This window comes from Haemorhous mexicanus, chromosome 27 (genome assembly GCF_027477595.1).
Source record: "Haemorhous mexicanus isolate bHaeMex1 chromosome 27, bHaeMex1.pri, whole genome shotgun sequence".
Taxonomy (NCBI): domain Eukaryota; kingdom Metazoa; phylum Chordata; class Aves; order Passeriformes; family Fringillidae; genus Haemorhous; species Haemorhous mexicanus.
The window spans coordinates 2,890,017-3,008,535 of record NC_082367.1 but is presented as its reverse complement, the minus strand read 5'-3'; the positions used below and the strand labels follow the sequence as shown (position 1 = coordinate 3,008,535).

The 118,519-nt window shown below is 50.2% G+C and overlaps 7 protein-coding genes and 2 long non-coding RNA genes across 15 annotated transcripts; 2 read left to right on the top strand and 7 right to left on the bottom strand.

The window, feature by feature from the left end:
• Positions 1 to 25,986: 25,986 nt before the first annotated feature.
• YRDC (yrdC N6-threonylcarbamoyltransferase domain containing) lies at positions 25,987 to 28,230 on the bottom strand. Its single transcript, XM_059868790.1, has 5 exons — positions 27,776 to 28,230; positions 27,538 to 27,652; positions 26,826 to 26,945; positions 26,519 to 26,661; positions 25,987 to 26,189 (listed from the first exon to the last, which is right to left on the bottom strand). The coding sequence occupies exons 1-5, from the start codon at positions 28,228 to 28,230 to the stop codon at positions 26,126 to 26,128; spliced, it is 897 nt and encodes a 298-aa protein (XP_059724773.1). The 3' UTR covers positions 25,987 to 26,125.
• Positions 28,231 to 28,287: 57 nt separating this feature from the next.
• LOC132338874 (uncharacterized) lies at positions 28,288 to 29,060 on the top strand. The gene is made up of 2 exons (XR_009489555.1): positions 28,288 to 28,363; positions 28,709 to 29,060. It is a non-coding gene; the product is annotated as an uncharacterized LOC132338874 (long non-coding RNA).
• A 416-nt stretch (positions 29,061 to 29,476) lies between these two features.
• Positions 29,477 to 46,385, bottom strand: MTF1 (metal regulatory transcription factor 1). 2 transcript variants are annotated; one of them, XM_059868864.1, is made up of 11 exons: positions 46,298 to 46,385; positions 45,580 to 46,044; positions 41,102 to 41,340; positions 39,792 to 39,923; positions 39,190 to 39,263; positions 38,508 to 38,641; positions 38,030 to 38,107; positions 37,286 to 37,388; positions 36,168 to 36,727; positions 35,311 to 35,377; positions 29,477 to 35,208 (listed from the first exon to the last, which is right to left on the bottom strand). In XM_059868864.1, exons 2-11 carry the CDS (start codon positions 45,991 to 45,993, stop codon positions 34,814 to 34,816), a joined length of 2,196 nt encoding a protein of 731 aa, XP_059724847.1. In that variant the 5' UTR covers positions 45,994 to 46,044; positions 46,298 to 46,385; the 3' UTR covers positions 29,477 to 34,813. The 2 variants fall into 2 exon arrangements, with proteins under 2 accessions (XP_059724847.1, XP_059724848.1); XM_059868865.1 differs by having other exon boundaries at positions 36,168 to 36,724.
• Positions 46,386 to 46,579: 194 nt separating this feature from the next.
• On the bottom strand, positions 46,580 to 62,214 carry INPP5B (inositol polyphosphate-5-phosphatase B). 2 transcript variants are annotated; one of them, XM_059868862.1, is made up of 22 exons: positions 61,961 to 62,214; positions 61,582 to 61,661; positions 61,094 to 61,191; positions 60,715 to 60,744; positions 60,148 to 60,258; positions 57,349 to 57,442; positions 56,276 to 56,446; positions 55,410 to 55,511; positions 54,913 to 55,027; positions 54,194 to 54,310; positions 53,727 to 53,914; positions 53,122 to 53,233; positions 52,855 to 52,964; positions 51,849 to 51,984; positions 51,258 to 51,368; positions 50,471 to 50,633; positions 50,082 to 50,317; positions 49,777 to 49,890; positions 49,375 to 49,459; positions 48,918 to 49,045; positions 48,239 to 48,350; positions 46,580 to 46,919 (listed from the first exon to the last, which is right to left on the bottom strand). In XM_059868862.1, exons 1-22 carry the CDS (start codon positions 62,015 to 62,017, stop codon positions 46,795 to 46,797), a joined length of 2,595 nt encoding a protein of 864 aa, XP_059724845.1. In that variant the 5' UTR covers positions 62,018 to 62,214; the 3' UTR covers positions 46,580 to 46,794. The 2 variants fall into 2 exon arrangements, with proteins under 2 accessions (XP_059724845.1, XP_059724846.1); XM_059868863.1 differs by lacking the exons at positions 60,148 to 60,258; positions 60,715 to 60,744; positions 61,094 to 61,191; positions 61,582 to 61,661; positions 61,961 to 62,214 and adding an exon at positions 59,839 to 59,905.
• Positions 62,215 to 63,043: 829 nt separating this feature from the next.
• On the bottom strand, positions 63,044 to 64,417 carry LOC132338872 (uncharacterized). Its single transcript, XR_009489554.1, has 2 exons — positions 64,322 to 64,417; positions 63,044 to 64,235 (listed from the first exon to the last, which is right to left on the bottom strand). It is a non-coding gene; the product is annotated as an uncharacterized LOC132338872 (long non-coding RNA).
• A 176-nt stretch (positions 64,418 to 64,593) lies between these two features.
• On the bottom strand, positions 64,594 to 66,720 carry LOC132338660 (mucin-5AC-like). The gene is made up of 5 exons (XM_059868399.1): positions 65,946 to 66,720; positions 65,610 to 65,708; positions 65,281 to 65,434; positions 64,993 to 65,075; positions 64,594 to 64,626 (listed from the first exon to the last, which is right to left on the bottom strand). Exons 1-5 carry the CDS (start codon positions 66,705 to 66,707, stop codon positions 64,594 to 64,596), a joined length of 1,131 nt encoding a protein of 376 aa, XP_059724382.1. The 5' UTR covers positions 66,708 to 66,720.
• A 2,450-nt stretch (positions 66,721 to 69,170) lies between these two features.
• On the bottom strand, positions 69,171 to 75,628 carry SF3A3 (splicing factor 3a subunit 3). Its single transcript, XM_059868722.1, has 17 exons — positions 75,468 to 75,628; positions 75,348 to 75,395; positions 75,144 to 75,196; positions 74,637 to 74,742; positions 74,161 to 74,233; positions 73,725 to 73,816; positions 73,518 to 73,600; positions 73,018 to 73,156; positions 72,619 to 72,687; positions 72,131 to 72,198; positions 71,692 to 71,799; positions 71,423 to 71,492; positions 70,804 to 70,968; positions 70,581 to 70,691; positions 70,104 to 70,194; positions 69,775 to 69,830; positions 69,171 to 69,453 (listed from the first exon to the last, which is right to left on the bottom strand). Exons 1-17 carry the CDS (start codon positions 75,561 to 75,563, stop codon positions 69,376 to 69,378), a joined length of 1,506 nt encoding a protein of 501 aa, XP_059724705.1. The 5' UTR covers positions 75,564 to 75,628; the 3' UTR covers positions 69,171 to 69,375.
• A 2,885-nt stretch (positions 75,629 to 78,513) lies between these two features.
• FHL3 (four and a half LIM domains 3) lies at positions 78,514 to 103,787 on the bottom strand. Of its 5 annotated transcripts, none has more exons than XM_059868931.1 (6): positions 103,651 to 103,787; positions 82,993 to 83,177; positions 82,741 to 82,915; positions 81,958 to 82,127; positions 81,610 to 81,796; positions 78,514 to 80,460 (listed from the first exon to the last, which is right to left on the bottom strand). In XM_059868931.1, the coding sequence occupies exons 2-6, from the start codon at positions 83,146 to 83,148 to the stop codon at positions 80,309 to 80,311; spliced, it is 840 nt and encodes a 279-aa protein (XP_059724914.1). In that variant the 5' UTR covers positions 83,149 to 83,177; positions 103,651 to 103,787; the 3' UTR covers positions 78,514 to 80,308. The 5 variants fall into 5 exon arrangements, with proteins under 5 accessions (XP_059724914.1, XP_059724915.1, XP_059724916.1 ...); XM_059868932.1 differs by having other exon boundaries at positions 82,993 to 83,174; positions 103,651 to 103,785; XM_059868933.1 differs by lacking the exon at positions 103,651 to 103,787 and adding an exon at positions 103,627 to 103,649 and having other exon boundaries at positions 82,993 to 83,174.
• Positions 103,788 to 104,120: 333 nt separating this feature from the next.
• On the top strand, positions 104,121 to 109,726 carry UTP11 (UTP11 small subunit processome component). The gene is made up of 8 exons (XM_059868934.1): positions 104,121 to 104,278; positions 104,408 to 104,469; positions 104,975 to 105,077; positions 105,324 to 105,437; positions 107,050 to 107,143; positions 107,369 to 107,499; positions 108,764 to 108,874; positions 109,452 to 109,726. Exons 1-8 carry the CDS (start codon positions 104,216 to 104,218, stop codon positions 109,533 to 109,535), a joined length of 762 nt encoding a protein of 253 aa, XP_059724917.1. The 5' UTR covers positions 104,121 to 104,215; the 3' UTR covers positions 109,536 to 109,726.
• Positions 109,727 to 118,519: the final 8,793 nt, after the last annotated feature.

The following is a 118,519-nucleotide window of genomic DNA, read 5'->3' as shown; positions in this document are numbered from 1 at the left end:
TTTTGAGGAGGGACCTCACTCCTCGCTCTGCTGCCAGGTGCTCCTGGCACTGATCATTCCAAGCCACCCATCGACCTTGAATGAGGAGGTCCCGTGGCTGCCAGCCCCACCCCAGCTCTGTGCAAGCAAAGCTCTCATAGGCAGGACTTCAAGTGCTGCTGAGCACCAAGAAGCTGACAGACCCTTTCACCCTCTCCAGTGGTGCAGAGGGACAGTCCCACCCCCGTGCTTACCCCGTTCGATGGGTGTGAGGTCCAGCCCAGCTCCGCCTGCGATTCCTTTGAGTCCAGCAGGACAACTGCAGGGAAGACAGCGTGTTAGGAAAACCCCTGACACAGGAAATGCTGGTAAAAAAAAAACACGTAAAACTCATCAAGTCCATGCACTGGGAAGTTTAGTGCCATGCTGTGCCAGGTCTCACGGGAGCAGCTCCCACCCCGGCTCCAGCAGCCATGGCATCACCGCGTGAGCGCCACGAAGCTGTCACTGCACACCCAGAATAAGCTCGCAGGTGCCTGATCAATGCCCTAAGGACTGTGCAACCCCAGGGACACCACAGACAGCACTGCCACTGTACCATGCCCACAGCGTGCGGATGCCGGATCCGAAAGGCACTAGCAGCTGCTTTGAAAGAGGGATTTCCCTGGCAAACGACACCCTTTTGCCACAAAACAGCCAATTCTGTCTTTGACAGGAAGAGCTATTTCCCTCAGTTCACAGCTTCACGATCTTTCCACAGCCAGCAAACAGCCACAGCCCCGGACCGGCAGGTTGAGCCTCGGGCTCCGACACCGGGAACGAGGGGCGCGGCGGCGCATCCCCGGCGGGTACATCCCTGACACCGCTCCGGGATGCTCCGGGACGCTCTTCTCGCCTCCGGGACCAGGGGGGTCCTTCCGTGGCAGCGCAGTCCCCGCCAACACGGACCCCAGGGCTCGAACCGTCTCCCTGTCACGGCGCTGGCAGCGCGCTGCCTCGTGCCTCCGGTGATCGCGGGGACCGGGACACCCCGGGTTGACCCGGTCACTCCACGAGGACCTGTCCGTCCTCTCCCGCTCCTCCAGCAGATCTCCGCGCCCCGGAGAGCGGCGGCACACCCGCCCCACAACCCGTCCGGCCAGCCCCGGAGCGAGCCCACCGCCGAGCCGAGCCGAGCCGGCCGCTCCCGGTACCGCAACGCGCAGCCCGACCCGCCGCGGGCAACCAAAGCCGGGGCCGATGCGCCGAAGCAGCCGGGCACGGGGGACACGGCGGTGACGGAGCACCGGGGACACGGCGCGGTCGGGGGCGCGGGAGCGGCGAAAAACCGGGAGGCGCCGGAGCACCGGGAGGCGCCGCAGCCCTGGCCGGCTCACCCTGCTCGGCGGCGGCGCGGGGCAGCACCGGCAGCAGCGGCGGCAGCAGCAGCAGCAGCGGCGGCAGCAGCAGCGCCGTCTCCATGGCGCCGCGACTCCGCGCCCCGCGCCGCCGCCGCGCTCCCGCGCCGCGCCCCGCCCCCGCCGCCGCGCGCCAACCGCCGCCGCCGGGGCGGGGCCTCGGCCCGCGCTGCCAATGGGAGGCAGGGGCGGGGCGGGAGGGGGCGGGCCCAGGGCGGGCGGGCGGTCACTCTGGAGCCGGCTGAGGGAGGGCGGCCCCGGTGAGGGCTCGGGCTCGGTCACCGGGCCGGCTCCTGGGGGAACGCGCGGCCGTGCTCAGCTTTGTGCTGCTGGAACTGCTGCCCTCGCTGATGGCGAGATGCTGCGGCCGCAATCAGCGGCGCTTCGCCTCCTCATGCCCTCAGGGCCCGGGAGAGCAGCGGGGCAGCCTCATCCCTGCCTTGGCTGCAGCCGATGCCCTCTGTCCTGCCTTTCTGTCTTGAAATTTTATAACCGGCTTCATGTCGAGGTCCTCCAAGCCCAGCAGCTGCTGTGAAAGCAATAATGCGCAGACAGAAAGGCCAGGAAAGGCAGCCCGGGCAGGGTGAGTCCTGCCAGACCCACAGCCAGCACTGTGCTGCGGCTGCCTGCGCTGGGGGAAGCAAATCCTCAATTCTTGGCTCACCAAAGCCAAGGTATTTCCCACCAGCCTCCTGTGTCAGGGAAGGAACACAACGAGGTTTGATTATTACTAATTGTAGGTCTTGCAGGTCCTTACGAAATTGAGTCAGGCTGAATGCCCGCCGGTTTTCCCCCTGATGGCGGATACCGTGATACCAAAGCAAACTTTTATTCCTGTGAGATGTTTCTTTTGCTGTGATTATGTGTCAGATGTAAAATATTGCAGTATAAATTAAAAGCATTGAGCCTCTATCCAGCACAGCCCGGCCAGGCTCTGGTAGCCCATGGCAAACCCTGCTCACAGGAGTTGGTGCTCGGCCCTCAGGCCAAGCCCAGCTGGGCATTTGGAGCCAGAGGATGTTTCCAGCTCTCCATTTCTCAGCTCTTCTGTGAGCATGGCCATTTCCTTTCCTCTCTGTGTTAACTTTACTGGCGAGGAAATCCATTTATCAATGTTCTTCCCATCTAGGACAGCTCAGCGTGGATCACTGCTTCATGTGCTGCTGCACCAGCCCTGGAGCCCCTCCTGCCGTGCACCTGCAGCCCAGGAGCTCCTGGTGAGACCAGGAACAGCCATGCTGACTGGGGGCACGTGTTCATACCATCACAACCTTCCCTCCTTCATGTTACAGAGCAGGGAAGCAAAAGACAGGGTTTATTTATAATCTTCCTCAAGTGGAAACCAAAAGAAGTGACCCGTTATTACTGAAGATTTCTCAAGCCACCCAGGAAGAAAAGTGATATTTAGTTGTCGTTAAAGGCTCAGAACTGCATAACAATTTCATGCTATGTTAACTTCTAGGTTTTCTTTCGCATATAAATTTTTAAGGAGCAAAATAGAAAAACCCAGGCACTTGACCTTTAATCACAGTTATTTGTGTGATCACTCAAGTGTGGGAAAAAGCTAGTTTGTGCTTGAAAGATGCCCTTTAAAGCCAGATTGCTCTAATATGACACACAACTCTCACAGTGTAATATGCAGGATCTGGCTTGCCTACCTCCAGGCACAGCAGCTTCCTTTTAGTATTCACACACTGGGTCTTGCTGCTGGGACAGTGGAAGGTATCAATGTCATGAAGCAAATCAATCCAGACCCCTGGGACAGCTCCATTCACCACCAAGCTCCACAGGCATGTACACTTTCCTGTCACTGAGGAGCCAAGCAGGGAAGAGGATTTTGGGAGTATATGGAAGATTTTATGTTAGATATATTTTACAAGAAGAAGGGTCTGTCTTTAAAAGCACACAGCTTATCCATTTATCTGAAATATTATTCCAAGCACTTATAAAATCTTGGTAGTAGAACAGCCAGAGGTATTTTAATTAAGATTTTAAGTATCATGCTTTGGGAAAAATGATCTCATGAATTTTGTTGCAGCAGCAGCAGATGACAAAGCCATTGCTGGTGAGAGGAAAACAGAGAAACAGAGCAGCCTTTAATGGATACTACTGGATTTCTTCACAAAGTCACATCAGGGGCAGGATGGAGGGATGCTGTCCCCAGGGTGGCACAGCCCACCAGCTCCTTGAGGGGCACAACAAGGGGCCAGTATCTGCAGGTGAAGGAAGAGGAACACCAGGTTGTCTGGTCATCTCTGTCACCATGATATTTTCTGAAAAATCCCTTCACCAGGATTTCTTCTCCTGGGAAGCTGGGAAGCTTCAGCTTCTCCCTGTTTTGCTGCTTTGGAATGTGGTTTGGAGATTGTTTATCCAGCATGTGAATTGTTTTTACTTAATGACCAAGCACAGCCAGCTGTGCCAGACTCTCTGAGTCAGTCAGGAGTTTTTATTATTCATTTTTGTTAAGCCTTCTGATGTATCCTTTATCTTTCTTTAGTATAGTTTTAGTATAGCATACTATAATATAATATAAGGTAATATAGATTATGAAATAATAAATCAGCCTTCTAAGAACATGGAGTCAGATTCTCATCTCTCACCTCGTCCTGGGGACCCTGACAAACACCACAATCTCTGCTGCTCACATCCAGCTCTGGGGCTGCTGCCCTTCCCCACTCCTGCCTGGAGCCTGCAGAGACAGCAGAGACAAGAGCAAAGGGAAAGCAAAGGCATTGGGTCAGCCAGGCTCCAGATTGTCAGGGGAGCTTGTGCAAAGAGCAGGGCTAGCCCAGAAAATGTGTAATTGGCCAAGTTGAGCTATTACCTGCTGTAAGTGGAGACAGAAAGATAGTTTTGACACCACGGTGAAAATAACCCTCCTGGAAAAAAAAAAAATCAATACAAACACCAAGGAAAGAGAATCAGAAACCAAGACCATCAATTCCTGAGATAAAGAGAGTTGAAAGTCTCAGTGGGAGGACAGCCAGACCTGTACTGAAAAACAAAACTTTACTTCTTCTGCTGACAAATTACTTTTTATGCTAAAGGACAAAGAAGCCATGAGGATGCAGGCTTCAATGTACAGCTGGAGGAGCAATCCTTGACAAAAGATGGAGCAGGCAGAAACCTCATGGAAGCTTTTGCACCTCTCCTTTCTCTTCCACACTTGCAAGTATTGTTATACAATAAAAACAAAGGATTTCTGCAGTTTTGTAGTGGTTTTGGCATGTCACACAAACACACTCCAGGACTTCTGCTGTGACAAGGGCAGAGCCAGAGCAGAGGAAGCAGCAGCAATACAGCACAAGTGTGCCTGGCATTAGGGAATATCCCACAGAGGAAAGTGGCTCAGACATCAGGTCCCAGTGGCACCTCACCAGTCTGCCACCCCCAGCTGATCCCAGGGCTCAGACTCTGCTTCCCAGGGGCACAGCACTGCATCACAGCCAGTGCTGGCCCAGCCCTGCTCATCCCCTCCTGCTAACTGGCAGAAATCACAGTGAAAATGGAAGTTAATGTAAAGCTTCCCCATAAATCTCATGCTCAAAGCTGGCCTCAGGGCTGCAAAGGGAAAACCCTTCTACCTTCTGGGGTGTTTGTCTGCAAATACAAAGCTACCAGAGCTGTGCACTTGTTTTTTAACAGCTCTGTCTTTCTGTCAGATCTGTACTCTTTGCCTCTCAATGTCTGCACTAGAAATGTTTTGCAGCAGTTCTTTAGCTTTTAAGGTAATCACATAAAAGACCCTTGACTGCATAAACACAGCTAATCTGGGTAAATGCCTTTAAGCATCTTTACGTTTCTTGCTAATGGATTTCCAGACAGCCCACAGATATCCACATTCTAGAAAATAATGTAAAATAGAGTGTCTAATTTTTTTAAATGCCTCACATTTATCATATGCTGAGAAAATCCAGAGCTCCAAGCAGCATAACATCATTACACTTATGTAAGTCATACCCTGTTCTGTCATCATCAGCACGAACCCTGCCTTTGGCTGGGGCACGGATGCACTTGGTGTTAAATTCCAACTCAACCAGAGACAAATTACCACACACTGCTAATTAGAACCAGACAGGAGGGATCCAGGTGTCACAGCCTGGTGACAGAGCCTGAAGGGCACACGGAGGCCCTGAGCTCAGGAGTTGTGTGTGGGATCTGCTCCCCTGGGAGCAGTGGGAAGGCTCATGGAGGAGGCAGGTGTAAGAGCCTGAATGAGGGATGTGGGACTCCAGGCAGCTCCCCAAAATGCAGTTTGTTACATCCAAGGTGTTACAGCACCCAGGGTCATGGGTGACAGAGCCTGTGCCTACAGCTGTCAGCTCCAGCTGCAGGCAGGCCTGGAGACCCTTTGGTTTTGGTTACAGTGCATTCTATACTTTTCTTTTGATTACATTGCATTCTATACTTTTTTTTGCTGAGCATCTTGATACAGCAGAACCAATCTATACCTTAACTTTTACCTATAGCCCATCATAACTACTGTAATTACCATATTCATGTCACTGCTCTCCAATCACTCACACTCAGTACATCACAGTTTCAACTCAAAGTTGGTTTTCAGTTTTCTTGCAGTGGAAAATTCTGAGACCTTTTTTCTACTTGCAACATCAGCAGGCTTGTTTGCCTGTGCTCTCTTTCTGCTTGGTAAAAACATCTTCTGCTTTGGGGTGGGTTTATCCTTTGCTCTAAGTCATAAAAACCCTTCTAACTAACACATCCTTTGACTCCTTGGTTATCCAGTAAGACTGGCTCAGCAATTCTTTTCTTCTGTATCAAAACTTGCTTCCATCTCTATTGCTTCTTCAGATTATACATCCAAAAATCTTTCTGCCAAGCAGACATATCTGTGAGACTTTCTTGTCAAATTTTCATCCTTCCCAACAGGCAGCTGCTGCCCTTCAGAGATGCTTTGCCCTGAGCACAGGGCAGGATGCCTGCACCCCACAGGCTTCTTCCCCTCAGCCTGCCCCTCTGCTGTGGCTTCACTTGCTCTGCTTGAAATGCAGAGGTGCAGAGTGAGAGCTCAGGTGGGGGAAGCTCTGAGAACTGAGGGAGAAATGAGGATGTACCTCAAGCATAATGGTGCAAACCACCACCAACATAATTTTGATACCAGTTACAGTAATTTGAACAAAGATGTTGTTCTACCTTTGATTTGCTCTCCTTCTCTTCCTGGCTGGTTTCATTAAAACCACTTATAGAGATTTGCAGCAGTTCTGTTTGAAGTGCTGTCATCGGGATTTTCATTTTCAGTCACATCAGAAACGGTCTTACATCAGGCTGGTTATGTTTCACAGGGGGATCTGTGGTCATCCCTCATTGTCAGAGGTGTTTTAGACAGGCTGGTCCTGCTGGTTGTGTGGTTCTGAGGTGAGTGTCCAGGGTTCAGTGCCAGGGAAGAAACTCCAGAGTGGCCACAGCAAGGGCCACTCCCTGCCCTGGTGCCAGGCTCCCTCCACAGCCTGAGTGCTTCCCAGACCTCCCTCAGCAGCTCTGAGCAGCACTGCACTGAACCTGCAGCCCAAACCTTGGTTAATTTGAAGACTAAAGTGTGCCAGTCTGGTTCACACTGCTCCTGAGGAGAGCCCCCCAGTGCCCCCTAAAGGGGGACCCCAAAGTGCCAATGCACCTTGGGCCTGGATTCCCCAGTTTCATGGTTTTCCTCTATTTATTAAGAGTTTTTTCCTGTTTATATCTGTGTGCTGATCACCATTTAAAATGCATTACCAAGGTTTCTAACTTTCCTGGCCCCTCAATAACGTGGCAGTAAATACCCCCTAAAAACAACGAGGCCACTGAAGTGCTGTGGATTTCCCTGGAGTGATTCTGCTCTGGCTCTTTTTCACCAGGCAAATCAGAAATACAACTTGTGTGACACACTGATGAGGAAAGACACTTCAGAACTCACTTGGTAACTCAATCACCACAAGACATTCACCAATTATCCCCCCCAGTCACAGGGTGAGGGTGATGGGGAGGTCATGCAGAGTGAGTCTTTTTCATTTGTCTGTGACAGAAGAAGGGAACACACTTTGCAAATTATAATTAGCAATTTAATCCAGCTGTGGCTAATTCATAGATGCATTTTGCACTCCAGGACTCAGCACTTGGGCAGACTCTAAATAAGGCACCCGCCTGGTGTGTCCAGCTCCCTGAAAGCTCTGCAGTAATTACAGATTGCTCACTGCTCAGCAGAGAGCAGGACAGCTTTCCCTGCCTGCAGGTGCCTCTGCTGCCACTCTGCCAGGGTGAGATGCAGCCCTGGAGAGAGACAAGAGACTGCCAGCTGCCAGTCACACCATCCCCCAGGATACCTGCATGGGGGTCCTGCCAGCCCTGTGCTGAGGATGGAGAGAGGGATCCTCACATCCCAGCCTGCTCCCATCCCAGCTCAGCACTGGCCAGTGGTGGAAGGGGACTGGGGAAAGAGCTGCTGCTCAGGGGAGCCATAAATTCTGCTCCATTCTAATGGGGCACTCCAGGCCCAGAGAGAAATTGGTGTACAGGTTCACAAAAATCCTGCTTGAATAAACAGAAAGGGAGGGAATGCTGGAGAGAGCACCCAATCTGCATCATAATTAAGGAAAAAAAAATAACAAATGGCAGAAACAACCTGTTCCCATCTGCAGCTGCAGTTTGTTCCCTCTGTATGGAACAGCCAGGCACCAAGCCTACCAGGAACCTTCTCTGGAAATGTATGAGTGTTTCATGCAGTAAAAGTGGGAAAAGAGCCTCTTTTTATGTGTATTGCAGAATCTGCTGTAATGAAGCATCAGAGAGGATTTTATCAACCAGGCACTGACTGCTGTCTGCAGCCTGGTACCAGAAGTGGGGGGCTCACCCCTGGAAGAGTCTCCTTGAAGAGAGCCCACATGGGGACAGCAGTCAGGCTCCATATCTGGGGCTCACCCTGGTGTGGGGCTGGGCCTGTGCCCCGCGCAGGGGTTCAGGTCACTGTCACACTGTCACATTTGGCTACCCAGAGCAGGAAGATGCAGCTCCTCAGTGGAACTGAGGACATTTCAGACATTATTCAATCCCAGACTGACTAATTTATCCATAAACCTTCCTAATGAGCCTGATAGTGTAGGAATGAGAGAAAGCAGCATTGTTATCTGTAAACAGCAGCAGCTGACAGCATGTTTAATCACAGGCTGCATAGCAGTGACATCGGTGGAGAAGAGGATTAGACTCTTCTCCAATTAGTCAAACAGCAAAGGCACGAACACAGAGCCTGAGGGTCACTGAACCCAAAAGAGCAGCAAATATCAGAGCTGGGGAGTCCCAGTGCAGGGGAGGCACTTGGAGCCAGGGGCAGGCTGTTCTGGAGCCCTCCCCAGCACCATGAGGGCAGCCAGCAGTGAGGAGAGCCCTGGCACTGCTGCAGAGTCAAAGCCACCACTAACACTGCAGGCTCTGCTCTGCCTCAAGATCTGCAGGCTGCCTGTGCCTAACAGGATTTTGCAGTCCATGGCGAACATGCTAATGGGATAGAGAGGTAAAGAGTTCATCCTACTCACTTTTCTCTGCTTCTTTTCTTTTTTTTTTTTTCCTGAGCATCTCTCTCCCGGTTTTCTCTGGCTCATCTCTCTCTGAGGTCTGCAGATTAAAAGCATTAATACGAGCCAGAAGTTATTATGTGAATCCTACTTATCACAAAGTAAATGGGATCTGGAGGGCTGCAGCCCTGGAAGCCACAGCCTTTGGTTAACAAAGAGTTAACCAGGGTTAACTCAAGGCCATCAGGGTTTTCCTTCCCCAGCCCCCAAGTCTGGGGATGCAGCTCAGGACTGGGGGAGCACAGGGAGAAGGGAGCACAGCTGCTGATGTGCCACTGCATGTAAGGGAGCAGTGATGATGGGAAAAGTGCATTGCTGGGGGCTAGAGGCTCTGCACAAACTGTGGGGAGCTGCTGGATGTGCCAGGCACCACCAGGCAGGAGGAAACAGCTCTGGCACCAACAAAACAGGAGCTACAGCATTGCTGCTGCCACCTCTGCTTCCACAGCAGGCAAGGTTTAGCATGTGCCCTCTCTCCTTCCTGATTCCAGGTCTTGGGTTAAACCAGTGGCTGCTCCCTGGTGGAGTCCAGGTGTTTTGATTTATCTCTGAGATCTCATTATCAGCCACAGCAGCAGACTCCAACCTTTCAAGGCAGGGCCCCTTTGAATTTGCTTTCTGCCCCAAGGTACTAGAGGAACCATGAGAAATCAATTTTCTTTCCTCCAAGACCCCCTAGTTTTCAAGAACTTTTAAAGGGCAGACAAACCATAACTGGGACATCTTTTACCTTTAAAAATGTCCTTCATCATATTAGATTTTGATTAATCAGCCTCCTACTCTCCTGTCACATTCACAGTGGAGAGTGCTGGAGACCTCCCACCAGCCCCTCTCTGCAGGGAGAGAGGTGGGGAGGGAAAGGGAGAAGGAGGGGAAGACAGAGACTTCCATGGCTGGGGGAGCCAGAGCCAGCTGTGGGGAAGGCTCAGCCCCTGTGCTCTCCTGCAGCTCCTGTTAGCAGGGAGATGCAGCATTGCAGGTGCAGCTCCTGCTCAGCTGGTGCCACTGGCTGCCCTGTGGCTGCCTCCAAGCTTTGAGAATTTCCTGGGGCTGCAAACCCCGAGATTACCTGACTTGCCCAGCCAGTCACCAGGCCCTGGGCACAATCACCAGGCTGACAGAGGAGCCTGACACTGTAGGAGACAAGGTGCTCATCCCAGCCCAGGCCTCAGTCAGCAGGAGTGGGGGCCAGGGGAGCCCTGCAGACTCTGAGTGGCAGCAGGCAGCCTCCTCTGCCTGCCAGATAACATACATAATTCAGCTGAAATATTCATTTAAGTCTGTCTGAGCCATGGCAATAACCTAGACATTATGACAATACAGATCAATAAGCCCAGAGAGGATCCCTCACTGAAACATGCTGCAATTGTTCAAACCAAGTCTTAATTGTGACAAGAATTGATTTCTCTTTTCTAATATCCCTGACTTTTAATTAAAAAGTAGTTAAGTAGACAATGCATTTCCAGGATCATTTAGAGGCAGGACGACATCAAGGAGCACACACTTAAAATGCAGAAGTGGTGCCTTGTTAACACAATGGGACCAACCACAGCCTGGGGAGTTGCTCTGTGCAAGTCAGATGGGCTCAGGGACCCCCAGGACCCCCAGGCCAGCAACCACAGCCAGTGCTCCTTCCTGGCCTCAGCAGAGACATGGGCACGTCCCCACAAGTTCTCTCCTGCTCCCCAGGGTCCTCCAGCCATCTGCATTTCACAGCCTCTTGCACACACGAGTGCATCTAATAGCTCTGATTATCCAGCAGACTCCAGAGCTTTGCTTTGCCCTTGTCCATGGCACATGGCAGAGGCTGGCAGGGAGGGCAGGACCAGGCAGGAGGGCAGGACCAGGAGGGCAGGACCAGGCAGGAGGGCAGGACCAGGAGGGGAGGGCAGGACCAGGGAGGGCAGGACCAGGAGGGCAGGACCAGGAGGGGAGGGCAGGACCAGGAGGGGAGGGAGGGCAGGACCAGGAGGGCAGGGAGGGCAGGAGGGCAGCACAGCTCCCTCTGCATGAGGGCAGGGCAGTGGCTGCACCACCAGCTGCCCCAGGAGCTCAGAGGGGTGAGCACAGCCCCAGCACAGCCTTCCCCTACTTTCCATGTGCTTCTTGGGATGGTCTCAGGATGTGCCCACAGCTCACAAGGGGTTGGTATGAGGGAATGCTGGAGGCCCTGTGAAGGGAAGGGCTGAACTCCTCCAGCCTTTTTGGGTTTTTATTTCCCAGCAGTGTCTCAGTGGCAGCAGCTCAGCACAGTGAGAGTGCAAGGAGCCAGCTGTGAAGCAGATATTCCTCAATCATCCTCCATTAGAGTAAAATGGGCCAAAACACCTTAATCTGATTGGAGGGAGGCCATTAACACCAGAGACTCCATTAAAAGAAGAAATGGCCTTTTATCTTCTAATCAAGAGTCATAAAGGAAAACGCTTTGGAAGACACCCAAAAATGCTCATGAGAAGGAAGGGGCTGCACACCCCCTGGTCTGAGTTCCCCATGTACAGATCCTGCTCTGTATTGATGAACCCACCTGCAGAGTCTTGCTCAAGGCCAGCAGTGGTGGAATTTGGAGCAGCAGCCCAAAGCAGGGAGAGGTGCAGGTTCCAGAGATCTCATCTCTGCACTGAAAGGGGCTGGAATGGCTTTTGGCCATTCTCACAGAACATGTCTGGTGTTTACTCTGCTGGTGGGTATCTAAGTGGTCAAACAAATCCTGTTTCCCTGGCTCTGATTAGATTAGAGAGCAGCAGTGCTGGAGTGCTTGCTGATACTGCCAGGAAAGGAGAGCAAAGACTGAAGAAGATTCTCAGAAACATCCCTGCCCACTATTCCCCCCCCACAAGCCCTTGTTCATGGCAGTCAGAGATGCAGAAGCATCACCCTTGCAAACACAGCCCATTTATTCATATCCCTTGACTCATCAAATAAAAGTCAAACCACAAGCAGTGAGAATTGGTATCCTGGCTCTTTGAACCCCCCAGCAGCCACACAGTGCTGCATCCCTGCCAAAATCCACCATCTGCCTGCCCCTAAAACCTCTTTCCTAGAAAGGGTAAATCCAGCAGCCAAGTACTGGACAGCCCCAGAGGGAAGGACAGTGCTGGCTGGCAGTGTCACTGGTCTCAAGGAGGAGTGGTACAGCCCAGACAAGTTCCCTGAAGAGTTTGTGGGCCTAGAATACCTTTTCATGCTGTTAAGCTTTTAATTCATCCAGCTTTGTTGCCTTGGGTTATTTTATTCTCTAAATCAAACAGTCCCCATAAAGATAAAACCCTTTGTTAACACCACTGGGCTCTTGCCTAAAACAGCAGCACACCATCTCCTGCCTTTTAGTTTGATTTTGCTGTCACTTGGGACAGGATTAAAGAGAAATAGCTCTACTAATTCTTCCAATATCCTTCAGCAAACATCAGCTTGGACCAAAGAGCACACAGGGTGCCACTGTTAGTAATTCTAAAGAAGCTCTTCCCTTGCAGGTGGCTGGGGACCCTCGGTGGCAGCCCCAGCTTTGAGATACCACAGGCCTGGAGCAGCTGCCAGCCAGCACCATACTCAGGTATTTAAGCAGCCTCTCTTCTTAACAGGAGCTTTTATCCCTGTTCAAACCCTTAGCAGAGGTGCACACACACAAAGGGGCTGATGGACAATTTGCAACTCGTCTTGCTCAGACAGAAGTTAGCATTTTGCCTTTGAAGGGGAGGAGGCAGTGCTACCTCCTGCTGCAGGACTGGAGCCAGCAGGACCTGTCCCTCAGCAGCTGAGGGGCTCTGCTGCCACAATCCCTCCCAGCACCCCTCCCAGCCATGGCCATGCCAGGGACAGGACCAAGCCCTCACCACAGCAAGCCCCAAGGCCCTTGAGCTGCCATCCTGACCCAGCCCTTCCTCACTCTCAGCTCAGCTCACTGGGTTTGGCCAGCAGCCTGTCTCACCTCTGCCTGCTCTGTGCAGTTTGGGTCCTGCCTCCCTCTCTCAGTGCTGGCCCGGATCACCTGGGACATCTTATCCCACTTTCCATTTACTGCTGGGGTTTTGGAGCTGTTTTAATCCAGCAGCTTGAGTGCTGCAGCATCACAGTGACCTTTCCCAAACAAGAGTGTGGTATTTTCAGGGTTCCCTGTCATTGGAAGGAAAGAATGAATCTGACTCCATGTTCTTAGAGGCTAATTTATTATTTTCTGTTACAATATTATATTAAAAAATACTAAACTAAAATATACTAAAGAATAGAGAAAGGATACTTACAAAAGGCTAAAAGATAATAAAGAAAAGCTCATTACCCTCTCCTCAGAGTCTGACACAGCTGGAGAGCTATTGATCATTAAGGCAAAACAATTCCCATGAAACCAATGAAACAATCACCTGTTGGATAAACAATCTCCAACCACATTCCAAAGCAGCAAAACACAGGAGAAGCAAACAAGATAAGAATTGTTTTCTTTTTTCTATGAGGCTTCTCAGAAGAAAAATCCTGAGCAAAGGGATTTTTCCAGAAAATATGATGGTGACACCAGAGTTTTCCAGCCAGACAGTTCTGGCTTTGTGTCAAGTTCCAGTTCCCCAGCCAGCAAGTCAGGACAGCCACATGCAGCCATGAAGCTCACATCAGCTCTCAGGCCATTGCTGCAGTGCCAGCATGGCTGTGGGCAGTGCTGGCAGCTCCCCACCCTGCAGAAAGGTTTGCTTGCCCAGACATCCCCAGAAGGGAACGTGGCAGCTGGTCTGGGGTGGTTTCCCATCCATTCCCATCTGATGGGAAGGCAGGAGGAGCATTGCCTCTGTTGCTGCTGGCCACAAGCATGACTGATGGGCCACATGGAGCCCTGCAGCAGCACAGGCAGAGCTGAGGAGGCAGCCTGTGCCCTGCACTCGCTCTAGGGCCTGCTCTGTGCTTTGTTTCCTCCTGTAACCCTCTGTTCCTGACCTCACCACTGCTAACTCTCAGAATCTGACCTGCAGCCTCGCTAAATGAATTTCTCCTCTGTTACTGTAAGGGCTGTGCAGTGCCAGGAATGCTGCTCAGTCAAGGCGTGCTGGGGGAGCAGGGGTCTCAGCAGGGCACAGCTGCACAGGGCAGGGGCTCTGCCAGCAGCACACACCACGGAACACTTCTGCCTCCCTGCAGAACAGAAACCTCCAGGAGCTCTGCTGGGCTGGGCTGGGAGGCAGCAAGATCCACAGCTGGAGCCCAGGGCTGTGCAGAGACCACGGCAAGGAGCTGGGCAGAGCTGGGCCACCAACCAGGACATGGCACAGGGCAGAGCTGGGCCACCAGGGCATGGCACAGGGCAGAGCTGGGCCACCAACCAGGACATGGCACAGAGCAGAGCTGGGCTACCAGGACATGGCACAGGGCAGAGCTGGGCCACCAACCAGGACATGGCACAGAGCAGAGCTGGGCTACCAGGACATGGCACAGGGGCAGAGCTGGGCCACCAACCAGGACATGGCACAGGGCAGAGCTGGGCCACCAACCAGGACATGGCACAGGGGCAGAGCTGGGCCACCAACCAGGACATGGCACAGAGCAGAGCTGGGCCACCAGGGCATGGCACAGGGCAGAGCTGGGCCACCAGGGCATGGCACAGGGCAGAGCTGGGCCACCAACCAGGACATGGCACAGAGCAGAGCTGGGCCACCAGGACATGGCACAGGGGCAGAGCTGGGCCACCAGGACATGGCACAGAGCAGAGCTGGGCCACCAGGGCATGGCACAGGGCAGAGCTGGGCCACTAACCAGGACATGGCACAGGGCAGAGCTGGGCCACCAGGGCATGGCACAGGGCAGAGCTGGGCCACCAACCAGGACATGGCACAGGGCAGAGCTGGGCCACCAACCAGGACATGGTACAGGGGCAGAGCTGGGCCACCAGGGCATGGCACAGGGCAGAGCTGGGCCACCAGGACATGGCACAGGGCAGAGCTGGGCCAGCAGGGCATGGCACAGAGCAGAGCTGGGCCACCAGGACATGGTACAGGGGCAGAGCTGGGCCACCAGGGCATGGCACAGGGCAGAGCTGGGCCACCAGGACATGGTACAGGGGCAGAGCTGGGCTACCAGGGCATGGCACAGGGCAGAGCTGGGCCACCAACCAGGACATGGCACAGGGCAGAGCTGGGCCACCAGGACATGGCACAGGGCAGAGCTGGACCACCAGGGCATGGCACAGGGCAGAGCTGGGCCACCAGGACATGGCACAGAGCAGAGCTGGGCCAAGGTGAGCAGGACAGGCACGGGCTGAGAGCTGGCTGCCAGGGCACAGCAGCCTCAGGATGTGCAAACCCAGAGCACTGGGAATGTTTCTCTCTCTGCTCTGGGGTGCCCTGACCCCCAGGGCAGCACTGACTTTGACCCTCACTCATGGAGAAAGTTTCCCAGACTTCAAGATAGACTGGAATCCACAAAAGTGTGAAATAGATTATAGAGAGCAGTGCAGGTGTGTCACTGGGTGAGAAATTGAGGGTTTGGGGATTTTTAGTCTGCTGTGGATGGAAGCAAGATGGAGGGCACAGGGTGTCATCCTGGGCTGCTTCTTCATGCTTCTTCTTTCTCCTTCTCCATGGGTTTGGGAGGCATTTTGTAATTGGGCAGAAAAGTCCCCATTGGGGCTCTGTGGGATCAGTTATTGGGTTAAAAGGGAAATAATCCAGGTGTCAGTTTTTAATTGGATAGTTTAGTCTTAAAAGCCCTTGTAACCAGAGATTGTTGCCCATTTTGTGCCTTTTAATGAAAAGCTGCCAAACTCACAGCAGTGAGACTGTTTTAGTGATAAGAAATAATAAACACCTGAGTCCCAACATGAACTGCTGCCTCAAGTGCCTTCAATCCAGAGCCAGAGAAACCCACAGCTGGTACACCCACAACAGGAGACTGTTCTCTGGCCCTGGCACTGGGCTGGACCACGGGCACATCCCAGCTCTGAGGATGTCACTGCAGGGAAGCACGAGCCTTCAGAGAGCAGTGAAGTCATTGAGTATTGACTGAGATGTCCCAGGTGAGCCCTGGGTGCACACTACATCCTGCTGCACTCAAGAATTACCATTTATATTATCCCTTCCCTCACTCTGTTAAGCTAAAAGGTCTGTAATTAGCTACTTGGTTTAAGTGTAAGGTGTTAATTAATCCATGTCAGGAAGTACAATTGCTTCTTGAAGATAACGTTGCACATTCTATCACTCTGCAGCCCTCTGCAATGCTTTAACCAAAATACCAGCCTGTCCCAGGGAGTGAGCAAAGGTCCTAAAATCAGGCACTGAATGCAACACTTCCTCTGCAAAGCCAAAAGGAAGCAACAAATGGACAAATAATTCAGTACAACCCCTCTCCAGGCCATTCCTGCTCTGAGCCCCAGGAGCACAAGCCAGGCTGCAGCTCCTGCATCATCCCCAGGCCACCTGGAGCAACCACAAATGCATTGAACTGCTGATTCATCTTTGATTGCATCTAACTTAGTTGTTAGAAGAGTTTTAGTTTAGGACTTGATGTGTTTATGGAAAAGTGTCAGCACAGCCCATCAGCCCAGGATGGGCTCAGACCAGACAAGCTCTCTCACTATATCAGAACAACTCTGAGACACTTCTACAAATGCAAAATCCCTAAAACTTCCCAAACAAACACCAGCCATAGAGAGACCTAGAGAAAAACCTTGCAAAAGGCCCAAAAAATTGCTGAACTTTAGGCATTGGGCTGAATTAAAAGGATAAACTGAAGTTTTTGCTTGCTGAAAGCTGTTTCCATGCTGCTGCAGCAGCAGATGGTCTTTCCTGGAGGTGAAGGATTTTGAAGATTTGCCAGTGCAGGGAGAAGCAGAGGTTTAACATAAGTACTGTGAGATGTAAGAGGAGAGCACCTGGAGGTGCAGCTCAGAGGGTGGGCTGACCCAATCTCCTGCTCTTGGGGTCCCTTCAGAATTCCTCAGGAGGGGAACCCCAATAGGCAAAGCCTTCCCTTCATTCACACCAGCAGCCTGTTCTGGCTCTGGTTTGTGAGCCATTAATTCCTAATAAGTAGAAAACTGCCTGATGGGCTTTGCACAAGAATATTTACTGCATCAGAGACAATGATACCATGTAAATTTCCAGCTATAAACCAGAGTTGGAATGCTGACGTATCTTTAATAATGATAAATGAAGAATTTATGGATGCAACTAAAGTTCACATGAGGATTTTGATTCATTATCACGCTGAGCTCAGGTGGAGCCATCAAACCCAGAGCCAGCATCTTGTCCCAGATTTGGACACCACCACATCCCTCACCTGCCCCCAGGGATGGCCAGCCCCCCTCACTCCTCCTGTGCTCTGGGGCTGCACAGTGACCACCCAGGGCCTGATGCCTTTCCCTGCCAGCCCCAGGAAGCTGTGCCAGGGAGGCACTGAGCTGTGTGTCCTGAGCCAGGGCTGTGACAGCTCCCCAGCCAGCCAGCCAGAGAAATGCTAATTGCAAAGCAAGTAATTAGTGGCTATAAAATATGACCAATACAATTACACGGAGGATTTTTTTTCCTCTGTCTGTCCAGAGTCTTGGCACGGAACAGTCTTATAATTAGGTGACAAAAGTGACAGGCAGCTCCAGTGAAGCAGCCTGTCCTCACCCTCTGCAGAGACTCCCCAAGTGTTCTGCACCAATAATTACTAATCAAGTTATTTCTCTCAAGATTAAAAAAGCATTCTGCAGGTAATCTGCCCATAATAGCACAGGCCTGGTGCTGGCAAAGAGCCCAGCAGGTCTGGGATGGCTCCAGTGCCAGCATCACAGCCCCTTCCTGAGGGACACCCTCCCCACCTTGGCACCCCCTTTGTGTCCCCACGGGCTCTGAACTGCTGCTCCATCCCCCAAAATTGCCACACAAGAGCTCTCAGAGCATCCCACCACCAGCAGGTGTCATGAAGGACTGGTCTGGGGCCACCTAAAGAATCACCAGCAAAGGTGATCCCAGCACAGCCACAGTGGACAACGGGTGGGACAGGGTGAGGAAGTCATTGAGTATTGACTGAGATGTCCCAGGTGAGCCCTGGGTGCACACTACATCCTGCTTCACTCAAGAATTACCATTTATATTATCCCTTCCCTCACTCTGTTAAGCTAAAAGGTCTGTAATTAGCTGCTTGGTTTAAGTGTAAGGTGTTAATTAATTCATGTCAGGAAGTACAATTGCTTCTTGCAGATAACATTGCACATTCTATCACTCTGCAGCCCTCTGCAATGCTTTAACCAAAATACCAGCCTGTCCCAGGGAGTGAGCAAAGGTCCTAAAATCAGGCACTGAATGCAAAACTTTCTCTGCAAAGCCAAAAGGAAGCAACAAATGGACAAACAATGATCCTGAAATGCTCTGGTCCCTCCAGCCTGTCAGTGGGCACATGCAGCCACAGCTCTCTTCACTGAGAGCAGGCAGGCTCTCTTCCAAGGATATTTTCCCAACAACTTCCCAAGGATATTTTCTGGGAATCCCAGTGAAAAGCCTCAGAGAAGAAAAAGAAAACAATTCTTATCTCCACTTGCTGCTCCTGTTGTTTTTGCACACGTGGAATGTGTTATGGAGATTGTTTACCTGAAGGGATTTGTCAATTAGATTCTGCTGAGGATTGTTTGTTTCCTTGGCCAGTTGGGTCAAAGCTGTGTCCTGGCTGTCTCAGACAGTCACAGGTTTTTCTTTAGTATTTTTAGTACCTTTTGTATGGTATAGTATCTTTAATATAGTATAGTTTTAATAAAGTGATTATTAAATATAATATACTTTAATAAAGCATATATAAAAATATATATAGCATGTATATGAAAAAATATAATATAGTTTAATAAAGCATATATAAAATATATAAAGCATGTATATGAAAAAATATAATATATTTGAATAAAGCAATTGTCCAGCATTCTGAATCAATTCTGAGTGATTATTTGCTCCAATTGTGCATTATTCCAATTATTGGAATATAATTCAAATAATTCCCTATATTATTGCCAATATGTAGGGAATAATATTATTATTACATTCATAATATTATTATTACATTGGGGAATGTAGGGGATGCCACTACATTTGCCAATTATTCCCTACATCGGGGGCTCCCTGCCTGCAATCCTGCTCAGCCCTGCAGACCTACAGCAGCTGTGCCTGCCACTGGCCCATGCTCTGCTCTGCTCTGGCAGCTCCTTGTCCATGCTCTCCTGCATCCAGGGCCTTTTGTCATTATCTAAGCCCTGACAAACCCATTGTGGTAGCAAAGATCAGAATCACTGTAACCCCAGGCAGATGCCCGGGAGTGGCCCAGAGGAGCAGCAGTGGTTTGCAGGAGGCAGTGACAAATTACTGAATGTCACCTATGATTTATCACTGCCTTGCTTTCCAGACAGTGATACTGTTTCCCCCAGGGAATCAGCCTTGTGGGTGCCAGCACATCTGCTCTGACTGAACCTCTAACAGGGATGATTTTGCTTATTTTATTGGAGTGGAAGCATCCCCAATAAGCATCTTGTCTCCTTGTCTGAGTGATGCCTTTGCCATATGACACTGAATTTACATCCCATCCACTGCATACAACTGCTCTGACAACTGGAAAAGCACCATATGGGGTGGGGACACACTCCAGGAGCTCAGTCCCAGCAGGGACCAGTCTCTGCCGTGCTGGTGAATGTGCCAGAAACGTCTGCAGGTGACAGGCCCTGCCAGAGATAAGACTGCACAGCACTGTGCCGTGCTTTCATCTCCAAAAACCCTTTAAGACACAAAGAAATTAACAGCAGCTTCTCCTGGGCACAGCTTTTCGCTTCATGGAGTCTGAAACACCACAGAGAGACTGCTGGAGCTGTCTGCAGGCTTGAGCTGCTCTGAGGAGGAGCAGGGACAGCCCAGAGGGCACAGCTGCCTTGGGCACGGGTGTCACCAACATGGTTCTATGGAAAATCCTTTCCTTGGGATTTTTTCCTCCTGAGAAGCTGAGAGGCCTCAAGAACAAACTGCAAACAATGATTCTCTGCTGCTGTGGAATGCAGCAGGTGGATCTGGGATTGGTCTCACCTGGTTGTTTCTCATTACTGGCCAATCCCAGCCCAGCTGTCCAGACTGTCTCAGTCACAGACAAACCTTTGTCATTCATTCCTTTTCTATCTTTAGCCAGCCTTCTGCTGAAATCCTTCCTTCTGTTCTTTTAGTATAGTTTTAATATAATAGATATCATAAAATAATAAATCAGCCTTCTGAACAGGGAGTCAAGATTCTCATCTCTTCCCTCATCCTGGGACCCCTGTGAACAATGCATCACACGGGCTCTTGGGAGCTCCCACTGCAGCTGCCAGGGGGAATGGCTGAAGTGGCACTTGTGCCAGAGCAGTTCTGCTACTCAGACCCCTCTGAGCCAGCCCTGCCTCTGTCAGCCCCCCAAAATGGGCTGGGGGACACCAGCAGGGGCAGGGCCGTGGTCACCCAGGGTTTGAAACACGCAGCAAAGCCTCTGCTCCCTGGATGGCACCTCCAGCTGCTGGGCCAGGAGCCTTGTCCCTGTGTCCCTGTGCCCCACTGGGACAGCAGCCTGGCCTCACCAGCAGCACCTGGCTTGTCCTTGCCACTGGCTGGCAGTGGGGATTGTGGCTCCAGGTGTCCCTTTCATCTCATCAGGGGCTGCTGGATTTAATTCCCTGCACTTCAGAACAAAGCGAGGGTCCCATCCAGAAAGCAATTTGTCTTTCTCAGAGCAGGCAGTCAGAACCTTTCCCATTAAAATGTAAATTTAGCCCTATTTTCTGGCATCTCTTTTCCTTCCTTAAGTTAAGAGGAATATGAACTTGTATTATTTTTTCCATCAATGATATCTTCCCCTCTGTTTTGTTTTAAGGAAAAAAGCTGCCTGATATACACCTTTAGCAAATTAAATTTGAATTGAGTCTGACAGCACAACAGGGATCCAGATTACAGAGAGATGTCCTGGCCTAATTGGAGTCATTGCCAGGAAGATATTTGCAAAGTGTTAACCACAGAGGGCCCAAGGAGAGCAAACAGGGTCTCTGCACTCATCTCAGCAGCATTCCCAGCTGGCTGCAGGACCAACCTGTTCCCAACACCAGCAGCACCTTGGTGGTGTCTCTCAGGACCATCCTGGATGCTGAATTTAGTTTTATTGCAATCCCAGCCGTCCTCAGCCAGGCACCACAGAGCCACTGGCCACCCCTTCTGCCAGCCCTGGGGCTCCCACGTCAGGCAGGTGGGGTGGTTCCTGCCCTGCCAGCAATCCCTGCCCCACCTCCATCCATCCCTGCCCCACCTCCATCCATCCATCCATCCATCCATCCATCCATCCATCCATCCATCCATCCCTGCCCCACCTCCATCCCTCCATCCATCCATCCATCCATCCATCCATCCATCCATCCATCCATCCATCCCTCCATCCCTCCATCCCTCCATCCATCCCTGTCCCACCTCCATCCCTCCATCCATCCATCCATCCATCCATCCATCCATCCATCCATCCATCCATCCATCCATCCCTCCATCCCTCCATCCCTCCATCCATCCCTGCCCCACCTCCATCCCTCCATCCATCCATCCATCCATCCATCCATCCATCCATCCATCCATCCATCCATCCATCCCTGTCCCACCTCCATCCATCCATCCATCCATCCATCCATCCATCCATCCATCCATCCATCCATCCATCCATCCATCCATCCATCCCTCCACCCATCCATCCCTCCATCCCTGTCCCACCTCTCATCTCCCCACAGCTGCAGAGGAGAATGGATGTCTGGGAACCAGCAGAGGATTTTGGCCAAACATGCTCAGAATAATGAAACCAACTGTCCTGCTCCCTGCAGGGGACAGATAATGTTTCATGATTAAAACCCCAAATCTCTGTGAACTCACCATTTCTTTTGCTTTCTGACACCTGGAGGCAGGGAAGGGCTCTCTGCACGCCTGGGGAAGCCTGTCAGCATTTGAAGGGTGTTCAGAGGGCACAACCACACAGCAAGGAGGAAAACCTGGAAATTCCCCTCTGCCCACATTGAGCAGGTAATTGCCACAAGCTTGGGAGCTCCTCATTGCCCAGAAATCTCAAAATCTCATCCAATCAAGCTGTGGCTGATGACAACTTGCACCTGACAGAGCTGCAGCCAGGCCACCCCCAGCCCCTGTGAGCAGAGATAATGGGGAGCATCACCCCAGACCCCAGGGAGAGTGGGCTCATCAATAAAAATGAATGGTTTAATTACCAGGGGGATCTGATCCAGTGCTTTCCCCATCCTGAGGACCAAAGTGCTCCCCATGGCTTTCCTACAGGACTGCCCCTGGAGCCCAGCACATCTTGGACTGCAGTGGAATGCTCTGTCCCACAGCAGCAAGTGAATCAGCAGCCTCAGCCAGCATTAATTATGCAGAGAATAATTTGCTGGTAAGGAAAAAAAAAAGTTCTAATTTAATCAAAATTAAATTAATAGTTAATTTAACAATTCCACAGTGAAAAGCCCTTGACCTCTGGACTTCTCCTCCCTGCATGCAGGGACTGCTCATGGCCCCTGCAGTGGTGACATCCCCTGGCACCCCAGCATTTCCCTCCTGCTCTGCAGAGCCCCCTCCCCAGGGACTCCCTGCAGCCACCCCCAGGGTGTGTGAACCACAGCTGTTCTGAAATAGGGGAAAATGGAGAAGGGGTGGAAGAACACAGACCATGTTAGCTTTAATCCCCTGAAGAATTCCAGCAAAAATAAATATTTTTTTAAGGAACTGGAAAATAGGAAGAAGAGCAGCCAGGCAGAACATCCTCCAGAAAAGGGAGCTGAGAGCAAACCTGACAAATCTACCTGGGATGACCTGGAAGAGGGAATGCTGTCTGAGGAAACAGACTCTCCAGATGACCTCAAGGTCCTTTCTGCCTATATTATCCACATTTCTACAGACTAATTCCTTAAATCAGTATTAATAATTAATTAATTAATTCCTTAAACAAGCAGGGTAGGCTGGGCTTCATCTGGAAGCATCTCCCCAGGCAGTGGACTATTTCCTAGTCAAGGCATTACAAGAAAACAAACCAGAAGAAGATTAACATAAATATTGTTTGAAAGACTTAATCAGCTGCAAATTGCAATTTTGTGTTTCCAGCTTAATTAGCATGAGTCTGGTTTTCATTGTGTTGGGAAGCAGAAGGAGGGCAGTAGCAGCAGCATCACAGATCTGTGTTTGCAGTGATGGAGGAAAACCCTGCTTAGGGCTCTTGGATGCCTCAGACATTTGCTGGATTTCTCCAAAACTAAAGCTGCCAGCAACTAGGACCCTGCAAGTCCTTACAGCCCCAAAGGGCACCTTTAATCTGATCCCCAGACCCTGGGGAAATGACTTCTATTTCCCATGGAAAATTGCCTCTGTCTGTGGCCACTTGCCCTGGCAGACTACACAGTGTCAAGCTAGAAATTGGCCAACTTTGCTGGATTTCTCCAAAACTAAGCTGCCAGCAAGCATTCCCACCAGCTCCAGCAGGGCTGGAAAGGGGCAGCAGCTCCACCTCCAACACCAGCCCTGGCCCAGGCAGCCTGGCCTGGAGCTGCTCGTTTGCTGCACGAGTTTGAGCTGGCTCTGCTAGTGAAGTCCTTCAGATGCATTTCTGTTTGCTAATTAAAATGCAAACCATGGATCCCCTGCTCTGAGTGCTCACAACAATGTGATTTCCACAAGGGCTGCAAGCACAAGGGTCACCCTGGTCTGTGAAGGTTTATGAAGGTGTTTCAGTCCTGCCTAGCATATTTCCAGAGGTACCTCCTCACTCCAGCCCAGCTGTGTCTGATCCCCCTGTCCCAGCTGGGCTGGGCGAGTATTTTCACCATGTCCCCAGACAGGTCACTGTGTCCTGGTGACACTGCAGGTCCCAGAACCATGTCCCCTGCTCCCAGCACACCACAGTCACTCGATGTAGCAGCAGAGTCCCCATTTGGGAAGTACCAAGGATACCTGAACAAGCAACAAATCCTGGGTTTGCTCTGTGCTGGCACACTCCAGAGGTGCTGACAGTGCCCTGACCCTGGCACACAGCCTTGTCACCTCAGCTGGTGCCAAGCTGACAGCACAGTGCCCCACAGCCAGCCAGGGGAAAGAGGGAATTTATAGTGCCTGCAGTTTCTGCAAGGCAACGACAGCCCTGGCCCTTTCACCCTGCCTGATGCATGGCTCATCCTCTTGCTGCTGCTGGTACAAATAAAGCTTCTGCAAAGGAATATAAAATATATAAAAAAATAAAGTTTCTGCAAGGCAATGACAGCACTTTCACCCCTGCCTGAGGCATGGCTCACCCTCTTGTGCTGCTGGTACAGATAAAGCTGTCCCTTGCAGGGACACTGAGCACTGGCAGCAGGGACAGGAGCAGAGGCACCAGCTGAGATGGTGACACGTTTCCCCAGTTCTCTGCTCACAAATGCCACTGCAGGTTGTGGCCAGGATGAGGCCCTGGGCACCCCAGAGCAGCCACCAGAGCCAGTCCCACTCAGGCAGGGCAGCTCTTCCTTAGGGCTGTGCCTCACCTGGGGAGCACCACTCCCCACTCTGTGTGGGACAGGAGCCCTTCCTGGCTCAGCTCCTCCTGCATGGTCAGGGTCCCCATGGGATGGAGGAGGAGGAGCTGCTGCAGCAGAGCCCCCCGAGCCAGGGAAGCAGCTCCTGGAGGCCCCTGAGCTGCATGGTGACCATGGCTCCCCTGGTGCAGGGCAGAGCCAGGTGCCCCTGCCAGCACAGAGGGCAGGGCACAGCTGCACCCAGCTATCCATGGTGCAAGAGCAGCTGGTCTGAGCAGGGAAATGCATCCCTGGGAGAACAGCAAACCTTTGGAAAGTGGATGGCAGGTGAGAGTGATGGATGAGCCCAGCAAGGATCATTGAATAGCTGATGAGCTGAGGAAAGAGGCAGGGGTTGCCCACTGTGCAAATCCAGCAGGGAAATGGCTCACTGTCAGCCCCCAAACAGCCCTGACACCCCTGCAGGCACCCCTGGGGGCACCAGGGCAGCAGCTCTGGCTCTGGTGTGAGCTGGGGGATGAGGAGTCACCTGCCCAAACCCACTGACCCCCAGGGCCCACAGGGGCACCCCCAGGGCCCCACTCTGCCCCCCCCCCACTACACCAGACCCTCTGCTCAGAGCAGCTCCCACCAGCACTGGGACAGGCAGGCAGGACAAGGGCTCCTGGGCAGGCTAAAGGAAGGATTTCCCTCTGATTTCCCTCAGCCCCTCCATCCCCCAGGATACCTGCCTGGGTAAGGCAAGGTAAGAGCAGAGACCACAGACCCACTGTGCAAATGACAGTAACTCCCCAGCCTGGGGCTTTGGGAATTTACAGCAGAAGCTGCAGGCAGGCAGGGCTGACTCTGGGGTCAGCTGTGTGTGCAGTGCAATCCATCAGCAGTGCCTGAGACAGCTGCTTGTGAGCAGCAACAACAGAAAACTCCTCCACGGCCCTCAGGACCCTGGGAAAAGCCATCCCAGTGCAGGCTGTGCAAGGGCTGGGTGCAGGCAGGGCACTCCACACGTGTCCCAGGGGCAGAGCTGTTCCCCCAGGGACAGGATCCTGGCCCCACACCCCACAGCACCCCCTCCTCACTTCCCAGTGACTTCACTTGTCAATCAATGATCAACACCAGTGGACACTTTCATCCATTCCCTGTTTACTTCAGCTTAGCAGCATTTCAGAGAAAAACCAAGAGAGAATCCTACATTCAAACAAAGGAAGATCATCACACCAAGAGCTTATTTCACTCTCTGCATGAAGAGGAAGCAGGTTGTTCCGAGCAGCTCTAGCCTGGGGTATCTGAACACTGAATTTTCAGAAGCACTGACAGTTTAATCTCAGTATGAGGTTTTGAGCAGATTTAGAACAGAGAACACCCTCAGAGCTCCAAACCCCTCCATGCCTGCTTTCCTTCCAGTGCAGATGGCACAGGATGAGCTCTGGGGCACACAGGGCCTTCCCCACACCACCCTGACAACAGTTTAACTTCACTGGATTCACAAAGCCCGAACAGGATAACAGAACAGACATCTGGGAACAGTACAGCAGCACAAAAAGGTCCAAAAGGGTTATCCAGTCTTTCTTTTTTAACATTTATTTAATTTACCTTGACATAACCCATCGACCTTATTAAACAAGGCCATGATCACCCACTCCTGAGTGCACAGGCACACAGTGCCCAGCTCCAGCAGCTCCCAGTCCCAAGGGTTAGGAAGGTTCTGGTACCAAGCCATACTTCTTCTTTAGGATTTCAACTGTGGGCGTCAGTGCACTGCAGGGAGAAACAGAGCCATGAGAACAAAGGGTTTGGAGCACTCAAACTGCATTTTCTGGGGAAGAGCAACCAGCAAGGATTGCACTTAGAGCCAAGGAGAGCACGAAGTGCAGGAACCACAGCTTCACACAGAAGCTGTGAGAAAGGGGAATTTGAGAGCTCCTGAGGATTTCTCTGTGCTCATAATTAGGTTAATATTAATAGGAAGGTGGAACTGCTGTGGGAAGTGAAGCAAGGCAAAGCAAACAAAGCAAGGCAATGCATGCCCCACCCATCCAAAAGCTTTGTTTTGTTTAAAGCAAAGGAACAGCCCCAGCTACACTCACCAGCCAGGCCGGATGATGGAGAATTTCCCTGACACAGACAAGTCAACCACAGTTGAGCCCAAGCGACACTCTGGGCTCTGGATGTCTCCTATGGGGCCTCCATCAATGACCAAGGACAGCTGAGGCCACAAGTCCTGGAATTCCTGCAAGAGAGCCGTGGGTAACAGTCCTGACAGCAGCTTGTACCATTTAAATAAAATAAAACCACAGCAGCAGAGCAACCCTTGGTTTATTGCCAAAGCTCAGCTGAGAGAGCCTGGGGCTCTGCCAGACCCAGGGAGATGGCAGAGGGGGGAAGGAGCCTCACCAGCACGGTCAGGGTGCTGCCCTGGGAGCTGATGTTGGCGCTCGTCAGGGCCAGCGGGCCCGGGCAGGCTCGGGCCAGGTCTCTCAGGAAGGGGTGGTCTGGAATGCGGACACCAACCAGCTGCAGGGAGGGACAGGGAGAGTTACACACACAAACTGGCTGAAATGGCCTGGAGCTCTCTTGGCTTAAAGCTGAAACTCTAGAGAACTGGCAGATCTACTGGACCTGTGGTAACACAAGACTTAAGTGAGGCTCTAACGCTGGTTTGTGCCATGTCCAGGTCAGTCCCAGGGAGCAGGACAACACAGGGACCACTTCTGGGACAGCTAACTGTTGTCATCTTACTGCAGGGGCTCCATGCTGCTGTCTCCTTACTGCAAAAGTTTCACACCTTCTTGGTGTTTCTCGTGGGCAGCTCCTCAGAGCACTGACTCTTCCTCCTTCACAAAGCAGCCAACTGACCCCAGCTCCATTCTCCACCAGCCAACCACTCTTTTATAGCACTCTTCTTCTCATTGCTTACAGCTGAGCCTGCTAAAGTCAGGCCTGTTCCTAATCTCTGATAATTGGCCCAGCTACAACTCCTTAGGAGTAAGATTACTTTCTACACTATCTTTATTTTCTTATATTCTATCCCCCTACAGCTAAGGACAAAAGTTACAGCAGCAGCACAAACCTAGCCTCTGCCCCCAATCCTGCAGCCATGACCTACCGATGTGAACGGATTCAGGTCCTTATTCAGCTCTTCTGAACGCTCTAACACCAGGGTCACTGGTCCCGGGAGCAGGTCCCGCAGCAGCTCATCTGGAACATTGACGCGGCAGTACCTGCAGGGCCACAGACAGCGGATCAGGGCGGGCACACAGAGCCCGGGCGGCTGGGGCAGCTCTGGCACGGCCTCCCATCCCTTCCGTTCCCGGGGCTCCGGGCCCGCAGGGATCTCCGCGCACCTGTAGAGCCGCTCCACGTCGCCGAGGCAGATGGCGAGCGGCTTGGCGCCGTTCCGTCCCTTCAGGCTGTAGATGCTGCGCACGGCGGCCGAGTCCTGCGCCAGGCAGGCCACGCCGTACACCGTGTCCGTGGGCACGGCCACCAGCCCGCCCGCCTGCAGGGCACCGGCCGCGGCCGCCACCGCCTCGCTCCAGTCAGTGGGGCGGCCCCGCTCCCGCCGCCACCGGCCGCGGCCTCCATCCTCCGGTGCGGCCCAACCCAGCTCGACTGGGGCGCTCCCGCCGCCGGCCCAGCCTCCGCCCTCCGCTGGTCCCCCGCACGCACTCTGAGGGCCGGGCCGGGCCCCGCGGGCGGGCGGCAGCAGCACCAGGCGGGCACAGCCCGGCCCAGGGCCCAGCCCCGGCCCCGCCGCTCGCTCCGCCGCCAGCGCCAGCAGCCGCGCCGCCCGCGCCATGCGGCGGCACTTCCGGCGCGCGGCAGTGACGGCACAGGCGGGGCGGGGCGGGGCCGCCAGCGCCGTTCCCATGGCGACCGGGGGCGCGCGGGAGCCGCGCACGGGGAGGACGGAGCCGGCGGGAGAGCGGAGGGTGCGGAGGGGACGGGGGACACGGGGGGAACGGGAGCGGCCAGGGGCATCGGGGGGTCAGGAAGGGAACGGGAGCGGTCGGGGGAATCGCGGGATCAGGGAGGAACGGAGGGAACGGGATCGGACGGGGAGATCGGGGGGTCACGGCGGGAACGGGGGAAACAGGGAACGGGAGAGGCCAGGGGCTCCGGGGGTCCGGAGAGGGGACGGCGGGACAAGGGGGAAAGGAAGGAACGGGAGTGGCCAGGGGGATCGGAGGGTCAGGGGAGAGGACGAGAGGACACGGGGGGAACGGGAGGGTCCAGGGGCTCCGGCGGTGACCGCTGTCCCCGCCGCCTCCCCGCAGGTTCCGGACGGCCTGCGGAGGCTGCGGGAGCTGCTGGAGCTCCGGCAGCGGCAGCTGCGGTCCCGCATCGCCGCCTGCGAGGAGCTGCGGGCGGAGATGGCCGCGCTGCGGGCGGCGCTGAGCCCCGGCCCGGCGGGCGGCGCGGGGCCCTGAGGAGCCCCGAAGGGACCGAGGATCGGCCCCGCCGAAGGGACCGAGGGGTTTGGGGCTCCGGGAACGCCCGGGCGGTGCTGGGGGCGCGCAGGGAGCGGTGACGGCCGCACCCCCCCGGGCTGCCCCGCCGTGGCCTTGGAGCTCGCTCGCTGTCGCCGCGCTCGTGCCTTATCGCAATAAATTTACACTTCAGAATAAAGCGAGACGGGCTCAGTCTGTACCTCCCCACACCCCGTGCGCTCCTGAGGAGGAGGCACAGCCCCAGCGCCCGTGTGTCCCCAAGGCGGGGTCTTCCCTGGCCGCTTGGGAGCTCGGCACGGACCCCGCGCTGTGCAGGACCCCTGCTCTGCCCCGGGCAGAGAACCCGAGAGCGCCGAGCTGCAGCACGGGGATGGAGGGAGGGCTGCGATGGGAGAATCCCCAGCTCTGGGTTTCAACTCCCACCCACACCTCACCACACCTAAGCAGCCAAGTTGGGCCAGTGCTGGGAGAGGGAGGGTGAAAAGGCAAACGCTGCCTTTCAGGGTTGGAATGCTTCTTCCCAATGGGACAAAGCAGGATGCTCACACTCCTCTCCCACAGAATACTCTCAGGAAAAACTATTATAACACAATGTTTAAATAAGCATTTAATTAGGATTCCATTAGTATTAATATTGCTTTCAATTCCAAAAAGGTTAATTTCCACTTCTTTGCAGATATTTCAAAGTACAATATTAACTTCATACAAAATGAGCAATTAAGCAAACACCATTATTTCACATTCTTCAAAAAATACAAATTCATATTTACTCTTTTGGGTTTTGGAGATGCTCTTCCTTTGGAAGTACTGTACCTGTAACTAACATCTTCACATTGCTCAATGTAAGCACATTTGTTTCCATGTTTCAGAGTTAAATAAATTCCTTTATTACCATACACACAATCTTGAGAAACTGGGGTTTAGTTCAGCTGTCTCCAAAGCCCCAGGCAGTGCAGCCCCCCAGCCCCAACAGCTCAGCTGCAGCTGGAGCTGCCCCCGGTGTGGAGCCAGGCTGGGGTTTGGGCTGGGTGAGGCAAAAGAGAGCAGGGTCAGCCCGAGCAGCAGGAGGACAGGAGAGTCACAAACCAGGAACACCAGCGACTGCAACTACAGCACTGCAAACACACCCTCGAGTCTGCTGGAAAAGGCCATGTGAAAAAAATCTTTCTTTAAGAAAAAGTAGAAACTGCATTTATTTGAGAAAGTGTACACTGCATAATGAACCAAATTTTGGCCAGCTTGCACACCACTGCAGCATGGTGTGGGGTTTCACCTAGTTCCAAAAACACACACTTAGACTATGTACACTACTACATAAATATCCAGTTTAATTTGCATTTCTCAGTGCAGACACAGAATCCAACTTCTAGAACATGTGATAGATATCGAGACAAGACACAAAAAAGTTAAAAGTTGAGCCCTATCCATGAGAATTGACTACAGGTAACATTTATAAAAACTTGACATTGCTTCCAAAATATGTTACGGAAAAAATAGTATACAATTAAAAACTCTGCAGTCAGAAATTCATAAGGTTTATTAAAGTCATGCTCTTCTTTTTTACCTTACAGTCCAAACTGACTCCAACAGTTCTGGCCAGCTAGCTCAGGTAACTCCTGCCAAGAACTTTTCACCCACAGATCTCAAATCATTTCATGGAGCCAACACCCTGGCCTGGTTCCGTGGGGAGGATCCGAGGCTCTGAGCCCTGCCTGGTGTCCCCCAGCCAGTGGTGGAAGTGACTTTGTGACACCAGAGCTCCCCTGCTCTGCCCCACTGACCCGGCTGCCTCACCTCAGAACAACCCAGCAGCAGCTGCTCATCTCCAGTCACTCCAAGGACAGCCACCCTGGGCTCAGCTCCGTGCTGAACCCAGCTTATCTGGGAGCAGGAGTGCTGTAAACAGCTCACAGCCTCGCTGCAGATCAAGGACAACGTGGATGGCTACAGCCATGCCACCCCCGAGAAATAAGGCAGTAACAGGACATCAGAAACCATCTTGAAGAGAAATTTCAAAGGTGCAACATGCCTGTTTGAAAGCAGCTTGTCACTTGTGTTCCCACGTGGGTGACAGAACGAGGACAGGGGAAGAAGGACACACATCAGGGGACACAGCATGTCCAACAGGAGTGACAAGCAGCCCCCAGAAAGCGTGAGAGAAAAGGCTGCTGAAGCACAGTGCTCTCAGAGGGTTATTTGCATAGATTGGACCGTTTGCTAACGATGCATAATTTGTCTGGGGCACGGGGGAAGGGCAGCACAGCACCCACCACACCTGTTCTGTCAGACAGACACACAGACCACGCGGCACAAGGATCTTTAGCTACAGCTATTGCACCAAGTTAAGTGCTCATCTTTGCACACCCCTGTTAACTTTTACTCAGAGCAAAAATAAACTTTGTGAAAGTATATACAAAAGAAATTGCAGCAATTGGGTTAAAGATAAAATAACCTAAAGTGCATTTTAGATACCAGTATGAGGTTCTGCAAACTTGTCTTCCTGGGGACACTCAGCATTACACAAGTGTCCAACTCGTACTTTGTTCCATGTAATTCAGTACCAGCATTCAATCAGTGCTGATTTTCCATCCCACCCCCCCACCCCCACCTACAAGCACAAAAAGCAATTTCTCCAACCTTCAGCTGCACGCCAAGTCTGCTCACTTGGGTCCTTGCTTGGTGACCCAAGCTACCAAAGTCAGTAACTCAGGCCTGTCTGCATATTTGAGCTTCTACACCCATCTAGAAACTATGAGTGACCAAGCAAACCCCCACTAGCACAAAACAGGTGACCTAGAGCAGTGCACTTTTGCTCTCTGACTGATAATTAAAGGGGTTCATGCAGACTTTGTAGAGGCAGGCATGCTGTTCCCAGAGACTCCAGCATGTTAACCCTTTTCTGGGAATCCAGGGCAGAAAGTCTCCCTTTCATTACCCATGTAATAGTGGATATGCTAAATGCTGGGGCAGCAAGGAGAAGACAGGGAAATCTCTGGCCTTGCAGAATCTCAGGGCTTTGCTGCAGCTGCCCTTGGATCTCCTTCCACCCCAGCACAGCACAGACTGCCCTGGAGCACAGTCTGATCACACACTACTGGGGATGATGCAAATGTGAAAACATCTCAGACACACGCAGCACAAACACTCCAGAAAGCAGATGGACATTAAACAACAAAAGCACACACCTGTAAAACACAGTGGATGCACAGCCCGTGTGCACAGCATCACATGCTCCTGCCTCAGTACAAGCTCTAACCAGTTCCACCAGAATTGCAGCCTGCCTGATGCATGCAAAAGAAGGAAATGGCAAAGCCAATGCACCAAAGAAACAGCAGGACATAGTGCTTTTCCTGGAACACAACAAAAAACCCCAGCAGCTGGGAAGAGAACAGCAGAGATTGACCCTGGGCACTAGTGCCCATCACTGCAGCTTCACACTGAGCTTCCCAGTTCAGAGACTTTGGTAGTTTCTTCTACTCATTTCAGTCACAAAAGAGTTTCTGAAGATGCTCTCTGGTCCAACCAGGAGCATGTTTTAGGTTGACTAATTCATAAGTAGCAAAAGTAAAAAAGCCTCCCTGAAGGCTGCGAAGGCTCAGAAGTGGTTCTAAATTGCCCAGCTGTCACAGTGCAGGCCACATCTGGGACCTTTGTCCCCCATCAGAGGTAACCCCCACAACTCCTGGGGAATCTTCACACTCCTGAATCAGACACACATCCACACCCACTCACCCTCAAACACCACAGCTGCACCTGGCCAAGGAAATGCCCCAGGCCACAGTGAGAGGCACCAGAGGGACCCCCAGGCAGCACTCAGTCCCCTCCCAAGTGGAGCTCCAGGCAGAGCAGCTGGCAGGAGACTCCTCTGTGAGGACAGTCCCAACCATGCAGGCTTGGGACTATGTTTTTTGTGTTCTAAGCAGTTCTTGCTGCCATGCAACAAAACTGCAGCACAAAACGAAGCTGTTGGAGAAAAGCAAAGGAGCCACAACCTCGCTGCCCTCCAAGGATTGCCATGACAGGAACAAAACAAGAAATGCTTTGTTAACCTCTTCTGTGGATGCCAAACCTTGCTGCTGCACAACAGCCCTGCCACACACCCGGAGGAAACACCAGCAGCATGTGTGATGCCCTTGAGTTCATCCCTGCAGGTGCCAACCCCGAGCTCTGTGCCCTGGCACAGACACACGGCGTGTCCCAGGCACGGAGTGTTCCTGGCACACCCGTCTGCCCTCATGGGACATGGCTCTTTCCCTTCTGCACCTCACCAGAAGCTGTGCAGGAGGGCAAGGCCAGCTCCCTTCAGGCCCCTTCCACCCGTGCCTGGGCAGTGCATTGTCAGGGAACAGCACGAGAGGTGGCTGAAGCCAGGCTCAGTGCTGGCCAGGCTACACTGAGCATGCCACAGGAGGATTAAACACCTGGGTTCTCCCCTCCCCAGAGGTACAGAGAGCAGCTCTGATCAAACACAAAGAGTGAAAGATCTCTGTCCACTACAGTTTGTATTCCTAAACTGAGTGCATGGACACTCCCCACTAATTGGCTTACAGTCATTATCTTTGTATCTCACTAATGACAACACTGTAAACTGAATAAAGACTATTTAATATTCTTTTCCTTTAACACAAGAAAACGGACAGCCAAAGCCAGAAAGATGGATAAAAACTATAAAATTACATATTTTAAAATAATGCAGCATAAATAAACCATTTAGAATGAGACTGCATTTATTGCAACATTACAGGCTTTTTGGTGGAAGGGGGGGTTTGGATTTGATTTACCCTGAGTAGGTTAGAATATAGACTCTCAGTTTGATATGAAAAACTATTCTGTTGAGTAACATCTTTTAGTCAAGAAATAGCCCCGTGCACAAAAAGCTGGCATTGCAGCAGGCTGGAGGCAGAGTCAGGCAGAAATTATATAGCTCACAGGAAAAAAAAAGAAGCATGTATGGACAACTGAAGGACAGACTCACTGAATTCCAACTGAATTTATGTTGAATCTTTCTCAAAATTTTCTTAAGGGTTGTTCTTCACAAAAGATGAGAGTAACCAGCAAAGGCACCGTGCTCCTGATTCAACAGTCCCAGGGTTAGGGTGATGACTTGTTGCTGAACAGAGCCTAAGAGCAAAAAGAGCAGCAGGCACCAACCTGACCACACCCGGACTCACTGCACCCTTTGGAGAGGCCAAGAAAACAGACTGGAGCCAGAGCCAGCAGCAGCTCTGACTGTGCTTCCATGTTGTGACACAGTGTCTGCAACACACTTGAGTCCTAGTGGAATTAAATGAACAGATCTGTTCTGAAATAAACTCCCCCAAAGCTCCTGGAGGCTTCAGTAAGAGCAGCAGTACACAGCAAAACCAGGCACCAGCTCCTCACCAGGTAGTGACCATCTCATTCCACTCACACTGCAGATGAATCCTCTGCCCCAGCTATGCCATCTCCTCCCCCACAGCCTCCTTTCCTGGGCTCCCCTTTAGTGCATGGTTAGCAGAGACATGAGAGACAGGAGAAGATCAGAGACCCAAGAAGTTGTAACAAAGACCCACTTGCTGCCAGTACCTTAATCCCAAAAGTAAGTGATGTGCAATTGGAGACAAAGTAACCCCCCTTTTCCTTTTAAAAAATCTTTTTGCACACGAGTAACCTTAACTTCTGTGTTCACATATGACAAGCAAAAGTGACAGACAGTGCAGCCAAAACAGTTCATATATAACTTAGCTATTTCTTTTTTTTTTTTTTACCTTTTCTTTTTTTAGATAGAATCTCAAAGGTGGATGTACCTGGGACGTGACTAAGATGACATCCGTGAAGCAGAAATAAGCCACAAAACTTCCAAAGAGGAAGGAATAAGAATCGATCCTTCAGTTTCTGCTTCTAAGGAGAAGGGTTTTACCCTCCAGGTGCAAAGGAAAATCTGGAACATCTTCACTTAGAGAAGTTGCTATTCAAACCAATTTCTTCCTCACCCTGCAGAAGTGCTTCAATTGGAATTATATTAGACGGGGTTTCAGGGCTTTGGAGGGACAGGAAGTCCGATACATCCATGGCACTTAACGTTTCAGTCTGGGAGTCTGAAGGGTTAACTATCTGACTGCTCTGCCCACAAGGAGGAGGAGCAGAGGAGGAAGGAAAGGTCTGAGGCTGCAGCTGGGAAGCTGGCTGCTCCAAAGCTTTTGAATCAGGTGAGGAACATTCCTTCTTCACGGTGGAGGTGGCTTTGTCCTTGGCAGAGTCTCGGCAGGCACACTGGCACTGGCAGGCCTCCTCCTGCTTGATAATGATAACAGGAACGCTGAGACCAATCTGCTGAACAGGGTTTCCTGAAGGTGAAACAAAGGAAAAACACAATGGAACTACAGAATTTCACAGCAGGGAGAGAGAAATCAGCTTTATTCAATCAATTAGTTCCATGTCACGCTTACCTGTGTTACCAGCTACTGGTAATGCAGTGGTAAAAAACACCTTTTCTACTACTTTTGGAACTTGTGGCTTTAAAGAAAAAAAACAAACAAGAAAAAAGTGTGAATTGACTCAAATTAAATTTCTGTTGTTCAAACTCTAAACAGCTATATACATATTCCAAAGAGACACACAGGAAAACTGGGCTCAAACTATTGATTCAGTGGTCCTAAAGATTGGGCATAACATCCCCTGCATTATTTGCTGATAAACTCAGCTTGTTTTGACAATTCAATGACTGAATTCTTAAACACTGCTGTGTGTGCTCCCACTGCTTGTACCTGCAGCCACTCACTCGTGTCCACCAACAGCTGAGAGCCTAAAGTGGCACCAGTGGCACCAATATTGTCAAAGAGAAAACTCCTGAAGTTTCAGCTATCCAGGTTTACTGGAAAACCACAAACATTCTCTTTTCAGAAAAACTCATTTCATTATCAGTCAAAATTAGGCAGAGACAGAGATTACAAAATGCCTAAACACAACCTTTACAGAGTCTTTTGTGCTTCTATGCATTAAAAGCAATACATTAAGGCCCATGTATATCCTCAGGCATGGTGGTGCCCTGTCCTGGATAAACACACTGACACCTGCTGGCAGAAGTCCCCATGAGAGGAAAGAAGAAAAAAAGAGATCTTTCTGCACCCTGGGTTTCTCTGTGCTCTAATTATTTCCCTGTCTATTCCAGGGGCTGCATTGGTGATAAGTGTACACATTAACATCACAGGAATTACACCAAACTGCATCCTAGGGTTTATCTTACAGGTTTGACCCCCTCCCTTTTCAAAAGCAAGGGCTCCAAAGCCCAGCTGGATGTACTGACCATTTGTTCTTGGCTTTGTGGGGAACCAGTGGCACCATTTAAGATCCATTGTAAGTTCTGCTCTCCCATGACAATGCTGGGCTGCAGAATGGTGGTGCTTGGAGAAGGAGTAATGGTTATAGTGGGGTTACTGGTCAAAACGGGGTTTGCACCAACAGGCACAGTCTGAACTACAGCTGGCAGGGGCTCAGTGGCACTCGGGGCTGTTGGGGCAGGAGCCCCAGCAACCACTGACAGTCCCTGAACGATGGGCTGCGGCGGAGGCTGGCTGTGCTGCAGGAAGTCTTGGTGACTGGCTGCAAACGGTGTGCTGTGAGGAACAGGCACTTCTGGGGATTGTAAAACAGTTGCAGGACTCCCAAACGCAGCTGGCTGTGAGCTGGGTGCGATGGAGGAGGGAGCAGCAGGTGCTGCCGAGGCTTGCAGAGCTGCCTGCGCCGGCTCGGGGAGGCCGAGCTGCAGGACCAGGGGGAGGGACAAGGAGGCCGCGTCTCCTGCCGGGGGCGGGACCGCAGCCACCGAGTCTGCGTCGCCGTTAAACCCTTCAATCAAGGGAGCTGCTGAAAGAGAAACAGAAAAAACATAAATACATCCGTTCTCATTAGGTCTGAATGAACTGATTTTTTAATGAACTAGTCAGCTAGCTGATGGATTTTTGCCAAGTAAAGCATTACCACGTTCCTGACTTCAGAGTAGTGCTTAAAAACAACCCTAGACAGTGACATCTAAAAGTAGCTGCAAATTTAGGAAGCTGGTAACACTGGGCTCTACACTGAGCCTGATCAGGCTCATCAGCTCTCTCTGATAAACCTTTTATCAGTTGTGCAGCAACTTTAAGAAAACAGGATGACATGGACTGCTTGAGAGCTCCAGTGCCAGTACTGCAGGACAGTGTGCTGGGTCACCTCCCCATCACTGAGTCTGTGCACACCATGCATAACAACACCAATGAATTTCAACCCTTTCAAGTTCTTTCAACCCTTTCAACCCGTTCAAGTTCTTTTTGCTTCTTAGAGTTATGTTGGGCATTAAGCTTCAGTCTGAAATGCTGAATTCAGTACATGCATGCAGAGCTGCCAAAAAGTTCTCTTTGACAGCAGTGCAGATACAACTGGTACCTGTCTGCTGAGAGTCATCCTGATTTCCAGTGTGGTCTGGGCTCTGAAACATAGACTCAAAGATGCTTGCTGGTGAGATTGTGCTGAGGTCCTGTCCATGTGTCTGACAAACAGAAAACAAAGAGGAGGACATCAGACAGTGTTGTATCTCAGGTCTCCACAAGCCCCAGTCAAGCAGTGTGTGCATGTCAGAAACACTCCTCCAAAGAACCAGCCACCCTCAGGAATGGCAACACCTATTACTTACATGCTGTAAATTTACACCTAGTTTTTATTACCTGTAATCAAATTTACCAACCTAATAAGCAACCCCTACAAAAATAAGTAACTTCTTCAAAAGTAAAATATATTCCTCTGCATCCACTCTTTCTTTAACCCGCATTTCTTGCAGTACTCCATCAGAAACAGACATTAATTGGCTGCTTGCAGAACCTTTTCTAGAGCAGAAAAAAACCAGCTCCATTTTAAATCCTGGACTATGCAATTCTAGTCATCCACAGGAGCAAATACACACAGGAGCTGCACCCTGCTCCCACAGCACAAAGAACAACACAGCCTCCTCAGCATCTCCTTTTCCTCTATGTAAAATCCAAGCTCAGTCAAGACTCATCAAGAAGCAAGAACACTGTTATGGTAAAGTCAGATGCAGAGCTTCCTACAGGAGGTTGAAATAAGCAATGCACATTTTGGAGGACAAAACCAAAACTCCAATGAGGATGAGGCAATTCCAGGACAATAACTCACTGGATTAGAGTTCTCCCGTAATTCTGAATCTGTTGATATGAGGCTTAAATCACTCAGACAAAGTGAGTGACTTGTATCCTGTGAAAAAAGAAAAATAATTTGAATTATATATTAAGACAATAATGTCAGAAATTACTTTTGAGAGTCCATACTCTGCTTATATGGGACCCAGGTCTCAGCTCTAAAATCAAAGGAACAAGATTTTTAAGCAAAGGATATTTAGCAGCTATCAAGGATTCTTAACATCTCTATCAAATTACTTCCAAAAAGCCATATAACCCAGAATTTTAAATTACCATAGTAATAAATAAATTTTTAGAAAATAAAAAAAAAAAAAAAAAACCTTCCCAGTTAATATTTGAAAACCCCAGTCTTAAATGTTACACCTTAAGAACAAGGTGCAGACCAAATGATTTTTTCCCCAAGGTATGGTTTATATCCACCTAACACAGAAGCATTAAGCAGAAGTGCTACTCACCTCAGACACATTGTTATTGGGAAGTGCATTATAGGTATGTCCCTTCTCATGACCCTTCATGTGACTCTTGAGACTGTACTGGGTGCTGAAAGTCTTCTCACAACCATTGCTGGGACAGAAGAAGGGTTTCTCCCCTAGAGGCAGCACAGAACACATTTAACAGACTTAAAACCATCCTATCAGACACACACTTTTAAAGCACCTGGCAGGGCAGTATTTCATACAAACAAGACATTTTCTGCCCCTTCACACATTCAGTATTCCTGCAGTCCTGCAGGTGAGTGCTTCCATCTCACCATGGGAACTGACACACAACACAGTATTTAATTCTTATGCATCATTACTGGCACCTTTGTGAAAACATGTTCATCGAATTCAAGACCTGTCAAGCATAAACATAACTGCATAAATGGAAAATTTGGATTGGCCTGGTGCAGGAGTTTGCACTTGGCTTTTTTTAACCCGTGAGGTTCACATGGGCACACTCCTCCAGCCTGCAAAGGTCTCTCTGGATGCCATCTCCTCTCTCACAGGTGTCACCTGAGCCACTCAACTTGGTGTCACTCCCATATTATATGTAACTATAAATTCCTATTAGGATTCTGAGAGTTCGTATAAACTTATTAAGCTAAATTAAAGAAAATTCAAAAAAAAAAGAAAACCCACCAAACATAGAACTTACCAGTATGTGTCCTAACATGAGTTTTGAGGTGGTGGCTTGCAGCAAAAGCCTTCCCACAGCCATCATGCTCACACCTGAATCACAAGAGAGTCAGCATCAGCCCCCTTCAATGCATTAGCTACAACTTTAAATCATGCTTTGCAATAGTCCCAGGACTCTAAAAAGCAGGCCCAAAGCTAAGCTCTGTTAGCTCCCAGCAGCTGCTGTGCATGCTACACACATCACAGCAGGGCTCTGAGCAGGACTTTAAAACCCAAGCACGAAGGCAGCAGTATTTGGGGTGTCTCCTCTGTGGAATACACATTGCATCCCAGCAGAAAGCAGCAATATGTTTTAAAAGATGCTCATCATGGCATAGGTTTATGTTTAAAAAACTACCTGAACTATTCTTGCCTTTTAGGACAATCACTGCACCCACTGTTAAAGGCAGCTGGGGGAGCTCAGAACAAAAAGGTGAGAACAAAAAGGCTCCAGTGCCAGCCGGCCACCTTCACTAATTTCTCAGGAGATCACCATTCCGTTCAGAGCAGTAACAGCTGCTTTTGGGCACAGGTGCCTCATTACCTGAGCCACAGGAGCCAGGACAGCAGCCAGCAACTCACCGAAATGGCTTTTCTCCTGTGTGTGTTCTGATGTGCTTCCTCAGGTCACTGTGCGTTGTGAAGTATTTGCTGCAGCCTTCTGATTCACAGTTAAATGTTTTCCCTGTGTGAAGCCTTTGATGTGCTTTCAACCTAAAAGACACGTCCAAAAAATCCCTCTTAGGACTGGTAGGAATAAGACAGACTTGGCCTGAGGCAAGCAAGCCATTCTTTCAAATGTGCAGGACAGGATCAAAGGCTGAGTATATCCTGAGCAGAAGGTACTGAGCTCATGGAAGTGACTGCTATCAGTTCCAAAGTCCTCCAGCAAGGCTGAGAGACCCTTGTGTTCATCACCACCTTCAATGCTACTGGAATAGAAAGAAGGCACCACAGTTCTGTCAGCCTACACTTCGGACAGCCCTGCCACACTTGAGGGGTTTGTATTTGTACCTGTACATGGAAGAGGCAAAACAACTGTATTCAAACATAAAGTATATGGAACCTGCAGAACAGCAATAGCCACACCTGCAAGAAAATTCAACAGAGCCTTTCCACCTGCAGTGTTGAACACCAGCCCACCTGTACAGTGTTGGAACACCTTCTCACCTGTAGTGCTGAACACCCTCTCACCTGCACAGTGGTGAACAGCAGCTCACCTGCACAGTGTGCTAACACCCTGTCACCTGCACAGTGCTGAACACCCTGTCACCTGCACAGTGTGCTGAACACCCTGTCACCTGCACAGTGTGCTAACACCCTGTCACCTGCACAGTGCCGAACACCCTGTCACCTGCACAGTGTGCTAACACCCTGTCACCTGCACAGTGCTGAACACCCCCTCACCTGCACAGTGCTGAACACCCTGTCACCTGCACAGTGTGCTAACACCCTGTCACCTGTAGTGTGCTGAACACCCTCTCACTTGCACAGTGTTGAACACCCCCTCACGTGCACAGTGCTGAACACCCTCTCACCTGCACAGTGCTGAACACCCTCTCACCTGCACAGTGTGCTGAACACCCCCTCACCTGTACAGTGTGCTGAACACCCTCTCACCTGCACAGTGCTGAACACCCCCTCACCTGCACAGTGCTGAACACCCCCTCACCTGCACAGTGTGCTGAACACCCTCTCACCTGCACAGTGCTGAACAGCAGCTCACCTGCACAGTGTGCTGAACACCCCCTCACCTGCACAGTGCTGAACACCCTCTCACCTGCACAGTGTGCTGAACACCCTCTCACCTGCACAGTGTGCTGAACACTCTCTCACCTGCACAGTGTGCTGAACAGCAGCTCACCTGCACAGTGTGCTGAACACCCCCTCACCTGTACAGCGTGTTGAACGCCTTCTCACAGCCCTGCACGTCGCACTCGAAGGGTTTCTCCTTGGTGTGCACCCTGACGTGGATTTTGAGGCTGTAGGAGGTGAGGAAGGCCTTGCCACAGCCCTCCTGGTTGCAGACGAAGGTGTACTCCCCCCGGTGCGTCTTCTGGTGCGTGCGCAGGTTGCCAGCGGTGCTGTAGGTGCGGGGACAGCCCTCAAAGGTGCACTGGTAGCGCTTCACCTGAAGGACAAAATGCTGCAGGATTAATATCTTTTAATAATTTCTGGAATCCAGATATGGATACAGTCCTTTGATGCAGTCAGACATCAAAGACAATGCAAGAGATTTTGACCCCAAAGCCCCCCCAAAAAACTCATCGTCACTTAATTCTCTGACAAGAACATTTCTGCTGCACTCTGAGAGGAAGGAGTGGCACCTGGGGAAGCAGCTGGGCTTGCAGAACAGGAATCCAACAGAAGGGAAAAAAGGAAATACATAATCAGAAATTTTTCTAGCCAAAAATCTGATAAAACAGTTGGAAAGAACATGAAGGAGCCATCACACCTGTCCACTACCCACATGTGTAGCACCTGCATTTTAGTCCAGTGCTTCCTGTAGAGCTACTTATTTGTGGAGCAGGGAGACAAAGGAAAATGCACTGTCACAATGCTCCAACCCACTGCCCTGTGTGCTGAATTCCCATCAGCACCTTGAGCAAAACAGTTTTCACCACCTCCCATGGTCTTCCACCAGTCCATTCCTTACTTCACTCTATCCCAAAACAGCCTCCAGTGAGCCTTGTTCTTTCCTTCTGTGGCTACTGACACAGGCAGGGCCTGAGGAGTAATGGATCGGACCAGGTCACAAGGACACCCAAATACAGCTGTCACAGATTTCTCAGTAAGCCACTGAGGTCCCCAGGACAACTTCTCATGGAACTCCATTTGGTAGAGGCACAGGGGATCATTTAGAAGCTTGTGCAAGTGGTGACACCTCATGAAATTTCATCCTCTCTTGTGAAGCAGAAGGAATACACCCTGATCTGCCTGAATAAAGTTATCCTCCACCATTAATTACCAGACTGATGGCTTTCATTTGACTGTTAAAGTTCAGAAACCTCAACACCTCATAGTGATTGAGGAGCCCAAGAGAGGACTTGGCAAGTCACACCAGCTATAAATCAAGTTCTAGACAGTTCTCCATAACAAAACAGAAATAGCTTCTTGGTTACAAACGTGGTTTTAGGGGACAAAGCTGCCAGCAGGACTCATTTAGGAAAATTCTATAAAGCTGAGTGATCTTATGTGTATTTCAATCCATGTCTCTTGTTGCTCCCACAACAGGCTGGCAATCACCTTCACCCTGCCTCAGTAAAACCTTCCTATTTGGAAAATGCTAAGCCCTCCTGTGAGACACACAAGAGCCCTTTACACAGGGCAGAAATACCATAATGTGCTGGGTTTGGCTGGGATAGAGTTCATTTTCTTCACTTGTATAGAGCACGTTCTGGATTTGTGCTCAACACAGGGCTGATGATACAGAGATGGATTTTTTTAGTGCTTCTCATTCTGCCCCACCAGCAAGAGGCTGGGGGTACACAGGGAGTGGGGAGGGGACACAGCCAGGACAGATGACCCTGACTGACCAGGGATACCCCAGACCATGTGATGTCATGCTCAGTATGGAAAGCTGGGCAAGGAGGAGGAAGAGGAAACATTTTCTGGTCCCCAGACTCTGTTAGGTGTTAGGCTGAGCTCCTGCCTGCCAGGGAAGAAAGGAATTCATCCCTTCACATTGTCAACTGGTCACTCAGAGAAGGAAAACAGTAATTTAACTCTAAGCAATCTGCCCTTAACTTACAGTTCAAATCAGGCAGAAATCCTTGGTATTTATTACACTAAACACCCAAGAACTGCAGCTTGGTTACAGTGCAGTTAGGAAGTCTGGCTGTGCTGAGGCTGCCACAACAGGAGCACAGAGCAGAAACACACCAGCACAGAAAACACATTTTATTACATGAGGAGGGTGCATCACCCTCCCCCAGGATCACCAAATCCAGCACAATTTGTGGATCAGTGCTGAAGTAAAAGTTCCTTGTTACAGCTTTAAGGCAGCTGGAAATTAACACTTTACACAACACTCCCCATGGTACACAAGGGATCTGACACAGGCAGGAACTACCTGAAAATCAAGGGAGGGTTCTGTTAAGCTCTCCAGGTGTTTACATTTAGGTCTAGAAGAAAAAGGACAGTATTAATTACAGATTAAGCTGTTTGGTTCCCAGCTGTCACTGCCCATGTGTAAGGGAAGGTGGCAGTATCAGTTTACTGGCCTGAACTCTGACAATGGCCTTGCAGTGCTCCCCCTCCCTCAAAGGCCAAATCTTTATTTCACAAATCCTTCCAAGCACACCACAGGCAGCAGCAATATCACCACCACCTTCTGAGCAAAACAAACCTTTCTGTGAAGCACCACAGCATTTAATTCTCTTTTCACATCAGCACATCAACACTGCACACTGTTCATACACACAGAACCAGCAGAGATTGATCTGAAAGCTTCACAGAGCCAGCAGCAAGAGCTCCAGGCTGCCCCAGCACCAGGGCACAACAGAAAACAAACAAGGCAGCAGAGGCCAAGCCCTGGGCAGGCAGGACAGGGCCCAGGGACTCTGAGGCCAAAGGCTGTGGCTTTTGGCCAGGGACAGTGAGGTGCTGCTGGAAGAGACATGATGAAGCATTTACCTCAGAAACCTCGTTGTGCAATAGCCAACAGGGCTGGAGAAAGCAGAGCCTCACACCCTGGTTCAAAGTCTACAGTAACTGCTCTGTTTGCCTTTAACTCTTCCCGAGCTTACCACGCTCCCCCCAAATGGCTACATTTTCTGTGTCACTGCTGAGCAAATAACTGGGGTTGAAATAAGAAACTGTAATCCTGTTTGTTCTTACCAACACAATTACAGTGACATGTACAACAGATTAAAAAAAAGCCAAAGGTACTAAAGTGCAAAATCCCTTTTCAGCCTCATAAAGGTCTAAGGCTGACCTGAAAATCTAAGACTTTAAAACAATTATCTCGAGTGTTAAAACATTGCAGACATTTTGCAAGTCCCAAAGAACAGAGCTGTTGATTTTCAGAGATGACTAAGATGTTGGGACCTTTAGAGCTTTCCTTTCCTCACCTCCAGACAACTTATCAGACCTCTGAAACCGCAGCCAAAAAGGCTTTTCACACGTGCTCAGGGCTCACTGCTTTCACATTATGGGATCACTGCCCTCTGTTCTGGAAAATCAACTCCAGAAATGGAAAATAAATTCATATAAAGCATTTCACTCAGAAATTCCACATCCTACAAGCTTTCTCTAAAAAGCAAAGGTGAAAAAATGCAGCCAGTTTAATTGTACATGCAATTAAACACATGCACATTGACCCTGTCAGCTCCCATCCCCTGCTCTGGGAGCAGCTCAGGGTCCCACAAAGAGGAGAAAAAGTGAAATACTTCAGCAGCTGCTCAGGAGACTCAAACAGGCTCACTGAACACAGCTCAGCCCAGAAGAGCACTGAGACTCCCCAGCTGCAGAGCTGACAGCCCTCCCCAGCCCCATTTCCCAGCTCTCAGCCTGATGGTCACAGCTCTGTGCTGAGTGTCACAGCCTGTGCCACTGGCACTGCCACCTGCACTCACCACCCCTCACACAACTCAGGCAGGCCAAAGAAGGAGCACTAAGCCATCCCTGAGCTGGTGTCACAGCCAACTTCCATTTGCTCTTGCACCCAAAAAGAAGAGTCCCAGGACAAGCCCTTCCCACTGTGCATCCAGATAAAATTCATTAGGGAAACAGAATTAAGAGCAAACTCCATTTTAACCATGCAGCCTGGCCTGAGCTTTCAAAGCACATCAGATGGCAGCTTAAAGCTTCCATCTTCTTCTCAGTCTACCTGTGACACAATAGAATTATGAATAACTTAAAATTTGGCATCTCACATTTGGTGAGATGCTCCAGCAATGGCCTGGCCCTTAACTGTGACCAGAATGTGTCTTCCTTGAGAATGTGGCCAACCCCAGAGTAACAGCTCAGGCTGTTTCAGCTGCCTCTGAACTCACAAAACTATCACCCCAGCAGAAGAAAACCTGAAGATCACTAAAATGACACACATCACTGACACAAAGGTGTGCCACTGCCACACCCTCCTGCCACCCAGTGTCACCAAGTGCCTTCTGGCAGGTTCCTAGGGCAGCACGTGGTGTCAGAGGGAAGAGGGATGGCCCTGGCAGCTCTGCTGGGACACGGCTCTCCCCAGCACACTGTGAAGCTGGGGATGACAACCAGAGCAGATTTACACAAAACCCCTCAAAAATGAGCAAAACCACTGCCCCCTCATGAAAAAACAGCAAAACCACTGCCCCTCTCCTGAAAAACAGCCCATTTTCAAAGCCTTTAAGGTGCACAAAGCCCTGAATCACGTTTAGCTACTCACTTCCTTACGCTTGGTTTCTGGGCACTCAGACTGCAAAGTGAGAGTTGCTCCTTCGATGTTCCTTGGCATGGGAGTTGAACCAGGATTTATTGTTAGATGAATCTGATCTGGAGAAATAATGTGTTGCACGTAACCCTGTGACATCCCTTCATGATCTGCTATTAAATGAAATCCTTCTTCGTGACCCTCGGGTAAAAAAGGCAAGTGGTCACCGCATTGTCCTTCATCCTCCTCATCCTCCAGCACGCTGTGGTCCTGCTCGATGAGCACAGTTGTCCTGTCATACACCGTCCCGGACGAGGAGGACACCAGCCCGTTTTTGTCAGCAAACCTCATCATATTTTCATCTTGGGCTAAGTCGTCTTCCTCCGCTTCATAGTAGATGGCGTTGCCCTCGGGGCTGTTCTCGCCCATGGCTCCGCGCCTCTCACCGCGCTACCGGGAGCTCCGGCCGGAACGGCTCATCTGCAACACAACGATGGGCGGAGGGGGGGTCAGGCGGCTCGGCCCGGGCCCCGTTCCGCTCGCAGGCACTGCCCCAGCGCGGCCGGTGGCGGCGGGGCCGGGCCGGGCCGAGCTCCGCGGTCCCGCCCCGAGCGCGGCGCTACCCTCACCCGGCGAACAGCTACTGCCGGTGCCTGCGCGAGCCGCACTGCTCCGGCTCGGCTCAGCCCGTCCTCCCTCCGTTCCCCCGTCCCGCTCCCCCCCGCCCGCTCACCGGGTGCCGGCGGCGGCTCCTTCCCCGCCCCAGCGGCACCATGATCGCCGCGACCCCGCTTCCGCTTCCGGCCGCGCGCGGCACGCCGGGAGCGCCGCGCCCGCCGCGGGGGCTGACGGGAGCGGGAAGGGCGGGCGGAGCACAGCGCCCCCTGGCGGCCGCGCGCCCCTCACGGCCCTCAGCGACAGCGGGCACAGGCCGCGGAAAGATCTTTTTATTTAAATAGCAGGGATTTAAAAACTCTCGTCGTTTTAACAAGTTAAATAAAATACAGTGTAAATATCGGCTCTCTTATTTTTTTTTTATCTCGTCTACATACAGCTTATTGGGAAACTTTATGTACTTTACAGCGTCATCAGGTGTCAAACTGCCTGATCTCTGCCTTCGAAAGCAACAGATTGTATAAAACACCGTGATATCCAAAAAAAAGTGCCAGTATAATGTACAAAAAATATTTTTTACAGTAATTCAGTGTCTACAAGTCAGATATAACTGCGTCACGGCAAATCCTTTTCCCTGAGGAGGAACTGGTGGATAAAGTGCTGCGCTTTCCTCTTCTCGGCGATGTCGGGCGTGGGGTGGCCGGGAGGAGGCCGCAGTAACAAACCCCCGAACACGCTGGCTGTGGGGAGAGCACACAGATGTCAAAAATGCCTATTTTATCATTGGCTTTTCACAAATATCCAAGTGAATATTGTATGTGTTGTGTTAGAAGGTAATGCTGGGTTAATTCTCTTAAGTGGTGTGTTACGGACGTTCGTAAGTCTTTGTTTCTGTTGACTCATCCTGTCCTAAATCTTAATTGTTCAAATTATTATTACTCTAATTGTATTACTATTTTATAACCATTTTATTACTATTAAACTTTTAAAATTTTAAAAACAAGTGACTGGCGTTTTTCACACCAGGGTTCCTGTATGTCCTGCTCTCACTGTGTGTCCATGTGGCTTTCCCTTTACACAGGTCCTATTTAAACCACAAAAGTTACCTTTTAACTACAAAACTACTTTTACCATCCTATTAAAATGTTAATACAGCACTACTAATCAATACAACACAATATATATAGGAAATATCTGTGTAGAGCCATATCATATGCACTTTTCTCATGGGGATTATCAGCTTTATCCTGCCTTGCTCCCAAGCCAGCTTCTCCTCCCGGTGTGAAAAATGCCTATTTTATGATTGGCTTTTCACAAATATTAAAATGAATATTATATGTGTTGTGTTAGAAAGTAGTGCTGTATTAATTCTCTTAAGTAGTGTGTTAAATATAGTTTGAGGTTATAACAAAATGTTAAAATAGAAACTATGCTATATAAGATAGTTTTTTTCTAAATAAAGGACTTGCAGCAAGATAGCAGCCACAGGACACCTGAATCTTTCAGAGAAAGAGAATTTATTGCCCCATTATCAGGAGAAACGAACTTCTTCCTGCCTTGCTCAGTCCTGAAGATGCCATCGGGATTCAGAGGAAGAAGCTGACCCTGCCCAGACAGAATCCTGTGTTTGAATGGAATTTATGCATCATGGATGAGGTGTGTGAACATGCAACAGGCTGTTGCTTTTAAGGGTTAATCCTCTGTTAATGTGAGTCCTTTTTCAGGCTTATGCTGCCCAGAAAAGGTACCCGGACTGTCCCTAACTCTTTGTTTCTATTGTCTCATATTGTCCTAATCCAAATTGTCCAAAATTTTTATTGCTCTAATTATAGTGCTATTTTTATAACCATTTTATCATCATTAAACTTTTAAAATTTTAAAAACAAGTGATTGGCATTTTTCACACCCCACATCTCTGGGTCACTTTTCCAGATTCCTGCTTTTCTGTGGACTATTTGCTAATAATAAAAGGTTCAAAGCACTAGAAACCACCACTGCACCCAGATATGAAGTGTTTTGTGCAGCCCCTCTGAACAGAGGTTTATTTTGCAGGCCTTACCAAGAATATTCGCATCCAAATGGTTTTTCCCTGAGTTCTTCAGTAGCTCTCGTAGAAATGCCATCAGATATTCAAACACATTTCTATGGAACACTGGTAGGTCAGAGATAATCTGAGGAGGCAAAACCACCAACACTTACATTGCAGACACAGCAATGCCTTCCAGCTGCACCTGCCCCCAAAACCCCCAGTCTGCAGGTGCCAACAGCTCCTTATACCCTAAAATCACCAGTGCCAGATCATTTCTATTAAGAGAGGATTAAGTTACTCAGAGCAAAACCGGGTGACTGGTGTCACCAAAGGCCACTTTGCCTGCCCTCCCCATGGAATTGGTCACCAGAGGCCACTTTGCCTGCCCTCCCTCTGAACTGGTGTCACCAGAGGCCACTTTGCCTGCCCTCCCTCTGGACTGGTGTCACCAGAAGCCACTTTGCCTACCCTCCCTTTGGAACTGGTGTCACTTTGCCTGCCCTCTCTCTGGACTGGTGTCACCAGAAGCCACTTTGCCTGCCCTCCCTCTGGACTGGTGTCACCAGAGGCCACTTTGCCTGCCCTCCCTCTGGACTGGTGTCACCAGAGGCCACTTTGCTTGCCCTCCCTTTGGAACTGGTGTCACCAGAAGCCACTTTGCCTGCCCTTCCTCTGGACTGGAGCTGGTCCCTGGGGCAGCCAGCAGTACCTGGCAGCTCAGGCTGTAGTTGCTGGCACTCTCCAGGCAGGAGCTGTAGAACCTGCAGCAGATGACAGGCTCAGGGAGGCTCTCCAGGAACAGCAGCAGGGCCTCTGCCACTGAGTGGTTGCTGCCCACTGATCCAATGGTTAAGGAAGAGCACAGCACGACCTAGGCTGGTCCTATTTCTGCTGAAACACGAATGAACTTTGGGTTAGGTGTCCCAGAACTCTGCCCACAGCTCACAGCTTTGGGTTGATCCCCTGGCCTCCACACGAGCTGTTGTTGTTAGCAGTTGGACATGTGTCAGTCATTGACATTGCCAGCACACAGCAGAGGATGACAGAGAGCCACGAGGAAATGCAGAGCTCAGGGACCCCGGGAGGAGAGAAGCAGCTTAAAAACCTCTCTCAGTTTTGGCACTCTGGCATGGTGAGCCTTCCTGGACATCAGTCTAAAAGGATACAGAAAGTATCGTACATTCCCTTGTCCAAACAGTCACGGATTTGCTCAAATTCAGATCTGAGGCCTGGCTGCTGAAACAGGTCCTCCTGCAAAGAAAACCCTCTATCAATCCAAGGAAAATGGAAGAATTGTGGGTAAATACAGCAATGTCCTTATAATCTGCCTGGAAAGTCTCTCCAAATTGGTGGTTACCACTCAAGTCTGCTTGACACCTGGACACTGCTGATACCTGGACATGCAGACACGATCACTAGCACCTAACAGTACAACCTGGGGCATCAGGACCACTTATCTCCCATGACCTTTGGCCAAACACACCCAGCTCGTGGTGATTGCTATGACCAGTATCTTCTTCAAAACTTAACCCAACGCAAACATCTCATTTTGTGTTTCCAGTGCCAACCTGCTGGGAAGCGTTGCGATTCAAGTGATCCACCATCATCCACAGCTCTTTTGGGATGTCCATAGGCTTTTCATCTTGGGCAGGATCATCACTCATGTCTACTGGCATCAGGGTCTGAGGGAGGGCAGTGTGGGCAGGAGGGAGACAAACAAAAGGTAGCTAGCCAAGTTCTTATTCAACTCGGCAAAAATACTTCACAAAAGGTTATACCTGAGAATTGAGACTTCTCAATAAAAACAGACAGGCCTTAGCATCTAGTTTTAATGCTCTTGTGTGTTTGGAAGGGAATCTTGTCTTTAACTCACAAGTCTCCGAATGGATTCTGCTGACATGTCCTGGATTGGTTCCCTCATGTAACACAGTGTATGGATGGGAGACCCAAAGCAACTTGGCAAATAGTTGCCTGTTACGGATAGAAAATAATCCTTCCCTCTGACAAGATGCAAGACTAAAATATCTTCAAGTTTTTCCTCTCCAGAGTTTAAGCGAGTGGCTGTTGATTTATTAACAAACACCTCCAGCTCAACTGTGATCTCAGCATCTGCCAGAAGATGATAAAAAACCCAAACTCAGTTACAACCAGTAGGAAACCAACAGCCTGCAAAGAGGCACAGCACTCTCAGAAGTGTAGAGGGAACTAAGCCAGAAGGGGACAACATCAGCTCATGAACATGAGACAAAAGGAGGAGCTCACCTGAGAGCAAGAAGCCCTTGCTGGGATTAGCAATCAGCCACTCCTTGCAGTAGGTGTTCTCATCTGGTTTGCTGATAAATTCAAACTGGCAGGGCACTTGGCCATTGCGGATTGTAAACCTCTCTACTTGCAGCTTCATGTATTTAACATCCTTAAAATGGATCTAGAAACAAATGTCAGTCAACATCATCAGCCAATTCCACCTTGCTGGAGCAGCAATTCCTGTTCTGTGGTTTAATTATTAAGCAGCAAGACAAGCAGATTAACCCCTTGCTCCCACCCCCATCTCCTCCAGGACTAAAAGGATCACACGTGCATACTCTGAATGCCAAAGTCCTCTCCATCAGGGGGCCCTTTAAAACAAATGCTGCCCTCAAATAAGTACAATAAAATTGAGAATGAGATAGCTGTGGCCTCAAATGTCTTCTGGGCTTATCTTTATAGTCTCCCAACACACAAAGCAAATGCTGGTTTGTGACCTTCTCCAGACCCTTACAATTTTACATTTTATGTTTGAAAGCACAAGTCAGAGCAAGGGTCACAAACCACCTTTTTACTTTCTCTCTTCCTACCTCAGGGAATGACACACCTTGTGTTTCAGCCTTGGACTGTGAATGGAATTCACCAGCATCTAAATAGCAACAGAGATTCCTAGGGCTTGTAAACAAAGAGCAGCTGGAAGTCAAAATATTCTACTTTTTGGAACCAGACCCAGAGGTCTAGGATCTGCTGGGGTCAAGGGCTGCTGAGTTCCCTCAGGGAGTGCTGGCACATGACCATGCCCTACCTCTCTGCGGGACAGTGTCACCGAGGGAATGTTGGCATTCTCCAGCTTATCCAGGGAGCGCACGATTTCCTCAAAGGCTTTGCGGTACAGCTCTTCATTCACAACCTTCACCTGGAGAGGACACACACTGCACCAGCTAGCACTGACTGTGCCTCTGCAGGACAGCTGGAACACAGCTGCAAACCTGGGAAGTCATTTGATTTTAGCAGCACACTAGAGTGTACAACACAGGGAATGGGCAGAGCTGTTTGGAGCACTAATCTCCAGGATCTTCTCATGATGCCATAACTAACAAGAGTCACTACTAGATCAACTTTTTTTTTTTTTTTCCCCTCAGAAAAAATAAGAAGTTTGACAAGACACTACTGTGTTCCCAAAGAACACTGACAGATATTCAGGCCTTGTCCAGCTTAACTGCAGTATCATTTACACAACCCTTGCTTAGTGTGGTCAACAATCCCATCTCCATATCTGATCCAGCCCCCCTTTCAAGCCATTGTTCTCTGCAGATGCCAAAAAAGCAGGAGAGAGAAATCAGCACCCAGGGAATGAGGTCAGCAGAGTTACTTCATCCAGCACTGACCTACTTACCCCAATATCAAACACAGAGCTCACTGGCTTGTGGTCACTGAGCTTCAGAGCCATGTGGCTGCGATAGCTCAGCTGGGCAATGTTCTGCCCTTTCCAGAGTATCCGATCACACCAGGCTGGAACACGACACTTCTCACTAAAACAGAGGGGGAAATCACCATTTGCAGGCACAGTGCAGATGCAGTAACAACACAGGGCCGAACTCTGCTCACCCAGAGATCAGGCTTTCCTCCCATGGCCGGGAGCTCATTCTCTATCGAAGTGGTCTTTTTAACAGTTTCTTCACATTGATATAAAACATTTGAGTGTCTGCTATAAGGTATCTCTAGCTCATGCTTTACTTCCTACTTCTTAGAAGGTGCAGGATACAATTAACATACAAAGTAATACTCAGGTGTTTTTGACCATGAGAGTCATGTAAAACAAAAACTCAGGCTCTACATTTAAAGTTTGCATTTATTGGTTTCACTGACAGCTGCAGAGATTTAATTTCTGCACTTGCAGCTGAAGTTCCTGGTTTGCTAAGAGAAGCTGCTCTGTGTAGAGCCTTACAAGAAGGATGGCTCTCACGGGCTTTTGAAGAGCAGCACAGCTGACTCCATGTCAACCCTGGCTGGTCTCACCTGAGGAGGTACAGGAGAGATCAGCAAAAATGAGATCCTAAAAATTTTGCCTGGGGAAAAAAAACAACAAACTAAACAAAAAGAATTAAACTAGGTAAAGGATTCATTAACTTTGTTAATTAATCACCTCTAAGAGGGAACCTAATAAGATTATTACTGGGAAAAAAAATATTAGGAATATCTGACAAATAGCTGTGGGAGAAAAACAAGGTAAATAGATGTAAACAGGAGATGAATTTTGGAGCAGTGAGAGAACCAGAAATAATCTCAGAACTGTTCCTATTTACAACCATTAGACCTGCAATACTTTTTAGCCTTGTTTTTATTTCCCTCAGTGATAACATCAGCCATTTGTAGCATCACATCTGAGACAATCACTGTACCTTGTGTCCCAGTCATCACAGCCAGCATCATACTTGTATGTTGGCTGGAAAGAGATCTCTCCTTCTGTGAAGCCTTCAAAGGCTGCATTTGCCTTCATTTGCCTCTTCAGCTACAAAAGAAGAAAAGATGAAAACTTTAATTTTAGATAATCTCAAGCACAATTTCCATATGGAGTAAAAGGGAGACAACGAGCACAGAAAAGGCCAAGGAGCTGTGTGGTTTGTACCAAGCACCCTCAGCACCATGTGCAGGTGAGACACCAGTACCTGGTCATACTGGCAAAGCTCTGGAAATGCTTTCTCCTCTACAAGCTGCTTCACTTTTGCCACATCCAGTTCCTCCAGACGGTAGTTGAGGTCCCCCAGCCACAGGATCACACTGAAAGAGAACATACACCACAATGTGCAGAGGCCTGGAGCTGCCCCAGAGCTCAGCCAGCCATGGACAGCAGCTCCACTCTGCAGCTCGGGGCTCTCCCCATCACAACCCCTCTGCTGAGCTGCTCTCATCAGGAATAACAACACTGGAAACTTAACAGAGAAGCTACCTTTTCTATTTTTGCTGTTATTAGCCACTGTTCTGCATGTTTGTCACTATCCCTTCGTGACTGGTGCTGTTATTGCTCCACAGTGACTGAATTCCACAGCTGGGGAAGTCAGTGCTTATTCCTGCCCCATCCCCACTCCAGGCTTGAGAAAAAAAACAAGGCTTGGGAGAGCATAAGGTGACAAGTGACCTGTCTAAACTAGGTAAAGCTTTTCTGACCCCTCCAGCTGACATTTATGGCACTGGGCCCCCTCCTCACCCCCCAGCACATTCTCAGTGCTCCCTTGCACATGCCATGACTCCCCCAGCCAGATGGGAAGCATACTCATGCTTGCCAATAGTGAGAGGGGGCAGATTTGGATCCGACTGGCAGAACTGCATCCGAGAGCAGATGTCCTTGAAGTCCTGGTTCCTCCGCTCGTATTCCTCCGTGTGAGCTGCCAGGTGAGAGTTCACAATGCACACGCTGGTGTTGTGGAATTTAAACCTGATGGCAACACCACCTTTGTTACCCTGAAAGACAAAGACATTTGTCAGAAGCTTCTACACTGCAGATGAGTCATTGGCAGTGGACAAGCCAGACGATTTTGAGACAGAGTGCTTCATTCCAGAGGAAGGAATAGGCTGAAAATGCTAATTAGTGATTGCTGCTTTGAACATTGGTGCACAGCTGGCAGTGCCCTGAGCTGGCATGGAGATAGGACTATCTGCTTCTAGAGGAATAACCACTGCATCCAAGGAGGGGGGCTCTTCCAAATCTCACCCCTTCTCAAGCACATTTGCCATTCTTACCATCCTCCCCATGATTCCAGTCCCCACAGTCTCAACTTCCACCTCGGAGATGTTCAGAGCGAGTTCTGCCTTCACATACAACAGGAGCATGATCCCCACCAGCCGCACAAGTTTCACCTGAAAAACAAAGCCTGCTCCATTCAATGCTGCAATGGAAGAGGTTTGCTGAGAGAAGGCACATCCATCCACAACATGGGTCACCAAAGAGAAAGTTTCAGGATCATCCAGTGCGCCAGCAGGGCTCACAGTGCACAGGCCCTGTGGGAGCACAGCCCAGGAAGGAGCTGGGAGCAACATCAGTGAAGGAAGTTGAAGCCCAAAGCAAGAGCTACAGCACAGACACAGGCTCATGGAAGGAGATTCCCTTCAACAGCAGAGACAAGAGATAAAGCAGACCTATGGAGCAGGAGCCAAAACAAAGCAGTATTCCTACCAAAATACCTTCACAATTCATTCCACCATACACTGTAGACAGGCATGGAAGAAGGTACAGAGCTTCCTATTCTTCTTCCCCAAGACAGCAGGAGCTCCCTTTAAGTGGGGAAGCCTGGCTCTGTTTCCCATCCTGTCCCTGCCTCAGCACCCTGCACAGAAACACCACCTATAGAACCTGCACAGCCTCTGAAGACACGGCCATGGAGAACAGGAGAAAGCAAAGGGGAAAGAGAGCCAAGTGGGAAATGATTCCACACTCACACCTCCCCAAAAGCCACATTTACCTTTGCATATTTGGCATCTGGGTGAAGACTATCAGTTACAGCTTTAAACCATTCTTCTTCTTTCGGTGTGTCATTGAAAAAGAAGGCTTCTTTAGTCAGATCAAGCTCCTGGAAACTGTGTTAGAGGAAGGAACCCATGGATGCATGCACTTCTTTATAGCTCTCCAACCCCTTCTCTGGGAAAGAACTAAATCAGCTTATACTCACTAAATTTACAACTGAAAACTCAAATTCAGTTATGCTGACTGTAGATGTATGTCAAATGTAAAGCTCAATTACTGTCATTATTACATCAAATGGCATTAAGGATTTTGTAACAGAGAGGCCAAACCCTACCAGACCAACAACCCTTACAGGCTGTGGACACACCCACCCTGGAGCTGTGCATGCACCACACCAGTGCCAACATTCCTGTGGTGTCCTGGCTGGACTCCTCTGGGTGACAGATCCACCTGCACAGCCCAGGTGAGCGAGGGTGGCCAGGGACAGACACTCACCCCACACAGTAAATGTCTGGAGGCTCAGCATCACACCTCAGCCAGGGCTGGAGGCTCTCCGTGGGTGACTGCCCATTCACGTTGTACGTCCCCACAAAAACCCTGCAAAGACAGGGACAGGATCCCAGAGCTGCAAACTGGGAGAGCAAACTTCCTGCAGAGCCCAGGAAACAGCACTGCTATTAACCAGTTTGTTTATTAACCACATTATGTTTATTAACCGTAAATAATGTTCTGTATAACTAACATGTTGCCAGGGAAAATAAGGAAAGGTGACAAAGTTTAAATCCCTAAAATTATCTAACTAGAGCTGCACCTTTACAGATGCATTTTTACAGAAGGACACGTTTTTATACACAAAGTGTTAAAGAAATAACAGAAATAAGGCTGTAGCTGTGCAGTAGCAGCTTGAAATTATAAATTCACAGAATGAGATGCATAAAATGATTTCAAACACAGTAAAGTTTTGGTCCTAATTATATATTTCACTCAAGCTCTTTCTTATGAGCTTATTGGAACAACTACATGGATAAGCAGTGGACAGAAATGGAGAGAGAGAAGGCTGGAGTGCACAGAGCTGATGCATTTCCAGACGCTGTCTAAAATAAGCACTGAAAAAAAGTGATTTCAAAAGGGGCATTTCCTCCACAAGAGCCATGAGGCAAGTCTTGACAGAGACATGACTGAAATTCTGCTCTGCTCGTGCCAAAATGTGGAAAGAAAACTGTTCAGGAAAGTATGGATCATACTTTTCTACAGAATTTCCTGTTTGTGGGCACACAGGATGAAAGAACAGATGAGTTATTCCAACAGTTTGTGCTCAGTTACAGCCCACAAAATAAGTTCTTCTCAGGAATGATCATTACCTGTAGTTCTGGATGTGTGTGTAGGAGTCCTGCATTTGTAAAAGCTGAGATTTAACAATGGTATCTCTGAGGCCAAACTTTGGCTCTGATAAGATTGAGGCTTTGTTCGAGGCCATGACACGGGAGGCCCGAACCTGTTCCGTTCTCACTTCAGGCTTGACTTTGTTTTGCCTGGAAATAAAAGCAAAAGCACAGGTGAAGCCCAGGCTATCCCCACACCCTAATTAGCATATTTCTGCCACTGAGGCCTTAATTCACATTTTTCTGTCTGTTCACTAAAGACAGGTAACATTTGGGATAAGCCAAGAAGCCTGAAAAGAGCATTTCTTAGCAGGGTTGAGATCTCCAGACAAAACCAGTTTAACTAACTAAAACAACAAATGGCTTTCACCATCCTGGTGCAGCCTGTTGATGCACAGCAGGCCTTACTCACACCTGGAAAATGACACAAAACCTGTACATCTTCCTTGCTCACTGGAGCAAGGAGAGGCAAATCTCATCTCCCTCTGCCTCAGCCAGAGAATGAAGAACTGTGTTTGTTTATAAAACCTCCTGGTGGAAATCTTCCAATTCTGCCCAGAGTGGGTGGAGGTAGAGGTAGTTTTATTTTGTGTCTCCTGGCTCTGCAAACTCCTTTTGCAAAGGAATAATGCCACAGCTTGGGAATTCCCACCAGCAATGGGATGGTATAAATTTAAGGCAGCATACCAGTGCCAAGGACAGCACATGGACAGACTCTGAATGATTTGCATCAGGGTCCACAAAGTCCTGGGAACTGGAAAATTAAACTGTAACATTTTAAGAGTGTATCTATGAGACACAGTGGCTCCAAGCCAAAGCTCTCTGAATTCAAAATAAACAATGCTAGCAGGTCCTGTCCCACTAAACAGCCAAAATATGCCCAAACAGGGGACTGGAAGGATTGTAGGGAGAGGGAGTGGAATGAAATTTCCACTAATGTTTTGACAGCATGCTTATGCTGAACTTTCTTCTCTCTTAACTAGAACTTGCAGATTTTCCTCTCAAAAAGTTGCCAGCTTCTATTCTAGAGCCCCCCACCTCTGTGCACTGACCTGGGAGAGCTTCTATCAGGGCTGTCGTGGCTGCAGCTCTGACTGACTGCAGCTTTTTTCCCATTTTGTTTGACACCTTCAGAGCCAACCACTTCTAGAGGGAAAAAAAAAAAAAAAAACAACAGAAAGTTTCACTTTAAACACAAAGTGTTCTTCCATTTATCAACATGCTTATGTAAACACTGGCAAAAAATCTGTGGGCAGAAAACGATTTAGATTTGTGTGGAAAAACAAAGTACCCCACAGTCTCTCTTTCAGCTCTCTGACAGATTTAGCTTACTCTGACCCAAGTGTTGTGTGATGCTGCAGCTTCCCCTGCAGAGGAAGGAATGACAGGAGCCACAGAGAGCAGCACTGTCCTCTCTGGGAGCACTTGCTGCTGGCTCTCCTTTACAGCTAAGCTGAAGCAGGACTTAGCAGCACAAAATCCAGGGCTTTACCCCAGGAATCTGAAAAATTTATGTTAATAGCAGATTTTTCCTTTCTGAAGCAAGACAGGAAGTACAAAGAAAGGGGGGGAAGGGGGAAAAAACAAACCCACAGTACCATTTAAAAGGTTTCTGCTTATCTGCAAACACCCAGCAAGGCACAGGTGACAAGACACCTCGAGGGCCATAAAGAGTCACACCAGGGACCCACTGAACCTGAGCAGAAACCTCTGCCTCAAAGCAAACTGCACATTCCTAAAACAGCAACAGGGCTGCTACCACACAAATCAAACTAACCACAGCAGTGACACCAAACACATCACACTACCTTAGCAAAATTTGACCAGTCTTTCAGCACTTTGTTTCAGTTACAATATTCTGCTCCTACAAGTTGCAAAATAACAGTTAAAAAAGAGGATTCTGGGGAGGTCTCCGTGTTTAAGATGCAAAACCAGCAAAAATCATGCTCCTTAGCACACAAATCTAATGATGATGTAGAAATTGTTAAGACTGTTGGGTTCTAGGCATTCAGCTGAGCTCTTCCAGTGAACACAACCCAGAAAAAATAAGATGTTATTGCTGTCACAGAACATTCTGCAGAACACGAGCACAAAACAGAAATAGAACTTGCAGTACTTCACCCAGGCCCTCGGGATACAAACCAGATGACAAGAAGTGGCCAAATTCTCAGCCTGGATAACCTCTTCTGCCCAAGAGCCTTCTGAGAATAGACTGTGTAAGAGGATTTATCAGAGCTTGGACGCAGAAGAGCACATGACTGAAACCTCACTGCAGATCACACAGCTGAAGTCAAGCAGAATTGAGCAGGAGCACACAGAGATGCAGTGGGAAGTGTGGGCCCAGGGACACAGCAGTTTCTCCATGGGTGTTGAGAGCCCAGTTACTGCTCTTTGGACCTCTGCAAGCTCTCCCACTAACAACCATGCAACATCTCTTGAGAGTGAGTGACAGGAACCAACCTGAACCTTCACCTCAATGGACAATGGTTACTTTTGTGCCAAGAAAAGAGCAGATTCCCAGGCTTTACTACCTACATGGCTCCATGCCACTCGCCAGAAGGCATTATTGCAGAATGGAAAGATGTGTGACCCTGCTGCTGTCACAACTCCTACCTGATCCAAAGATCAGAATTACACATCACACCTTGCATTCTAACCTCATGGGCAGAAATCAGCTTTAGGTAGGATTGTCCTAAGAAAGAGATTAGCTTTGGAAAAGGGACTGTTTCCTCAAATATGTTTATATCTAGCCACAGATTTCTGTAGCCAGAGGGATCTATATAATGGCACTCTGAAGTGGAATAATGACCTTGTTCAATAATTGAACTGAGCACAGAAATACAGAGCAGCATGCAGGGATTACAGGAGGTCTCCATTGCACAGGATTTGCAGTTAAATGAGATCCAAGCAGTAATAAAGGCATTAATGTTAAAAATGTGCAGTGATATTACAGAACAGCAGGAAAATGTATCATATCTCCTGGATAAACAGGATTCGTGCTTAGCGTCCAAAGGGGAGAATTAAATTAGCCGTCATGCAACCAGAGCAGTCCAGCCTAAACGCAGCAGGGTACAGCAAAACGCCAACAGTCGGGTTTTGAACCCCACACTGACTTCCAGGAATTGCTTTAGCTCTGAATCTTCTCACACGTGCGCTCTGCAAAGCGGGAAACCACCGAGCACCGGCCGCGGCGGAGCCAGCGGAGGAGGCGCCGGAAGAGCGCGGCCCGCCCGGCGGAGCCCACCCGGGCGCACGGGGCGGGCACCGGGCGGGCACCGGGCGGGCACCGGGCGGCGGAGCCAGCGGAGCCCCGGCGGTCAGCGCCCGGCAGCAGCTCCGCGCCCGCTGCCCGCGGCGGAGCTGCCCCGGAGCTGCCCCGCCACCTCCCGAGCCCGGCCGCGCCGCGGAGCTCCGGCAGCGCCGGGCGGGCGCTCAGCCCTGCCCCGGCCTCGCCTCCCCGGACAGACAGACGGACAGACAGACAGACGGCCGGCCGGGCAGCGCGGCCCCCCCCGCCCACCCCGGCGGGTCCCCGCGCTCACCTCGGCGGGGCCGCCCGCCCGCGGACATCGCCGCAGCTCGGCGCCCCGGCCCGGCCCGGCCCGGCCCCAGCGCCCGCCCAGCCCGCCCCGATCCGCCCCCGGCAGCCGCAGCGCCGCACCCGCGCCCGCTCTGCCTCGGGCCCGCCGAGCAGCCGCTGCCTCTGCTCCCCGGAACACCGAGCATCGCTGCCGGGATGCTGACGGCGAGCCACCGCAGTTCCAGCAGGGAGAGGCCGGCGCCGCTCCTCCACACGCGGGAGGGACGGGCAGACGCCAGACCCGGCAGATCCGCAGGCAGGGAGCTCGTACCTGCGCTGCACCTGCTGACCTCCTGCAGGAACGTGCGCGTGTGCGAGCCGAAGGGCAGCTGCACTGTCAGCCGATCGTCTGCCGAGCCGATCTGGACAGTCACGTCCGAGCCTGCGGACACCGGGAGAAAGAGTTCCTGAGGGTCGTGCTGACAAACCTTCACAAACTGAGCTCTGCAGTGGTGGGTGGGCACATGCACACAGCCTTGGGCAACATCTCCCCGTGCCTTCTTACCATGTTCCTTTCCAAAGTTTTACATAAGAATGCCGCTTAAAATATAAAAATCATCATTTATAAATTTTTTATTCTGTTTGTTCAGGGACAATAATTCTTCTTCTAGCAGCAGCAGTTTAAAATTATATGGAAAATTAGTTCCCTTGCTTGAATGGGGATGCTCATGGGGATGCAGGTAACAACGGCCAACAGCATGGCAACTGCCCCAGGAGCCACAGGGCACAACCCCTCCCCAGTCAGCTCCCCTGGGGAAAAGAACCCCCCAGTCCTGCCCCAGTGGCCCAGGCCCCAGAGCACCTGTAATGCAGGCACTAAAGAAACCACAGAACTCACCAATGACGTGAAGGTCACTGTCCAGTACAACTGCAAAAGTAAGACAAAGTTCAGTCGAAAGCTAAAGCTACAGATTTGCAGACCACACTGATACTTCTCCAAACTCCAAACGTTCCTTGCAGGAACAAAGGCAGGCAGAACAAACCTGCTGGGCAGGGGCTGTGGCTGGGGCCTGGTGGGACAGAGGCACTCTGCTCCTCACAGGGCCCTGCCAGAAATGCCATGTGGTGCACAAGTTTCACCAAAGATAACAAACTTGAAAAATGTGAAGGCAGAATAGATTGCAAATTTCAGGAAGCAGGAGAGCAGAATATGGACACCATACTCCTTCATCCCATTCTTTGGAACTGGCCACTGAGCCACCACAGTGTGTCAGTACCTTCTTCCACTGCAAACTCATCTGTGATGGGGATCACTCTCTCCAGCCAGACGTCCTCAGCTGTGATGGCCATCCGCCGGTGAGTGTACACATAGATCCTGCAAGCACAGAGCAGCACGGAGGCAAAGCCTCCTCAGTCCTGGCACGTCTGCAGACAGACAAGAACACACCCCATCCCACCCAGCAGCACCTGCCAGCACAGCCTCATGCAAATCCCAAACCAACTCCTCCACCGAGTGCCCACCCACTTGCTCCCCCCATCACTTAAATAATGTGTTCACATAACGGGCAGAGCAGAGCAGCTCATGGGCCTGGGGCTTCTCACTGACCACCCATAACATCAAGGCACCGTGCCTTCAAACTGCTGCCCTACAGGGCTGCACCCTGGGAAAGCCCTTGGGGTGGGAGGGGGATCTCAGGTGGCCGTGGAGGGACCCGCAGAGTTCTCTCGGGCGCTCTCCCTGCCCGCCCCGCGCTCCGGTACCCACGCGTGGTGCCCGCGGCACTCCACCAGGCCCAGCAGCCGGCTCTCCACGCTGTCCCCCGACGGCAGGAGGGCCTGCACCGCCTGCGGCCGCGGGTCAAGGAACCGTGGGGCAGCGCCGGGAGCGGGGACGCGGCGGACGGAGCGAAGATCGGGGCGGGGAACCGGCGGGAGGGAGCGGGGACGGAGCGGAGGGAGCGCGGCGGGGACGGAGGGAGGGAGAGGATGGGGAGAGCCCGGAGGGAGCGACGGGGACTGCGGGAGGGAGCCACGGCAGCAAACGGGACGGAGGGGACGGGGACAGCCCGGAGCTGGGAGCGACGGGGACAGCCCGGAGCTGGGAGCGCGGCGGCACCGCCACACCGGGGCCGATCAAAGGATACGATCCGGCAGGTCGCCCCCGCCGCCAGGCTCTCCTGGATGGCCACCGACTGGTCCATGTCCGGCCCGGGGCCGGGAGCCGGAGGCTCTCCCGGCGGCTGCGCGCTCGGGGCGGCTGTCGCACGGCGATGAGCGCGGCGGCCGCGGCTCCCCCCAGCGGGGCCGCCCCCGCTGCCGCTCCGTTATCGCTCCGCTCCGGGACCCGCCGGAAATAACGGGACGGGAACCACCGGTGGGAGCGGTCTGGCTCGGCAGGGACGGCGGCCGAGCGGGCGCTGCGCGGTGCGGAGGACGGGGGAGGCACGGCACGGCACGGCACGGCCCGAACCCCGCGCCTCCAGCTGGCCCCTCCCGGAAGGAAAGGGGGACCGAGAGGGGGAACCTCTGGGGTCGGCAGACATGGGAAAGGATAATTTCCACGGAAAATAGCGAGATGATCTTATTTTTAGTAGCCCCTTCGGTTACTTTTTTGTTGAATATCAAGACGACCCAGCACAAAGCCGTTATTCAAATCAATTAATGCGGAGCGTGGGAGTAAGTGCTGTAAAATATCACCAGAGCTTTTTGCACTGTCCAGACGGATGTAGCTCCTTCCACAGATGCAGGAGATGTAGGTCGAAAGACAGGAAAAACCCGAGTGGTCTCGGTCAGTGACAGCTCTGCACCACTTCCCCAGTCCCTCTCTGCTCGCAAAAGTACAAGGGAACAGCCTGAAAACGCTGCTCTAAGCACCAAACCTTTCAAGAAGTGTGGTGCTGGGCTGTGTTTTTGAGCTAGAACAACCCTGGATGTGAATACACTGACACTGAAACAAACTAAACACACACCCCAAAGGCTGAGCTGCGGTTTTGCTGTACCAGAACAGGCACTGCAGCGTGGGAAGGGCCGGCTGTGGAAGAATGACGTGGATTTCTTTTTCATCCACCCCGTTAGGGCTGGCACTGCTCCAGGAGGGCCAGCACTGCCGAGTCTCCTTGCTGGGAAAGCACACGAGGCTCCAAGGGCTCAAACCCACCCAGCCGAGCTCTGCTGCCCTCCCACAGGTCACACTGTGTTCAGCCACACTCCACACACCAGCACCAAACGGGGCTGACACAAAGACTTTTTAATATTTTGCAATCTTTTCTCAAAGGAGCCGGTGGCAGCAGAGGACAGAGGTGGCAGGGAACAGCACCGTGCATTGACCACAGGTAATTCTGCCTGGCCATGCTCTGTGTGCTCACCTCTGGGCTCTGCCTTCAGCAGCAGAGAACCACAGATGTGAAACAGAATCATCTGAAACATGAGATGCCTTTAGCTGAATCCCACTTCCCTGCCTGAGGCTGGGAGATGAAACACAGAGTTACTGATTTGCATACATGGGCAAGAAGCATTTCATAGCCAGAGCACCTTGGAGCTGACAGGGGGTGCAGGGAGACTGTGCCACAAGCAGGTCATTGATTAGAGCAGCCCCTGTGCCTCAGTCAATGCAGAATTTTTGGGGTTTTAAGGAGGCCTAAAACCCTCTTGTTCCAGCTCCTGAGGTCCCCCATTCCAGCAGCACTCCCTGGATCCACAATTAGCTTGCAGGTCTCTCAGACCTACAGGATTTGGGCAGGGTAGGGTAGAATCCCTTGATGTAGCTTTCTAAGTGCACAGGTTAAGTGCTTTCCCTCTGGGAAAAGGGGGAATCTTGTTTTCAAGTACTTAAACTTTACTGAAATGCCAGGACTCACCCATGCTGGGATGGTGCAGGATTCAGAGTGCAGCTTAGGGAGGGTTTAGGATCAACAGCAGGGTCCTATGCAAAGTGACCCTCAAGGGCTTAGTGGGGGGTTTAGGATCAACAGCAGGGTCCTATGCAGGGTGACCAAAGTGACCCCCAAGGGTGCAGCTGCCCATGAGCAGATGCAGAGGGCCCCAGACACCTTGTTGATGGGACAGAGGCAGTACAGAGGGCGTTTGCTAGCAGGAGTCAGAGAGCAGCAGGATCCTACTGATCCTACAGGAGAGGCTGCAGAGCCACCTGGCTGCTGCCTACCCCCAGAGGGAAGTGGAGACCCTGTAATTCAGGAGAAGGACCACCCCACATGCCATGACCTTCAGGAGTGGGGCCAGTGTCGCCTGCCCAGCGCTGTTGAGGTGAACTTTGCCATCCAGTTTCAGACAGCTGCCTTTAGGGGTGGCTGGGCAGCACTCCTGGTAACAGGCAGCCTTCATCCCACCAGCACAGACTGGTTTGGCAGCCTTGCAGGCTTTGCTACATCCTGCCATGTAATTCAAGCCCATCTTCTTCATCTGGAAGGACAGAGACATTAGCCTGGGGGTCATGCCTTTAGTATTAGCATTACAGGAACACAATGCTCTGCAGCCCCAGGCCATACCTCACAGAAATCCTGTCCCAAAATGCATCTAGTGATGGTCTTCCTGCCTTTGAAACACTGGTCCCCGTGACAGGAAAATGCTGCACACACTTTGCCCTGTGAGAGAAAGGACTGGGAGATAGCATCTGTCCATCAGGACAAAAACTGCATTTAAGACAGCCCTTCACTCCTCTCCACCCCCTCTGTTCTGCTGGTATTTGTGCTATCAGGCATTTTAGATCCAGAGATAAAGGAGTATTCTGAAACTGAAAGACCAGCAGAGCAAGCAAGTTTCAAGCCTCTTTTTCCTTCCTCTTAAGAGGGCTCTGCAAAGATAAGGACCTTCCCCTCCACCAGGCCCAGGAAAGGGCTGCAGAGCCCAGTGGGTTCTCACCCTCCTGCAGCTGCAGGAAGGCTCATCCCATGGTCAGATCAAACTGCCTGAGCTGATGTGAGTGCTGCTCTGGGGAACAGGACTGATGGACAGGCACAAGGCCCACTGCACAGGGCTCCTTAGGGGCTCCTTACTTCCAGTGCTCATTCAGGATTTGTTCCCTCCCAGAGTCAGCTTTTTAGCCCATAAATCAAATGGAGGAGGGACCTTTTCCTGTCCCCTGCTCAGGGGGGAGCTCAGCCATCCCAGCAGCCCCAGACCCCATGGAAGCAGCAGCCTCCCCTGCTGTGGTACCTACGTTCTGGGGGGGAGGCTGAGGGGTGGTGCTGGTGGTTGTCAGAGGCACGGTGGTGGTGGTGGTGGTGGTGGGTGGCAGATCACCTGCAGACACACGAGGAGCCCTGAGAGCTGGGCACAGCCCACACAGGGCCAGATTCACCAGCACTGCTCGTGGTCAGAGCAGCCAGGGCCACCCTGCCCCTCACCCAGCTCCAAGGACAGGGCGAGCCCAGAAGAGAGGCAGATGCAGCCACAACCCCTCTGGCTTCTGCCCACCAGGAGACAGCAGAACAAAGCTGGCCCATACCATAGGCAGTGGCGTTGAGCTGCAGGCAGAGAGGGCCAGCACAGCACTCCAGGGCACACTGCTGCCTGCTGCTGCTGCCGTTGGTGCTGCACGGCTCCGAGCTGCACCCCCTGCTGCAGCCGGCCGTGTAGTTGGTGCTGGAGAAACGATAGAGCTGCAAGGGGCAGAGCCAAGGGATAACGTGAGTGTGGAGAGGGGCTGTCATAACAGAGCAGAAATAACTGACAGAGAGGAAAGGGGCATGGACACAGACTTAATAGAGCAGTGTGCATTGCTGAGATGAGGAAAGGGGAGGTTTCCCCTGGTGCAGCCCCCCGGCAGCTCCGTACCTCGCAGTGAGTCTCGTTATGGCAGGTGGTTGTTCTGTTGGCATGGGCTCCATCCTGGTAACACCTCTCTCCCGAGCACTGAAAGCTCTGGCAGGTTTGCTGGAGAGACACCAGGGTGTCACCCTGCAGCAAAGGCACCTAGCACAGCACTGCAGGGCTGTCCCCAAGCACAGCCTCGCTGTCTGCAGGGGCCACCCCCACCTGGCCACCCTCTGTGCTCCCTTCCACCACAGGAGGTGCTCCCATGGCACACCTGTGACCAACCAGCTGGGCAAGTGACACTGTCCATAGGACTAAAATGGCCAGCAGAACCCCTCTTTCCATTCCTTGCCTTACCATGGTCTCTTCTGCTCCCTTCACAGAGGTGTTGGTGGCCACCAGAGAGGCATTGTTGGTGACCACCATCACCGTGGCATTGTTGGTGACCACCACCACTGAGGTGTTCTTGGTGGCTGCTGAAGCCTCCTCGGTAGTCACCACAACCACCACAGCATTCTTGGTGGCTGCTGAGGTGTCCTTGGTGGCCATGGTCACCATTGAGATGTCCTTGGTGGCCATGGTCACCACTGAGGTATTCTTGGTGGCTGCTGAAGCCTCCCTGGTAGTTGCCACCACCACCATGGCATTCTTGGTGGCTGCTGAGGTGTTCTTGGTGGCCACGCTCACCACTGAGGTGTTCTTGGTGGCCATGGTCACCACTGAGACGTCCTTGATGGCCATAGTCACCATTGAGGTGTTCTTGGTGGTTGCCAACGCATTCTTAGTGGCCCTGACTACCACCAAGTTGTTCTTGGTGGCCGTCGAGGCCTCCTTGGTAGTCACCACCACCATGGCATTCTTGGTGGTTGCTGAGATGTCCTTGGTGGCTGTCAATGCGTTCCTGGTGGTCACAGAGGTGTTGGCAGTGGCCACCACTGCAGCATTCTTGGTGGTGGCCACCACCATGGCATTCTTGGTGACTGCCCCCACCACAGCATTCTGGGTGGCCACTGAAGTGTTTTTGGTGGTCGCAGCCACCAACGAGGCCTTCTTGGTGGTCACTGCCCCTACCAAGGCTCTCTTGGTGGCTGCTGAGGTGTCCTTGGTGGCCATCCCCATGGTGTTGGCAGCTGTGCTGTGCGCTGAAAAACAAAAAGCTCCTGCTTGGTGAAGGAGACACCAAGGGAAAATGTGTTCAACTAGCTCTGTGTGCCTTCCTGAGCCATGGCATGGTCCAGAGGACCTGTGGGAAGCATCTGTCACACTGTGGCTGGGAGCTGAAATGGCAGTTGGTGACAGGATGTCCCCAACAGGGTCCACTTGCAGCCACCAACTGGGCAGCCCAAGAAGCAGGTCAGGGCCAGCAGCCACCACAGCAGCACTGTGTGCATGTCACAACAGCCTCTCCCTCCCACTTCCAGCCAAATTTTCTGGGAAAAACAGGCTTTTATGGGGCCTAAACCATGGGGAAATGTTCCTCACCTGTCCTGCAGCTCTGTCCTACAGAGCACAGCCTGGAGAGGACAGGCACAAAGCCCCTGGAGCAGCACTCTGCCTTTGCCCCACACCCTGCAGCACCCCAGATTTCCTTTTGGGATCCAGAACTCACCTGCTGTGGCAGGAGAGTCCTGAAGACAGAGTTGCAGAGCCAAGATGCAGAGCAGCAAGCCTGGAATGGAGTGGGAATGCCTGAGAGCACCACACCTGCTGTCTGCTTTACCCACCCAGCAGCACAGGCAGCTCATCCTTCAAACAGATAAGCAGGGATACTTCTCCACCTCCCCAAGGCCCCAGGTGACCTCAGGGAGGCCTCTGGCAGAGCCCACAACAGCTGGAGCAGAGATGGACCCAGGATGGGGGACAGACAGACAGACAGACAGACAGACACTGCTCCCTGTGCTGCACCACAGCCCCCCTACCTCGAGCGGGGGGCACGAGCCGTGGGTGTCCAGCCATCCTCATCCACCAGCAGCTGCACTTGGAGCTGGCAGGGGGAGAGGGGTCAGAGCTCACCCGAGGTGCAGGGGGGACACCCCAGGACAGCTCTGTGCTCTCCCTGCAGCGCTCAGCCCCAGGACAGCCAGGCAGCCCCTCCTGAGAGGCTCCAGGAGTCCACCGAGGCTGCCGTGGCTGCTGACGGGGATCAGGAGCCCCGGGGAGCTCTGTGTGTGCTGTTGGTGTGGCAACAACCCTCCCTGGAGCTCACAGCCCTGCAGGCAGCTGCCACGGGCAGGGTGACACAGGGAAAAGTGCCACCACGCAGCAGTTTGCTGCTGCAAGTGAAGATGTCACCTGGCTCTCCATCCTCTATTTGCATCCCAAATGTTGACCTGTTTTGCTAAGGAAATGGTGGAGGCGTGACCCCAGACAGGCTCCAAAGCCAAATTCTCCAAGGAGAATGGTAATACTCCCCTCCTGCTTTATGACTTAGACTCAGTCACCATTCCCCCAGGACCTGGAGGGGCTGAAGCTCATTCAGACACCTCCAAGGCTTCAGAGTGACAGAAAGAGCCAGCTGGCACCTCACCCTGCAAACCAGCCCAGCCACCACCCAGAACAGCTCTGGACATCCTCACTGAGCCCAGCCACCACCCAGAACAGCTCTGGACATCCTCACCAGCCCAGCCACCACCCAGAACAGCTCTGGACATCCTCACTGAGCCCAGGGCAGGCAAGGAACCAACATCTGCCTGACACAGCCTCATCCCAGAACAACTTCCCCCCAGGCAGGGAAAGAGCCCACAGCACTGACTCACCTGTCTGCCGGCTCCTGAAGCCCCAGCACACCTGCAGTCACTGCCAGCACTGGAGCACCTCTGAGCAGCTGCCGTGGCACAGCCCCACAGCCCAGCCCCACCCCTGCCAGCCCTCCCCCAGGGAAGGGTCACATGCAGCTCCACAGGGGCAGAGACACAAACCTGCACAGCAGTGGAGAAAAGGCTTGTGAGGTGGACATGTCACACAAGCCACCTCTGCACTCAGGGGACTGGGGGACACAAGGGCCACTGCCACATGTGATGTGAGCGGCCTCTGCACAGTGGAGATGCAATTCTCGAGGCATCATGAATCCATAGGGTATGTACAGACACCTCCAAGTGTGACAATAGGGGACAAGGATGCTCCTGAAGCCACAAGAGGCCCCTCTAAACACAGTCTCTGTTCCCATCTCCTCCTGCACCACAGAAGGATCTGCACACAAATGACCTACCAGGACATTCAAGCCAACAGCAGTGCCACAGAAATCACCCCAGAGCCAAACCTGAAGCTCAGCTGGTAGTTCTCTGAAAAAAACAATGGCCAAAGCTCCCCAGGGAGACAGACCCATGGTAAAAACAGTTCTGTAAGCCAGGTGAGCTTGTTTTTTAAAGAAAACCACAAATTCACACCAAGATCTAGAAAAAGGACCAGTACCTGTCAGCACAGAGTGTCCATGTGTTTCAGAGTCAACCCTCACCATATACATTTCCAGCAGAGTGGAAATGAGAGAAGGAATTTTCTGACAGCTGTGTAAAAAGCATTCTAAACACACTGTAATCAAAACTCTTCCCTCCAGCATATGAAAGAAGACAAGTCTCTCAGCACTTCCTAAATTACAATGACTTTATTTTTCAAGGTATTTTTTAATATAAAACAATGTCACAAGTCTAAGGGGCTTACTAGAAAGTGACTCTATAAAGCATTCTTGAAATCTATATTCATGCACATACAAAATCCAGACAATGAAGAAGTCACAGCTGCTGCCAGACCCACTCTCTCCACAGATGTGGGATCCTTCACCTGGGCACAGCTACAGCAGCCCTTGGCGCTTCAGGTCTTCGTAGGTCTTCTTATTCACCACATTCCCACTGGAATCCTCATATTCCTCCTGGAACAGGACCAACAGTTTAGAGACAGCACTCAAATGTTAGCTCCAAGAGCAGACACTGAACACGAGCAGTCTGCCAGAATATCTGTGCAGGAAGGCAGGCAGTGGATCTGCCAGCAGGTCCTGGGAGAAGAGCTCAGCCAGGGCCAGAGCTGTACTCCAGATTTTACTTCCCACTTTAGCCCTGCACCCTGTTGAAAAATGGCTTTGGAACAGAAGTTTATGAAAAGGCACCAGATTAAGTGAGGACACTGCTCACACCCAGGAACAAGGGGTTCCCATGGACACAGGGAGAGACACTGAACACCTCTCACTGCTCACCTCTGTATCGGGCTGCCACCTCTCTGAAGCCTTCTGCTGTTTCAGCTTTGCCCACACTGCAAGCACAAAATCAAACAGGATCTATGTCACTTCCCTCGAGATACTGGTTTCTAAAGAATACACACATAAGCTTTCTGCCTCCCCTTCCAAATCCAGGAATGTATTAACATCCATTACAAAGTTATCATTCCACCATGTGCTCATTGAAAGGCACTGAACTGCAGCAACAGGACTTGAAAAGGTTTGGGATGGGACATGAGACCAAGGTCCAAAGCCTTCAGAAAAGGTGGTGCTTCTAACATGTTCCCTGCTCTACCATCACTACTTACATGAGACTGCATCCTCGATCTGTGTGACATTGGCAAAGTGTGCTGTGTTGGGAATGCCCAGGCACCGCATCCCGTGGGCATGTCTCCACTCCTGGGGGCAAGAGATGACAGCAGTGTGAGAGGGAACACCACAAGACAATAACATCTGAACAGGGTGCAAAACAAACCATCACAGTAGCAATCTACCAGTCCTCTATAAAAACATTATTTTCTTGTCCTGCAGACAGTAACATCACACCAGCCATCAACAGCCACGCAGCACCCATCACACCTGAGCACTGGAATGGGTGTTCAAATGGGCAGGGATGGTAGCAAAAGAGATCTCTGTATGCCTAACATGATCTCTGGGTCCTGTTGCATGGCCCTGCAGCACAAGCTCAGACCCACATGGCAAAAATGCTGCTCAGGGACCCCAGGGACTCATTGCAATGCAAGAATGAATGCAGCAGGGCTGTTCCTGCAGTGAATGTCACTTACTGCAAAGTGCCTCTGGAACGCCTTGGGCCCTCGGTAGGTGTAGTTACCACAGATCTCACAGTTGTAGTTGATGTTCAGTCCATGGAGTTTGTACAACCAGTATGGGATGGGCTGGAGCAAGGAGACAGCAGGATTAGGTCACATGGCAAAGAAACTCAAACAGAGAAGCAGTGTGGAGTCAGTGACCTGTCCCCCTTCTCCAGGCCTGATAAGTCTCAGTTACCTTCCCATCCCAACCAAGAGGAAGATTTTTAGGATTATAAATGATTTCATTTTCTTCATCTTCACTCTCGCTCTCGCTGATCTGCTCTTCCTCCTCCTCCTCTCTCTCCTCCCCTGTCCGTGCCTGCTTGCGCTGCACGTTCTCGTGGGTGAGGTGCCTTTGTTCCTGGAGGGAGAGAAAGGAAGGGACTGTCCACACACCATAACAGCAAAAAGGAAAAACTCTGGTAGCCAAAAACTCCCTCAGTGCACAGAGGGAGGACACAGAAGACCAGCGTAAAGCAGAGAACTCCCACCCGACTGAGCCAAACAGTTTCAGTTTTTAGTACCCTGACATTTCCTACTAGCAAAGAATGAAACCTTGTATCACCTATTGGCACTTCCAGCGTTACTACAGCAGCAGCCATCCCCTTGGAAACAATCCCCCAAAACTAAAAACAGGGAGCAAGGCAGATCAAGTAAAGGTTTGCAGTGCTGTATGACTTAGGCACAAGACAGATGTGGTGCAGCACACTGATGTGATGCTGTCTATGAAAGCACAGGTAAAGACAAGGACAACGTTCCAGTCACTATTTGACAGCTCTGAAATAAAAAGCTTAAAAACAAAATAAAATCCTTACCCCAAGAACTTCCACATACTCATAAATCTGAGCTTCCAGGAATGCAAGATCTTTATTTCTTTCAGTGTCCCTGAAACAGATGAGGGTACCTTCATTAAACACACAAGTTCAGCTCTGGTACCTTCTGTTTGGTTCAGCACTACTTGGTCCAACATGAAAAGCTTCTAACACTCCAGAATCTCTAACTACACAGGAGTGGTGACTATAGAACACTCCTCATCCAAGAGGAGAGAACATTGCCAGCCTCAGAATGACCTCTGAGAACTCACCTTTTGCTTCCTTTTGTCTTTGGATTCTTAGCAAACAAGGAAGGATCAAGAGCTTCCAGGGATTTGCCTTTAGTGCTGAAGAGCCTCTGAGCACGCTCCTCCAGAGTCCTGCAGAGAGGCAGGGAAGGGATGAGTCTAGACTGAAGTTTTACATTTCCTGAGAACTATCTGAATTCATGCAATAAAAATATAAATGTAGCTTTTAGGAAACCATGAGATTCCTTTTATCTTTGTCTTCATTCCTCAAGTCAAAGTCTACTGCACCAGAGACTCCTGTACAGGAGCAGTTCAGAGCAGCAGATCTCACTGCTTGGTTATAATGTTTTATCTTTCAAACATCTCTAAGGTAATTCTAGTACAACAGAGATCACCACACAGGTATCCCAGACAGAAATGTGATACAGAAACACCTCAGGAACTCTACAAAATTGCACCTTACCCTCCACACTTCAGCCCCAGAGCCAGCAAAGCTGATTTTAACCTGTCCAGTCCCAGGGAGGCCAATTCCTGTTCAATTAAATAAACCACTGTAAGAGACAAGCTGTTCAACACATTCAATATGGATATAGCCCACTTTAGCTTATTAAATATAGTTAAATATAGCTATTAAGTATAGCTAAATATAGCTATTAAATATAGCTAAATGTAGGTATTAGCTTATTAATGAAGAAAAACCCTGATGAACAGGACTTAAGAAAGGACTGTACCCCTGCTCCCAGGAAAATGAGGAATGTGACAAATCTAACCAGATCTTTCAAGTTACACCCCTCAATGGGAGAAATCACATCATCAGCACCATCAAAGTTTTACCCAGGAAGCACAGAGCCAGGGACAAAAACACAGCACTAAAACTACACAAAAACCCCAAATGACTGAACTTCCACCTGCTCAAAATGTGGCAGTAGGTGCAGAGCACTGGAAACATACCTCCCAGGAGGAGAAGGCCGAGAGGTCCAGGTGGGCACCAGCATGGGTGAGGGCACTGCTGGTCTCTTTCTGCCAAAAAAAACCACATGCAAGAGCTGCATGACAAACTACAACACTTCTGGCCATAGAGCATTTTAATCTCTAATAAAGTAGCTCATTTCACAGAGGAAAAATCCTCTTACTAAACTGAAAATGGAGCAATAGTAAAGATGCAAAATAAGCCAATCTGAAACAATGCTTGTTTTAAACCAGTTATGCTGGGTTTTAAAGGCAGGTCAGTATCACCCTGCACCCTGGTGACACAGAGCTGCAGCCCTCACTGTCATGGTCACCCCAGCACAAATGACTCCCACAACCCCCTCCCAAACACAGAGCATCACCCAGGCTCAGGCTGCTCACCGGCCAGCCTGGGAACGTGCCGTTCTCCCACTTCTTCTCAAACTCTGTCTGAATTTTCCCAAAAAGTTCATTCTGGTCCAGTAATGGCTTCACTCGATCTGTGTAATCCTGCAGGTACTCAAGGAGCATTTCAAGATACCTGGTAGGGGAATATGAGCACAGGTAATTCACTGTCACCCTCTAACCACACCTTTGGACAGGCACCACCCTCCAGAGCTGCAGAGGGACATGGCCAAGGTCAGGCCAGTTTTCTTTTCCACACAGGATTTTCTTGACATAACAGTTCCAAGGGTACATTAAAGCTCTTCCTCTGAGCTAAATGTGCCTCTCCACATCTCCTGCTGCACTGCAAGTTTGCTTGGGGCTCAGACATATGACTGAGCTCAGGGACCCAATTTATGTGAGTTGAGTTTGATTGTTAATTATAATCTCTGCAGCTGGACACTTCAGAAGCAAATTCCTTCTCACCATAAAGAAAGCAGGCAGGCAAACAGGCTCACCTCTTATATTCAGCATTTTTTCTCTCCTTGGGAATATCGAAGAGTTGGTCAAATGTGGATAAGTAAGTGATATAATCCAATTTCTAAAAAGAGAAAGTCTGAGTCAGAGTTCATACATGGCCAAATTAACAAGCAGCTCCCAGAAAAGAGAAGCCCCAGCCTGTGCAGGGCCTGGAGATCCTGGGCACACACACAGCAGCCACTCACCTCTGATGATTTCAGGTTAATGTACTTGAGGTAACAATCATGCAGATCCAAGTATCGTCCATACCCTTCCTCGTCTGTGAACTCCACCAGATCTGCAGAAAAGATTATGAAAAGCTTTATTATGAGCTTAATATGCCCTACTTATTATACAACTGGTTTTGAACTGGGAAAGGATCAGCTGTGAAGTCATTTATGCTTAAGGAAGGTGCTATCATGCCTCTGACACTCATTGAGCAGCCTCAACTGCAAGCACCAGAACATTCCTCAGGAATAGCAGCCTCACTGGGGAACAGTCTATAAACTGCAGTTCAGAAACATTGAGACAGGAGAATTTTCAGAATTCATTTAGTAAAAGGGAGATGAGGCCCTGAAACATGCAAACCAGCTCAAACAACCTATTAAATAATGCCAGAGCTTGAGCAAACTACAAACTTACTCTGAGCTTCTTCACTTGGGTTGTCTCTGGCCTTCAGGAGCTCCTCAAACTCCACTGACATAGGAACACAGATCTGCATGGGCAGATACAAGGCACACAAGTTTACTTCAGCTCCTGTCCCAGAATAACTAATATAAAATCACACAAGGTGGCAAATAACAAAACTGCAAACAGAAAAGAGACTCAAAGCTTTGTCACCTTTCTTTCTGCACAAAGGCAAAAGTGTGGCTTTAGCCAAGACAAGAGAGGTGAGATCTGATCCCAGCTCAGCTGAACATCCCTGTTCTAGCAGGGAACAGGGTGAGTGTTCTGCACTGCTCCCTCACATGCTCCTGACCCTGAGCAGCTACACTGAGAATTCTCAGTACTTGCGTGTTGATACAATAAAACTGGGGAAACAAAAGCTCTGTTTCCTGTAGTGATGAGACCCAACAGAGCACATCTCACCTGTTCCCATGGACCAGGTATCAACTCACCTCATTTGGGTGCTTCCGGTGAAATTCCTTAATTTGCTTCAGTCTGTTGTAAAACTCTGCAAATTCATTTGGCCCAGAAATGGCACTGAGTTCTTCCTTACGCAGGCTGTGAGTTCATGGACAGCAAGAGATTATGAAAGGAAGGGAAGGGAAGGGAAGGAAAAGGAAGGGAAGGGAAGGCTGACACTGACACAGCCTTAGTCCAGGTCTGTGCTGCAGTGTCTGACTGCAAACCTTCGAGCCCAACAGGCTCAGGGGCTTGTGGCCACATCCCCCCGCACGGGCTGCAGCCCCTGACAAACCCCCGGAGCAGCCAGGGCCTCCCCACGACATGACATAACACAACAAAACGTGTCCATCCAGCACGGATGCCTCCCGTGTGCCCTCGGGTCCTGCCCCGCATTCAGTCGCCACATCTCCATTCGCGTGTCGCTCTCGAGACATTCACACTGACTTCAAACAGCAGGACACGCTCAGGCACACGAGGCACACCCCGGGCACACTCACCCGTCCTTATCGTCGTACAGGTCCCGCAGGTTGCCGCTCACCTCCATGTACCTCTGCGGAACAAAGGAGAGGCCCGAGCGCCGTCGAGCCCGTTACCGGGCCGGGCCCCGCTCGCTGCGGGCAGCCCGGCCCCAGCCCCAGCCCGGCTCCCGGCCCCAGCCCCGGCCCCAGCCCCAGCCCCGTTCCCGGCCCCGGAGCACTCACGTCCTGCATGGCCCGGGTGCGGTGGTCCGAGTTGATCTGGTCGCGGAGCTGCGGGCAGAGCAGAGCGGTGAGCGCGGGCCCGGGCGGCGCCTCCCGCCCCCCTCAAGGCCCCGGGCGTACCGTGGACTTCTTGGTGAGCATCTCCTTCACCATCACGTCCATGAGCCGCTCCCGCTCCTCATGGTACCGCCGCTGCTGCTCCAGGATCGTCTCCATCCCGCGCAGGGGTCCCGCTACCGCCGGAAGGCCCCGGTAAGGCCCCGGTGTGTGCGGGCAGGTTCCGGTTCCGGGGCGCGGCGCGGTTCCCCGGGCCGGCCGGCAGGAGGCGGCTGCGGCCCGGCCGTGCCCTCAGCGCAGGACCGCGTCCGAGCGCGGTGTCCGAGCCCGGGGCCGTGTCCAAGCGCGGTGTCCGAGCGCGGTGTCCGAGCGCGGTGTCCGAGCCCGCGGCCGTGTCCGAGCGCGGTGTCCGAGCAGGGGGCTGTGTCCCAGCACGGTGCTTGGGACACTGAGTGGCCCCCGGTGCCGGTTTGGATTTGGGGCTGCCCAGCCCGGAGGCCTCTCGGGGTTGCCCGGCCGCAGCGGTGCTCGGGGCCGGGCCGGGCCGTGCGGGGCGCGCCCGCAGCTCCCCGCGGCCCGTGCCTCGGTGCCCGCAGCGCAGACTTTGCTTTCGGCCACACGATCGCGGTGCCAATCCTCCCACAGACACCCCATTTGGGTTTCAAGTGCCTTCTTCAGATCCACCCTGAATCCAAGGGTGCCTTGCCCAAACACTGCCGAATGCGAAGCTGTAATTACGTTTTGACTCACTGTATGTGAATGAATTATTCGTATTTTCCTGCCATGCACGATAAATTACTCTAAGCCAAAAGCAAGAAAAATTTGTCTTAATTAATGGCAGACAAAGATGATTGTTCACTGAGGAGAGGATGATGCTTCAGGTATGAATATTGTCTTTAATTACTCCCTTTCATTATAGGCTGCCCCAAAGTACATCACTTTTCTTCATGAATGCCTGCCTATAAATAAAAACAGAGATATGATTCTGAACTTAGTGTTCTTCCATTTCTCTTTGCATGAAACTTCATCTCTGGAAAGGGAAGGAGTTCAAACACAGCAATGTCCCACCCAGCCTCATGGCCTCCTTATTTTGGGTTGCTGGCATCAGGAGCATCGAGGTGGGACAAGACCAGCCCTTGCATGCCCACCCTCCTGCTCACCCCACAGGTGGCAGTGCACATGGGAGGAGGTGGGAGAAAGTTGCTCCAAGAGATGCCATTTCATTTCAGGGCAGCAGTGCAGCCTGTCAAGGGCTGGGAGCTGAAATGCAGAGAGCCACAGAATATCCTGAACTGGAAGGGACCCATGAGGATCATCCAAGTCCAACTCCTGGCCCTGCACAGGACTCCCCAGGCAGTGGCTTTAACCTGGCTGTGCCCATCAGGGCTGCAAATGCTGTCCCTGATCCACAGTGGTGCAGGAGGGCATGGCTTGGGCTGATTTGGTCAGTGCCAGGGTCTCTTTCTACCCCTGCAGTGCTGCCCCACTCCCACCTCACCAGCACAACAGCCCTGGCCTGACTCCCCTCACACTGCTCCTCCTGCTTAATAAAATTTCCATGACTGTTTCAGACCCACACTCCAGAGTCTTGGGGGATGTTTGTGCATGACATCACCCTCCCCCTCCTGTAAATCAGGCACTGGGCCATGTTCAGCCATGACCCATTCATGACAGGGATAAAATCCAGATGTTCCAGTGCTACGTGCAGCTGGGTCATTTCCTTTTTTGGCTAAAAACGTGAGGCTCTGGAGGCTGACTGAAAGAGGAGCCTGGGGGCCCCTTGTACAGAAACCTTTTGTGGTTAATCCCTGGAAACAGCACTGCAGAAAGCCCAGCTTGTGCTCCTGCTGCTGGAGGACAGGCTCAGCTGGGAGCCTCTGGGCTGGAGCTGCTCACTCACCCTCCAAGGCCCAGCGCAGCACCAGAGCCCAGCCCAGGTCACAGGGCAGCAGCAGCAACAAGAAGAATCGTGCTAGAGCTCCATCAGCCAGCAGAATAGAGCCTTTGGAGCAGGCAGGAATGTGCACACACCAGTGCCATAGTCCTACAGAGGCACCCCTGGGCTGTGCCCATCCTGCCACCAGAGCAGCACCCACAGGAGCCCAGCCTCTGTGCTGGGAGGGCTGGAGCAGGCAAGTCCAGAGCAAGTCATGGCAGCTGTTGGTGAATGTAAAGGATCTGTGGAAAATAGTTTTGTATGTTAGGGAATACATGGCTCCCTGACTGTTAAACATGAGTAAAGAGCATGCAGCACGCAGGGAAGGCTGCCAAGAGAGACCACAGATATCCTGGCTGGAGGCTGCAGCAACATCTACCCGAGGAGTGCCCTTGGAATGTGGTGGTGTGGGCAGGCAGTGCTCACTGCAGGGTCAGCAGGCAGTGCTCACTGCAGGGCAGGGTCAGCAGGCAGTGCTCACTGCAGGGCAGGGTCAGCAGGCAGTGCTCACTGCAGGGTCAGCAGGCAGTGCTCACTGCAGGGCAGGGTCAGCAGGCAGTGCTCACTGCAGGGTCAGCAGGCAGTGCTCACTGCAGGGTCAGCAGGCAGTGCTCACTGCAGGGCAGGGAGGCAGTGCTCACTGCAGGGTCAGCAGGCAGTGCTCACTGCAGGGCAGGGTCAGCAGGCAGTGCTCACTGCAGGGTCAGCAGGCAGTGCTCACTGCAGGGCAGGGTCAGCAGGCAGTGCTCACTGCAGGGTCAGCAGGCAGTGCTCACTGCAGGACAAGGAGGCTGCTCTGCACAGCGGGGCTGGGTCAGTACCGCAGCCATCCCCACAGTCAGCCTGCAAGCACAGAGCAGCACCCCACATCCTGCTGGGGCCTGTCCTGCAGAACTGCCTGCCTGGACAGACAGCAAGCACGGACAGATGGACACCCCCAGCCCCAGGAGGCCACTGCAGCCACCCAGCAGGAGGAGGGAGATGCTGTTGCTGTGCCACAACCACAGGGCTGGCAGCGCTGATGGAGGGCTGTGCTTTGGGAAGGCAGGCATGAGCACTGTGGAGGTTGCCTGTCCCCAGAATGGGATCAGGGGTGAGGCAAGGCTGAGCAGAGCCAGCACCCACTCAGTGCAATGCTCTGTGCCTGCTGTTCAAGAGACACAGAAGAGAAAGTGTCACGAAAACAGTTTATTGTATAAAGCTGTAGGAAATACAGAGGACGCTGAGGTTTAGGACAATTCCTTCTGGAGATGGCTCCAAGCTCCTCTCATAATAGCAAACACACAAACTCTGATTTGCTGTCATCAAAGCTTCCAAACAAGGATTCAACAAGGATCTGAACACAGAGTAATAACACTTCAACATGCATAACATTTTCTGTTCCTAAGTGAAGCCTGGGTGGGGGGCTAGCCCCTTTATCCTGTAGTTGTGTACAAAATGATGGATATTCATGACAAATGAGTACAAAAGAGAAAACACCCACAAGAACAGGTTTTCAGAAAAGCATGTGGCTGACTAAGCAGGAAAGCAGAGTTGGCAAAAGTGTCCCAGTGAGACAGAAGCAGAAAGATGTAGAGACAAGGCAGGCATGAGCATCCCACTGGGAGGGGCCTCAGCCCAGGGCCAGCTCAGCCATCGGGCAAGGATTGCTCAAGGCCTCATGTGAGTCTGGGATGGCTCAAGACACCCTGCTTTGCAGTTAGGGCCAACTGGGACCTGGGCAATGCAAAGTCACCCCCCCCACCCCCACCCCCACCCCCCAGGTGCATCTTTGCTTTGATTCTTGTTTGGGACCCAGGGAAGGATGAGTGTGGCTGGAAAGAGCCACTGCTCCCTGCCTACCACTGGGGACACAGGCAGCCCTGGAGGAGCAGGTTGTGGACATCCTGCTTTCCCCTCAGCTGCTCTCTGTGCTGCAGCCCTGTGCTCCTGCAGACCCTCCCAGCAGCTACTAATCACAGGCACAATCTGTGGGCAATTCTCCCTTCCCTGTATTAATTATCTCTGGTGCTCCCAGTGCTGCTGGCAGCTGGGCTCTGATAGCAGTGCCTGTCCCAAGGATCCTCATGAGAGGGATGGAGAAGGAATAAAGCCCTGAGTGCTCTCAGCCTTCAGCATACCCTTATAGGGCTCTGCCAGATGCACCTGAGCATCAGCAGGCCAGCACTCCCAGCTCCAGCTCAGCCACCCCAGCCATGGGCAGTCACAGCACAGGTGGATGGCAATGGGGTAGGTGTGGGTGGGCTGAATGCCCTGTACCTACAAGTGACTTGAATTCCTCATTCACAGCTAAGAGAGCACTGCCATGGAGGTGCTGAGCAAAGGGTCAGGCCTGCAAAGAGTCAGGTGCTACAGAATTCCAGAGGTGGATCCCATCTGACAGGATGTATGCTCTTCTCCTGGCCACACTGCAGCCTGGTGTCCCCAAACCTCTAGAAGAGAAGACAGTGCCCTTCATGCCTGGGCCAGCTGTGCATATGGGAAGGCTGTGCAAAGCCAGCTGTGACACAGGCCAGCATGGCCTAGCTGCATGGCCCCGAGACACTGTCTTGTGTCACCTAGAGAGAGGAAAGCACATGGAGAGGGAAGAGAGGTCGGTGCCAAGGGGTGAACACATGCTTGCCAGCACGCAGATCCAGCAGCCCAGTGCCAAAGCCGCTCCTGCCCTTTGCTCTGCTGGGGGCCTGGGCTCGTGCCTGGTTAGACTGGAAGCAAAAAGAAAGAGTAAATAATGGGGGGGGTCTCGAAGCTCCTGTTTCAGCTTTATTTAGCTTTGACTGCACAGAGCCATAGCACAGCGTACTCTAGCCTGCAGGGAGGGGGCACAGGAACCCCCTGAACACACCGCGGCTCGGGCTCAGCCCCCATCTCCTGCGCCTCGTGCTCTGCCCCCGCAGTGCTGCCGGGGAACCTGGCACAAAGGCCCTGGAGAACAGAGGAGGCCCTGCCCCGCCGTGCCCTCGGGGGCTCACAGGTCGCTGCTGCAGTCACGGCACAGGATCTGGTCGTTGTCGGGGATGAAGCCCTTCCCCACCAGCGAGGTGCTGCAGCGCGCGCAGTTGAAGCAGTTGTGGTGCCAGTGACGGTCCTCGAAGGAGACGTATTTGCCACCACCAAAACCTGTGGGAGGGACAGAGGGCAGTGTCAGAGGCTGTGGGGAAACAGGGATGAGCTTCCTGAAAACACTGCTCATTTCCAGGTCAGGTTTTCACACATAGCACTGGTGGTGGCACCCAAAACACAGCCCAGGATCAAATAATGTGAATCTTGACTCTGGTGGGGGAAAAGCACTAAAATTGCTTCAGAGCAGATTTTGCAGGGTTGATATACTTGGACCAGAATAATGTTTTTCTCCTCTAGGAGGAGCTGGGACAGGAGCTGCACCATCACAGTGCATGAAGTCAGACAGAACTTTCCAAACATGAAAAGTTTTGGTTTGGCACCAAAACCATGCACATGCCACGTGGCTGTGTGTCCACTGTGATGTCTGAGAGCCAGGCACCCTAAGGGAGATCTGTGTGCCCAGCTGCCCTTCAGAGACCCACGCTCAGCCCTGCATGGTCCCTAGCAGGGCTCCTCACAATGGCTGAAAGCTCTGCCTGAGGGGCTGCTGGCAGCTCAAACCCTGGAACTTCTCCAGAAGTTTAATCGAATCCTGGGAAGAGCCATCCAGCCACCAGCTCAGGCCCAGGCTCCTGCAGAGGCTCCACAGGAGTTTCCTTTCTCTGCTGGCAGTTGTTGGACTGGTGAGCTGTGACCCTCTTCTCCCCAGGGCTGCAACAAACTGATAAGGACCAGGGGGGAAGTGGGTGCCTGGGAGCTGTCCTCAGCCAGAATCATCCTCTGAGTCACCAGCTGATTCACAGCTTCTCCTGCCTTCCCAGCAGCAAGAAGCTGGGAATTGCAAGGGGGAAGGTCAAATGGGGGAGGGCAGAAAGGAAGCCAGACTCTCTTAGGGGGTTCTGCAGAAGAGGATCCCTTACTTCCCCTGCCTTAGGCTGGTACAGCAGGTCCAGACTCCCCTGCACCAGGTACTGCTGTAGGCTTTCCCTGTCTGTGAACAACCTTTTCACAGGACATGGTAATCAGTATCAAAAAAGGCAAGCCAGAGACATGAGATCATGCTTTGAGGGGTCACTTTGGAGTCTTTACCTGTGGGTAGAGGGAATTCCACCCACAGAACACAGCTCCCCACTGTGAAAGATGCAGACAAAGGGACAGAAGTAACCCCAGGCATCACAGGGCTCCTCAGAGAGCTGTTCTGCTCACCTGTGATGGGCTTTGTACAGGCACTGCACTTCTTGGCATAGAGGTTCCCAAAGCACTTGATGCAGTACGGGTTGTCATCCTGGGAGGTGAACTGCTGCCCGGCCAAGGGGGTCTTGCAGCCCGTGCAGACAAAGCACTCCTTGTGCCAGGGCTCATCCCGGTAGGTCACTCCTCCCTTGGTGAGGGTCTGCAGGAAGAGAGCACGTGCTGGTGACACACAGGCAAAGGGAAACAGCCCAGCCAGGGTGCTGGCACCTGAACCCTCCTCTGACAGGGCTCAGGCAGGAGCAGGGAGCTCCCTGTCCCTGCAGCAGAGCTGGGGGCTCTGGGCTCTCAGGGCACACGTACCTTTTTGCACCGAGTGCAGCGAGGAGCGAACTTGCTCTCGTAACAGGGGACACAGTAATAATCCTTCTTGTCTGGGATGAAGGACCGTGACCCAATGGGCTGCTGGCAGCTGCTGCATATGAAGCAATGCTCGTGCCAGGTCTGGCCATTGTACTCCAGCTTACGGGAGCCTGCAAAGAGAGCCCTGCAGTGACAGAAGGGAGCAGCACACACGCATGCAGAGACCTGGGGGGCTGGGCAGGATGAGCTGTGCTCCTGCACACCCGGCTATATGGTCCCCTCCCCATGGCAGTTCAGGACATGGAGCTGGAGAGGGGGCTTCAGGCCCACAGCACAGCCACAAGGGGAGGGCTGCAGGAACATGTCCCCAGCACTGGCACAAAGGCCATGGCAGAGATGCCTGACGTAACCTACATCTGAAGATGGTGCCAAAATAGCCAAGTAAAGACACACACGCCTTTGCCTCAGGCCTCCTCCAGAGACACTCACACATCTTCAGTCATTCTGTCTCTTCTTGTCAGCATACAGCAGAAAATGCCCAGGAAACCCTTTGTCATCTCCTCCCTCATTCACTTCCCCATTTAAAAGGGGAACAGATAGATGAGGCTGCTGTGGTGATCACAGCATGTCCAGCAGTGCTGTCTTGCTGGACAAACAAAGGACAGGAGGGCAGGAAAACAGAGACCCAACTCTCTTCCATGCTGCTCTCATGCTGGACTGCAGCCCCAACTGACACCAAGAGACCAGGAACAGAGTGCAATGCTCAAGTCCAGCTGCTCCTACCTGGCATGACAGTCTTCTCACAGGCGATACATTTGGAGGAGAACTCGCTGCAGTAGCAGTCGTTGCACAGCAGCTCCTTGCCCTGGCAGGTGAACGGCTCGTCAGCCAGAGAGCGGTCGCAGCGGAAGCAACGGAAGCAGTGCTCATGGTAATGGCGGTCCTCATAGTACAGCTCCTGGGAGTACAGCCAGCATGAGGAGGGGACCAAAGGCCTTGGGAGCTGGCCTGCTTGTCTGCAGGGCCTCTACTCACCCTGCAGTCGTGGCCGATCAGCTCCTTGCACTCGTCGCAGGTGTTGGCGAAGTGCGCGTCGTAGCAGGGGATGCAGTAGGGGCCATTGTCCATCTGGATGTACTTGCGCCCATACAGGGACTCCTTGCAGTTGTCACAGTCGAAGCACTCTGTCATGGTGCCGGTCTGAGGCCCTCCTTCACCTGCTGAGATCGGGGCAGGTGTGGGTCAGTATCAGCTTAGGCTGTCTGAGATGTCCCTGCAGAACCCTGCCACCTCCAGAGTCCCCGCACTGAGCCAAGAGCTGCTGTCAGCACAGGGGACAGACCCACGCTGTGCTCCTGCTCTGGGGCAGCATGCATTTCCCCAAGAGCCTGCACACATCAGGGCCTGCAATGAACCTTGCTTCAGGCTTATTCTCCAGTTTACAGCTGGAGAACTTTGGCACCACTCAGAAAACCTGGACATGTCAGCATGCAGCTAAGCTTTGCTACCATTCTGGGAAGTGAAGTGTAAAATAAAAAGGGAGAAATTTCCTGCATTAAAAGTTTTGGTTTGACACCAAAACCATGCACATGCCACGTGGCTGTGTGTCCACTGTGATATTTGTGAGCCAGACACCCTAAGGGAGATCTGTGTGCCCAGCTGCCCTTCAGAAACCCACGCTCAGCCCTGCATGGTCCCTAGCAGTATTCTTCACACTGCCTGGGGGGCTGCTGGCAGCTCAAACCCTGGAACTTCTCCAGAGGTTAAAAGCAGCAGCTCCATAGGGAAGCAGAAATTGGGCATTCTGCTCTGTGCCTTGTCCCAGCAAACTGTTCTGCACGTGTTGCTCCAACTATAAACACTCTCCAGGGAGAAGCTGCAGGGGCAGATGGGTGTTTCACAAGCACCTGTTGGGGCTTGGCATGAAGGAGATCTGACATCTCTCCTTGCTGCTTATCTCCCTCACAGACAACAGGTTTATGGAACAACTTTGCTTTCTTTGGAGCATTAACTCCAGAACAAGACTATCTTCCTCCTGTTTAACTCAGCCTGGTTATTCCTAAACAGGTAGTTTTCCACTTGCAAAATCACACCCTTCTTTAACCCAGGGTTGCTGTCAAGTGTAGACAAGCCCACTGAGTTACAAGGGAGCTGTCAGCTGCAGAGCACCTTCACTGCTGAGCTCTTCACAAACCCACCCACTTCACAAAGAGCAATTACAGCTCAATCTGCAGTTAAGCATTTAATGGTCAGGGAGCTCCCTCCCAGCCCCTGCACCCCCTCCCCACAGCCAGCTGTAGGTCGGGAGGCAGCCTCCAGGGCAGGAGCTGATCCAGACAGCTCTGACTCACAGCCCAGAGCTCCCCAGGGCTATTCTTGGCCAAGCCACACAGCTCCCAGCTGTTGTCAAGCCTGGTATGTGCCGATAGGACTGATGGAGAATAAATCCAGTGCTCCCACACGGCTACGTGACCAACGGAGGGGGAACAAAGTTCCTTTTCAGACACTGGTTACCAGCTGCCACCCAGGCCACTGCCCACTCCGTGCCCTCCAGTGTGGCAGCCCAGCGTGAGTGGCTGTGGGAGCAGCTCCACAGCCTGTCCCTGCCAGCAGCACAGGCTGGGGCCAGTGCTCCACCAAGCCTCCCCCAAAGCTCCAACCTGCAGAACAGGGCAATGCCCAGTCTGATACTGGGCACAAGGCAATGCCCAGCCTGATACTGGGCACAAGGCAATGCCCAGTCTGATACTGGGCACAAGGCAGGCACATGGGTGCAGGGTGCTGAACTGCACCTTGTGCTGCCCCCAAAGTGTCCCTCCCCTCTGGGGCACCCCCGAGGTGCTCCCCTGACCCCCACACAGCTCCTGGCTGCTTCTCACCCACTGCTGCCCTCTCTGCCACCCCACTTGCCTTTGCTCCCTGAAGCTACCTGGGACCTTTCTCTCTGGCAAAGAATTATATGAAATTTCCAAATCTTCTCCTCCCCAGCCCTGGTGAAGGGAACTTTCCAAGGTGTGCCTGTACTAAGACCTGTAATGAGCATTCCTGGCCTGGGAGCTAAGGCACTGCCAGAGCAGGGAACTTCCATGTTTCTCAATGGGCTGTACTTTAGCTCTGTGGTCCAGTAATACAAGCTCAGAGGACATCAGAAAACACAAAGGAAGAAAAAAACCAACCTGAATGAAGAAGGCTGGGATTTTACCAGTGATGAGGAATAATCCTCCTGAGCACCACTACCCTGACCTGATGCTGTCAGAAGAGGAAGTGAAAAACAAACCCCTCCAGGAACGATATACCAAGGAGGACCCTAAAGCAGTGGGCCACTTTGAGCAGTTTTTCCCCAAATCTGTGCTCCTGCTGCACACTGGGAGCTGAGTGCTGCTCCCCAGGCTGGGGGTGCAGCAGAGCCAGGCCCAGGAGCCTCACGTGGCCAAGGCTGCAGTCAGCACACACAGGAACAGACTTTGTGCTGCCTTTTCAACAGAACAAGAACAGGCCCAGGAAGTTTGCTCAGGGTTATTTGTGTTAGATAAGCTGTTTGCTCCCTTTGTTCTGCTCTCAGATGCAGAGCTGGGCAGGAGTGTTGAAGCCTGGGCAGCGCCAAAGCAAACGCAGCATCTTCATCCCTGAGATGTGGTGCTGTGAGACAGGAAGAGAAAAGTAGGACAAAAGAAATGGAGTACAAGAAATAGTAGAAAAGCCCACAATTCTTACTGTGATTGTAATGATGAACCTGGGAATTGCCTTCATTATGAAAGACAGAGAGTTTTAAAATGCATTAAACCCTCCTTTAATCGAGGCTCAGACACAGAAGGGACAATAGAGGCAAAGCTCCGGTGCCAGCGAGCATGTGCTCATCGTTTGCACCACCCTGTAAACATCAGCTGTGTCTTGAGTGTGCTGGGCTGATGGCAGGAACGCCTTCAAATGCTAACCAAGGTGTTGCCCTATAATGATGGGATTGCAGCTGCAAACAGGGTGTTTGTGCATTGCCAGATGGCTCCGGTCTGGGGGAAGAGGCTTGCTGAAGCAGGAACCTTGTACAGGGAGATGGTGGAGCTGGATGTGGGATATTGCTCAGCTGTCTCACTAGCTGTTGGAGGGCAAAAATAAACACAGATATATGCCTGCAGCTGCCTCCTCTTTCCCTGTAGTTCCCTGAAAGATGTAGTTGTGCTCATGGAGCAAAGGAAGTTCAGTTTTTCTCCTGTGCCCGTGAACAAACAGCTTTAGGAACAAGAGCTCCACTCACAAACAACATTTAAAGTGCTCCACGATGCAAATCTGATCAGTCTGGAGCAGAGCTCAGAATAGCCTCATGTAAGGAAAAGGTCAGCAATTTGTTAAGGAAGCACAGCAAAGTCCACTTTCTAATTAGAGAGTAACATGCACCCAACACCACCCTGGTGTCATTGTCCCAAGCCATGGCTTAGCAACAGCCCCAGGAGATCATTGCATTAATTTTAGCACCAATAAACCAGGGATTTGTTATGCAAAGGAGGCAATACAGACAGAGTAGGCCTGACCCACACAATCACTGATGAGTCTGACAGGCCTGACCCACACAATCACTGAAGAGTTTAACTGGCTTTTTGAGACAGTTCATCCTGCAATGAACTCCTTAGGTCTGGAGCCTTGAGTGTGTGGTGAACCTGTAACCCCATGTAACTTCACACCAGTTTGTTTGTTGTCAGCTCACAACCAGCTGCTCCACAGAGTCACCCTAGAGTAATCCATGGGGTTATTCCTAGGGAAACACTTCATCTTTCCAGGACACAGGAAAAGACCTGCTTTTGACTGTCTGTCAGGTCCCTGCCTATTCTCACCTCCCCACGGCTGTCTGAGCATAAGTATAAACAATTGCAGTTCACACCTAAACAGACACACAGAAGAGAAAGCACCACCTCACTGGGACAGGCAAGTATTCCCCATGTAAGGATGAAACCGTCCAGGGACACGGCTTTGAAAGACAGTCCCCAAAGCACTCCAAGGTCAGCAGAGGAGAAGAACACTTTTTGTTCCTGCTAGCTTTCCAGAACCATTATGGGTCCTGGAATCTGCATGAAATTGTTTCTGCCTGCTGCCGACCCTAAAAGGCAAACCAGCTGCTTGCTCTGAGGAGCAGCTCCAGCCCCTCCGTTATGCTGGGAGTGCTTTCATTCCACGTTTCCTGACACCACTTCTGGGCATCTGCACAGGGTCACTGTGCACCCTGGCCCCAGGCCAGCCCAGGTTCTTGGGGATAGGGCTGCTGTGGGGGTTTCTCCACACTTCTCATGCTGCTTCTCATGCGTCCCTGTGCCCTGCCACGCTGCTCCCAAACCCACCAGTGCTGCTGCAGACCTGCAGCATCCCCAGGGCTGTCAGAGGAGAGCTTGAGGTGGCTGGGGAGAAGTCCCAGTGCTCCCTCAGGGTGACCCAGCCTGCATGGGGCATCCTTGGGAGCAGCGTTGCATCAGAGCTTCACCTGCCTGCTTGCAGCACCAGTGAGTCACTTCCTGCCCTCAGCTCTGGCCTCCAAGCTGCCTTCCAGCCTCAGCCTTCCTCAGGACAGCTCTGAAATCTTAAGTAGGAAGAAGGGCTCCAGCATGGCAAGGAGGAGATTCTTTGCAGGGACCACCAGGACAACCACAGGCATCACACGGCAGCTTCCCCATCACCAGCACAAGCAGAGGATGCTGCAGCTCATTTCCCCAACACACAGGGAAAGTTTGGTTCTTACAGTGAGCCTCAGAGGCAGGAGATAAGCAGATCAGCTGGGTGTATGGCCACATCCTCCCTGCACCACTGGGGTGTTGTGCTCATGCATGTGCACACACCGAGCTCTGCTGAGCAAGCTGTGCCTCAGCCTTTCCCCAAGCATGGGCAGGACACCCTCCTGCCCAGAGCTGTCATGGGCTGCTCCAGGCTGTGCAACAGATTGAGTAAAATGGCTGGCAACACTCTAAAGAAACACCTTGCATTTCAAATAAAATAACTTGCTGTCAGCAAGGTAGCAGCTTCCTGAAAATGCCCACAGCTTAGTGGGGAAGCAGCAGAATCCGTTAAAACTGGAGTAGCAGACAAGACAAGCCACAAGACCTAAACTGTTGCATGACTTTAATACAGTCTTAGAATGACAAAAAAAGGGTTTCCCATTGTTCAGGGGAGATCTTTGAGTTGCTCCATCCAAAGAACAAAGCCATATCACAGACTGCTCCTGGCAGCTCTGCATACAGATAAAGGACTGTGCCAAAACCACACCTATCCCATAAATGTCTGATTGTACTCTTAAACAGAATACAATCAGCAAGAAAATCACACCTGCCTCCAGCCCCCAGCCTGCCCAGAGGTGCCTGCAGGAAACTGTGACAGAGACATCACACCTGGTCCAAGGTGAGCAAGGGCAAGATGCCACCACTGCTGTGCTGGGCTCCTGAGGTAGCAGCAGCACAGGCAGAGGCACAGGAGACAATTCAGCCCTTGCCCTGAACTTACTTTCTTTAAGGAAAGTTAATTCTACCAGGGTCTGAGAAAGAAGCTGAAGAGTCCCTACTATGCAACCATAAAAATAGAAACTCTGCCAAGTAAAAAAACAGGGAATGATTTCAGAGTTAAAAATTTATTACTAAACATCTATAGGGGTTAACTAACTATTTTAGGTTCTGAACAAAATCTTGGTCTTTCAGAGGTGTAGCTAACAGCAGTAAAACTATTTGGGAACACGCAGAGCAGGCAGCCTATGTCATTCTGCTGACATTAAATTGGAATGTTTGCTCAAGAGATCAACTGTTAATCTGATTCAAAATGAGCACAAAGTAAGCAAATTCTGTGCACTCAACAGGAAGTCAGGAATTGAAGTCATTTGGGCACTTTGGGCCCATAACATTCAAACAGACCATTAACAGATGGAAGAAGTCTGAGAGCAGAGGAACAAGATAGGAACACTCCAGAAACTTCTGGCCAGCTCTACACAGACCCTTCTGTCAGGCAGTTAAGAAACCCATGGCTTAAAACCATGCCAGGAGAGGTTCTGGCCTGTCTCTGAGGAGGCTGCAGAGAACAGAGAGACTCCTCGTGACAGGTACCTTTTGTGCCACGTGCTGGTGACAAGCAGGGGACACTGGCAGCCAGGCACAGCTACCACTGAGCTGGGGTTGGCTCAGGGCAGCAGCTGCACACATGGTCACAGTGGCCATAAGAGGAAGAAAGATGCTGAAGCCAAGTTTCAGGGAATGTGACTGATCACAGGAGCTTTGGTGTGATCGGAGGAGCAGGAGCTGCAGTCCAGGGAAAGGGCTGCTCCTGTCAGTTCTCAAAAAGGAGCAAAGGACAGGTGTGCAAGTACTCTCAATAAGCACCTTGTGAACATGCTACAATCTTGCATTGAAAGTTTAATTTTGGACTGAATTGGTTTATACCCACGTAACCCACAGCCATATCAATTCCTCACTGCTTATCTAACGTAACAATCTGAGGACTCCTGGCACTCGTGTTTTCAAGATCTCTTTGCCCCACAAAATAAAGGTCATATGCAGTACAACAGAATTCAAACACGAAAGCGTGACAGGAAATGACTAACTGCACACTGGGGCCAATGTACCTTCATCTTGGATCAGCTCAGCACACAAGAATCTTGCAACTCAAACAGACATCACAGCCTATATGCAGAAAAAATAATCTGACTGCTCTAGTTGCTAGTTCTTGGGGCCTGTGCATCTCAGAGTAGATATTACTTCAAAATAATGTAATTCCGCTCTATTTCCCTGAAGTTCTCTCACAACTGAATCCTTATGCTGTAGTTTGCACTTTTCCTTCCCTTAGAGACAGCTGCTTTTTTAAATGAGGATGAAGCCATTCTTATTTCTGAGTTGATTGATAATTTAAGTTAGTATTTACAAAGCTTTTTGCAGTCCTTAATAAAAGATCCTTATGAGATTACACCTCTGTTTTGCCCAAAGAAGCAATTAAGGGACTGCCTCAAGCAGTGGACACAGCCCTGGTGATGGTGTTTTTAGCTCATGTCCTGAAAACCAACCTGTACAATTTGAACCCAGTCCCTATTCCCTGTCTCCCCAGCAAGCCTGAAAGCTCTTTTGCTGATTAAAGCTCTGCTCAGCTTCATGTTTCTTTTCAATAAACACAGCAACTTTGACTTCCAGTAGCAGGAAAAGACACATATCCCAGACACGCTTTATTTAATGCACGCCAATTACTTAAAGGGCAAAGTGAATTTTTTCACCAAATTTGGTCAAAATGCTCCCTCTTCCGATTTGATTCTTTGCCTCCCAAACACAAGCATTTGCAGTTGGTTTCTTGCATATAAGCAGATTGATGGAGAGAGGTAATGTGCATCTGAGCTCTGGCAGTTTTTGCTTTTTGGGGCACTCCCAAATCAGCAGAGGGAAGAGAAAGGCAGGAAGGTGACAGGAGACGCTGCAGTGACACTTGTGCACTCTCTCTCTGCCAGATCCCCGAGGGCCTCCCCACCTGTGCTGGCTCTTGGCCCAAGGAACACGGACACTCTCCCTATAAAGTGCTTTTTACAGCTGCTGGTGTCCCTTGCAAGCAAAGGCAATGCCAGCCCTGCAGCATCAAGCATGCGAGCAGCTTCTAAATCTGGGGGAGGACTGAGTCCTGGCAAAAGACAAATTGTCTCATGTTACCACCCCGGGAACGGCTTGGCTTGATGGTTCTCCGAAACAAAAACGAGGATCATTTGTTGCCCGGGAGATGCTGTGTGTGCCAGCTGCAGCCCTCCCGAACAGGGCAGCGCTCCCAAGGGCAGCACAGCCGAGCAAAGGGGACAGAAAGGGGACAGATGGGATGGCTGAGAGGGGAAGAGAACACCTTCCAGCCACTGCCCTGCTAGGGTAAAAGTGAAACAAGTTCCCTTCTGTGACTGAAGACTTCTCTGCCAGGTGATCTGGCCAGCACATGTCATTTACTTTCCTGATACAGAGCTGGTTATCTTCAAACCATTCTCATTGACACCTTTAAAATGACTCTTAAATACTGCACAATTTAAATAACAGAAGCCATCAGTTGCAATTGTCACGTATTTTACATAACATCTCTACAAAAAAAACTCCTTGCAAGTACTAAAAGGAAATTTGCAAGATGCAACATGCACTCCTGTTTCTGGGCAGAAATAGTCTTTGGTGGCACCCATGAAAGGGAAAGCTGTGCCACATCCAAAAGACTATGTGGAAACAGCTTTTTTAAGTGACACAAATGCCCACAAAATGTATGAATGCTTTTCTATCATGCAGCTACACATGGAGCTTCCAACCCCATCCCCTGCCCACTGGACATGTCTGTGTCAGAACTGGAGCTGCTGCTGGCAGGCAGCTCAGTAAACATGTGGACTGACTGTGCCTGAAAACTCAGAAAGGCAGGAAAAGCTGTTCCTTTAAAGAAAAAAAATCCCACATGAACAGAAAAGAAGTAACAACATCAAGAGTCCCTGATGAGGTCCATGGCTCCTTTTCAGAATCTCATTCTCTGATTTTCATCTGAGATTTACAAGGAAACCTACACAAAGCACATCTCTCAGAGGTTAAATAGGATCAGAAAGACCAGAATTTTCTCTAACAGAGGCTCCTCTCTTGGCAACTTTCAGCTGAAGACCAAGAAGAGCCGCTGTCAGCCCTTGAAGCAGATGGGAAGCAATGCCTCGTTTCTTTGCTGCAGGGAAGGTGCTCCACACTCACTGATGCTGATGTGCACTCTGACTGTTGGGAAAAAGTTCCCAAAGCTGTTCACATGCTCAAACAGCCTGAGGATCAGGGGCTTCACTGCAATGCCAACACCCTCCCTCTGTTCTGGAGCTGATCAGAACAAAAGTGTTCCATTCACAAGCTATTTGTCCCAAACTGGCAAACCCTGGAAATAAAAGCTCAGCCCAGTTCTGTTACCTTGCATTGCTGACAGCGATGGAGCAGCAGGAACCCAGCTGTGCCAGGGTGCTCCTCTACCCTCACCTCACAGTCAGGTACAGCAGGTGCCACCAGCCAGACACTCTCAGGAGTAAACCAGCACTTCACTAGCAAACACTCAAGTGCTTGTCCAGCAACAAAAGCACTCATATCATAAACCAAGGGTGACATCAGCACGGGATTGTATTTCCTACAGGAGTTTAAATGTCATTACTTGTGACTAGAAATTGGACACTTGCAGTAAGTTACTCTAAATTTTCACAAGAGACTTGATTCCAGTTTTGTGTAGACATATTTCATTTCCAAAGCCTTTTTACTGCTACATGTCATAATGACAGAAAAAAAAAAAAAAAAACAAAAGAGAAGAAGCAAAACTCCTAACATAAAGTGTAAAACTCTTGAACATCATTATCAGCCTGACTTACCAAGTCAGGTGCTAACAGAGTGAGCAGCAGAACCTGGATTGTCACTTGAAAGGGTCAGTGTGGCTCAAACAGCCTGATCTACTCATTATTCAAGGTCTCTGCATTGCCCTCTTCCATTTTTATGCAAAGTTCTGCTCTACATCTTCTTCTAAAATTAAAACTCCAAGCTATCAAGGACCTGAAAGCATTATTTCATCATCCTGTAGTTATTGCTGTTTCACATGGCATGAAGCACAACACAATCTGTGCACCTTCACCAACCTGACGTGCAGTTAAGATTTCCCACACTCAGCTCTGGGCTCTCCAAAAGCAACACATCCAACACTCCTGCACATGCACATTGGGCCAGATTTAATCTTTCTGTGAGTTATATGGTGTTTGCATAGGGTTGTGAAATAGCAGAAATAAAACTTTTCTTGGCTGAGATAGATGCAAAACACGCTGTGCACTTTTTTGCTTTTAATGACTCTTGGTGAGTTCCACTACTAGTCTGTGTATTCCAGAATGTTCTGAGTTAGGCACTCAGCAATTTTCTTGATGTCAACTGTTCACTGAGTTAAAGGGAGTCACTGTAAAGGGAGCCTTTACATTTAGATGCTGCCTTTTCTTTTTGAAAATGTGCCAAGGAAAGAGGAAGATGAGAATAAATAATCCAAATTTAAGGACACAAACTAAAGATTTACCTGGGAAGCAGTTTAGCTCCCTGATTCTCTACTGGCAGTGACACAAACATATGTGATGATCCAGTGCAAGATCATTAATGCAAAAAGTCTTCAGTTTCCAGAGCTGATATCCCACACCTCTCATTGGATTGTGGCTTCCTCAATTCCCTAACAGCTGTCAGCAGCAAAAACATTATTTACCCTTGTAATACCCACAGGTCAGGGAGTAATGCGATCTCCCTCCTGGGATTTGCACCTCAGAGAGTTCTGGCACTAGGCATGGCCTGTAGACCTAAAAATGGAACCAAGATCCAAGTTCCATCTTTCTTCTCCTTTGGAGATGCAGCACATACCCCTGTCAGTGGAAACTGTGACACCCACCAACGTGGGGTACAGACCTGCACCTAGAGATTGCACAACCCTGACTCTGTGAGGAGCAGGAGAAAAGGGAGGGGGAGAAGGAGGAGAGGGACATGGTCTTTAAGGTGCCTTCCAGCCCTGTAACAGACAGACACAGTGCTGTGCTGTCACAGAGCACAGCTAATCCAGAGTCCAGATCTCCCCACCAACACCATGCCTCTGCTAGCTGCTCCTGCTATTTAAACTTGGGGGTTTAGCAGTGAGCAGGCTGAGCTGGCAGGCAGAACTGGGACAGGGCAGCACCAGGAAGTTATGCACCTGTTCAAAATGGGTTCGTTTCTAAGTAAGGAAAAATCCACGTTTCCCTTAAATGAGGGTAGTGGAATTCCAAGGTGAGGTCAAAAGTCAGGAGTGTAGGCTGGTGCTGGAGCTCATGATGCTGACAAATGCAGTCCTTGCACTCAGGGACAGCTTAGGACCCATTATTTTTTTGTTGTCTTCCCATCCTGAGCAATATCCAGAAACACTAACATCAGGTGTGGACCTCAGAGAGGAATTTTTGTCTTCAGCTGTGCTGAAGGTTAGGCCTTCCAGATACATATTTTATATGATTCCCTTTCTTTTGTTTCATTAGAAGAACTACAACAAGACATTTTTTACAAGAAGCCTGAATGCACATGCAGGTTGTGTATGATCTGCAGCCACACAGCCCTGAACCACCCCAGAAATTACCTCTGACACACTCACATGAAGGAAATCTTGTGGGCTTGGATCATTCAAGAAATAAGGTTGCTTTACAGCTACAGGAACAACACATGCATTCTAAATGGGTAAGATACAGGCTAAAAAATAACTGCTACTTGTTTTAACAAAGTGTATTTTATATTAAAAAACTTCCTTAAGACCTTAAGAGACAGAGCTGAGCCTAGAAAGGATTTTTATGGCTAAACCTGAAAGCAGGGATCTAGAACAGAACTAGTCCATTACATTTCAAACCTTGATCCTGGGTTCTGCCTCAAGCAGCTGGGATTATTTTTCCAGTTAAGCAAATTCCTGTTTCTAAAACCCACTCTGATATTTAAATAAATTTGGAGAAGATGCTGAGTAGTCACTCTGATTCACAGATAACAAGGTCAGAACTGCATTGTTTGATGGATTTCTAAGAGAACACTTGAAATTTGGGCAAACAAAATTAAAATATCAAGGTCATATTTACATTCCAGGGTAATAATTAAATACTTAATATCTTGTGGTTCCACTATTTTAGGTTTTTCTACACACCAAAATATTTAGTCATGTGAAAACCATCTGTAGCAGCTGGAAGACATTCATTTGGCCTGCCAAGATTAATTAGTTTAAAAATACATAAATAAAGTGTTCATTTTATTTCCAAAAAGCTGTTGCTCTTGGTTCTCTTAGGGTGCTGGTGAGGAATGCTTATGGAAGGTTCTCAAAAAGATCTCTCAGATGCCAGTTTCACAAATATCTGTTAAGTAAAACAAGGCCTGTGTTTAGGTTAATGCTCTTCTGGACTAAGCCAAGTCATTATTCACAGCAATAGGAAAACTAGCTTGCAAACACTTCAATCCCTATTTTTAGGGAAATCTCTCAAATCCACAATGCTGAAATCTGCTTTTAAAAATTGATAAAAAGAAATTTCTCCTCAGGACTGGGGCTCAGATACCCGTGTTTAAGAATTACAAACCTAAGTCTCCAAGCATGTCGTTTCTCTCCAAGAAGTTCCTGCATAATCTTCAAAGAGCTTTTCAAAGTCAAGTAAACAAGACACCCAGCTGAAACTGTAAAAAGGGCTGAATTTGGCTTAGTATCCATAGGGATCACTTCTCTGGCCAACAGCTTGCAAAGGGTTATTTCTTGGCTCATCATTTTTGTTTTGCTGGAAGATGTTGAGGTTTTAGTGAAGTTTCTGCAGAGCATGCAGCAGCATTCAACATTTTTTGCTCAGCTAATGAGTTAAGTCATCACAGCCCTCCAATGGCTTGAAGATTATGGGTGTAGGAAAAAGGGAATGCTCAGAGAGGGGAACTTTTGAGCAGTCACCACTAAGCTGTGGTTAAAACAGACACCAATGACTCTATTCAGCTCCCAAACCTCAGACAGTTTCCATTTTCTCAATAACAAAGCATTTTTGTGGAATGAGGTAACAGCTTCCATCTGCCAGGTCCACATCTCCACTAAGATTTCTCAAGAGTGTGGCTGAAGAGAGGGCTGGCCAGCAGAGCCAGAGGCAGGAGAGTCCCTTTTGCCTGGGCAACACAGGGACAGACTGCCATGGGACAGACGTGGAGAGGAGCCTCTGTGGCACCATCACACAAACTCTCCTGGGAGTTGGAGTCACAAGCAGCCTGGAGCAAGCTCCACACGCTGCACAGCTGAAGAGTCAAAAGGGAAAAAGGTTGAGGCTTGTCACTATGGATGGCCAGGGACAGGCAGGAGGGAGCAGAATGGGTGCCACAGGTCCAACAGCCCGTCGTGGGTGGGTCATGAGCAGAGAGTGTGTGATTTAGAGGCAAAATCAGGCACACAGTGCCAGATGCACAGTGCAAAGGGCAGGGCAGACATCCTGCTCCCTGAGGACAGCACTGCCCCTGGGACTGGCCACTCAGGCTGCCATACACTCCCCCACACCTGAAATAATAAATATCTGAGGCAGAGCAGTCACAGCCTCAGAACACAGCCTGGGAGAGGGTTTGGTTTTGTTCTTTCCTCATCTCTTGAATTTGGCAGCCTATATTTTGACCTCTCAGTTCCAGGGATGCTGAGCACCCAATCATTCTTTTGATTTCAGACAAAGCCAGCTCATTTCTTCTGAAAAGCAGATCTTCATTTAGATCCAGATGAAGATTCCAGCTCCTGCCAGGACCCCCTCATCTGACTCTTGTCTCCCTGTGAGTGGCCAGTCACTCAGCTCCCTGTCAATTTTGAGACTCCCAGCTCCAGGTTCAACCCCCCCATCTGGTTCTCCCATCTAAAGCAAGGCAATTTTCCAGTTGGTTTTCTGATGGCCTTCGCATTCCTGTAACACTTCCTCTTGGAGTTTAGAAAACATTAGCACTAACCTCCTCACTTTCTAGTGCAATTCCAGCTGTGTGCCCACATGGATACCTGGTGAGTGGCACCTTCCTTCCTGGCCAAAGCATTTCCCAAGCCCGTTTTCTTCTTATGAGGAATGCTGCTGTCAAATGTCAAAAACCCACACTGCTAATACTAGCCTTCCACAAGGTCAGCCAGAGAGGACTTCCATCAAGGATGAGCTTTGCTGGAGAAGGCTCCCTGGGGATTATCAGAATAGTACAGTCAAGCCCAGATGGCCACAATGTGCTGAGCACATTTCCCGCAAGCACAGCAGCCAGGCAGAGGCCTCTACAAATCCAAGTCCACCCTGATTTCTGCCATCTGCTGAACACTGAGGGCCAGGCTGAGGCCTTTGGGAAAGGTCAGGATAGTCTTACAGGCTCTCGAGATATTGCTTTTGTTCTCACTATTTGCTTCTCAATTCCTTCGTTAGAAGATACTAATCTCTCTGTAAGGCAGTTACTTGGAGCCAGGACTTTAGATATTATTGCAAAACATATGCTTAAAAGAGACTGGAAATTATGCTGGCAGTGTTACAGAGGGGAGCAAAGCACTGCTTTGGGTCAAAACAAACAAAAAAAAATGTAAGCTAGTAAGCAATTCCCATGCAACAGTTTAGGAGAGCCAGCAAAAGCTTCTTCTAGAAAGAAAACAATGCTGTGAGAAAGAAGCTAATGAGAGCTGGCTCTTGGAAAAATAAAAGAGCTAGTAATGAGCCAAAAGCACATATCCAAGAGAATCTTTCTGGGAAACCGACCCAAGCCTTTACACTGGAAAGCCCTGAGGGACTAGGGACCTTGAAGCTAAAAGCTGGCAAATTACTTCATCAGTTAAGGTTGGTCTCAATGTTTCCTACTGTGTAAAAATAATTTGTTTTAGCCTACAGGTCTCTACAGAGCACTGGGTAAATTCAGGCTACTTCCTTTGGGAAGGGAAACAGAGTGCCTGGCAGAGCCCTGCCCAGTGGGATATTTTCAGGGGTTTCCCACCAGCACTGACAGCCCTCCAGCCCAAGGCTGGCTGGCCCAGCACACTCAGACCTTGGTGAATGAATTCTGCTGAATTCCCTTGGAGCTGCTCTAGTGCACTGGGCACCACGTGCCCATTACTGGAATGGGAATATCCCCCAAGCTGTCAATGATTACAACAACATGATGAACATGCCTCTGTAAAACCACCTTCTGGAGGCTCATTCACCCACGATGGATGCACTCAGGCCAATGCTCCTGATAGATCTTGTTTTCTAGAGAGATAAGGAGGAGACTTTGTTCTCTCTCTCTCAGAGATTAGTTCCTGCACCCACCAAGATCTAGGTGCTGATACAGAGTGGCAAAGGCAAGGTCTGTCTTTGCAGCCCACTGGTTCATTGCCAGTCCAGCCACAACACCACACCAAGAGCACAAGACAATGAATGTGTGCTCCTGCTCCAGCCGGGCTTCTGCGTCAGCAGAGAAAATCCCCACATTGGCAGGGGATGGCAACGTGCTGTCTAATGCTTTCTTTCTCTTCCAACTCTTCTGATTCATGTTGCCATCTTCCTTGCAACTGACCTAAATAACATGTTCAGGCAGCACTGGAAGTGTTTCCATCTCATACTGCAATAACAGTGAGATCTTTGCATCTGGGAAGGGAATTTCACAGGCAAGTCACACCACAGGTGAATTAACAGCGTCCTTCTCAAGAAAGGAACTGAAGCACCCTGTCTTATCCCATCAGGGAGACTTCCTGGCTGCAGGAGAACAAAGGTTGCCCAGGAGCAGGGAAAACACATACTAAAGCTGTGCCCAAGCCCCAGCAGATCTGAACAATGTGGGCAGATTACTCAGTTACCTCATTTCCAGGTGTGCTGTCAGCGTGAGCCATGACTGGCTTGGAATTAAAGAGGTAAAATTGTTCCTAGATCTGGACTTAGTCTGCATAATTTATGGTAATTATTGCTCAGTAGCCATTAATCCTTTAATGCCATATCACACACTCAGCCCTCAGTTCTAACTTTTTGGTCATCACAGACCATCCCACTGCAGCAGGGGCTGAAGGACATGGTGCAGGACCACACTGGATCCAGAGCCAAAGGTCTCAGGAAGGGAAAAGCAAAGAAAGCCACTGTAGAAGGACTCCAGTAGGTCAGCCCTCTCCAGACATACAGTGAGTATGTGTGCTGGTAACAAACAGGCACTTAAAGCAGCCTTAATCCCAAACAATTACAGACCTCTCCAGCTCCTCACCACAGCACCAGCTGTAACTCAGGTGTCCAACAGCATTGCATCACAGGAATACAGGGGCAATCCCACCCCTGTCACTCCACTGTGATACTCCCCCAATCTCATTCTTCCCTTGACTGTAAGCTGGGGCACTTCCAAAAGTAAATATCCATGTAAATATCTCCATTCCTTCCAACCCCTAGCAGACTGTAGATCTCGGTGTTACCTTACAGCAGTGGCCCTCACAGGCTGTGTGCTGAGGAACTGAAAAAGTCAATTGAAAATGCATTTATTGCCAACAAGGAAAGTGACTGTGGGGAAATAAAGAAGAGTATTCTGAAGCTGCATGCCCTGCCACAGCACTTCCAGCTTTCAGGTGAGGCAGTGCTCACCTGGGGCTGGTGCACTATACCTTGCAAGGCAAGCACTCAACAGCCTAACAGAGCCTCAGCAGCCTAACAGATGCCTTTCTTATTCTGAAGATACACATGAATGCAGATACAGTTCCCCTTTTGCAATAGAAAGGAAGTTATACTTGATCCGTACCAACTTTTTTTCAGGTAATTGAGCTTCAAAACTCAAGCAGAAAAGCTGCCAGCAAAACTTGTGCCTCTTTGTGCTACAGTTAGTCTGTAACAACTATTCTGAATGTGTTATCTCTAGTTTTTATTAGCTCATATTTACTTTGGCTGCACATCCAAGCAGTCATTTAAACAGGGTGAGAGAGGAAAATCTTGGACTTGCAACAATGGCCAAGCAGTTTAATCTACCATTGGGGACAAAGACTTGACTCCTATTGGCGTGGAGTGCTGGCAGGGTCAAGTGTAACATGTGCTGGAGGAAGCACTAGGGAAGCAGATCTCTGACTGTTCAAACAACACCAAGCATTTCCTTGAGCTATTCAGAGTTCTCTTTGCCCCTCCTGTGCAGAGAAAACAGCTCCAGCTGTCCAGTCACCTGCGCTGGCTTCTCCACTCACTGGATCCATGGCAGTGGTGGCTGCCAAGAGCTCCAGGTTAGATGCAGCACATTCCTCATTCCTCACAGCTCAGATGGTCAAAGCTAAGTTAGGAAGCAGTCAAGATCATGTCCTTGGCATCAGCACCAGCTTGGTGCTGGAAGATAATTTATATTCCTGAGCAGAACTGGCACTGGGCAGACTGGTCATAAACATCAACAGACTGTTGCTCCAGCCATGACACCAAACAGAAGGGTCCAGAATTAATTTTTTTTTTTTTTTTTTAATTTGGGAAGTTCAAAATACTTCATATAAAAGAACTCTGCAGATTACAAGTGGGGGGTGATCTACAGTAACATATTCAGAGGCAAATAAAAAATGAAATTAATTAATATTAAGAATCAGATGACCACAGGCCAAATCAAATCAAATTGAGACTACACCAAGAACAAGAATGTAAATGTCAGGATTTTTATTCCATTGCTCTTTGGATCCTGTGTTAAGACATTACTAAATAATTCTTGATTATTAATTTAGCCCTAAAGAACGTGTCCTTCTGATTCCTCCCAGAGTAATATTATTCTCCCCCTGTGAGTAAGGGCAGAATAATTTGTTAAAATTGTTCTCCATTTAGCAAGTATCTGCAGACAAAGTGGTCAGTTCTGCTGGGGTGAAATACAGGAAGGTGGAAGCCATGTGGCATTCTTCAATTTCCCCTTTCCTTTCACAATCAGACCCTTGATATTTTCTTCAACAGGAAAACTGACATTCCCCTTCCGTGTTAACTGCTGACAATTGTATTTTACACCTGGTAAAACCAGAGCAAAACGGAAGGAAGAGAAGAAACAAAGACCAAGGACTTTTCTCAGCAACTACATCTCCACAGAATGAAGTATTTTCCTTTTCCCACCTCAGAGCAGACAGACCCAGTAAACACACCCCAGCCTTGGTGGGAAATGCCCCCTCCTCGCTGGTGAGTGGCTGCAGGACAGTGCCCACTGCAGCACCTTCCCAGAGGGCAGCCACAAAACCAAAACCCTTCTGCCACAACCTCGCTTTACAAGTCACCCTAAAGCTCCTGGTAGTAGTAATTTGAAGATTAAATACTACTGATAAAGCTTTTCTGCCCCCTAACAAGTGGTCTTCTCCCTTTCCTAGATACAGCTAGTATTTAGGGTTACAGCTATCCCCTCCTTTTGAAAAAAACCCCACCTGAGTAAAATACTTAAATTGATTTTGATGAAGTTCTCCCTGAATTTTTCCAGTTTGGCCATAGAAATTGCACCTATTTCAGCAGAAGCAAAGGCCCCTAAGGAATGAGCCACTTGCACTCTGAGCAGAACTGCAAACATCACTGGCAGCACTTCCTGCCAGAGCACCTGGGCACTGTGCTGGGCACGAACAGCACATCTCAACCAGGAATGCTGAACACCAGAGGAGAAATTATTTCTTACTTGAGCAATTAAAAGGAATTATGGAGCTGTTTGTCCTGTTAAGAGGTTTGGCTTTTATTCAGAGCAGCCAGACCCCAGTTTTCTGGGTAACTTCTTTATCACACAAAAGGTGAAGCAGAGCAACAAGGTTTAACTCCTGTTTCTCTCCTGAGGTTGCTGCTGCAACTGTGGCTCATCAAGCACAGCCTCACATAAGCTACAGGCAGCAAAAATCCTACAGACATCAATGAGGATCCTGGTGCACCACCATGAAAATCTTGTGCATCAGTGCTGCAATCACCATAAAAGTTCTTTTTAAGGGAGAGGGCATTGGAAACACTCTGAGTATTGAGAGTAATCAATTTTTTCCACCTTTCTGCTGGCATTTCAAACTACAGCCAACCGTGTAACAGCAGAAACTCAGCTGCAATTAGGAGCACAGCAGAAAGCACCTTACCTCATCAGGCAAGCAATAGAGCAAGCAAGTCCTGGCTGGGAACAGAACACAGTGCTTCCAGAGTTGGTGCACTGGGAATTTTGGTAATCTGCCTGCAGGGAAGTTTTTTCTGGCTCCATCAGTTAAGAGTTCACCTCAGTCTTGAAGCTGCTATGTCCAAAGCCAGAAAAGAACGTGGCTAAACTCATACCCCTCAGAAATCCACTGACAGCCAGTGAATACTGCCTACAGTCATACAGGACTGGTACACTACAGACAAAAACCCATGTGTCATCAGGGACACCATGATGACACCAGCCAGGAAACAGACTCCTGCCTTTTCCTCCCCAGGACAGGATGACCTGGGAAAGGTGAGCAATCCTACTGCCAGCTGTGTTCTGGGACAGCAGGGCTGGTCCAGCACCTGCTCTAGAAGAAACCACAGTGCAAACCAGGAGCTGAGCTGAGGGCAGGAGTGCTGCAGGAACAGCAGCCACCTCCTGTCCTCCCAAAGGCTGGGGAACCACAGTGACCCTCAGCATCCTACTCACCTCTCAGCTCTTCAGATGCTGTTCTGCAGGCAGGGGAAAAGCACAGATTTTACCCCAAGGGGCATCTCAAAAAAATCCAAGACAGAGAGACAGGGATGCTCCAGAAGCTGAGATCATGGAACAGTTCACAGGGCCTCCCTGCTAGGGAATTCTGGCTGTTTCCAAACACTGCCCTGCCTTTAGTGTGTCCCACCACTCCCTATGCACAGGTTTATGGAGTTCACACTCCAAAACATACCTTTTGCTGTAGAGCATCTGCTATAATTAGTACCCACAACTAACCATATCACCTATTTTTTTCTCTCCTGTGCTATGCCAACATTTTAAAAAGTGTGCAAAATTACAGACCGAGCTGGGTAAGAATAAAACTTCTACTGACAATTCTGTGCCTCAGAGGAAGTGGTCAGCAAGAAGAGCAAGGGAACAATACAGTCTCCATGTTAGGAAAAAGGAAAGAGAGGGTGGCACAAAAATAAGATAGGAGAAATGTCAGACTTCCTCTTTCCTCTTTGCCTATCATGAAGTTAAACCACATATTGACACAGGAAATCAGGGAAATAAGGCAGCTTTAACATCTGGGCAGCTAGAAGAGCCACAGATTTCCTCCAGAGAAGAGTCAGAAAAGTAAAAGGAATGTCCCTACACTCCTCCCTAGAAGTCTGTGCTGCCACCAGGATGCTGCATCCACCAGAGCTTCGCCCTTTCCTCTGCTCCTAGGAATAGGTTTTCTACTTTGGAAAGATTCCTTTATTGCTTTCAAAACTGGGAAACACTGAATGTAGCAAGTTCAGATTTAAGTAAAGAGACCTCGGTATCAAGTCCTGTCCCGTGAAGATACATAACCCTGGCACATCCTATCCGTTTGTGCTGCAAGCCTGTGGAGAGAAATTCCTCCCACCACGCTTCACCCAGGCTAACTGGAAAAGTTTATCCAAAATCCCCAAGAGTTCTCATGAAAGTGTCAGTGGTTAAGGTAACCACAAGTACAGAACTGGAAACAGATAAAGAAAACAGTAAAAAGTTACCTGTAAGGGAACAAAATCTGAAACATAACTGTGTTGAAGAAAAAGAAAATTGCAAAGATCCTGAGCTATTTTTTAATGTGAGATTCAAATTGTGACTTCCGAGTCTTTGTCTAACACACACACACACAAAGCAAGGCTTCGAGTCTTCTCCCGTAGCTACCCTGGGATTCTCTGGAAAAAAAAGCAATCACTCCAGATGTGCTGAAAATTTTCCTGTGCTACATTTGAGCATTTGGTTATGGTTTACTCCCGGGTCTGCTGGTCGGGTAAAGTCTCAGCACTCTCTTCGTAAAACACTGCTCCAGCTCTCAACTTCGCAGTCTGGCAAAGGGGCACGGCCCAAAGACTGTGGTTTTCTCCTTGTGGAAAGCGGTGCGCATCGTGCTGCCGGGAGCAGAGCTCTCCGGCGAGCCACGTCCCTGTACGGCCACCGTGACCCCGGCAGGGTCCCGGGGGATGCCCCGACCCCAGACGGCACCGGGGACACGGTGCCTTCCCTTCAGCCCCCCGGGGCACCCCCGCCACCGCCCGACCCGCCCAGGGCTGCGGGGCCACAGCGGGCAGCGCTTCCCGCCCCCGGCCCGTCCGATCTGACCTGACCCGACCCGGCCCGGCCCGGCCCGACCCACCTGGTCGGCGTCCCGGGGCCGCGCTGCCGCTCTCGGTGCCCGGGCTCTGGGCAGACCCGGCTCAGCTCGGCGCCGCTCCTCAGCCGCGAGCGCGGAGCCCGGCCCGGGGCGGGGCCGGGGGCGGCCCGGGGCCGGTGCCCGCCCAGCACGGCGCTCGGGCGGCGGGAGGCGCTGCGCCGCCACCAGCGGGGGTAGCGGGACGGTCCCGCCGCGATGCTCCCCGTGCGGCCGGCAGCGGGATGAGCCCCGTCCCGAAGCGGCGGCGCCGGCGGGAACGGCAGCTCCGCGGGACCGGCGGCGGGGGGACCGGCGGCGCTCGCCCCGCGGGGCTGTCCCGGCGGCGGCGGCGGCCGGGCCCGCCCATGCCGCCCATGCCCGGGGGTCCCGGCGGGGTCGGGCGGGGCCGCGCTCGGGGCCGCGCGCGCGTTCCCGCCGTCGCCATGGACACGGCGCCTCCTGGCGGGGGCGCGCGCGGCCTCTGACCCCGAGCCCCGCCTGTTCCGGCGCGCGCCCCGCGTGTGGACGCGCGTTCCCGGGCCCGGCGCTCGGAGCCGCCATCGCAGCCATGTCGGCCGCCTTCAGGAAAGCCGCAAAGGCGCGGCAGCGCCCGCACCGCGAGCGGGCCCAGGTATGTAAGCCGAGCCGGGCCGGGCCGGGCCGGGCTCCTCGCCGAGCCCTCCGCGCTCCCTCCCCGCCGGGCCCTCCCCGCCGGGCCCTCCGCGCTCTCTCCCCCTCACGCTCCCCGTCTCTCCCGTAGCCCGCCGCCCGGACGAAGCTGGGCTTGCTGGAGAAGAAGAAGGACTACCGGCTCCGCGCCCAGTGAGTGCGGCCACCGGGGGCGGGCGGCGCTGGGTGGGTGTCCCCCCGTCCAGAGGGTTTTCCCCTGGGAAATACAGAACCCATCCTCCTTGCCCTGGTTATGACACTGGCTCCAAAATGCTGTGCTCCTTGTGAGGTCCCTGATGCCTTTGAGTTGGGATGAAACCAGGTCTCCCTTTCCCTAGAAAAGTACTGGAGTATTCTAAGAACGTGGATTTGAGTAACTTAAAACTGCACCTCCTTTGGGGTTATATGCTGCTAATAAACCCATTATTTTACTATGAAGTGATTATAAACAGGTATGATACCAAACTACTGCTCCTGCCATGGCTGTGCTTTTGCAGGACCTTGTCCTGCCCGAATTCTTGGGACAGGGTCAGGGTCAGGGTCAGGGACAGGCTGTCTCCGAGCTCTGAGCCTCGCTGGGAAAGACTCGATGCCTCAGCCGGGGTGAGCACAGAGAAGCTGCTGAACAACTCGTGATTGTTGGTTTTATCCTCTCCAGTGACTACCACAAGAAGCAGAATGTTCTCAGGGCGCTGCAGAAGAAAGCTCTGGACAAGAACCCTGATGAGTTCTACTTCAAAATGATACGTGCAGAGGTCAAGGTGAGAACCTCCACTGCCTTCAAGCAGGATTACACTTTGTTGCTCCAAGTAACATTTTTTTCCCCCCCACCTTGTTTTGATTTAAATTTATGATGTAATAGGTAAATGACTAAAATTGGGTTTGGTTCCTGTAGAAGGCTTTGAAGAAAATGAGGGACAAAGGACAAAGTTCTGCTGTTAGCAGGCCCCACAGTGCTCTCCAGGAGGGATGGGCTGTCTGTAAGTGCTCTGTTTGTCTGGTTGTAGGATGGAGTCCATATAATAAAGCAGCCAAAGGATGAAATTACTCCGGAGCAGGTGAAACTGATGAGGACACAGGATATTAAATATGTAGAAATGAAAAGAGTTGCAGAAGCCAAGGTAATAACTCACATTTTTAGTGTTTTCTAGTTTCCCCTGAATTGTTTTTTTACTGTGTTGTTCTTATTGGTGCTGCTGGCTACTGTGTTTGTTCAGGGAAGTCTGATTTGTGCAGAGCTGGAAAGGACAATGGACGTGTCAGTGGAGTGCTGGATATAAAGCCTAAAGGTGTGATGATAATAGAAGATGACATTGTAGATTGTTAAAAAACACAGTGATTTTTATGTAAATTTCAAGACTTTAAATGTTTTTCTGCTTAGCATGTTCATAGAGAAATGGTGAAAGGCCTAAGGTTGTGAGAGTGCTCTAAGATAATGAAATCCAGCTGTTCACCCACCACCACTGTGGTCACCACTAACCTGTGCCCCCAGGTGCCACAGCCACACACCTTTTGAACACTTCCAGGGATGGTGATTCCACCATTTCCCTGGGCAGCCTGTTCCAGTACCTGACTACCTTTCAGGGAAGAAATTTTTCCAAATTCCTGAACCTCCCCTAGCAAAGCTTGAGGCTGGTTCCTCTTGTCCACAGAATTAACTATGTTGAAAAAGACCTTTGAGATCATCAAGTTTAACCTATGACCTAACACCACCTTGAAAACCAGACCATGGCACTGAGCATCACATCCAGTATTTTTTAAGCACCTCCAGTGGTGGTGACTCCCCCATCTCCCTGGGTAGCTCATTCCAGTACCCAGAGATTTTTTCCCTAGTGTCCAGCCTAAACTTCCCCTGGCACAGCTTAAGGTCCTTTGGTTCTGTCAGTGGTTGCCTGGGAGAAGAGGCTGACCTCCATTAGCTTACAACCACCTTTCAGGGAGTTGTAGAGAGTGATCAGGTCTCCCCTGAGCCTCCTTTTCTCCAGGCTAAAAATTCTTCATAGAATGAAGAATGAATTCTTTATTCTCTGAAGAATTCCATTCTATGAAGAATGGCAGCTCCCACAGCCATTCTCCACAGGATTTGTGTTTCAGACCCTTCACCAGCCTTGCTGCTCTTCTCTGCACACATTTGAGCCTCTGAATGTCCTTCCTGAATTGAGGGGCCCAGAACTGGACACAGCCCTCAAGGTGCAGCCTCACCAGTGCTGATACAGGGGAAAGCACTTGTTACTTGAGAGAGCTGACTAACTGCACCCTGGCTGTCCTCTCAGAGTATGAGAAGGTCTCCCAGCTGAGGAGAATAATCTGGAGTGGGTTGTTGGAATATAAACTGGCAATCCACAAAAATATGATCCTCTTCTGAAGATGTTGCATTCTCTGATGTTGATTCACAAAACAGCATCAGATTCTCACTGGGGATAAAAAATCAAAGCCAGCTTTAAACTTTCCTTCATGCTTTTGTTGGTGGTTCCATGACAATCGTTTCCCTTTGCCAAGCAGAGGGCTCAGTTTTGGAGGTGGATGTGTGCACTTTGCCTGGGGATCAGCAGGAATCTCTGCGACCCTCTGGAAAGGTCGTGAAGACATGTCAAAAATATACACTAGATGTGTTTTCAGAGATGAAAAAAGGAAGGAGGAGTTCAGCTATTTGTAACCCCGAGGAACAGAAATGTCCTCGGGGAGTTTTGATTTTACTCGCGCCGAATTTGGCCAAACTTGGACTTTCCGCAGAAAATCGAGCGCTTGAAGGCAGAGCTCCACCTGCTGGACGCCGCGGGGAGCGCCGCGGGCCGGCACCTCTTCTTCGTGGACACGGAGAGGGAAGGTGAGGCCTGAACTTGTTCTGTCACCTGTTCGTGTGCACTGTCTAAAAGAAAGACACTTTTATTTGTTAGGAATAAAAATTCAGGTGCTCTAGAAACCCCTCGTGGTTGCTAGCTGGGACATCACTTCTGCAGGGGCTGTGTTGCTGACTGTAGCAATGTGTTTGGAAGATTTGCTTATTGAAGGAGTCTGTGGGAGTTAATTCCTATTTTTTTTTCATGTATAGTTCGGGAGTTTGACATTGCTGCTCACCTGGACACTGTTCCTGAGCTGGTAGATAGAGTGTACAACCGACCAACCATTGCAACGCTGCAGAGAGAGGCAGTGAAGGGACCTACTGATCCTGCCCTCCTAAAGGTACTGCTGCTGCTTGTGCTACACACTTCTTCATGCTTTACGTCTTTTATATGACAAGCACTAAAAAGGATTGATTGCACCACTGTGGAGGTGAACCAAACCGTGTTCTTAGAACTTTTATTGGTGACACAAGGCAGTAGTGGATGTCACTTCATCTCCAAGTGACTGCCTGGAGCCTGCAGTCCCATCTTCTCCTGGACTAACACAGAGTACTCTTTCACTGCATCCCAGTTCACCGTGGGACACCACCACAGGCCAGAAAAGAGTGGTGTGGATCTGATTAGGCAGTGTCCCTGCAAAACTGAGATATTTCTCCTCTATAAAGGAACATATACCTATGGGACTATCTTTTCATTAGACTGCTCCTGTTTTAGGTGTATTTTTTTTTTTCAGCATCCACTGTTAACTTCCCCAAAACCCCTTGAACCCCTGAATAAAGAAGAAGCTTATTCCAGCACAGATGTCTCTGTTGCAGTGTTCCTGATCTTACAGTATTTTTCAATTTGGTTCTGAGCCCAAAGTCACTTGAGATTTGTCTCCTCACTTTCCTTCCTAAAGCCATTTAAGCTATAGTCTCACTTCCTGGCTTTCCTAATTGGAATTGTTTCATGATTCTTCAGCATGAATTGTTTATGCAGTCAGCTTTCATTCTGATGTTTTAGTATCACAGAAGTAGCTACACTTGGCTTTACTGCTGTAGATTCTGCTCAGGTAATTCAGATCTGTTGGAAAGTCCTCTGAGTACGAGTCAGTTGTGTCTAAGATAAAAATAGTTGTTTTAAAATTGCCGGCTGGTAAATTTTTAACTTGTTTTTTCTGACTCAGATGTCAGATAATAAACACCCTGTGGTCCCTTTCCTCCTGCCAGTTGTCTCAGTTTGACTTGTCAGTAAAGCAGTTGGACGAGTCGTAGACTGACTAGTTTTCTCTTAAATGTCTGAGTCATATTTTAAGCATGTTGGGATCTGTTCTCCTTAATTTAATTACTTAAATCACACCTGCAGTAATATGTTCCTGTGCTGGGAAAGCTATCCACTCTCATTAGGCAAACTTGACCCAACAAGTTGCATTTTGAGAGGCCTCTGCAGGCTCTGAGCACTTCAGGAATTGGTCTCTGGTCTCTCCTTTTTTTTGTTATCCCTCTTCTGGATTTTCATTAGGGAGTCAAATGTTTCCTTGCATTCAGCATTGAAATTCAGAGGATTTAGACCACAGTGTCTTGTTCATCTCTGTCTTAAAGCAGCTTTTTTCCCCTTGTTTCCAGAAATTAGCCCAGCAGAGGAAGAACCAGTATGACCTCCTGAGGCAGCGCATCGAGAGGGAGAAGTCCATGTTTGTCATCTCACAGAAAATCCAGACACGGAAGGATCTTCTGGTGAGGGATTTGCTTCTGCTTCTCCAAATCTGTTTTCTTCAGCTCATTAGGTCTGGGACTGTGTGTGTTGTATGTGCTGTGTTTGTTTCTTCATTCTGGTTTTATAGTAACACCTGCAGATAACTCCTAAAGATAAGTAATCCTCTTTAATATGGAAAAAGCAAGGAGATGAAGCATTCCAGTAAATTATATCTGCTAGTCCAAGTGTCACCTTGTCAGCAAGGACAAAGACTCAGCTGTAAAATGGTGCTCACAAGGAGCCCAGAATATGTCACTAGGAGTCAGAAGCAGAGAACCATTTCTATAAGTTAGGAGAAGGTCTTAAAAATCAAAATGACCACAGAAATTACTTGTCTCAATGGAACTCCTGTTCTCTGGTGCTTGTGAGCAAAGCAGATTGTGCCTGACAGTCTGAAGGGGAAAAGAGCAGATAAAATGATAATTCCCACCTAAACAGTGCAAAGTGACCATTTTTCAATTTTATGGTCAGACCTAGGCAGGGATTCTCTGATTTGTGTGGGTGTGGGTTTTTCTCCTTGCATGGCAGCCAATATTTCTACCTGTTCTTTTTTCCCAGGACAAAACTCACAAAGTAAAGGTGAAGAAAGAAACAACAACTGCTCCAGCTATTTACAAATTCAAGTTTCAGAGGAAACGTTAGCCATTTCATGGAGTAATTGTTACAGTCTTTGCTCAGAAAGGAGGAGCCATATCCCTTGGAGAAGGGCTGCTGCCAACCTGCTTTTGACTGCAGCTCAGCACTTTGTTGAAACAAATCACTGTGGGGCTGTGGTAGCCATCAGTGTGTTTCATCTAATTAATTGATTAATAAATCAGAGTTTGTTCTCTTGATATTTACGGTGGGAAGCCATGGGATTTGCCTGAGTGGCCTGGTAAGATGCACCATAAACAATCAGTGAGCAGTTGAGGTCACAGTGGAACGTTAGGGAGGTGGGTTAAGCACAGCCCAGGGACAGGGAAGGTGCTTGGGCATTGGCAGCTCTGGGGCTGAGCAGGACCTGGCCAAAGCCAGAGAGTGGAGCTCAGCTCTTTCAGCTGTCCTTTCAAGCAGCTTAAAGGTGAATTAGTCTCTAGTCATTTCCCCAGCATCCCCCAATCCCTCTCATTTCCTACTTGCACCATTCCATTGTGTGCTTTTCCTCCAGAGCTGCTTCAGTTCAAACTGAAGCAGTGCCAAAATCCTGTGTAAGGGGAGACAACGCAGCAGCCAAGAGTGGGACAGGAGTTTGTCCTCTGGGTTTTCCTTGGGCTGGTTGCATTGCCAGGGGTGGGGGATGTGCAGACACATCCTGAGTGTCCTGGAGCAGCCCAGGCACGTTCAGAGGAGCCTCCGTGTGAACATTCCTTGTCTTATCTCTCCATCGTCCTGTCCCTGCCAGCAATAAGCACATGGTCTGCAAGGGAGGGAAGAAAAGAAAGATGCTCTTCTCAGGCCCTACCTACTTTGGAGCTTTTCCAGCAGCTCGGTGATGAAACTCGATGTTTTAACTGCTTCAATGCAGCTTCAGACATTGTTCCTGCCATCGCTGAGATAACTGTGGGGAGAATTTTTCAGGGGAGCATCCGTGGAGTTCTGCAGAGCCCGGAGTCTGCGGATTCTGTAAGGGCTGGGTGAGCAGGAGGGGAAAACAAAGCCCCACGTGTGAGAATGGTTTGGTTCGCTAGAGCAAAAGGAAAACAAAGTCGTGTGTGTGAGAACGGTCTGGTCGAGTTTGGTTTGGTCCGGTGTGCTCAAGTGAAAGGAAAGCAAAGTCTCGCGGGTGGGGACGGTTCGGTTTGGTTCGCTTGAGCCAAAGTAAAAGCCCTGCGTGTGAGGACGGCCTGGTCCGGCTCGGCTCGGCTCGGCTCGGCTCGCTCGAGCCAGAGCCCGCAGTGCCGGGCGCGGCCCGCAGGGGGCAGCAGCGCCGCGCGGCGGGGCCGTGTCCCGGAGCCCGCCCGGCGCTCGGGTTCGTTCCCGCGGCGTCCCCGCCGTCCGCCAGGGGAAAGCTCTTTTAGACTAAGGGTTAAATAGATAAATATTTAATTCTTGCCCTTGATTAATTTTAACTGCATCCAGAGTGTTGCTGCGAAGGATGGGAGAGAAAAGCAGCAGTTCTGCTGGGAGAGCCTCAAGGAATCCTGGAGCAGGAATTGAAAAGGCAACGGCCTTGTCCACCTCTGTCCCACTGCAGAGCAAGTGCTGGAATGGGCACAAGCCCCATTCCCTGGAAGAAAGGCATCTATTCCCAGTTTTTATGGGATGCACTAGGCAGCTGTGAGGATTTCTTTGAGCAGGCAGTGGCCACGCTGCTTGTGCTGGGTATGGTGGTGTCCCCTGGCACCTGGGAGCTGAGCTACCAGCCAGGACACACAGTCTGGTGATCACAGTCTGGGGTCTGGGAAGCAAAAGTTGTGCCTCTTGTGATTTATTTTTCCCGGGAAGCCATGAAGGCTTTAACAAAGGGAAACCAGAGCACTGTTACATCTGCCATGGTTGCATTGAGCAGGCTTCATGTTGGGCCCTGACCTCCAAAGCCTGGCTACAAATCCCATAACCTGTGGAGTGGTGTGTCATCTTGTGGCCAGAGCAGACTAAAGGAGGTGCCAGCTCTTGTGCAGAAACATTTTTCACCTACTCCTGCGTGCCATGGTGAAGGATTTGGCAGGTGCTGATCTCTGAACTTGTGTCTTAGCAGACAGGGCTGACTCACACCTGCTGCCCTGCAGAGTTCCCAGTGGCATCCAGGAAAAAATCCACACCTTGCTCTTTGACTCCCAAATCTTTTAGCTTGGTATCCTCATACTAAAGCACTGAAATGTTTCTGCAAGGATCTGGAAAGAGCTAGTACCTTATAACTGAATCCAAAACCCAGCCCACTGGGCCACAGCAGGATTTAAAGTGAGACAGGAGTGGGATCTGCCATCCTCTAGCTGGGCCCTCATGGGGAAGGACAGCGAGAAAATGCCCACAGCTATTTTTTGTTTGTGATAATTATAGTATCAAAAGCTGAACCAACAGGTTCTTTAGCAAGGAGATTCCCTGCAGCTTGAAAGATACAGATATCAAAATTCCCCAGATTCAAGCTCAGGTTTTAGGTGACTCAATAATATTGTGCCATATAATAATTTGTGTAATTCCTTGTTCAGTCCTGAAGAACTCAATTGATAATGACTGTCTATAAACATTAATAGCAGACTACACTTGCAGGATTATCTCCAGGCAGCTGCAACAATATATTTTACTAGCAGGAGAACCATCAGCAGCCCCTAGGCTTCTCAGCTGCTTTCCTGTAGGGTCCATTTTCCGAGCCTGAACCAGACTGGAGAGCACAGTGGGGTCCCTGGGCCACGGCAACAGAAGCTGACTCGCCTGGGGAGGCTCTGGATCCCCCCAGGACAGCCACAGCGGGGTGTCCATCAGTGGCCATGTGCTGTGGCAGCCAGAGGGACCCCCAGAGCCTCTGGAGGCCCCCCAGGCTGTGTTCTTTGAACAAAGGAGAGCAGGGGAGGTTTGGTCCTGCTCACAGCACTGCCCTGTGTGCCACTATCTGCTCACCACACCTCTGGTTCATCCCACTGCTCACCCCCCTGGTGCTGCCAGCCCAGGGTCACCAGTGGCACTGTGGGCTGGGTGCAGGTGTCCTCAGCTGCAGGACTGGCTGCCCTGGCTCTGCTGCTCCCCAGCATCCTACAGCCAGGTTCAGCTGAGGTGTCTTGCCCAAGGGCACCAAGGAGAAAAGGGTGGTGAAGTTCCTCCACTCAAGCCTGAGCAGCTTCACAGCAGGGAGTTGAAAGAGCAGAATGTAAATCAGGAATGACTAATTGCTGCTCAGCATGGCTGCCCTGAACCTCTCTGTTCCACAGCTCCTTGGCCACTTGGACCTTTCCCCTCTTGATTAGGAGCAACCCAGGGCTGCTGGTGTCTGGGGAGAGCCTGGGCACTGGGTACTGCCATGCTTGGACATAGCCTCCCATGTCTCTCCTAGCAAACCATTCCTCTCCAAATTCCATTACAGAAGGTTTCTAATGAATAAATACCTGCTGCTGCTTCTGTTGGGAGCTGCCAGGTATCAGGAGTGAAGCCAGGGCTGGGCCAGGTGAAAGCAGCAAATATTTGCTTTGCTGTCTCACATTGTGTACCTGAAGCCGTTAGTGCCTTGAGAGAGCCCAGGTGAGCAGCATTGCTCCAAGCAGGCAGGAGCCCATTATTTAGTGAGAACTATTCCCAGGATGTCCCTGCCTTGGCAGACCTGATCCTGCAATAGTGAATTAGTGCATGCAGATCATCATTTACTGAAACGCAGGCCCCGGTGCACCTTTCTAGGGAAGCACTAATTTATTATGCATTGTTATTAGCTGCAGCAGGGCCTTCATTAGAGCTGGAGTTAAGGTCTGTTTTGGCTGCCTCATCAGCATCAGTGAACTGCGTCCCTGCGAGGTTTGATACAATTTAATTAACCTAATTAAAAGCTCTGATTGCAGAGATGATTGGGGTAGAGCCAGCAGCAACTGCATATTTATAACGAGCTAGAAGGTGTGGGACTGGAGCCAAATGATATGCATCTCTAATGAGCTGGTGCTATTGAAGTGTGGATTTGGAACACTAACATTTATTTTTGGCAACAATGGCCAGTTTATCTTCGTGATAGAAACGATCACGGCTTGATTGGGTGTAGCAGGCAGCTCAGCACTGTGCTCTCTGGCCTTCTTCACACCACTGGCAGGCACACACGAGCACCCACAGCCCCCAGAGCTCCCCACTGCTCTCCCCCAACCCTTCCCCTGCAGGCACAGCACCTTCACACCCAGCCCTGCAGGGACAGTGTGTCCCAGCCCCTCTGAGCAGCCCCAGTAAGCTCTGGAAATGCCAGCAAGTTCCCCTTCCCCAGCCTCCCACACCACCTTCACTCTCTCCCAGACCTCCTGCCCCACTGCCAGGCTGGGCTCCTGGTGCAGGTAACCCACCTCAGTTACTCCTCCAGGTAACAAATCCTTCATGCCCTGGTCTGCTGGGCACCAGGCACAGATAACACAAGTGTCCAGATAAGGGCACAGGTAACACAAAGCAGCCTGGAGCAGAGATCAGCCCCAGCTCTGGGGCTGCAGGGCTGCTGCTGCTGCTGGGCTGGGAGCAGCCAGAACCTTCTGCCCTCCTGTTTAGTGCCAGAGAGGCTGCCAGCCCCTCACCCCCCAGAGCTGTCAGAACAAGGGGGTTCCTGGCTGCCCAGGTCAGGGAACCCCCATTTCTGGGCTGCAGCAGCTGCCATCCCCTTTTCTCTCCACATTTCAAGGCTGCATGGTGCTGAGAGGACTCAGGGGTCCAGTGCACCCAGCAGCAGCACTGGGACGTCCCAGGCACTCTCAGCAGCCAAGGAACAGCAGCCAGTCTGCTGAGCCACTTGGAAAATTTGATCCATGCTAATTATGCTGAAAAAAGCTCTTCTGATAATGAGTATGAAATGGAAGCGTAGCTAATACTCATCTCTGAGTGCCATTAATCTTTAAAACTGGAACAATAAGTGAAAACACTGCAGGGCATATGAAGCAAGGTGTGATTCACATCTGCTCCTCCGTGGCTGCCTGATTTATTGGCACAAGGCAACTTTCCTGCACTGTTTCAACAGAGCTGCATTACATAACACCACGGACTGCCTTGCTCTGCTTGCCTTTCCAATCCAAGCATCTCCCCAGAGTTTCTAGTGATCTTCTGTCCTTTCCTGGGACCTCTCAGGAGCACAGGAGATGAGTCCTCCAAAGCCATGACTCTCTCCCAGGTCTTGGCCTCTCCAGAGATGTTTCTTTCCTCCTGGCCATGGCAGCTGCTGTGGCAGCAGGGACGTGGCTCTCCAGCCTGGGTGTACTGGGTGTACTGGGTGTACTGGGTATACTGGTGGGGCAGGGCAGCAGAGGCTCCCAGGGCTGCTCTGTGCAGCCAAGGGGGCTGGGGGGGATGGAGACAGAGGAGGATGGAGGCTCCCTCTCCATCCCTGCTGTGCCAGGGGCACCCTGAGCAGCACCTGGGCTACCTGTCCTCCCCCTGCCCTGCACAGACACTCTGTACTGAGCCCAGGCTCTCCACGACCTCTGCCACTCACACAGATGCATCTAGCTCACTTTTGATGCCTTTTATTTTCAAATAGCTCTCTCTGGGACTTACTATCTTTCATTTAGATGGTGGGTTTGCTGAAGTGACCTTTCAGCTGGCTCTGAGGAGAGAAGGGGAGCTGCAGTCCCAGGAACACTGCCGACCCTGTGGCTTTGAACAAGTTCAAAGCCTCTCCTGCCTTTTGGCCATACCCCTCAGTTGTGCCTTTGCATGGATTTTTCTCCCACACTCCTGAAAAGACATCATCAGAGACATTTCCCCTCATGGGCTCTTTAATATTTACAATGACTTTGTGAATAGATAATATATTCCACCTTTTTTTTTTTTTTTTTAGCCTTTAAAAAGCAAGTGCTCCTTGTGCAGCTGGAGGAAGAAGCTGAGCGCTGGCTGCCTTTGAGGCTGGCAGGACAAACAGACCTGGGGGAGATGAGGGTTGCTCTGAGCCTTGCTCCCTGCCTGCCCACAGCTCCTGGCAGTGTCCTGGGGCAGCCACAGACCTGGGGTGGCCCTGCCAAGTCTCCTACTGCAAAAATCCTTCCTCCTTCTACTGACTAAGCCCAAAGCTGATCATCTCGGTAGCTGCAAGACAATCCAAAGCAAAACAAAATGCTTCTAAAAACTGTCCCACAGATTGCCAAGCATCTTATAAAGCCTGGCCATGGGCTTAAGAAGATCAAAATCATGCGGATGCCTTTTGTCAAAATGGTTCTGAGGCAGGAAGGCAGCAAGCAGCTTACAACCCAGAAGTGTCACAGATGTACTCGTGAATGCTTGTCCATAATTTTGTTTATTCCAGCCTGCAAGTCCAGGAGGGACTGTCAGATCCTGTGTTGTGATTCTTTTCTATGCTGCCATCACTGCACTTCACTCAGGGAGCCAGGACTGAGTCCAGCAGCTCCAGCTGGGTTTTGGTTTGTCAGTCCTGAGGAGCTGAGCCACAGCAGCCTCAGGAAGGAGGGCAGAGAAGGGGAAAGGTGCCTTGGTGCTCCAAGAGCTGGACTGTGATCTCCGAGGCAGGGGGAGGCAAGAACTCCATGATCCTTGGCTTTTTCACTTGGACATAAACTTCTTCCTCACCTCAGACCTGGTGAATGCACAAACTCAGACACAAGTGAGCAGAGCAGAGCCAGAAAGGTCAGTGAAGGCTCCATGCAGTGCTGCATGTTGGATGAGAGGCCCCTGAGCTTGCAAGGTGCAAGCTCCTGCAGCAGCAGCACACGGCAGGCCAGGTGTTCTTTAGGGCAGCAATCCTTCCTGGCCTGCAGGGATGACAGGGATGTGTGGAGGCTGAGGCTCAGGGGCTCTCCTTGGGGTGATGCCAGGCTGAGGTAGCCCCTGGGGTGGGCCAGCCATGGCAAGGCTGATGAGGCACACAACTGTGCAGAGGGGCACATTTTTTCCAGTCCATGTTGCCCTAACAAACAAATGTCCTGGGACACAGACAATAATGTTTTTATGAGACTCTAAATTCTAAACTGAAATGCTCTTTGTAGTGGACTAATAGCCAACACGTGTCCCTTCATCTCATGCTGAACTTTTGTGGTCCTACAGGGGTAAAAAAGGCCCTGGTGAACATTTACACTGAGCACTTTGTTCTCACAGATTTGTAGAGCAAAGAGAATAATGCATTGAGACTCAACCCGTGCCAGTTTGGCTTCATTTGTCCTTCTGAACTTGCCCTGAGAGATAATGTTTCCTTCTAATCTGCTGCCGTCCACCTACAGCAGGGACTGGGTGAATAACTCCCCCAAACAAGCCTTTATTCTTCAAACTGCCTGCCCCTAACCCTTTCTCCCTTTACAGAGTCATTGTTGTGTCCATGACATGCTAACAGCCCGTGCTGTGCTCCAGCCCACACTGGCTCTGGCCACACAAACGGGCTCAGGCCGGGCTGCTGGCAGAAAATAATTGCAGAAAAAGCTTGCAGAAAATCCTTTTAGAAAATGCTGCTCTTTTGGCATTATCTGAAAAAAATGTGCCATGAAGATCACTCCCAGCCTGCCAGGTGCAGAGGATTCACAGAAATCTCCCAAGGAGTGAAGCTTTTCCCTCCACACATGATAATAAATTCCTGTTGCCCTCCTATAGGAAGATGCAAGGAAAAGGAAACAAGACATCTGAGTCTCTGGTTAATGAGAGAAATATTTCCCATTCTTTTCTGCTCAGGTGCTTATGTCACCCTTTCACAATGATATTTTAATAAGCCTTTGTAAGCTCTACAAATTGCCCTTTCTATCTGCAGGAGAGGGGAAGCTCCAGGGGATGAGCAATGCACACATTGAAAACACAAGAAAAGCCTCGTGTAGCTCCTGGAAATCACTCTCCAGAGACATCTGGAATGGGTGTCCCTCTGAAAACATCCAGGGGAGAGGCATTAGTAATTGTAAAATTATATTATTATATTGTATAATTTATATTTTCATTTTATCTATATAAATAGTATTAGTTATTATATATTATTTACTAATTTTAATACTATATTATTAAATATAATATTAAAATATTATATTTAATAGTATAATATTAAATTGATACTATTTATATTATTAAATGTATTCATATAAATATATTACTTATAATATTCGTTATTAAATAATATTATTTATACTATTTAGTATTTAAAATATTCTAATATTATATTATATCATTGATATTATTAGTTTATTTATATAAATATATTATTTACTAGCTATTATATTATATTTTATCTTATCAGTAATTGTAATATTACAATTGTCCCTATGAAAACATCCAGGGGAGAGGCATTAGTAATTGTAAAATTATATTATTATATTGTATCATTTAGATTTTCATTTTATCTATATAAATAGTATTAGATATTATATATTATTCACTAATTTTAATACTATATTAATAAATATAATATTAAAATTTTATATTTAATAGTATAATATTAAATTGATACTATTTATATTATTAAATGTATTAATATAAATATATTACTTATAATATTCGTTATTAAATAATATTATTTATATTATTTAGTATTCTAAATATTCTAATATTATATTATATCATTGATATTATTAGTTTATTTATATAAATATATTATTTACTAGCTATTATATTATATTTTATCTTATCAGTAATTGTAATATTACATTATTATATTATATTATATTATTTATATTATTAGTTTTATTTTTATAAATATTATATTATTTATAATATTTGTTATTATATTATTTACATTATTTATTAATTTTAATAATATATTTAAAATTATATTTATACTATATTTATCTTATATAGTTAGATTATATATTATATATTTATTATCTCTTATCTCTTATCTCTTATATGTTATATATTATATGTTATATGTTATATATTATATATTATATATTATATGTTATATGTTATATATTATATATTATATATTATATATTATATGTTATATGTTATATGTTATATATTATATATTATATATTATATGTTATGTGTTATATGTTATGTATTATATATTATGTATTATATATTATGTATTATATATTTCTATTTTCATTATATTATATTTA

Excerpts from the sequence above, each read along its gene's own strand:
- YRDC (XM_059868790.1), bottom strand. The coding sequence starts at position 28,230 with ATGGCGCGGGCGGCGCGGCTGCTGGCGCTGGCGGCGGAGCGAGCGGCG. Across the intron at positions 26,946-27,537 it reads ACCTGAATCCGTTCACATCG|CTGGTTGGTGTCCGCATTCC; the intron begins GTAGGTCATGGC and ends CCCTCCCTGCAG. Across the intron at positions 26,662-26,825 it reads GCAGCACCCTGACCGTGCTG|GAATTCCAGGACTTGTGGCC; the intron begins GTGAGGCTCCTT and ends GCTCTCTTGCAG.
- MTF1 (XM_059868864.1), bottom strand. The coding sequence starts at position 45,993 with ATGGGCGAGAACAGCCCCGAGGGCAACGCCATCTACTATGAAGCGGAG. Across the intron at positions 38,108-38,507 it reads CCAATAACAATGTGTCTGAG|GATACAAGTCACTCACTTTG; the intron begins GTGAGTAGCACT and ends CTTTTTTCACAG. Across the intron at positions 35,209-35,310 it reads ACCAGTAGCTGGTAACACAG|GAAACCCTGTTCAGCAGATT; the intron begins GTAAGCGTGACA and ends TTTCACCTTCAG.
- INPP5B (XM_059868862.1), bottom strand. The coding sequence starts at position 62,017 with ATGGACCAGTCGGTGGCCATCCAGGAGAGCCTGGCGGCGGGGGCGACC. Across the intron at positions 53,915-54,193 it reads CTGGAATCATGGGGAGGATG|GGTAACAAAGGTGGTGTTGC; the intron begins GTAAGAATGGCA and ends TTTGTCTTTCAG. Across the intron at positions 48,351-48,917 it reads ACTACAGCCTGAGCTGCCAG|ATTATCTCTGACCTACCAGT; the intron begins GTACTGCTGGCT and ends TTGCCTCCTCAG.
- LOC132338660 (XM_059868399.1), bottom strand. The coding sequence starts at position 66,707 with ATGGGGATGGCCACCAAGGACACCTCAGCAGCCACCAAGAGAGCCTTG. Across the intron at positions 65,709-65,945 it reads AGGGAGCAGAAGAGACCATG|CAAACCTGCCAGAGCTTTCA; the intron begins GTAAGGCAAGGA and ends GTGTCTCTCCAG. Across the intron at positions 65,435-65,609 it reads ATAACGAGACTCACTGCGAG|CTCTATCGTTTCTCCAGCAC; the intron begins GTACGGAGCTGC and ends TGCCCCTTGCAG.
- SF3A3 (XM_059868722.1), bottom strand. The coding sequence starts at position 75,563 with ATGGAGACGATCCTGGAGCAGCAGCGGCGGTACCATGAGGAGCGGGAG. Across the intron at positions 74,743-75,143 it reads CTGTACGACGATAAGGACGG|CCTGCGTAAGGAAGAACTCA; the intron begins GTGAGTGTGCCC and ends ATGAACTCACAG. Across the intron at positions 72,199-72,618 it reads CGGCCTTCTCCTCCTGGGAG|GAATTGGCCTCCCTGGGACT; the intron begins GTATGTTTCCAG and ends TTAATTGAACAG.
- FHL3 (XM_059868929.1), bottom strand. Across the intron at positions 82,916-82,992 it reads TGATCGGCCACGACTGCAGG|GAGCTGTACTATGAGGACCG; the intron begins GTGAGTAGAGGC and ends CTGTACTCCCAG. Across the intron at positions 81,797-81,957 it reads GCTGCACTCGGTGCAAAAAG|ACCCTCACCAAGGGAGGAGT; the intron begins GTACGTGTGCCC and ends CTCTTCCTGCAG.
- UTP11 (XM_059868934.1), top strand. The coding sequence starts at position 104,216 with ATGTCGGCCGCCTTCAGGAAAGCCGCAAAGGCGCGGCAGCGCCCGCAC. Across the intron at positions 105,078-105,323 it reads TGATACGTGCAGAGGTCAAG|GATGGAGTCCATATAATAAA; the intron begins GTGAGAACCTCC and ends GTCTGGTTGTAG. Across the intron at positions 105,438-107,049 it reads AAAGAGTTGCAGAAGCCAAG|AAAATCGAGCGCTTGAAGGC; the intron begins GTAATAACTCAC and ends GACTTTCCGCAG.